The following is a 134,603-nucleotide window of genomic DNA, read 5'->3' on the forward strand; positions in this document are numbered from 1 at the left end:
CACACATTCCTCTTCTCCTTCTCTCCACAACTCCAGGTGTGCTATCTCCATGTTGCGTCTCAGTATCACTGGCTCAGGGCTGGATTCAATCTAACCCAACATAGCAATATTGTATTACTGCATAATGAGTGTTTCAGCTCACAAACAACAACCCACGCCAAGCTAGGATTATTGTTTATTTTCCAGGTATATGAATGGAAGTTTAGTTACTCCTTCGTTGTGAAGGGAAGTCCAGACTACCTGGTAGTTGGTGGAGGAGGTCGAGTGAGAATTAGTCCACTTTGATTAATAAACTATAACTCAACAGAATGTGGAAGTAACTGGTGGTCTAAAGGAGTGCTTGAAAGTTGAGGAATTGTGTTCTCTCTCTCCTCTCCTTTCATTCTCTCTTCTCTTCCTCCCCCTTCTCCTTCTCTAACATGCTCTCAGGGGTCACTTTGGCCTGTGGTCAGACGAAGGCCTGATCCATTGGCAGAGCCAGAGGTGTGACACATTTGACAATGACGTGTTGGCCTCTGAAGACTTCCTCATCAACGACCTGGAGGTTTGGGCCATCTCCTGAAGACAAATGACTGCATGCTACTGCTTCATAAACATTATACAACCCATTGTGACAGTGGATGGAATTGGAACAGATTGCGCCTCTCATCTGAGGATCCCAACGCGTTGCTCCCTGTGCAAGGTGATTCAACTCATCCATCACCTCATTATTTTCCATTACACGCAGATAAAGCCCTAACTCAGCCACCAGCTTCAGAGGTATCGGGAAAACAGAAATAGAGTTCTACTGTCCTCTGGTGGTCAATCATTTAGACTGCGTGTAATAGTCCATCCTCTCTCTGTTGGCCTTATTGTCTTCTTGACATGTCTACATCAGTCTGTAGAGATTTGGATTACTTCAGAAATGAAGGCCTAGTGGCAGTTCAGTTAAACAATGAATAGATTAGCCCAGCTGAATGAATGGTCGGTCTCAGTCAATAGCACATCTGGGAAGTTGTCTTTATAGGCAAAGTGTAGGAGTGACAGTTGGTTTACGCCTCTGGAGGGCACCCTTGTCACAGAGATCATTGCTTTTTCTCACTCTCTCTCTCTATCTTGCTTTCTCTCTTTCTCTCTCTCTCTCTCGCTTTCTATTTTTCTCTCTTTCCCTCTCTCTGAGCAGACCCGTTGCCAAGGGAATTATCTGCAGCACTGTAATAGAGAGTGAAAGTGAGTACATTATTCGAAGATCACCTGATTGGTCGTTCCTGTGCCTTCCTCCAGGCACCCAGAGCAGATGGCGACTCATTCCAAATCACCATTCCACCCTATTACCTAGTCAGTTTAACATTTATATGTAAAGTAACATTCTAATTGATCAGCAGATGGGAGGGAAATAAAACTTTGGGGGTAGTTATGTGGGACTTGAAGTATCCTGGTCTGTTTCCAGGAAAAAAATGGATAAAATATAGCTCTCAGCAGCGACAGCAGCATGCTGGCCCATTAAGCAGCCATTGTCAATACTGTATGATCTGTACGCCTCAATCTCATTCTACCACGGTAGTTAATTGTGCAGATCAAAAGAGCAATAAGCAAACTCCTGTTACCTATAACCAATATGCAGGGCCCTCATGCCAACAAGCCATCAAGACCATTAATATGGTATCTTACTAAAGTATCATATTGTGCTTTTCGTGCCAGGATGAACTGGTGTGTGTGTGTGTGTGTGTGTGTGTGTGTGTGTGTGTGTGTGTGTGTGTGTGTGTGTGTGTGTGTGTGTGTGTGTGTGTGTGTGTGTGTGTGTGTGTGTGTGTGTGTGTCAGCCGCGTAGGTATAGGTGCGCTCGGGCCTACCCATTGGGGAGTCAGCCCCACCCAATCCGATTGATCAAATAAAAAATACAAATATATTTTTTGCTATCTACTTTCAGTGTTCCAAAGAGGTAGAGGTGGGTAGTTACATGTACTTACGTTTTTTGTTTTTTTGTAGTAGCACAACCGAGGGGGAGGAGAATGGGTCAGCCAAGAAATGAAAATACCCTTCAAAGTGGAAAGAAGAGGTTCGGAATAGAAGGAGGATGGAGGGTAAATCCTACCTTGGCAGGAAAAACATGATCGAGTTAACAATGGCAATTGATATCTGCACTGTTTGATTATTTATTACTTACATGATTCTTACTTGAATAAATACCTTGGTGTTTAATTCCATGCTGAAAGGTCTGATTTGCATACTCTAATAACATGATTGATAGTGACGATATTTATATATTATTTTTTTTCAATATATTAAAAAAATATTTATTGAATATCCGAAACATACAATATACTTGCAGTGAAGCCGCTCAACAACTACACCACACCAGTCATCCAACAGACTCCCATTCAGAGTGACACACAGATGCATCCAGGGTCAATGCCCTGCTCAAGGGAACGTTGACAGATCTCCCACCAGGTCAAAAAATGTGAAACCGAACCCTCCAAGATCCCCCCACAGTTCCCCAATAGCTGTCCCTCAACCATCTGAGACACCTCCCACAGTCCCCCCAATTGAAAAAATGTATATTAAAAAAAAATCTATTAATTCCATTCCCCACCCCCAAGAACCCCCCAATGCACCAACAACCAAGAGAATGAACTAAAGAGAAAAAATTTAAAGACAGAAGAAAAACAGCAAAGAGCAATGCAAAAAAATCAACAACAAAAAACAAAGGACATCAAGGACAACTCAAATCATATCAGCAATGCCAACTGTATATGTTTGAGTTCATGTCTGACACTACTACATGTGTGTGTGTCCGTGTATGCATGTATTTGAATGAGAGTGTGTGTATATGCATGTGTACAAACACCTGCACGGCATCAGCCCCAGGCAAACCGGCATTAGCTGTAAAAACACTGCCCCTCAATGTCATTCAAACTTACGTTTTATTATGTTTTATTTTGACTTTATTTTTGACTTTTATCTTTGACCATAATTTTATCTCCCGCACAGCAACTCCACTCCCACTTGTTCTCCAATTCCACATCCCAACCCTCAGCTTCCCTCAGCCCATCCAACCTATCTCTGCTGGCCACCCTCTTCGGATTTCTACGCAACATATATCTTTCAACTATGCTGTGATGTTTAACGTACAATTTCAATCTATCTAATCGAATAGAATCCACAGATTGCGAGTTGAAGACAAATACTTTTACTAAGAGTACTTGTATATTAGGAATTGACTGACACGGTCTCTCCAGATCTCCTAACAGTACTATTTCTTTTCTAGGGTCAATTTTAGATAAATGCTATGCATTTTCAGCCATTCCTGAGCCTGAGACCAGAAACAGGCTAACTGAGTGCAATATCAAAATAAATGGTCTATTGATTCTGTATCCTTACAACAAAATCTGCAGAGCTTCGATGATTTTATGCCCCAAATATTCAAAAAAAATTTGGTGGCAAGAATTTTATATAATAATTTTAGCTGAAAAGCACAAAGTCTTGAATCTTGCGTCGTTTTATATATCAACTCAACCATGGAATCGGTATATCCAAAAAATCTCTTCCCAACTATTTTGCAATCTGTATGGCACAGTTGTCAACATCCTGTTCCTCAAATGAAACTGATATACTTTCCTATTTATGCAAATGTTATTCCTCCGCCAGTTTTGATCCTTTATATTGGACAGACAGACCAGTTCCCTACCTCCTCCCGCTGCCACCTGCCTCCTCCATTTTTGGCGTAATGCTGTAATCAATTGGTTGTACTCTTGGATTGAGCAAAGCTTCCCGTACAATTCTGATAACTCCATGAAGGACATAACTCTACCATTCCAATTTACAATATCATTTAAGAACAAAATACCCTTTTCAAACATCTTTCCCATAAATACAGGTATTTTATCAACCAGCACATTTGAGTTTAGCCGTAATATTTGTCTATCTTTTCAGGGGGATGAAATTGAAATTGTAGCCAGCTCTGTAATGCTTGTTTGAAAAAGAGAGATAGTAGAGAGAATTATTTATTTCAGCTTTTATTTCTTTCATCACATTCCCAGTGGGTCAGAAGTTTACATACACTCAATTAGTATTTGGTAGCATTGCCTTTAAATTGTTTAACTTGGGTCAAACGTTTCGGTTAGCCTTCCACAAGCTTCCCACAATAAGTTGGGTGAATTTTGGCCCATTCCTCCTGACAGAGCTAGTGTAACTGAGTCAGGTTTGTAAGCCTCCTTGCTCGCACACGCTTTTTCAGTTCTGCCCACAAATTTTCTATGGGATTGAGGTCAGGGCTTTGTGATGGCCACTCCAATACCTTGACTTTGTTGTCCTTAAGCCATTTTGCCACAACTTTGGAAGTATGCTTGGGGTCATTGTCTATTTGGAAAACCCATTTGCGACAAAGCTTTAACTTCCTGACTGATGTCTTGAGATGTTGCTTCAATATATCCACATAATTTTCCTTCCTCATGATGCCATCTATTTTGTGAAGAGCACCAGTACCTCCTGCAGCAAAGCACCCCCAGAATATGATGCTGCCACCCCCGTGCTTCACGGTTGGGATGGTGTTCTTCGGCTTGCAAGCGTCCCCCTTTTTCCTCCAAACATAACAATGGTCATTATGGCCAAAGAGTTCTATTTTTGTTTCATCAGACCAGAGGACATTTCTCCAAAAAGTACGATCTTTGTCCCCATGTGCAGTTGCAAACCATAGTCTGGCTTTTTTATGGCGGTTTTGGAGCAGTGGCTTCTTCCTTGCTGAGCGGCCTTTCAGGCCTTTTTATGTCGATATAGGACTCGTTTTACTGTGGATATAGATACTTTTGTACCTGTTTCCTCCAGCATCTTCACAAGGTGCTTTGCTGTTGTTCTGGGATTGATTTGCACTTTTCGCACCAAAATACGTTCATCTCTAGGAGACAGAACGCGTCTCCTTCCTGAGCGGTATAACGGCTGCGTGGTCCCATGGTGTTTATAGTTGCATACAATTGTTTGTACAGATGAACGTGGTACCTTCAGATATTTGGAAATTGCTCCCAAGGATGAACCAGACTTGTGGAGGTCTACAGTTTTTTTTCTGAGCTCTCGGCTGATTTGTTTTGATTTTCCCATGATGTCAAGCAAAGAGGCACTGAGTTTGAAGGTAGGCCTTGAAATACATCCACAGATACACCTCCAATTGACTCAAATGATGTCAATTAGCCTATCAGAAGCTTCTAAAGCCATTACTTCATTTTCTGGAATTTTGCAAGCTGTTTAAGGGCACAGTCAACTTAGTGTATGTAAACTTCTGACCCACTGGAATTGTGATACAGTGAATTATAATTGAAATTATCTGTCTGTAAACAATTGTTGGAAAAAGTAATTGTGTCATGCACGAAGTAGATATCCTAACCGACTTGCCAAAACTATAGTTTTTGAACGAGTAATTTGTGGAGTGGTTGAAAAACGAGTTTTAATGATTCCAACCTAAGTGTATGTAAACTTCCGACTTCAACTGTATAAACATGTAGACAAATACATAAAAAAGAGTGACAAACAAGAAACATATTAGATTATAAAACAGTTCTCGACAATAGCGAGAGAGGTGAGAGAGGGAGAGAAGAGAAAATAGAGAAAGAGAGAGTGAGAGAGTGAGGGAAGAGAACGAGATCAGGTGTGTATGTGTATGTGTAAGCGAGCATGTAATTGAGTACGTGTGTGTTCACATCCACTTCATAGTGTTCAGATATTTTTACAGTTCTCATACTTTCTTTTTTTCATAACCCGAAGTCCCTGTAGAATTTAGTACAGCCATGGTGTTATGGAGCTCTCTCGGAATAGCTGTCAATCTATAAAGAGTTTGTCCACAAAGAGAAAGGCACGCTTACCCTTCTCCCTCTGTTGCCTCTGTGCCGGATACAGTCTCTTACAACGTTAGTTTATCTCCCTTGGAAATTGGTCATTGCGACTAAATTTGGTCCCTTTAAGCTCCCTTCCCCTGCTTTTGATCAGCTCCTTTTGTTGGTAGTGCTCAATTTTTGCGATGATCGGTCGGGGACCCTTGGTCTTGTCACTCCGAGCTCCAAGTCTGTGTACTCGGTGGATAGTCTCTATAAGAAGTTTCAAGGCGGATTGCATGAATTCTCTGATTGCCCCCTCTGGATTATTGGATGCGTCCTCAGGAATCCCAGGAAAAAAAAATATTTTCACGCATGCTACGACTTTGTATGTCTAGTAGCACCTCCTTCATCACCCTGTTTTCCCTGAGTAGACGATCCATGTTGGAATCGTGGATTTTTACCTTGGCTGTGAGTGCCTTGTTCTCTCCTTGGAGCGTGAGAATTTCACTCTGGCTAAACTCCAAACTCCCCTGTTATTTTGGTTTGCTATCACAGTTTACCATTAGGTGTAAAAAATTACGAAACTAAATTTGTAACTAGTACTAAAGTAGTTTTCCGACCGGATACTTTTCTTTACTCTTTCTCAAGTAGTTTTTTATTTGAGTAAATTACAATCTAAGTAAGAGTAATTTAGAGATTTTCAGCACTCTACCAACCTCTGCAAACGGGACATTATTTTTATTTTTACCTAAACATGCAAACACAATCAGATGCATTTTAAAGCAAGCAGTGAACTGAAATTACATTCAGATGACCTGGAATGACATTCACTCTCATGGGATGGGTGACCAAAAATAAGGAACTGAAAGCCCCACCCCCAATAAACAATGAATACGACCACATTGAGGCATGTCACAGTGCTTCTATGGCTATATGCACCATGCCACTGTCTACTTCATTTGTTCACTTAGCAAACAAGACGGCTCATTATACAGTGCCTTTATCACAGTCAACGCTCCTACACTGAGTATACAAAACATTAACAACACCTGCTCTTTCCATGACATAGACTGACCAAGTGAAAGCCATGATCCCTTATTGATGTCACTTGTTAAATCCACTTCAATCAATGTAGATGAAGAGGAATGATTTTTAAGCCTTGAGACAACTGAGACATGGATTGTGTATGTGTGCCATTCAGAGGGTGAAAACTATTTATGTGCCTTTGAACAGGGTATGGTAGTAGGTGCCAGGTGCACTCGTTTGTGTCAAAAACTGCAATGCTGCTGGTTTTTCAAGCTAAACCGTTTCCCGTGTGTATCAAGAATGGTCCACCGTCCAAAGGACATCCAGACAACTTGGCACAACTGTGGGAAGCATTGTAGTGAACATGGGCCAGCATCCCTGTGGAACACTTTCAACACCTTGTAGGTGTCGAAGATGTTCCTAATGATTGGTATACTCAGTGTATATTTTAGCTTTTAATTCGTTTTAAAATTCAACATTTTCTCTCAGCCTCATGGCAAAGTGTGTAGAATAGCATGAGATTAGCTATAAAACTGCACATTTTCCTCTCTGCACCATGGAAAATCTGAGAATTTAGTGGAGGCTCCTAAGAGAAGGAAGGGGAGGACCATCCTCTCAGAAAAAGAAAAATTTGTGAAACATTGAAAAAGTTAGAATTTTTAGGCAAAACTGTATTAAATATATTCACATGACCAAATAACTGATTAAAACAAACTGTTTTACAATGAACGTTTACAGTAGCCTCAACAGCACTCTCTGGGTTAGCACCATGGTGTAGCCGGATGACAGCTATTTTCGGTCCTCCTCTGAGTACATTGACTTCAATACAAAACCTAGGAGGTTCATGGTTCTCATCCCCTTCCATAGACTTACACAGTAATTACAAGTTCCCGGGGGACATCCTCCAACCTATCAGAGCTCTTGCAGCATGAACGGACATGTTGTCAGCCCAATCAAAGGATCAGAGAATTAATCTAGTACTGAAAGCATAGCACTGCTAGCACTGCAGTGCATAAAATGTGGTGAGTTGTTAACACAACGAGAGAGAAAGACAATAGTTGAATCGTTTTGAACAAATTACATTTTTCAAAAATTAAGGAGAAGCAGCAGAGAGAGATATTTTTATGTATTTTTTTCGCTTTTACTTTCACTTACTTAGCTAGCTAAAGACGCTTGCTAATTTAGCTTACTCCAACAGAGAAAATGTGTATTTATATTAGCTAGTTGGCTAATGCTATACAACACTGGAACTCTTCCATGTCAAGGCAAGCTTTCAGTTTTATTAATTTATTGCCACCGGGGCCCACCTTGTAGCTGCTAAACTGCTTGCTGTACACTGTACACTGTACTGCGTGATTGTATCGTGTTAGATGTTACATTAAATGGAAATATGTCCATGCTCATGAAAACATTTACGTCCTAACTAATTCTAAAAGGCACCGAGCGCCACCCACATTTCTACAGGCCCACCCACCAATCAATGTTTGGCTCTGCTACTGGCATGAATGAGTGTGAATTTTTATTTTCCCTTTATTTAACTAGGCAAGTCAGTTAAGAACAAATTCTTATTTTCAATGACGGCCTAGGAACAGTGGGTTAACTGCCTGTTCAGGGGCAGAACGACAGATTTGTACTTTGTCAGCTCAGGGATTTGAACAGCAAACCTTTCGGTTACTAGTCCAATGCTTTAAAACCACTAGGCTACCCTGCCGCCCCAAAATCATATTACCCAGTTCAAACCACATCTTTCTTAATGGGAATCTTCAGAATTAAAATGTCATAACTAGACTTTCCTTTGAGGCCTAGTATGTGATACCCCTTGCCCCCTGCATTCACTACAGAGTGATTAGTAAGACTGCCTATAGCAGGCTCTCAACAACTGGTCTATCAGGCAGAAAATAGGGGCCATCCAGGAAAATATACATTACATCTATTTCTATACAATTTCTGTACTATATACAATGAAATTATAAATATAAAACGACCTGAAACAGAGCCAAGGGGAATCAGGTGACCCAGTAATGGAAAAAACGAACTGACAGACAAACACTTACTGAAACTTCGCATGAGCAGCCGGTCCACCTCAGTGTTGGTTCAGGGAACATGTCATCTCTATTAGACATGAGGGACACCTAATTATAGAGTATATTATACAGCAATGTTCAGAGATTGGGGGGGGGGGGGTAAATAACCATTCTGTCATTTGTTTATGGTCCCTTCTCACCTTTTAATATTTTGTCAGCATCAGAACTTTAAGAGGTTGAAACCAAATCTGATACATATTTTAAAATGCCCATGGAGCATGGAAGTAAATAGGCCTAAAGATTTCTGAAAGGTTTTGCTACATATCAGGCAGTGTTACATCCATAAAATGTAAATGAACACATAGCCTTATAGGCATTGTCTCTGTACTGTGCTAGAGCGCAGGGAAATGTATGCAGGGCTGTTTTTAACCTCCTACTGTAAGGACGAGTAATACAATGATTTATTCATGTCATTGATATGGTTCATTAAAGGCCATCTCTGCCATATACGTGTTCCTATCTATTAATGTCCTTCTCATTAAAACATGATTCCATAATTCCATTGAAAGCATGCAATATGTACTTTCCTCAGAATCGCAGCTTCCAACATGCTGAGAACCTGCTTTACTCATTATGTATGTGTGTACAGTGCCTTCAGAAAATATTCCACATTTTGTTGTGTTACAAAGTGGGATTAAAATGGAGATAATGAAAAAACTGTCAACAATCTACACAAAATACTAACATCTGTAAAGAATTTATCAAAAATAAAACACTAATATATCTTGATTAAATAAGTATTCAACCCCTTGAGTCAATACATGTTAGAATCACCTTTGGCAGTGGTTACAGCTGTGAGTCTTTCTGGGTAAGTCCCTAAGAGATTTCCACACCTGGATTGTGCAAAATTTGCCCACTATTATTTTCAAAAATCTTCGAGGTCTGTCAAATTGGTTGTTGATCATTGCTAGACAATCATTTTCAGGTCTTGCCATATCTTTTCAAGCAGATTTAGGTAAAAACTGTAACTTGGACTCTTAGGAACATTCACTGTCTTCTTGGTAAGCAACTCCAGTGTAGATTTTGCCTTGTGCTTTAGGTTATTGTCCTGCTGAAAGGTGAATAAATCTCACAGTTTCTGGTGGAAATGGTCTGAACAAGGTTTTCCTCTAGGATTTTGCCTGTGCTAAATTCCATTCTGTGTCTTTTTTATCCTGAAAAACTCCCCAATCCATTAATGATTACAAGCATACCCATAACATGATGCAGCCACCATTATGCTTGAAAATATGGAGAGTGGTACTCAGTAATGTGTTGTATTGGATTTGCCCCAAACATAAGTTTGTATTCAGGACAAAAAGTTAATGGCTTTGACACATTTTTGCAGTATTGCTTTAGTGCCGTGTTGCAAACAGGATGCATGTTTTGGAATATTTTTGTTCTGTACAAGCTTCCTTCTTTTCACTCGCTCATTTAGGTTAGTATTGTGGAGTAACTGCAATGTTGTTGAGCCATCCTCAGTGTTATCCTATCACAGCCATGAAACTCTGTAACTGTTGACCTCATGGTGAAATGTCTGAGCAGTTTCCTTCCTCTCCGGCAACTGAGTTAGGAAGGACGCCTGTATCTTTGTAATGACTGTGTGTATTGATACATCATCCAAAGTGTAATTAATGACTTCACCATGCTCAAAGGGATATTCAATGTCTGCTTTTTTATGTTTACCCATCTACCAATAAGTGCCCTTCTTTGCGAGACATTGGAAAACCTTCCTGGTCTTTTTGGTTGAATCTGTGTTTGAAATTCACTGCTTGATAATTGTATGTGTCGGGTATAGAGATGACGTTGTCATTAAAAAATCATGTTAAACCCTATTATTGAGTCCATGCAACTTATTATCTGACATGCTAAGCACATTTTTACTCCTGAACATCTTTAGGCTTGCCATAACAAAGGGGTTGAATACTTGGGGTCAGCTTTTCATTTTTTATTAATTTGTAAAAATGTCAACAAAAAAAACATTATTCGACTTTGACATTATGGGCTATTGGGTTCAATTCAGGCTATAACACCACAACAGTTTGAAAAAGGTCAAGGGGTGTGAATATGTTCTGAAGGCAGTGTGTGTGTGTGTGTGTGTGTGTGTGTGTGTGTGTGTGTGTGTGTGTGTGTGTGTGTGTGTGTGTGTGTGTGTGTGTGTGTGTGTGTGTGTGTGTGTGTGTGCTGTGTGAAATGATGATGATGTGTGTGTGTAGTGATGTGTGTCGCTGTGATCGTGTTTGTTGATTGTCGTGTCGTGTGTGTCGTGTTGACGCGTGTGTGTGCGCGTCTGTGTGTGTCATGCTACTTACAAAAACTAAAATGCAGATAATTCTCATAAACTATCTAGGAGAAAGAACTATTAGGGCACAATCACTAGACTAACCGATTATTACTTAATGGTAAGTGCATGCCATGTGCATTTACATCTTAAGCCATTTAGCATCTCACTCTTATTTGCATGCAACAACAAAAACTAAAATGCAGATAATTCTCATAAACTATCTAGGGGAAAGAACTATTAGGGCACAATCAAAAGACTAACAGAGTATTACAATGGTAAGTGAATTGATTCACAAGACAAATCTCCAGTGGCTATAATGAAAGAACAACTTAACTCCTTAGTAGAAATACAGCATTGTAATCATCTAATCAGGGAAAATAGGTTCTAAAATTCCTGTGATAAAACAGATTATATTGCCTCTGCCAATCATTTACAACAATGAATCCTCTAATGAGTGTGCATCTGTAGTGTACTACAATACTTTGTCTCTGTAGTGTATTCAAAATATATGTATGAAATACTATATTAATCCAACCTGTACAAACAAAGATTCTGTCCCAACGTGGTGCTACACTGACTTCCTCCGGGAGTGGGGGTACTCCTTGAAGCTGTGCCGAGGCGAGAGTGTGTTCCCTGGGGACGAGAGTCCTGTGTTGTCCCTGGGGGAGCAGCCTTGGGTCCTGTAGGAGATGGAGCTGTAGGAGACAGAGTTAATGTTACACCCGTGGTGCTCGCTGCGGGAAGGCAAGGGGCTGTCACACACCCCCAGACGGTAGCACATACAGGAGCACAGGGAGCCCAGGGGGGACTCTGTCCTTAGTCTGCCTGTGCCATGCAGCTGTAAGTGCAGCCTCTGTTTGCAGGGTGCTCCCCTGGCCCTGTCCCTCTCCTTCTGCTCCTCCACTGGGGAGGTGATGAGGTTAGTGCGGCTGGTGCCCTCCTCCATGGGCCGGAAAAGGTTGCTGTGACTGCGGCTCTGCCCCATCCTGTCCCTCCCCCTGACCCTAAGCTCTCCTCTGCCCTGCTCTGGTCCTCCTCCTTCTCCTCCATGGAGCCCCATGGTCTGCAGGCCCCTCTCCCTCTTGATGGAGGCCCTCTCCTGGGCGTCCCTCCTCTCGTCCTCTGTGTTCATGGTGAGGAAGCGCAGCACCACCAGGTTGAGGAAGGCTCCGATCACTGTCAACCCCACCAGGATGTACATGAAGCTGAAGGCCACATAGGGCGTCTTCTCCTGGAGGTCCTCCTTCTTCTGCAGGGCCACAAAGTCCCCAAACCCAATGGTGGTGAGCGTGATAAAGCAGTAGTAGTAGGCGTGGAAGAAGGTCCAGCCCTCGTAGTGGGAGAAGGCTGCTGCCCCGACACACAGAGTGCCGATGCAGGACAGGAAGCCCACCGAGACCATGTTCTCCATGGACACCTCAGTCCTCCGTAACCCCAGGCACTGCTTGGCCCTGCGCAGGAGGTAGCGGACGAACGTGTTCATCCTCTCGCCCAGGCTCTGGAACATGACCAGGGTAAGAGGGATGCCCAGCACAGCATAGAACATGCAAAAGACCTTCCCAGCATCTGTGCCTGGAGCTGCATGGCCATAACCTGTGGAGATAGATGCCACAGTTACTCTTTACTGTAGGTGATTGTAGACCAATACTGGGGCTTTTGAAGCCAATGGCTAAGGAATGCAGAGAATAAGGAAGTACATACTACAGTATTCTGTTCAATTTATTAAATTACACTTTAAAATAGGCCATTGGCTACCTGCAATGCAAATTGAACATCCCTAACTTCTGCACAGTAGGCTATTCACCTATGCAGAACACTGCAGACACTGTATTTAGAAAACCATTTCCTGACACCTGCAACACACTCAGACATAACAAAAGTAGTTGAAGCAAGCAAAACTTGCCAATGGTGGTGATGACCGTGATGGCAAAGTAGAAAGACCCGGCGAATTTCCACTGTCTCCCGGCGTGGTGGGGCTCCGCTTGCAGCACCACCTGCTCGATCTGCCGGTAGTCGTCCTCGGACAACCGGTACTTCTTCTTCATCTCGGTGCGCTTCAGCTCCAGGATGCGTCGGCGGGAGCTCTCCGTCTCTGATTCAAGCGCGTCGAACACCGCGGCTCCCACCAGCAGGTAGGAAAACATGCAGAGGATGAGAGAGAGGGTCCGCACATTCTGCTTCTTCATCTTTCAAGCCCTCGGAGCCGAAACACTCAGCCGGATCTCTGAGAGAGCAGACGCACCCTTACAGGTGGTAGTGGTGCTCACTGTCGTCCACCTCTTTCGCCCCCTCTGGCTGTTGCGTAGAATCCAGCAGCAGTGGTGTTGGAAGGACGCGCAAACAGATAAGAGAGAAAGTGAATGTAATGTAATGTACAGTACGTTGTGTTCTTTTCCCCTTCAAACAAAATGCACGCCAAGTCCTAAGGCTAGGCTACGTGGATTCACTGTGCATTGCTGTCAATGACATCTAAAATATTCCCAACATTTTCCAGCAGTTTCTCAATCATAATTTGTATTCTTTGCATATTGTAGAACGTTTAGAGAGAATCAATGCTCGCGAGATTTTTGAGATTCTGTCCAAAATATAAATTTCTCCAGCGTTGTGCATGCCGTGATATGGAGAGGCTATAGACTACATTTGAAAATGTTTGACTTCATTCTCATGCAAAATGCATACTGTTGCCTCTTATCAAAAAACATATATAGGCCTATACATTTACAAAACAAAATACCGATTATATCCACTGTTATTTTATTATTGTTTTACTATTTTAATGTATTTCTTAATTCTTAATTTTTATTCAAGTATATAGCCTATTGATTTTATATTTGCATAGAAACGTTGAGTTGAATTTTTCTCACCTTTTATTAATTTATTTATTAAGCACCTCGAAATGCATTTGTTGTAAGAAATGTGCTATATAAATCAAGTTTGATTGGTTTAAATATATATACATACCAATCCAAAGTTTGGACACACCTACTCATTCAAGGGTTTTTCTTTATTTTTACTACATTGCATAATAATAGTGAAGACATCAAAGCTATGAAATAACACATATGGAATCATGTAGTAACCAAAAAAGAGTTTAACAAATCAAAATATATTTTCTATGTGAGATTTTTCAAAGTAGCCACCCTTTACCTTGTTGACAGCTTTGCACACTCGTGGCATTCTCTCAACCAGCTTCCCTTAAAACAACACAAGGATTAATGCACTTGAGCCAATCAGTTGTGTTGTGACAAGGTAGTGGGGGTATACAGAAGATAGCCCTATTTGGTAAAAGACCAAGTCCATATTATGGCAAGAACAGCTAAAATAAGCAAAGAGAAACGACAGTCCATCATTACTTTAAGACGTGAAGGTCAGTCAATCCATAAAACATTTAAAAACTTAAAGTTTCTACAAGTGCCATTGCAAAAACCATCAAGAGCGATGATGAAACTGGCTCTCATGAGGACCGCCATAGGAAAGAAAGGCCCAGAGTTACCTCTGCTGCAGAGGATAAGTTCATTAGAGTTACCAGGTTCAGAAATTGCAGCCCAAATAAATGTTTCACAGAGTTCAAGTAACAGACACATCTCAACATCCACTTTTCAGAGGAGATTGCTTGAATCAGGCCTTCATAGTCGAATTGCTACAAAGAAACCACTACTTAAGGACACCAATAAGAAGAAGAGACTTGCTTGGGCCAAGAAACACAAGCAATGGACATAAGACCGGTGGAAATCTGTCCTTTGGTCTGATGAGTCCAAATTTGAGATTTTTGTTTCCAACCGCCGTGTCTTTGTGAGACGCCGAGTAGGTGAACGGATGATCTCCGTATGTGTGGTTCCCACCGTGAAGCATGGAGGAGGAGGTGTGATAGTGTGGGGATGCTTTGCTGGTGACACTGTCAGTGATTTATTTAGAATTCAAGGCACACCAACATGGCTACCACAGCATTCTGCAGCGATACGCCATCCCATCTGGTTTGCGCTTAGTGGGATTATCACTTGTTTTTCAACAGAACAATGACCCAACACACCTCCAGGCTGTGTAAGGGCTATTTGACCAAGTAGGAGAGTCATGGAGTGCTGCATCAGATGACCTGGCCTCCACATCACCCAACCTCAAACCAATTGAAGTGTTTTGGGATGAGTTGGACTGCAGAGTGAAGGAAAAGCAGCCAACAAGTGCTCAGCATATGTGGGAACTCCTTCAAGACTGTTGGAAAGGCATTCCAGGTGAAGCTGTTTGAGAGAATGCCAAGAGTGTGCAAAGCTGTCATCAAGGCAAAGGGTGGCTTCTTTGAAGAATCATATTTTGATTTGTTTAACGCTTTTTTGGTTGCTACATGATATGTAGTATGTGTTATTTCATAGTGTTGATGTCTTCACTGTTATTCTACAATGTAGAAAATAGCCAAAAAATAAAGCAAAACCCTTGAATGAGTTTGTGTGTCCACACTTTTGACTTGTACTGTATATATATGCAGCCTGGTTTTCTGTTGGAGTATCCAAGCCTACCCACATTCAACAAGTTTCTCTGTGTCCCAACACAACCCTAGAAACCCACAGATAAGAAATTGTAACATAAATCTCTGAGCGCCCACGGAAAGCGAAAAAGCATGGTAATGAGCACTCTCTCTCACTCAATATTGACAGAGTGCTGAATCTCCGAATGAAAGCATTCAGCACCAAGGACAGCAACTAGTGGAGGCGTGCATAGGCGGTCTGACCGAGGCTGCGCATTGGAACTTAGTCTCGTCTAAACCAAATGACTCCCAAAATAACACATTTCATATCCCAAGTGGTCTAAGATAAGTCATGATTTTCTTGCAAACACAGCAAAACATTTCTGAACGTCAAATAAGTGACCTTAATCCATTTAAGAATTAGATTTTTACAAACCTCAAATTAATCTGACACACCTGTGCCGCCTTGATTGTATATGCAACGTGGCACTCCTGTCTTATCCATAGCATATGCCTATGTCTATAAATACCCAACGCGTAAATGAATCTACAACTCCCATCCCAGGGAGATAAAGAGAGGCTCCGGTCTTTTCCGTTTGCACTGCTTTGATTGCCTTGATTTGTGAAGCGTGTGCGCGGGACTCAGTGGCTACTCCGTTAATGTATTATTCCAAGTGATGACCGGTGGTGCTAGCTCAGATGATTCTTAAAGAGGCCCACTTAATGGCCTACCCGGTGGATCGATGTGACGCCCGCGTCTTTAGGAGACTGCCACTGCGATTTATAGACCATAAATTAAATCGGAGGTGTAGCAGCCTGTAAACCAAATAGGCTATGGAACCAGTGACCATGTTCCAAGTATTGCTAGTTTAGATTCAATCCAAATTAGAACGTATGTGCACTGGCCCCTATTAGAGTGACTGTTGTAGGCTAAACTTCACCGTCACCAATGGCCAGAGTAAAAATATTGTACTTGCGGGCTATTCAAGTACGATAACTAGCTTACACTGTTCATTAGCAGCAGTGTGTTACTTTTCTCATTGATTTCTATAGCTCTGCTACTATACTAGAAACGCAATAGGCCTATATTCAGTTCAGTCACCAGGGCAACAGAATGAACATCCCTGTGCCGTTTTGATATGTTTTATAGCCCAGTGATCCCTCCCTTCCCACGCTCGCAGCTCCAGCAGAGACAAATTAAAACACATGCTGTGTTTATTCCTGGAAAAATCTTCAAAAAGCCAGATGCTCTATAATTTTGTTCCAGGCAACATGCTTGGTCTTTTTGTGCAGTTATTCCAGATCTTCAGCTTATGTGCCAAAAGGTTTCATTTCATTAGTTTAATATGTGATAAGCACATTTTATTAAATGGGCACAGATGTTATGGTTGTGATTTAGCCTAGAGATGAACAGGTTTGACTTCATGCTTTCAGTTGAATAAAGGGTTTATTTGGCAATAAAGCGCAGAATCATGACAGTTGAGAGACTATCATAGAGCTCAGCCAAGCCTATCTGAGGCCATTTCCATTTTCCACCATCACTCCTGAAATCCCTACCAAAGCCACACAATCATCCCCAGTATCAAATTGCCTCAGTCATTCCTCTATTCTCCTCTGAGACAGTGAATGTGGTAAGTATTCTTACATGTTATGACTGTATGGGAGTTGGTGATGGTGATTTTTGTATTTTAGATTTTTTTTTTCAGATGAGTTGCAAGACATTTTGAGATACAAGGGCCACTGTACCAAAATGTTACCCGTTCATATTTTAATTAGGCTATATCCATTATTACATGTGTGCGTGTGTGTTTGCTCAGTGACTGGAAACCTACAGGTGATAGCGGTTGCTATAGTAACTCAGACCAGCACCACAGGCTTGATCAGGGCTTTATTTATCCAAACCACAATGACATCCATCCCACCGAGCAACAAAACTGCTTGAGCTGAACTCAAATCCCCCCCCTCCACTAAGAATTACATATTTTGGTAGGAAAAGGGAAATATTAACAGTGAAATGAGGGGGAAAAGAGTTGAGCGTTAGAACATTCTCTACTGAAACAAGCAGCGTCAGAGTATTGCAGCTGTATTGTTTGTGTCGTTGCGTTGCGTTACTCGGTGTTAAGTGGCTGAGGCAGCGCGCTTGTGTCCCAGTTGTAATTCAAAGCGGCTCAGACCAAATCAATTACATCTCCAGTGATAACAGAAGCGCCTTGCGGCGCTAACAGCAACCCGTCGATTCCCCTATGCCTTTCTCTCTCCTTCTCTGTGGCTGCTGGTGTCAGGGAGGGAGCTGTAGCGGAGTAAGCTAGGGATTTCATCTATTCACCAAGGTAGTAGTGAGGGAGGGAGGAAAAGGGGCAGGTACATGGGATCAAAGTGTCGTTAGAAAAAGAGACACTCCATCGAAAACATTGTAAACAAACTGTGTGAAATATCTGCTCTTTAAAACAATGTGTGATGCGCATCAGGCCTCACTGTGACAGCACAAACAGTGTTGACCTTGAGTTCATAAACATGTCTGAAACATCACAGCAAATATTTGTTGCATTTGACAGGGCTTGAAAATGGTAACATAAAGTCTGCTTCATCCTTCCACCCAGTTGGCACCACTCAGTTGGCACCACTCAGTTGGCACCACTTTACCCTGAAGATGTTGCCTCTCTGTTTAATGTCTTTTACACCTGAAAACTGGAACCTAGAATCCCAGCGCTGATGAATGTGTAGAGCAGGTGTCAACCTTTTTCAACAAATTATTATTCTCCCACACATCCATAACAGACACAGTCTGAAGGCTGTTGATAGATTCATCCTTTTCAAAGGTGACACCAGATATCTTCTCTTTCAAATCTAATAATATTCTCCAATCTCTCCCCCAAGCCACTTCAGACAGCGGTCTTTAAAGTCTGTGGCGACGTGGTGAATCGCTGCGCCGTCACACCTTTCTCAAGATAAGAGGACGAGGCGTCGGGCAGTGAAAAGAGGGCTGTGAGCCTGGAGGCATCCTTCTCTACCCAGCAAAGCTTATCCATCATCAACTCCTGGAAATGAAATGTAAATGTGGCACAGCGGAGGAGAGCTTAGAATAAATTAAGCTCCTTGGGATAAGTCAAACTTTAGGAAATAAATAAACTGGGGAGCGAGGAGCCATGCAGGGAGATGAGAGGAACAGAGAGAATAAGAAAAGGATGTCATGAGACAAGACCAAAGTAGGGAAAGGGATTAGACAAGGGATATATCTACTGACATCCAGCCAGGTGAAAAGGTAAAGAGGGAGACTGTGAGAGTTTGTTAACCAAGCACCTATAGTAGATGTCGAGAGAGAGAGAGAGAGAGAGAGAGAGAGAGAGAGAGAGAGAGAGAGAGAGAGAGAGAGAGAGAGAGAGAGAGAGAGAGAGAGAGAGAGAGAGAGAGAGAGAGAGAGAGAGAGAGAGAGAGAGAGAGAGAGAGAGAGAGAGAGAGAGAGAGAGAGAGAGAGAGAGAGAGAGAGAGAGAGAGAGAGAGAGAGAGAGAGAGAGAGAGAGAGAGAGAGAGAGAGAGAGAGAGAGAGAGAGAGAGAGAGAGAGAGAGAGAGAGAGAGAGAGAGAGAGAGAGAGAGAGAGAGAGAGAGAGAGAGAGAGAGCAAATAAAGTGTCACATAAACGGGTGGCAGAGGCATGCCAATGGCTTTATGTGTTAGTGCACTTCATTCAGGCACACTGCACAGCTTGGCTTGGCTATGTCTGCCAAAGTTTAGACATAAAGACTTTGAAGGAATGTAGGAATACTAACCTTAATTAGTCCCCCTGTCCCCGTGTTAACTCTGCTTTAATTCAGAGGGAACTTAGGTAAAGAGATTATTGTACTGGGATCATTTCAAAAGAAAAGTGTGTGTGTGTGCGTGCGTGCATGCGCATATGTGTCTGTTTATGAGAGAAAGCGAGGGACAGTGTGATTTTTGTAGCTATGAGATCATCCATGATGTGATCACAGGTTTTCCAGTTCCCCAGACCAAGGCCTGACCTGATTCACATTGGCTTGGATTGTACTCTCCTTTGATCACCCATCTCCATAATGACCATATTTTTATACCTGACGTTTTTCAGTGATGTCACTGATTAGGTTCGCTGGCTAATATGAGCATGACATCACAAGGTCTCTGTTGTTGTGTGACTTTGATTTCTTAGTGTATTAAAGATAGCGTACCAGACTACACACACACACACAGCAGTGAGGTTCCTGTTCTACAGTTGATTGGATGTGACACACGTACACATTGTACCACGGACAGGTACCTCAAAGGGAAACTGAGCATTTGAACAAAGCTTCCCAAGCATATCTGTGGCCATCTAACAGCAGGACAACTGAGAATAATGCTTTCTTTTTATGTCAGTTTCTCATAATGGAGTTATTTTTATCTAAATACACAGAGGGACCAATGAGCGTGACATTATCTCTCTGTGTGTGTGTGTGTGTGTGTGTGTGTGTGTGTGTGTGTGTGTGTGTGTGTGTGTGTGTGTGTGTGTGTGTGTGTGTGTGTGTGTGTGACTTAAGCAGAAGGGATAAAGCAACTGTTCATACATTACTGAAATAAAAAAATTTTGCACTGTTCTTTGACGGTTTGCTTTTAAGAAATGTATCTCTGTTTGATCCCAATCAATATGCGCTGGCTGCCTTGGAGACCAGGAGATTTATAGATTAAGCCCCGCACCTCATGTACAGTAAATACTATCCAAGCAGTGGATAAACTGGTAGGTAGATGATAGTGACACCTGCTTCATCTAACACTTGCAATTACTTTGAAATAGATCTGGTGGTATTTCAAGTTGTTGTTAGAAAGCCAAACCCTTCCAAGGAGTTGTTATTCAAGAGGAGCAAAAAGCTTCTCCCTCATAGTATTTGATCATCATGCCATTGCTACACAGCAACTAAAACACAAAAGTACAGGTATGTTTCTCAAAGGGTTACAGCCTGAGGTGTGAACAGGGCTTAAGTAAGTATGTGTATATTCAAACTCAGGTACTGTGTGTGTGTGTGTGTGTGTGTGTGTGTGTGTGTGTGTGTGTGTGTGTGTGTGTGTGTGTGTGTGTGTGTGTGTGTGTGTGTGTGTGTGTGTGTGTGTGTGTGTGTGTGTGTGTGTGTGTGTGTGTGATTAGAGCGAGTTACAGATTATGGTCTCTTTTGACTTGATACTACAGATTGCCGAGGGCCATTAGCACATCGATTCTGACAGGTAACAGTAGTGTTAAAAGCTTCTCTCTTTACAGCGTATTCCCTGATTGACTATTCTCCATCAACACCAAGCCCCTCAACAACACTCCCCCTGCTGCCCCTATTCTCCATCACAGCACTCACCAGAGGGCGCTACAATGGTGAGGCCAGTACTTTGATGACACACATGCTTGTAATCAGAAAAAGCAACTTCAACAAACCAAAAAAATCTTATAAACCCATTTATTTAAAAAATTTACAATTTACACACCCATTTTTCTGTTGACCAGGCCAACCCTGTGACATCTTCCCCTTGACATAAACCAGTCAACTCACTATCACTGTTGTTTTCTAATGAGATCAACGTTGTTTCCATGTCATTTCAACCTAAAAAAATCTATGCGATGACATTGAATCAACGTGGGAAACTGATTTGATTTGCAAAAAGTCATAAACGTAAGGGCAAGTTTTTACGTAAATCCAATGACATGGTGACATTTGTTGTTGATTTTACATTGAATTCACATATAAATCAAAACCAGATGTTGAATTGACGGTGGGGGTTTTAGCTGTAGCAACTGAATGGTGGACACCTACAGTACAGTGCATGTTTAGTGCTCCCGAGTGGCGCGGTGGTCAAAGGCACTGCATCTCAGTACAAGAGGTGTCACTATAGTCTCTGGTTCAAATCCAGGCTGTATCACATCCAACTGATTTGTAGTCCCATAGGGCAGCACACAATTGGCCCAGTGTTGCCCGGGATAGGCCGTCATTGTAAATAATAATTTGTAAATAACTGACTTGCCTAGTTAAATAAAAATAACTGAATCAGCCCTGAATCCATCCAATATGATTCAGCTGCAGCAGCAACTGTGAAATGAACACCAAATGCTGGGTGCTGGCACAGCCCTGCAGTTTCCACAGTAACTGGGACCAAAAATAGCAACCCAAACCAGCGGCCATTCCGCACAGGATACTATTTATATACTCTAATGGTATCCACGTGAGAACAGCAGACGCATTCCTCGGCTAGCTGTCCAATTACTTTCAAAAAGATGAGCAGGACAGAGTCTTTGCAAATCCAATTACATGTTCACATTAATTTCACCTCTTTGAGCAATCGATCCTTGTGTTTGGAACAGTACATCCGAGAACTTCAAGGCTAGATACCAAGTTAACTAGCATACTAAACAGGCCTATTAATGTTACTCAGAATAGTGATTACCCCCCCCCCAATGAGTTGTTATTTTTTTAAAGACAAAAGCTTCTCCCTCATAGTACTTGATCATTATGCCATTGCTACACAGCACCTTGCTGTAAAAGATTTATTCAAATGGGCAAAATTTGCTTTTCAGTAGGGATGTCCCGCTTTCCCTTTCAAGACGATTAGATTCGTATCTATATACATGGACTCTGATACAATACAGGAACGATATGTTTTGTTTGAAACGATTCAATGCGATTCGGTTTGATTAGAAGAACTAATCGACGCGATTTGGTTCGATGTGATACATTTGTTGCATGAACATGTCAGGTGTTAGTTGTGCAGAGGTGAGAACGGAGTCAGGCGCAGGACACAGAACTGAGTAAAATAACGAACTTTACTCGGGAAAAATAATCAGGAAAATAAATCCACGCAGGGATCACAAACCCTAACACAAAAGACTAACACAAACCAGGAACAATCACGCAAGAAACATGATGGGAACCAGAGGGTTAAATAGGGAAATAATAATAACGTAATGGGAACCAGGTGTGTACACTCAAGACATAACAAATGGAAAACAGAAACATGGATCGGTGGCAGCTAGAAAGCCGGTGACGACGAGCGCCGAACGCCGCCCGAACAAGGAGAGGCACCAACTTCGGCGGAAGTCGTGACAGAACATTAATTTTCCATTCTAAATTCAAATCTGCTGCTGATGGAGCTCATGAGTTGGGCTTCTCTGAGCTGGATATGTCTGAGATGACTTTTCTTTCTGTGTGTGTGTGTGTGTGTGTGTGTGTGTGTGTGTGTGTGTGTGTGTGTGTGTGTGTGTGTGTGTGTGTGTGTGTGTGTGTGTGTGTGTGTGTGTGTGTGTGTGTGTGTATTGCGTGAATGTGTGGTGCATGCATGTGTGGTGCGTGCATGCGTATGTGAGTGCTTGCCTGTGTGCGTGTGTGCTGGCACGTGTGTATGTGCATGCATGACTGGGTGATATATACAGTAAGACGGGACGTATTGTTTCACCATGGTAACCGTAGCATCACACTGCTACAGAGAGCCAGAGAGGTTGAAGATGAAGACAGCACGGATTGGGAAAAAAAGACAGAGATTACATAGAGTAAGACCTGACCAAACAGTTGGCAATCACTGAGGTGACTGGTGGACTGGTGTTCATTGACAGGTTTACCCTGTTGATGGCTGCCGGTAGGTCAGGTTTACATTACATATACACTATGAGTTCATTCCTTCCTCTCATCATCTTCCCCTCTCTTCAGACCACGGCATCTACCTCTCTCTAACAAATCTAATTTGTGCATCTAATTGTAGCCTAATTGTGATAATGTACCGATATATGATTTTATGTGATGACATTGGATTTGTGCATCTAATTGTAGCCTATGATATTTGTTTGTGTGATAATGTACTGATATGTGATTTTAAGTGATTTTCAATTGGTTATGTATTTTCTTTCTTTCCATTTGTTTCCATAAAAGCCCATCTAGGGGCAGCTGTTGAAAATGAGCGTAAGCTAGAAAACACAATAGTGCAGTACATTGGACGACTGTTTGTTCGATGTGTTTGTACTTGTCCCTATCCAAATAAGACGAATAGAAAATGTTATGAGATTACAGTGGCTCTGCTTGTGCATCGATCTAGATGCAGCCTGTGTCTCTAAATAAATAGACTTGAGAGAGATTCAAATAACCCTGAACATTGAAAATGATGACTGTTATTTTTTTAAATTCTCATTCTTTATTGTTTGTCATAGAATAAACACAAATGAATCTAGGACTACATCAACAACAACAAAAATCAGGACAGTCTGAAAATAACTATCCACAAAGCCTATTGATTGATGTGAAGGCAAGTGCCTATTCCAACTCAGTGCAATACAATATAGGCCTGTATGACCTGCATGTGGAGACAGGTAGACATATGCCATTGTTAGTGGTGATGATGATGATGACTTGGATTCTCAAATTTCAACAACAACAAAAAAGCCCAGGCTACTCAAATATACATTATCTAGCCCTGTTAAAAGTTCTGTCTTCCATAGAAAAATGCATTATTCTCATCAAACCAGGGTTGCCATGTCCGTGGTTTTCCTGGAATTGGAATTACTATGAAAACATTTTCGCTGGTGAAAATGTATTGGTCACGGTTTGCGAGTTTTTGGGCTACTTCTAAGTTGCACCACGGCCGCCATCAAAAGTTTGGACACACAAACTCATTCAAGGGTTTTTCTTTATTTTTACTATTTTCTACATTGCAGAATAATAGTGAAGACATCAAAACAATGAAATAACACATATGGAATCATGTAGTAACCAAAAACGTGTTAAACAAATTAAAATATATTTTTACTTTGATATTATTCAAAGAGGCCACTAGGGTTGCAAAGGGTCAGAAACTTTCCGGTAAATATCCAGAATTATTGCTTAAATTGGGAATATTGCTTAAATTGGGAATGGGAATATTGCTTAAATTCCTCAGAAAAGTTAGGTTATAACAGTGAACCTTTTTTTGTGGGATACACATAAGGCAATTCTTGGTCTTGTGGCATATTTTGGTTAAACTAACCCAGATTCAATGGAATTGCAACCCTCTGCATGCCCAGTGCAGTCTTCCATCACATGTGCAGTGCACTCTTCCATCACATGTACAGCTGATTCTCAAGATCTGCACACTAATGAGATGCTATTGAGCCCACACTACTACACTGTCTGAGCCAAGGACTACATGCTTTCTGGTAAGTTTTGATTACAATACTGGGTGGGGTGAATATATTTTATATGACATACATGATTTTTGTTAAAACTTCTTACGTATTCAGAAGTTCGGATGACTGACGTGCCCAAAGTAAACTGCCTGGTACTCAGGCCCAGAAGCAAGGATATGCATATAATAGAAAACACTCTGAAGTTTCTAAAACTGTTAAAATAATGTCTGTGAGTATGACAGAACTGATATGGCAGGGAAAAACCTGAGGAGAATCCATCCGGAATTTCTTTTTTTTTAGGTCACCACCCATTCAAACACTTGTCTATGGGATATTCAAAGGAAATCCTCCCAGATTGCAGTTCCTATGGCTTCCACTAGATGTCAACAGTCGTTAGAAAGGGTTTCAGGCTTGTTTTTTGGAAAATTAGCTAGAATTTGTAGTTTTTCAAGATGGCTCTCATTTGGACTGTAGTCTTGTGGCGTGCGTGGTTGAGGGTGCGCTCTTTGTTATTTATCTCCGGTATTGAACATACTATTCTCCGTCTTAAATGTAATTGTTTATCTACATATTAGGGTACCTGAGGATTGATTAGAAACGTTGTTTGACTTGTTTGGACAAAGTTTATTGGTAACTTTTGGGATTGCTTTGTCTGTATGTTGAACGACTGGAACGGGTGGATTACTGAATCCAACGCGCCAAATAAACAGACTTTTTTGGGATATAAAGAAGGACTTTATCGAACAAAACGACCATTTGTTGTGTAGATGGGACCCTTGGGATTGCAAACAGAGGAAGATCTTCAAAGGTAAGTGATTTATTTTATTGCTATTTCTGACTTTTGTGACGCCTCTGCTGGTTTGGAAAATGTTTTTAATGATTTTGCATGCGTGGGCCTTTTTGAAATCTGACAAAGAGGCTGGATTAACAATAAGTTACGCTTTTAAATGATGTATGACACTTGTATTTTCATGAATGTTTAATATTACAATTTTTGTATTTTGAATTTCGCACTCTGCAATTTCACCGGATGTTGTCGAGATGGGGCGCTAGCGTCCCACCTAGCCTTAAGAAGTTTTAACTAGTAAATAGTAGCCTACAGCAAAGTGTGTTTAAATATTTTCTAACTTGTTAACAATTTCTGCTAGTTAGTTTTTGCTATCATGTGGGTTTTAGCTTGCTTGAGCCTGCTAACTGAGGAAGGTTAATTCACCTGTTTCCATCCTGTTTCATTTTAAAACATGTATCTTACAAAGGAGTTGTTTAATCTAACTGCTTAACTATTTATCTGTACATGGAATTGTATTTGGGTTTTTTTTCTAATCTTTACAGGAAAATGCCACGGGCACTATCTGATGTGTGGAGACATTTCACTGCAGCAAATGTAGAAGGAAAAACTGTGCACATTTGCAAATACTGTGCCAAATCATATGTGAAGAATGCAACAAAGATGCAGAATTATCTGGCCAAGTGCATAAAGTTCCCTTAGCACTCACAACAAGCAACCTCTGACAAAGGTCCCTCTACTTCTATTCGAGGTGAAAATGATGAATCAGACACCTTATCGATAGCAACAGCTCATTGTCCTCCTGGAATCAGAAGTTTTTTTGACTTAATGGAGGAACGTAGTCAGAGAAATGCTGATGAATGTCTTGCTCGAGCTGTGTATGCAAATGGTTCACCTCTGATGCTCACAGGCAATGTGTACTGGAAGAGATTTCTGAATGTTCTTCGCCCAGCATACACCCCACCATCCAGACAAGCTTCATCTACTCATTTGCTGGATGCAGAGTTCAACAGAGTTCAACTGAAGGTCAAGCAAATCATAGAGAAAGCAGACTGTATTGCATTCATCTCTGATGGGTGGTCGAATGTTTGTGGGCAAGGAATAATTAACGACATCATCTCCACCCCTCAACCAGTATTCTACAAGAGCACAGACACAAGGGACAACAGACACACCGGTCTCTACATTGCAGATGAGCTGAAGGCAGTCATTCATGACCATGGACCACAGAAGATATTTGCACTGGTGACAGACAATGCTGCGAACCTGATGGCTGCTTGGTCTAAAGTGGAGGAGTCCTACCCTCACATCACACCCATTGACTGTGCTGCTCATGCATTGAATCTGCTCCTCAAGGACATCATGGCCCTGAAAACATTGAATACACTCTACAACAGAGCCAAGGAAATGGTTAGGTATGTGAAGGGTCAACTTGTTATAGCAGCAATATACCTCACCAAGCAAAGTGAGAAGAATAAGAGCACCACATTGAAGCTGCCCAGCAACACCCGTTGGGTTGGTGTTGTCATCATGTTTGACAGTCTCCTGGAGGGGAAGGAGTCTCTCCAAGAAATAGCCATACCACAGTCTGCCGATATGGACAGCCCCATCAAGAGGATCCTCCTGGATGATGTATTTTGGGAGAGAGTGGTAAGCAGCCTGAATCTCCTGAAACCTATAGCAGTAGCCAATGCATGGATTGAGGGAGACAATGTCATCCTGTCTGATGTTCAGACTCTTCTCGCAGATGTAAGAGAAGAAATCTGTACTGCCCTGCCCACTTCACTGTTGCTCCAAGCAGAGGAAACTGCAGTTCTGAAATACATCAAAAAGCGTGAAGAGTTCTGCCTGAAGCCCATACACGCAGCAGCGTACATGTTGGACCCCAAGTATGCTGGCAAGAGCATCCTGTCTGGTGCAGAGATCAACAAGGCCTATGGTGTCATCACTACCGTGTCTCGCCACATTGGCCTGGATGAGGGCAAGGTTCTTGGCAGTCTGGCGAAGTACACTTCCAAGCAAGGGCTTTGGGATGGAGATGCAATATAGCAGTCGTGCCAACATATCTCATCAGCCACCTGGTGGAAGGGATTTTGTGGATCTGAGGCACTTTCCCCTGTTGCCTCCATCATCCTCCAAATCCCACCAACATCAGCCGCCTCAGAGCGCAAATGGTCCTTTTTTGGGAACACACACACACACCAAAGCATGCAACAGGCTGAAACATTGGTGTTCATCCGGGCAAATTTGAGCCTGACAACAAGCCATCCTCAACAAGGTTGGAAAGTGACAGTGAAGATGAGGCCTCAGAGGCTGATGTTCAAGAGGTGGACATTTTTATCCTTTATTTAACTAGGCAAGTCAGTTATGAACAAATTATTATTTACAATGACAGCCTGGGAACAGTGGGTGAACTGCCTTGTTCAGGGGCAGAACAACATATTTTTATCTTGTCAGCTCAGGGATTCAATCTAGCAACCTTTCAGTTACTGGCCCAATGCTCTAACCACTAGGCTACCTGCCGCCAACATAAAGGAGGTTCGGGGAGAAGACTTGGAAGCCTGAGAGGAACACAAACAAAGCTTTAGTTTCTAGACTATAATTTTACAGATGTATGTTGAAAACGTTTTTGGGAGATCATTGGGGACCATTCAATATTCCCTTTCTTTTGTTGTTCAGTGAAATCATCCCATGTGAAGAGTCAACTCATTTAATTAAAGTTCAATTAAATGTTTTTTTAATTTCTATTGGAAGGATTTAATCATTTGTAATTATGTCTACTTATGATAAGTTAAAAGGTGTCACGTTCTGACCTTAGTTTCTTCTTTATGTCTTTGTGTTAGGTTGGTCAGGGCGTGAGTTGGGGTGGGCAGTCTATGTTCTTTTTTCTAGGTTGTTTGTTTTCTATGTGTTTGGCCTGGTGTGGTTCCCAATCAGAGGCAGCTGTTTATCGTTGTCTCTGATTGGGAGCCATATTTAGGTAGCCTGTTTTCCATTGTGTGTTGTGGGTGGTTGTTTCCTGTTTAGTGTTTTGTTTTTACCTTTCAGGACTGTTCGTTTGTCGTTTTTGTTGTTTGTCAAGTGTTTTCGTATTTTATTAAAAAAAATATGACCACTTACCACGCTGCACCTTGGTCTCCTCTATACGACGATCGTTACAAACGTTTTATGTTTCTGTCTCCATATGGTAAATATATCCAATGCAAAAAAACAGCTACATTTAAATGGTATTAATATTAATTCCCATATATTCCTGTTAATTCCCATGGAAAGTTTCCACCTCTGAATATTCCCCAAAATGAGTAAACCCTAGTAGCCTTGATGACAGCTTTGCACACTCTTGGAATTCTCTCAACCAGCTTCATGAGTCAGTCAATTAACAGGTGTGCCTTGTTAAAAGTCAATTTGTGGAATTTCTTTCATTCTTAATGCATTTGAGCCAATCAGTTGTGTTATGACAAGGTAGGGGTGGTATACAGAAGATAGCCCTATTTGGTAAAAGACCAAGTCCATATTATGGCAAGAACAGATCAAATAAGCAAAGAGAAACGACAGTCCATCATTACTTTAAGACATGAAGGTCAGTCAATCCGTAAAACATTTCAAAACTTAGAAAGTTTCTACAAGTGCAGTCGCAAAAACCATCAAGAGCTATGATGAAACTGGTTCTCATAAGGACCGCCACAGGAAATGAAGAGAGTTACCTCCGCTGCAGAGGATAAGTTCATTAGAGTTACCAGTCTCAAATTGTAGCCAAAATGATTCACGCAGTCTCCTCCTGTTCAGAGGAGACTGCGTGAATCAGGCCTGAATCAGGCTGCAAAGAAACCACTACTAAAGGACACCAATATGAAGAAGAGACTTGCTTGGGCCAAGAAAAACGAGCAATGGACATTAGACCGGTAGAAATCTGTCCTTTGGTCTGATGAGTCCTAATCTGAGATTTTTTGTTCCAACCGCCGTGTCTTTGTGAGACGTAGAGTAGGTGAACGGATGATGTCTGCAGGTGTGGTTCCCACTGTGGAACATGGAGGAGGAGATGTGATGTTGTGGGGGTGCTTTGCTGGTGACACTGTCAGTGATTTATTTAGAATTCAAGGCACACTTAACCAGCATGGCTACCACAGCATTCTGCAGCAATACGCCACCCCATCTGGTTTGCGCTTAGTGTGACTATCATTTGTTTTTCAACAAGGCAATGACCCAACACACCTCCAGGCTGTGTAAGGACTATTTAACCAAGAAGGAGAGTGATGGAGTGCTTCATCAGATGACCTGGCCTCCACAATCACCCGACCTCAACCCAATTGATATGGTTTGGGATGAGTTGGACCACAGAGTGAAGGAAAAGCAGCCAACAGATGCTCAGCATATGTGGGAACTTCTTCAAGACTGTTGGCAAAGCATTCCAGGTGAAGCTGTTTGAGAGAATGCCAAGAGGGTTCAAAGCTGTCATCGAGGCAAAGGGTGGCTATTTTGAAGAATCTAAAATATGTTTTGATTTGTCTAACACTTTTTAGGTTACTACATGATTCCATATGTGTTATTTCATAGTTTTGATGTCTTCATTATTATTCTACAATGTAGAAAATAGTAAAAATAAACAAAAACCCTTGAATGAGTAGGTGTGTCCAAACTTTTGACTTGTACTGTACATATTATTAATATTTAATTCAGGGATTGAAATTACAACCCCATGCTCAGTAGTCTATTCCAGCAGGCTATTTGGAAACACAAGCACTTCTTACCTCGAAATCTCTTTGCTATTCATGTTGAATAAATTATTCTGTCAATCGTTCAGTTTACATCTTGCCTACATCTTGCCTAGGCTATCTCACATTAGATGTAGTTCTATCGGGGGCTATTAGATACCTGCATCTAGCGAAGCAATCCATTGCAAAGTTGAATTACAATCATAAACCCAGATTTTAGTTTGTAGCCTATGCCTCTTGAAATGACAAGTCAATCTCATAAATGTGCCATTTACAGCTGTAGTCTTAACATCTGGCACATAATAGTGTCACAATTGCCAGAAAATAGCCCAACATTAGATTTTTAAGTTCGTCCCAGTGTTTCTTGCTCAGAGATTTTGCTCAGAGATTCTCTGTCCAACTTTCATGACTCAAACTCTCCTGTCGGATTTATAGTTATGCACATGTGCCAAAGGGATTTATTTAAGAAATAAGGCAGTAGGGGTTGTGGTATATTGCCAATATACCACGGCTAAGGGTATGTGTGTGTCTCTCAGAAACAGGGCACCTCTCAAGGGGGTTATATGCACAATATATTTTCTTATGCCAGGATACAGTCCTTAGCCGTGGTATATTGGCCATATACCACAAACCCATGAGGTGCCTTATTGCTATTATAATCTGGTTACCAATGTAATTAGAGCAGTAAAAATAAATATTTTGTCATACCTGTGGTATACGGTCTGATATACCACGGCTGTCAGCCAATCAGCATTCGGGGCTAGAACCACCCAGTTTATAATTGTAATGTTTTTCCTTTGTCATTATGTGGTATTGTGTGTAGATTGATGAGGGAAAAAAACATTTAATACATTTTAGAATAAGGCTGTAACAATAGTTTCCGAATGCACTTTACCATACCCTCTCCTGCTTTACTGCTTAATCATAGCAGTCAAACAAGGACAATTATGGGAAAGGATCTGTCGAGTTTAATAAGGGCAAATTATATTTTATCTTGAGTCATATTCAAATTCCTTTATTATGTCACTTCATAGCTTGCAATAATTATTATTTTGATGAAAACTCAATTTTGCTTCTAGCATCGTTACAAGTTATGGACGTTATGGAAAAAGGATATATTGTATAAATGTGGCAAGTCCTCTCCTGCTGTAGGAAAAATTTGCTTGACTAGTTTCAGGCCTTTTGTGCTGGTTTTCAGTATTCATTGGGCAAGAAATTTGTTTGATCTTGCAACCCTGTCATCAGCTGCTCAGCCAGGAGGTGATTGAGGGGAAAGATGGCGGAGGCGGATGATGAAGTGGATTCTGAATCTAATGGCGGTAGAATCAAGGAGAATTGGAATATTGTCCAAAAGAAAGGAAAACGGAGCAAAGTAGAGTACAGTGATGAGAACGTTACTTCGTATCTTGTAGGAGTATGGTTTGTAAATGAGGAGCAGCTGATTGAATTACCAATCTTGAGGAATCCATTTGAGATATCCAAACTGGTGGAGAGAGTGCTGGGTAGAGTGAAGGCTGTGAGGATCATGAGAGGCAGGCTGGTTTAGATTTTTTTGTGCTTCTGAGGATCAGAAGAAACGTGTGTTGTGTCTCACCCGATTTGATAAGTTTGAAGTGTTGTGTGTGTCTCTCAGAAACAGGGCACCTCTCAAGGGGGTTATATCTGGAGTCTCGTGGGAAGTAGATGTTGAAGAGATGAAAAATACTCCTGAGTGATTGATGCACGTCGGATGAATTGTGTGGTGAATGAAGCAAAAGTGAAGAGTCTGTTCTTTTATTTTTTGATATGGAGTCAGTTAGGGTGTATTAACTACAGAGTCGGAGCATTCATCCCAAGACCAATGCAGTGTGATCATTGTAAAGCTGTTGGTCATGTTTCAAGTGTTTGCAGAAAGGAGAAGTCGAGATGTCCAAGTTGTGGAAAAGATCATATTATGTTGTAAAAGTGAAGAAAATGTGATATGTTGCAATTGTGGTGGGAATCATGAAGCCTTGTCTTTCGAATGCCCCATAAGGGTGAAAGAAAATGAGGTGGCCAAAGTCAGGGCTATCCAGAGCATATCATATGCAGCAGCTGTTAAACGGGTTGACGGTTTGAATGGTGCACTTGAAGAGTCCATGGTGCCTTCACTGCAGGCTGCAGCGGTTGCCTTTCACCCTAGAGGCCCTAGAGCCCGAGAAGGGAGATATGAGGAATTGAAAGAAGGAAGAAGTGGGAGTTTTGTTTTGTCAGTGTACTATTTTTATTTGGGTGGGTTAAGTTAGTTTCCCTATCACGTATGGATTTTATTTGTACCTTCTTTTGGTTTCAACCCGTCCAGTAGGTGACAGCAATACACCTTTAGGGGTTGTAGTCCGCCATAAAAGCCACAGAAGAAGAAGAAGCTGCTCAGCCAGCAGACAGACTTGCATTGACTGCAGACCATTTCACCCTGTCACTCACGTTTGTCGAACCCGTACTGGTACAACGAATCGCGACGATGGATTTTGCTGACCGGGAGGAGGGATGGTTGGTCGGTCGTGGTAGTCATCGAATTTAGGGCTGGAAGTTCAACTCATGTGTAATTATCTTGGCTAGCAGAACTCGCTTTTGGTCTTTCTCAAGCCCACATTGTGACATTGTGGTTTCAATGATGGAGCAGGACGATTTAGTCTGCGTGTATGATTCGACGTGGGACACAGAGAGTGATGGAGACGATCCAGGAGAGAACCAAACGCGTCGCTCAAGCCAGGACAAAACTAAATCATGGACATCTGGTTTAGTACGTTGCATTTTAATTTATCTCTTGTGTAACCAACTATACAAATGTCGGCGTTAACACGGCGAACGAGTACGCGAAAACTAATGTTAGCATTAGGCCACTACTAGCACACATTAGCTTGCTAGCTAACGTTAGCAGCTGTTCAACTAATGGAATCCTAACGACCTAACGTTACCTCCAAATTTGGAATATTGTTTGCAGGAGAATGTAATAGTTTTAAGTGAGTTGGTAACTGCCATTATATTTGACACGTTTCATATATAATGCCTCGTTTAGTTTTTGGTTACAAAGCTAGCTAGCTACTATGCTAACTAACGTTAGCGTTTTATCTAGCCTTTAGCCTGCTAACGTGCCTTTAGCCTGCTAACGTTAGCTTTTCATCCCCACTTTGTCTTGAGCTAGTCATTGCATTATAGCCTGCAGTGGCGATTTTAGCATGTGAATCTTGGTGGGGCAAACTCAGCAATTTTTTTTAGATGCATGCCAGCGAAGCCACTACGCAAGATTAAACAATACAGTCAATGCACTATAACTGTGACTAACGGTGCCAACAGTTAGCCCCTATAAAACCACTAGATATGGATTTAATTATAATTTTGTCAACAATCTACACAATACTATGTCAAATTGGAATAAGAATGTTAACATTTGTAAAACATTTACGATAAATAAAACTATATTACCTAACTATTCGACCCCCGAGTCAATAGGCCTATATGTTGAATGACATTTGGCACCAATTACAGCTGTTTGAGTCTTTCTGGGTAAGTCTTAAGAGCTTTGCACACCTGGATTGTACGATATTTGCACATTTATCCTTAAAATAAATATTCAAGCTATGTCAAGTTGGTTGTTAATCATGGCTAGACAGCCATTTCAAGTCTTGCCATAGATTTTCAAGTTAAGTCAAAACTGTAACTAGGCCACTCAGGAACATTCACTGTCTTGGTAAGCAGTTCTAGCAAAGCTTTTTTTGACTAACTGAAGATAGACCACAGCCTGTCCTTTCCAATGAGGGCAAATGAATTATAGTGGGCAAAACAAGCAAGGAAGTGGGCAGAGCCAAGCACGAGCTAGCTTTGTGTTTGCAGACATTGCCACACTAGCACGATGTGGGCAAGTTGGTGGCAGACCACTGGGGAGTTATCCACCTCATTTTAGAATGTTTCTATGGGCACAGCCGAACAGAAGTGATGGATTCGATATCTGCTTTACTTACCTACTGCAGGTGGCAAACTTTCTACAGTAAATTAATTGGAGTCAATTTATAGAGTATAAAAGTCAAGTAAACAAGTGTAATTGTATATACTAGTCAAAAGTTTTAGGACACCTACTCATTCAAGGGTTTTTATATTTTCTACATTGTAGAATAATAGTGAAGACAAACTATTAAATACTACATGGAATCATGTAGTAACCAAAAAAGTGTTAAACAAATCAAAATGTGAGATTCTTCAAATAGCCACCCTTTGCCTTGACAGCTTTGCACACGTGTGGTATTCTCTCAACCAGCTTCACCTGGAATGTTTTTCCAACAGTCTTGAAGGTGTTCCCACATATGCTGGGCACTTGTTGGTTGCTTCTCCTTCACTCTGCGGTCTGACTCTTCCCAAACCATCTCAATTTGCTTGAGATCAGGGGATTATGGAGGCCAGGTCATCTGATGCAGCACTCCATCACTCTCCTTGGTCAAATAGCCCTTACACAGCCTGGCGGTGTGTTGGGTCATTGTCCTGTTGAAAAACAAATGCTAGTCCCACTAAGCCCAAACCAGATGGGATGGGGTAGCATTCTGCAGCGACGTGGTAGCCATGCTGTGCCTTGAATTTGAAATAGATCAGTGTCACCAGCAAAGCACCATAACACCACCTCCATGCTTTACGGTGGGAAATACACACATGCGGAGATAATCCGTTCACCCACACCGCGTCTCACAAAGACACGGCGGTTGGAACCAAAAATCTCCAATTTGGACTCTTATTGGTGTCCTTTAGTGGTTTCTTTGAGGCAATTCGACCATGAAGGTCTGACTCACACAGTCTCCTCTGAACAGTTGATGTTGAAATGTCTGTTGCTTGAACTCTGAAGCAGTTATTTGGGCTGACATTTCTGAGGCTGGTAACTCTAATGAACTTATCCTCTGCAGCAGAGGTAACTCTGGGTCTTCCATTCCTGTGTCGGTCCTCATGAGAGCCAGTTTCATTATAGCGCTTGATGGTTTTTGCGACTGCACTTAAACTTTTTTAAAGGTCTTAATTTTTCGTATTGACTGATCTTCATGTCTTAAAGTAATGATGGACTGTCGTTTCTCTTTGCTTATTTGAGCTGTTCTTGCCATAATATGGACTTGGTCTTTTACCAAATAGAGCTATCTTCTGTATACCCCCCTACCTTGTCACAACACAACTGATTGGCTCAAGTGCATTAATCTGTGTGTTGTCCTTAACGGTAAAAAATGACTAACTACTCTGTTTAACAGCAGAGAGAACCCCCTAAATGATATTTTTTCAACTTGAAATTGTATGACTTTTCCTAGAGTGACCCCAACATTAGAAAAAGTGAAGCATCACCTTTGTTCATATTTCCATGAAAGCTGTACACCACCAGGATACATAGATTGTCTTAGGGTCATTTTTGACCCGGCAGTTATAAAATCATTTACGCACCACAAAAATCAGAGACATTCACACAATGAGAAATTGAGATTGTATGCTACTGATTGAATTCAGCCAGCAGCTCCTGAAGAGGAAAATCACCATGGTTGGCACAGTTAGAAAGAACAAGCCTGAGCTCCCCCCTTCACTCCTCGCGATAAGGGGGAGAGAGGCCTTCTCATCAAAGTTTGCCTTCTCCCCCACCACCACTCTAGTTTCTTACCTCCCAAAGAGGAACAAGAATGTGGTCTTCCTGAGCACACTGCACAAAACGGCTGAGATCAGTGATCGTGAGGACAGGAAGCCAGCCATCATCCTGGACTACAACCACAACAAAGATGGAGTGGACAACCTGGACACGGTGATTAGAATTTACAGCTGCAGGAGGATGACTGCCCTCTGGCCCCTGGTCATCTTCCATAACATCATTGATGTGTTCTCATACAATGCCTTTGTAATATGGCACAAGATCAACCCTACCTGGATGCCTGATAACCGGAACAAGAGGGTGTTCCTGAAGCAGCTGGGAAAGGCACTTGTAAACCCACACATTCAAAGAAGGGAGCACCTCCCCCGTACAGCAGCGCTTGTGAAAACTGTTCAGGGGGCTGAATCGTGTCTTGATCCACCTGAGGCTGGGGCAGGCAAGAGGAGGAGATGCCTCCAAAGGACTGTAAAACAAATCTGTGTTGCACATGTGAGAAATGCATCTGCAAAGTCCAAGCACACACTTGCATACTGTCCTACAGTATGTTTTGTATCTATTATATTCTTATTTATTGTTTATACACCTTGTGGTTGGGGGCAATGGTTAAAAAAATGGGAGAATACTATTTTGTAGTTTAATTCCTCATTGTACAGTGTATATAATAACTTCTTTGGCAACAGTGATATTTTCAAGACTGTTATTGTTTCCTTTCAATAGAATGCATTCAAAACTACTTAACACATTTCTGCTACTTTCTTAGGCTATACAAGTGCTATCTCTTGCTAAAAAAAAAGTTATGTTTACACCTATGCAGTACCTTTAGCAATAATACACCGCTACTTTAGTAAAGAAAACAATTATGACAGGTGTATTGTAATAAAAATGAGTAGTGTCCACTGATTTTAAATGCAGTCGTTCTGCATTGTGAAGAGGGAAACCCCAGATATTCAAAGTTTGTGATGAATGACAGGTTGTTTCTTCATGTAAAATAGATTTGGTTTAAAATTCAATTAAGCTGCTTTATTTTAGGGGTTTAGTGAAGGCGGGTCATTTTTCTTAACCTTAGGACAAGGGGAGTATACAGAATGTTAAGACTACAGGGTTAAGGAGGAAAGAAATTCCACAAATTAACTTGGGTGACTACCTCCATGAAGCTGGAGAACTGAAGAGCTGGGTTCTGGTGACTAAAAAGAAACTCCCAATAAACCATCTAAAATATAATTTCCACCACCAGAAATGAGCTCAATGTATTGGTGAAAGGATTATAGTATACATAATGCAATTAAATGAGTGCTGCAGCTATCTAAGGAAACACAAGAGACCTTTCTGAAATAAAGTTTTTGACAAAATGAACAGAGGAACATTTGACTGAACATGAATCGGAGCCCACTAATTCATGTTCATCACAAAACGAGGGTGTTGGAAATCTCTTTCCAAGTTCTGACGACAACCTAGTTTTGACATAGTTTACAGCTTTTGTCAGAGCATTTTTCTTCTGGGCTTTTGGGGAAAAGATTTCCCACGCTCTCCTCTAATTGAGCTCCTTATTAATGGGGCGTTGATGGAGCGCCGCATGCAGGCGGCTAGATGCTCTCCCTGCAGTCTGCTCCTCAAGTCTGTTTTGACCTGCAACGAGAAGGGAGCGGGACAAAGGGGATCTACTTTCACATTTAAATGTTCTTACTCATTTCATTGCCGAAAAGTCCCTCTCGCAATTAAGGGAAGACATTTTCAGTGCGATTGGGTCCCATCCGGATTGCCGGTGGTGCGCACTTGGCCTTATTCCTCTCTCTTCTCCTTTTATCTACTCCTGTTCTCATTTTCTCCTTCAATCTCCCCTCCTGGCTCTCCTCTTCTGCTCCATTCCGTCCCTCATGCAGCCCTACCTCACTCCCGGCATTCTGCCTCTTCTCTGTCTAGTAAAGTAAGCCATGCACTTGTTATGAAAAACGACAGCTTAAAGCTTTTGAATGAGTTGGCTAACTAAAGAAAGTTTCTAATTTAACTCAGGCTGATTTGACGTCAGCTAGCTAAGTTAACGTTACCTGAAAGTCTTGTCCCTGCTCCCCCTTTCGCTGCAGTGGCTGGAAATATTTTTAAACTCATCTGAGAAAGAAGAAAAAATCTCATCGAAGACGGATAAATTAAGCTATCTTGCTTGCACTTCACAGTTCCAACTGAACTAGCTAGCTAACTTGCTGAACTAGTAACGTTAGTTGACCATGTTTCTATCATCAACATACGTGTGGATATTGGATAGATAATTGCCGTTTCAATTGTGGCAGCAATATTATAGATCTAATTGACTTAAGTTATAGCTAGCTTATGTAGCTAACTACTAAACTAGTTGGCTACCGTATCTTTCTTGCTGTTTCTCACACAGGAGCACTGAGGTGATTCAAGTGAATTGTGTTTCGCTCAGCTGCAGAGCCTCTGTATTGCACACTGGTCACTCGCGCACTGGTCCCTGGCGTGCCGTTTCTCGCACAGGTGCATTCTAAAGTGATTCAAGTGAATTGTGTTTTGTACCACAGGGCGTCTGTATCCGGCACTTGTCACTCGCGAACTGGTCACTGGCGCGCTGTGTTTCTTGAGTTGCAGGCTGCCTGCCACAGCTCACAGAGCTAAATAACCTTCAGAACTGTCTTGAACCCAGACAGATTATCAATTTACCAAGAAAAGTGAATGTGCTTTACAGAACTTTATTGAAACTATGTTTTGTAGAAAAGGATGTTTCTTTTGGTGTGGCGGCAATGATTCTGCCGTAGCGCAGCTCCACACTTAAATGAACGCAGAGGAAACACTATAGGGGCGAAAGGGCAGACTGTCGGCTTTCATGAGGCCATTTTCATCCGTATCGGGTGAACCGTTTAGTAGTATTTGGTATTTTCGTCACCATTTTTGTTGAAATTAACACTGCACCAAATCCCCCATGCAACTGTTCAAACAGGGAAACTATGGGGTGAAACTACAGCTATGGTGTTGGGACCTGTCTCCTCTTCGGTTCCACTGACTTACACCCAGGTCAAAATAATTTTAGGTACCCAAAAGAAAATAAATAATGCCTTTTTAAATGTATCTCTGCCAAATGTTTCGTCCAATATCGCTGTGCCATATCTTTCACAGTGGTCAAACACGTTCTCCAGGAACATGAGGGCTGCGAAGGACATGCAGAACTACAGAAAAGGGTATCCTGTAAGTCTGAAGGCTCTTGTTATTACACATGAATAGGGCCAGGAGTTTTTGTCTGTGTGAATTTGTCAGGAAAAAATGTTGGGTCTTAGTAAGCCTAGGCTAACCTGGTCTTACCAGAACCCACTTTTTTCCCCCCTCCTGACCAGGTAAAACTCCAGGCCCTACACAGGTCGTCTGTTTTTATCTTGTCATTGTCATGAGGCGTCATCTAGACATCTGACTGTGCTGCTTGTCTGCGTGTCTTCACAGAATCTAGCAGACGACGAATGCTCAGAAGAGAGAATGTTCAATTTAAAATTCTATCTCAACGAATACCCCTCCTCCCCTGACGGTAGGTCATTTGCTATTCTTCCAAGACATTTTTCAGTGACTGGAAAATGTGCGGAATGGTGTATGTAATGCTCTATATTTTTGTTTAGACATTTTAATAGAATCCTTTCATAAAGAATGGAAGACGGACTATAAGAGGCTGGAGAGAGTTCACTCCTACATTCAGTGGTACGTATGATCCTAAATGCTCCGGTTCTGTTATGGGCTAGTTGTGTGTGTTTGTTTCTTATGTATCCCGATGGACATCTACAGTGGGGAGAACAAGTATTTGATACACTGCCGATTTTGCAGGTTTTCCTACTTACAAAGCATGTAGAGGTCTGTAATTTTTATCATAGGTACACTTCAACTGTGAGAGACGGAATCTAAAACAAAAATCCCGAAAATCACATTGTATGATTTTTAAGTAATTAATTCGCATTTTATTGCATGACATAAGTATTTGATACATCAGAAAAGCAGAACTTAATATTTGGTACAGAATCCTTTGTTTGCAATTACAGAGATCATACGTTTCCTGTAGTTCTTGACCAGGTTTGCACACACTGCAGCAGGGATTTTGGCCCACTCCTTCATACAGACCTTCTCCAGATCCTTCAGGTTTCGGGGCTGTCGCTGGGCAATACGGACTTTCAGCTCCCTCCAAAGATTTTCTATTGGGTTCAGGTCTGGAGACTGGCTAGGCCACTCCAGGACCTTGAGATACTTCTTACGGAGCCACTCCTTAGTTGCCCTGGCTGTGTGTTTCGGGTCGTTGTCATGCTGGAAGACCCAGCCACGACCCATCATCAATGCTCTTACTGAGGGAAGGAGGTTGTTGGCTAAGATCTCGCAATACATGGCCCCATCCATCCTCCCCTCAATACGGTGCAGTCGTCCTGTCCCCTTTGCAGAAAAGCATCCCCAAAGAATGATGTTTCCACCTCCATGCTTCACGGTTGGGATGGTGTTCTTGGGGTTGTACTCATCCTTCTTCTTCCTCCAAACACGGCGAGTGGAGTTTAGACCAAAAAGCTCTATTTTTGAATCATCAGACCACATGACCTTCTCCCATTCCTCCTCTGGATCATCCAGATGGTCATTGGCAAACTTCAGACGGGCCTGGACATGCGCCTGCTTGAGCAGGGGGACCTTGTGTGCGCTGCAGGATTTTAATCCATGACGGCGTAGTGTGTTACTAATGGTTTTCTTTGAGACTGTGGTCCCAGCTCTCTTCAGGTCATTGACCAGGTCCTGCCGTGTAGTTCTGGGCTGATCCCTCACCTTCCTCATGATCATTGATGCCCCACGAGGTGAGATCTTGCATGGAGCCCCAGACCGAGGGTGATTGACCATCATCTTGAACTTCTTCTATTTTCTTCTATTTTCTAATAATTGCGCCAACAGTTGTTGCCTTCTCACCAAGCTGCTTGCCTATTGTCCTGTAGCCCATCCCAGCCTTGTGCAGGTCTACAATTTATCCCTGATGTGCTTACACAGCTCTCTGGTCTTGGCCATTGTGGAGAGGTTGGAGTCTGTTTGATTGAGTGTGTGGACAGGTGTCTTTTATACAGGTAACGAGTTCAAACAGGTGCAGTTAATACAGGTAATGAGTGGAGAACAGGAGGGCTTCTTAAAGAAAAACTAACAGGTCTGTGAGAGCCGGAATTCTTACTGGTTGGTAGGTGATCAAATACTTATGTCATGCAATAAAATGCAAATTAATTACTTAAAAATCATACAATGTGATTTTCTGGATTTTTGTTTTAGATTCCGTCTCTCACAGTTGAAGTGTACCTATGATAAAAATGACAGACCTCTACATGCTTTGTAAGTAGGAAAACCTGCAAAATCGGCAGTGTATCAAATACTTGTTCTCCCCACTGTATAACAGCCAAATTAAAACTCACCAATGACAGCAACCAGAAGTAGAGGTAGCACAAGTTAAACTCTAGGGAGTTATACATGTGACTATATTACTTTATGACTAGGCCTATAATTTGCCTGACTCACAATGATAACAGTACAGTAATCTAATCTCAAGTGTCATAAACTTGGATGGCGTTTACGTTCTGTTGCGATAAACTGTCAATCACCGACATTTTGTCACTTAGCCGCAGCACGGCGCAGGAAAGCTTTCCCAAAACACGATTGAAACATCAGTGAAGTGATTTCACCGTGCTATTATTGATATCTAGCCATCGAAAGTTATAACCCACTGTTGCTCTCAGGTTGTTTCCACTGCGGGAGCCAGGAGTGAACTACATGGCCTCTGAGCTCACCAAGAAGGAGATCCTGGTGAGTGGTTCACGTTTTGCATGATCATTGTGATGTATTAGGAGCACTGACGTGCAAAGTGTGGTTAAGGGGTACAATAAAGCACTGTGAAATGCCCTTTTCATAAAATGAGTTACTGTTGAATGTAACAGTAAGCATACCCTTGGGTCCAGTGAGCAGACGAAATGTTTATGAATGGAGCTTCTCTATCAAGGCGACGATAATGGTCTCTGTGCTCTTGCCCCACTGTGTCCTCAGGCCTTCAGGGAGAGCGAGGAGGCCAAGAAGAGGCTGGTGGAGTCCTACGAGCTCATGCTGGGGTTCTATGGTATCCAGCTGGTCAACAAAGACACAGGTGAGGTCAAACGCGCCGAGAACTGGAGAGAACGCTTCGCCAACCTTGAAAGGTGAGTTGCTGAAGTTACGCCTTGGTCATCTTTACAGGGTGTGATTTCTTAAGACCATGTGGAACCACTGATGACCGTTCTTTGTCATCAGTGGTGTTGTAAACTGTTACTAGTGGTCCTCCATCTAAATATTGGTTGTGTTTTCTGTCTCAGGAACATGCACAACAACCTCCGCATTACGCGCATCCTGAAGAGCCTGGGGGAGCTAGGCTTTGAGCACTACCAGAGTCCGCTGGTGCGCTTCTTCCTGGAGGAGACGCTGGTCAAAAGGAACCTGAGCAGCGTCAAGCGCAGCGTGCTCGACTACTTCCTGTTTGCCATTCGTGACAAGCAGAAGCGCAAAGAGCTTCTGCGCTACGCTTTCCAGCACTTTGAGCCCAAGGAAAAGTTTGTATGGTGCCCCAGAAAGATCCAGAAACAGCTGAAGAAGGCGGAGAAGGGGAACGGCGAGGGAGCGGAGGAAGGCCGCACACGAGCCAAGGCTAGAGAGGGAGAGGCAGTGGGAGCCCAGAAGGAGAAGGGTGTCACAGAGGAGGTGAAGGAGACTGCCAAGTTGAATGATGAAGCATTGAGTAGTGATGGAGATAAGCAGGCTGAGGGTTTTTCTGTTAATCCTTCGGGGCCAGCGATCTCCCCAGAGGACTCAGAATCACTGGGAAACGGGAACAGTAATGATCTTGACATGGACCATTCAGGCAGCCCAGACCCTGAGTCTGTTAAAGGAGATCATAGTATGGAGGAAGGACTCAAAGAGGATAGTCAAGCCAAGGACAGCGTCCAGGACTCAGTCAAAGTCAAGGCAGCTGCATCTGAAATGAAGTCTGAGAATTTGGCACAACCGACTAAGAAGAAAAGGGAAGGTGACAAGGTGGTGCCACGCAACGGTCCTACAGAGAACTGCCCCAACGGGTGGGAGAAAGGCACGGTCGTCCCCAACGACAACCACCCACATCAGACGAGCCCATCAGCGGCATCATCCCACAAAGCCAAGACTGAGGATCCCAAAAAGGATTCGCCGAAAAAGGACTCCTCAGAACGAGGTGAAAAACATCCAAGGACTGACTTTAGTGATGTGTCTGATAACAAAGCAGTGCCAGTGGGTGGGGAGAACATAAAGAAAGCTGGAGAGGACCAGACAAATGGGAAAGAGGTGAAAAATGAAGTGGAGCCGATGGATGTGGAATCCAACTCCCAGCCAAGTTCAGGGAACTTCAGGGACATGGGAACTTCCTGAATATAAAGAGGGAGGAATCATTTGCAGACTAAAGGGACATATGTTAAATTGTGTACACTTATGGCCAATCCCAAATCGACCCTGAGACCCTACCCCCTAGGCACTTCATGTGGATATGAAAGGCTAAGAAAAATATATATAAGTCATATGGTAATAGCTCATCCTTGCCGTCTGATACTGTAGGTTAGATGGAATTCTCGCCATATTGCTTACACTTCTCCAATCCTCAGAATGGCATAAATTCTGAGTTCTACAGAAGCTCCTAGGAGGAAGGGGCTGGGTGGTTTCTGGGCAGGGCTTTAACAGAAAAATAGTTTTCAGGCCTTATTATATTCTGCTGTCCTCCATGTTCACATTAGAGTGGGTTTGTTCTTTTTGTTGGTAAGGATGTATGCATTACTGAATTGATTTGTTCTAATGAAATTGTGTTGTGACAGGGAACGGGGATTCTGACTGCAATCAGTTCTCCATAGTTGATCCTGCAACTGCAAGTAGTTGGATACTTTGAACTGAGGAGGATGTAAGGGTAGTCTGTAATTACAGTTCACATTGAAAAGATGAATTCCATCTCATACAATGAACTGATGCCTGCTTGTTACAATTATTTTTCTTTTAAATACACCGCTCCGTTCAAAAACTGAATACAGTTTGAATAGTAATTTTGCACACAAATTGAAATGTACTTTGTATCTAGTATTATCTGTCAGTGTTGCGACTGCATTGTGTATTATATTTTATTGAAAGCCCCTATGAAATGGGAACAAGATTGTAATGTCATTTGTTTATTTCAAGAATTTTGCACTTTTTTTTTTTTGCGGAATGAGAGATATAGATGACATTGCCAAAAAAAGAAAATAACATTTAACTGTTTGATTGTATTCTGTCTTGGAAGTTTTGAAATAATACGATATGTACCTCTTTGGTTGAACTCCTTTGGCTTTGCTGTAAGGACGACATAGTAAGTGTAATCAATAGAATGTGGGTGTTCTTTTCTTATGTTCCAAGCAGGGAGGCTATTATTTATTTTATTATTTTTATTCAAAAATTATTGTATGGTTATACAAAGGCCCGATCCCCTTCGACTCGTTTATTGAATTGCAAATCTCAGGAAAACCCTGTGGGAGATAGTCAACGTTTCTTCCATTTCTGAGGTTATGTTTGGGTAAGCTTTGTTTTCCACCCGTGTGGAGATTTCATCACGAATGTCTATTTTACAATTTTCAGCAAATGAATTAATATATTCATCATACGTGTATTGAAATTGTGTGTAAAAGGGTTGTAAATACACTCCACTTTGGTGGGGTGATGAATGGAATTTGAAAATCCTTTGTCCATGCAACTTACAAACTTGACCCCTTTCCTGTTACATGACAATAAAATAAAGATTGTGCAAGTTATTTACATTTGTTTGTCTAATTCATTTTTTTCCTTCTAGAATTATTCAATTCTTTAGATTCCAACCTTGATTGTCTGAATACTGTACTACAGTCATGGCCAAAAGTTGAGAATGACACATTCATTTTCACAATCTGCCTCAGTTTGTATGATGGCAATTTGCATATACTCCAGAATGTTATGAAGAGTGATCAGATGAATTGCAATTAATTGCAAAGTCCCTCTTTGCCATGCAAATGAACTGAATCCCCCCAAAAAACATTTCCACTGCATTTCAGCCCTGCCACAAAAGGACCAGCTGACATTTCTCTCGTTAACACAGGTGTGAGTGTTGACGAGGACAAGGCTGGAGATCACTCTGTCATGCTGACTGAGTTCGAATAACAGACTGGAAGCTTCAAAAGAAGGGTGGTGCTTGGAATCATTGTTCTTCCTCTGTCAACCATGGTTAACCGGCAAGGAAACACGTGCCATCATCATTGCTTTGCACAAGAAGGGCTTCACAGGCAAGGATATTGCTGCCAGTAAGATTGCACATAAATCAACCATTTATCGGATCATCAAGAACTTCAAGGAGAGCGGTTCAATTGTTGTGAAGAAGGCTTCAGGGTGCCCAAGAAAGTCCAGCAAGCGCCAGGACTGTCTCCTAAAGTTGATTCAGCTGCGGGATCGGGGCACCACCAGTACAGAGCTTGCTCAGGAATGGCAGCAGGCAGGTGTGAGTGCATCTGCATGCACAGTGAGGCGAAGACTTTTGGAGGATGGCCTGGTGTCAAGAAGGGCAGCAAAGAAGCCACTTCTCTCCAGGAAAAACATCAGGGACAGACTGATATTCTGCAAAAGGTACAGGGATTGGACTGCTGAGGACTGAGGTAAAGTCATTTTCTCTGATGAATCCCCTTTCTGATTGTTTGGGGCATCTGGAAAAAAGCTTGTCCGGAGAAGACAAGGTGAGCGCTACCATCAGTCCTGTGTCATGTCAACAGTAAAGCATCCTGAGACCATTCATGTGTGGGGTTGCTTCTCAGTCAAGGGAGTGAGCTCACTCACAATTTTGCCTAAGAACACAGCCATGAATAAGGAATGGTACCAACACATCCTCCGAGAGCAACTTCTCCCAACCATCCAGGAACAGTTTGGTGATGAAGAATGCATTTTCCAGCATGATGGAGCACCTTGCCATAAGGCAAAAGGGATAACTAAGTGGCTCGGGGAACAAAACATCGATATTTTGGGTCCATGGCCAGGAAACTCCCCAGACCTTAATCCCATTGAGAACTTGTGGTCAATCCTCAAGAGGCGGGTGAACAAACAAAACCCCACAAATTCTGACAAACTCCAAGCATTAATTATGCAAGAATGGGCTGCCATCAGTCAGGATGTGGCCCAGAAGTTAATTGACAGCATGCCAGGGCAGATTGCAGAGGTCTTGAAAAAGAAGTTTTTTGCATCACCTTCATGTAATTGTCAATAAAAGCCTTTGACACTTATGAAATGCTTGTAATTATACTTCAGTGTTCCATAGTAACATCTGACAAAAATATCTAAAGACACTAAAGCAGCAAACTGGAAATTCATATTTGTGTCACTCTCAAAACATTTGGCCACGACTGTATACTAACAGTTGAGGAGCAGTGTAGTGCCATGGCATGGATACTGTTAAAATGTCCCCTGGTGAATGTAGTCAAAGTAGGCTTGGTCCAGCCTGTGAATTTTACAAATTGTTGCAGGTTGGTGCAAGGGACGCTTAGTTGTGGACCAATGAAGGGTCCTCTCAGAGGTCTGATTTCACCTCCCACCCATTCCAAACCGACCCTACTGTAACACTTGATGTAGATCAGAATGATTTGGATGGGTGAAAGAGATACGGAGTAGCTCCATCCATGTCATCTTTAGGCCAGTGGAGCTTTCACCGACCTTATAACTTCAGGATTCGGATTGGACAGTAGTGCCCCCGTGGATTGGCAAGAAAGTTCTAGCACAGCCCACTTTTACTGGCTCCGAAGTCGTGCACCTCTACCTCGCTCCCCCCTCCATCAGTTCCTCACCTCACAACTCCCCTCATCCCTCTCTACAGTGCGATCTGCCCCCCTCGGCTGGAGGCTCAGGTTTATCTGGAATCAAGGTGAAAGCCATTCAGGAGCCGCGCGCTGTAAGGTGAAGGAGCGGTCCGTCACGAAGCCGGGGGGAGAGCGAGCGATAAGGACTGGGAGCGGGGTTTGACTTTTTCTGCGTAAATTCTGATTTGAGGGGCGAGCGGGAAGCCATGTCTATATTCTCAGCTCTCGGGCTGCTCTTGCTGTGCCAGCTTTTGGCATCATCTACAGCCCAGGTAAGCGGTGGCTTTGGTGCGCCCGTTATCCATCCCTAATGTTTTCATTCGTCACCTTGTGCCCGGAATTGCTGTTTGTATAGCTTCTTTGTAAACTGCCTGAAGAATTTGTAGGCACTCAACTGGCCTGATGTTCTCATTTAGTTAATAGTTTATGCGTTCCACTGTGGGTGTAAATGTGTCAGTCGAATCCTTCCATGATAATTAGGCTTCCTGCAAGGTGGTCATATATAGGCTATTTGTCATCCATTTTGATATGAACCTTTGACCCAGTTTAATACATAGGTTATATATAGACGGGCTCGATTTTTTCCTACATGTTAGTTCCTTTCTTGTTTTATAAGGTTGTATGTAGCCTAGGTGTCGATTTGTTCAAAGATTTCTGAATGGGTTATTGAAACAATGAGGACTGATGTCTTTTCAGTTACCTTTTTTAATTTACTTGTGAGTTTATGGAGTAGGGGTTATGGAGTAGAGGCTAAAGAATGCAGAGCCCGAAGTTCAGTGGCCTGTTCACAATGACACCTTTGTTCATTCAGCCGTGCTCCTTGGAAGCCCTAGGAATGACCTACGCTTATTAGTCCAGTCTGAAATTAAATAAAGTATATTTTTCATTATATTATTACACTTAAATTATTAGTTTGTGACCATAGAAATTATTTGCACTGCCTGTGCGTAATTGGGGTCATTTCTGCGCTCAAGAGCTCGGTTGTATAAAGGCTATTTCATGCACATAGCTTTGTCATCATATATTTTGTGATACATTTGATTGTTTTTCACAAATTCTTGGAACGGAATCATCGAAATGTATTTTTTAAATATTTTTAGTTTATTGTTTAGGAGATTCGAAGCAATGTAATTAAGCAATAAGGCCCGAAGGGGGGAGTTATGGCCAATATACCACGGCTAAGGGCTGTTCTTTAGTACGACGCAAAGCAGAGTGCCTGGACACAGCCCTTAGCCGTGGTATATTTGCCATAGACCACAAACCTCGAGGTGCCTTATTGCTATTATAAACTGGTTACCAACGTAATTAGGGCAGTAAAAATAAATGTTTTGTCAAACCCATGGTATATGGTCTGATATACCACAGTTGTCAGTCAATCAACATTCAGGGCTCGAACCACCCAGTTTATAATATAATATAACCTGAAGCCTACCAATGTGGACACTTCTTTTTCGTTCTGAATAATGAAGCACGATCAGTGCACACTATTATTGGAATACTTTCAACAACAAGCATTAAGACTTGGATATATATATATATTTTTAGGTACAAGGTTTATCCTGTATATTTTTTCATTCTTAATGCGCACATTCCTTCCATGCCCATTTGGACATAAAGCAGCTTGATTTTAGACCATTTATGAAGATGTATCACATGATAATACCTATCTGTCTTGCGGATGTCTGTATTGATTTTTGACGTCTTGGTTTTGTGTCGCAGAGACCCGGCCCACGAGGAGCAGTCGGGCCGCCAGGACCCCTGGGACCCGCAGGGAAGGATGGTACTGACGTGAGTTAGCTAGCCAGACACCGAAGCATGAGGGGCTCTCTCATTGGGTTTGAGACCACTGTAAAGTAGTGGAGTGTAGTAGAGCTGGGTTTTGCTATCCAATTACCGAATGAAGTTGTCATCATGGCTGAGGCAATCAAGTAACTTGTTACTTTAGCACTAGCTTGTCAAACAAAACACATTTACTTATGTGGACCTAAATTAGGATTTATGCCAACTTTTTATAGGGAAGGTGTTGTCTTTAATCCTAATAATAAAAGTAATTTGTACGTTTCTAGAATGTTTAAGGGTGAAAAATGTTTTTAAAAGATGAGTTTATTCAAGTTGTAGCCTACTGATTAACAACAACAAAACTGAAATCAAATGGATTGAAAATCCAAGTATGACTGATATTCTATTTCTAATCCCAGCTGATCGAGTTGTATCAATTTCCCATCATTGATGACAGTGGTGTTTTAGTATCGGTCTTGCAATCAAATTGTGGTCAAATGCTCGCTAGTCATCCAGTTTATAAGGGATTGACTCCTCCCACTGAGAGTCTTAACCCTGCCTCACAGGTCATCCTTAAACACAGGCCTTTTATTGGCCAGAGGGCACCCGATGACACATCAGAGCCAATCATGATAGAAATGGGAAAAACCAAAGGTCGCAACTTAAACCAGAAATCAAGTTCATACTTGTGCTATATGTTAGAGGGGAAATCTGATTATGTGCTCAAAAAACCAAAACACTAAGGCCTATGGTCTCAAACCGTACAATAACTTGATATGTTAATGGCCCCCAAACAGAGCCTGCAACTTTTCTGATCTCATGACAGAAATTCAAATACATTTTTGATTTTATGTCTATCAAACCTTTTGATGTCGGGGATTGAATAGCTGTGTTGCTTGAGTGGAGTAAAGTCAATTCGCCACAGTTTGGAAGGCCAGCCAGCCATACAGAAGACCCATTCATTCATACATTCCCCAACCCTATGAGAGCATCTAAAGTTACCTCTCACACCTCCTTCCTCGCCACCCTTCCCTCCCTTCTCCTACCCCCTGTCCAAACCAACCTGAGGCTTTCATCATGTGACCATTCCGCTCAGTCTTTTAGCAATGTTTATTTTCCCCCATTGCCCACTGGGAGATTTAGGGCAGAGGGTAACTACAACCTCCTGTGTGTTAAAGCACTTCATACACACAGTCTGTATATCACTGGTAGCCATTCGACATATAGCTTTAGATGAGTTTCATTTCAGTTGTGTTGTGATTGACCTTTTATGAATAAAATGGCCAGAAGGATGTCCGTATTTCACAGCTTTCTGCTGAGATGGTATTATTCGTCTTTAAACACACACACACACACACACACTCACAGTAATTTGGTTGGCATTTGTGACTGTGGACTTGTATTAACATATAACTTAATCACTTGTTATTTAAGGACATGATATGTCCAAAATCGGTCCAATTCCCAGACTGAAGTCAAAGGCCTTTGAGATATGTGTCCTTTTGGAATCTTATGTTGTTTATTTTGATTGACAGGGCAAAGATGGCCCTGCTGGACTTTCAGGGAAAGCTGTGAGTATAACAACAGAACATAATCTTTTACAACAACAGATCAACAATAAGGTTTTGTAAGGTGTTTGATTGTTCTAACACAGACCTGTTCCAATGTTTTAGGGACCCAAGGGGAAAGCAGGGGGAGCAGGAGGACCAGGGAACCCAGGCCTGCCCGGCCTCCCAGGGGTGGACGTAAGTGACCCGTAGAAACTCACACACACACACTGGTCTTGTTATTGATGCGAAAGAGATTGCCTGAATCGCTGTCATAGATAACCCAGCATGCACCTATTAGATATGCAGTAGCTTGAGCTATTGATACCAAACTCTACTCCTTGACACTTGCTTCGACTGCTTCCCAGTATTCACTGTATCTCATCGTGTAATTGACTGCCCGGAGTCGACTGAATTGGACTGAACAGCCATTTACCTGCTTACAGAACGAGTAACCTGTCCTCTATTCAGTGAACAACTTGCTCATAGCTACCTCTTTGTTAGAGAACTTGAATGAATTATCCCATCAAATGTGTCCCCCCGTCTATTCAAACAGTTGAATTGAGTAATTTAGACGTAAGAAATAGCACAATATAATGTCTAGTAATGTTTCAATAATGTTGTGATTCTTCCTCAGGGATTGACAGGTGCTGATGGGCCTGCAGGGAAGGACGGTCCTCCAGGGGAGTTTGTAAGTGAAACGCCTATCGGTCCCCCAAGGTCCCTGGGTGGCTGTTTGCCTCCGGATGTGCCTCATTAACTTTAATGACGTCTTTAACTAAAGACTGCCCCTTTGGCCTCCTCAATCAGCCACTAAAACACACAGATGCGTTCACACACATACACAGGTGTGCGCGCACGCACACACACACACAGTATGTACAGAGTGACAAAGGCATTAACGATTTGAGGCCCCTCAGTTAGCTCAACTTGTGAAAACCCACCCAGAGAGCAGGTGTTGTGACCTTAGAATGACCTTAGGCTGAGGGAGGTGCCATCCAGTCCTCTGTGTATCATATCTGTATGACCCTACAGAATAGAGAGAAAGGGTGTTAGTTAGATTGAGCTCCTTGAGACCTTGGTGGGCTAAAGCTGGTACCTACTCAGGCCTCTGTTTTCTCCCTGTCGGGACGGATTTGTCGAGCTGGCTCTGGCCCTTTGTGGGAATGTTTTTAATGAGGGATAGGGTGACACTGAGTCAGATGTATCTAGCGCTGGCCACTGCTTCCCTAATCCCGCCTGGAATGCGCACAGCTGCCCACCAATCAGGCCAAGACTATAGGAAGTAGAGGGATCTGCGGCTTGGATACAGGAGGAAATAAATACAGTCATCCTCTGAGGAAGATGAAGCGCTGAGAATATGAAGGATGGCATGAAAGCAGTACAGCGCAGGAGAACGTAATGGTTTTACCTAGCACCCCCAGAACTGGGTATGAAGTGTTGGGAGTCATGCATTAAATGCGAGCTATGAAAGGATGTTAAAAGGGTCCTGTGATCACAACTTGAAGGGAGTAAATGGGTCCGCTGTCAAAAATGGAGGCAGCCCTCTGCAATTCAACTAATTAGTCACACTAATCAGGAAGTGGGTGTTTATTTCCTGGCTAACATCCATGCACTAATGGGATGAAGCTTGACAAGCTTGGACATTCTCTACCTCCCCCTGCTCACACCGAGGAAGGAATTTGGGCTGAAGCTGTTTTCAGAGCAAAACACAGTAGCTACATTTTCAGGAAAAAATACCTTTCGCTGTCAAGACATATCGACCACCTCCCCAAAAGAGTCACTAGATAATGAAGTTCACCGATGCTCTTCAACACACACAAGCAGTCTTTACTGCTTAGACTAGAGGAAGATACTGTATGTTCTCACTATTAAAGGTGCTACACATAGAATTTTTGCATTGTAATTTCAGAAAATGTCCATAATATATCTGGTGCTAACAGTGGAATGATGTGTTTCACGGTATCACTTACCCGCCAGTGTTGTGATTGGCTGTGATATTCGCCTATTGATTTCTCCCGCCGGAGCAGCATCTGTTGTCAAACTGGGAAAGCTGTTCATACTTTGTGGCTATGTTATCTAGTGGAAATTGTTCCGTCATTTCCTGGTTGCTCAAACTCTACACTGTTCGCTCAATTTCAGTTTATGTGAAAAAACAAGCACTGAATAGTGTAGGTAATCATTTTACCATCTAAATCGCTGTGAATATATATTTTCAATAAGAAAAAATATAGTTTTTTTACAGTTTTTTGAAGCTGGTGGTAACTTTCACATTTTGGTCCACCAGCTTCAAGTAGCTGTAAAATAATTCAAACAGAGAATACTAGAGATACTGAGAATAACAGTAGAGGGATGAAAAGTGAAAACAAACCACGACACATTCCCATACATCACAGGAGACATGCACGCGTGTGGCTCTGTGTGTGCATGTGTGATATGTGCTCGTGTGCAGGTGCATGCGGGCGTAAGTGCTGTGTACTGTATATGTGCGTGCATTTATGTGCTTGAGTGCGTGCAACAGTGTCTGTGCATGTGCGTGTGTCTAACTGTGTGTGTTAGTGTGTGTATTTGTGCAGCAGTCTAGTCTACACTCATCCAATATAAAGTCAGTTGGAACAGTGTGGAATGCAGTGTTGGTTGCCATGACACCACTGTGTTAAGTCTCATTGTGAGTCTTTTTCTCCCTCACACCACACAAACTGTCCAAACACAGCTGAGATGGAATGTTGGTGGGGTTGAGTGTGTGTGTGTGGGGGGGGGGGGGGGGGGGGAAAGAGGAGGGGGGGGGGGCAGAGGAGGGGTTGGAGGGCAAAGGGAAAGAGAGAGGAAACAGGGAGGGAGGGGGGAGTGAAAGAGTGAACAGGAAAAGGGGCACAAAATAAGGAGAGGGGGGGGGCATCTTTATTATACTCTTGTTGTGGGTCATATCAGGTCACTGCAGCACTTTCCAGCATAGGAAAAGTGTACGCAGTCTACATTTGTAACATCTTTATAATAATGTAATCATTTCGATTGTTTCCCACCTATTTGGACCAAGGCAGTTGCTCTAGTTTTGGCTCACTGATACATGACTCGATGTTGACACGTCATCCCCTCCCAAAGACCTCGAAACCCAGTTTTGGCACAAGAACATGCAAATAATGTTTTAGGTCTTTAACCTAGTTCTCACCTAGTTTCATTGTATCTGTTGAAGTTGTCTGAGGGGTCGTGTGTCTTTGTCACTACAGGGCGATGCTGGACCTCCCGGGCCAGGTGGACCTCCTGTAAGTACAAGTTCATCTTCCACCTCTGTTACATGCCCAATAAGATACCAACGTAGCCTTTATCACCGGCCCATGTTCATAACCTCTATTACACCAGACGGATCACTAGAAATATAGATGTTGTTGATTACACACACTCACCTGTCAACAGCTAAATCTATGACTAGGGCCCAGAGTTTCCTGGTCGAGTCACATGGTCAAGACACATACAAATGTTCCCAGTTATAACACAAACACACACACACACACACACACACACACACACACACACACACACACACACACACACACACACACACACACACACACACACACAAGCACACACAGCTGTCTATCATCGTATACATACGGTGTACTGTCACAAGCCTTCAATTACACCTATACGTTTGAACCATGATAACATCAGCTTGTTATGACACGATGGCTCATAAGTTGTCTTATGTGTATGTATGTATGTATGTATGTCTTAGTATGCCTTTCCCTGTCTTCCGTAGGGCAGAGGGAGACCGGGAGCTCCAGTGAGTACAGATGATCAAAACCAGTTTTCACTTTGCTTTTGTGTGTGTGTGTGTGTGTGTGTGTGTGTGTGTGTGTGTGTGTGTGTGTGTGTGTGTGTGTGTGTGTGTGTGTGTGTGTGTGTGTGTGTGTGTGTGTGTGTGTGTGTGTGTGTGTGTGTGTGTGTGTGTGTGTAGATATTTTTGCATGTCTATATATGACTTCTTCTAGTTACGCATGTGTTTGTGTATGTCCGTGCCTGCTGCGTGTGTGTGTGTAGATATTATTGCATGTCTATATATGACTTCTTCTAGTTACGCATGTGTTTGTGTATGTCCGTGCCTGCTGTGTGTGTGTGTGTGCTCTCACCCAACCCATTTCTATTGTTTCCAGGGACTACCAGGAGCCAATGGGCTTGCGGGCGGAAGCGGGCCACAGGGACCAGCAGTGAGTGTTAAGATCAATTAATGAATTCATCCCGATTAAGAAAGATGTACAACAGACAGAAAACAGGGAAATATACACTTACACTTAATCACCTCTTTGACTGCCACTACTTGATATCTAGTGGACTCCCTGGTAATTCATGACAAAGTAATCAAGTTTGCAAGTTTAATGTTTAACTACTGAATGACAAGTAAAATCTGCAGTACCAGAAGCAGTATCACTCCAGGACCAACACTAGAGATCCCTGAGACAGAGAAGACAGGCACGTCTCTCCAATCCAATCGTTTTCCCATAGTGGAGTAGGGAAAGGCCCCTGGAGAGAGAACCAGGACTGATTGGAGTGATCGTGATGAGGCATGATTTCAGTTGAGCTTCATATCGGAGACGCTGGTCAGAGGTTCAGCAATGGAGCGTCAGCTTTGATTTCCTTTATTTTAACATGATGAGAGTATGGGGAAATCTATGTCTATGCAGTGATTTTGGTACAGTTTATATGCAAATGAATCAGGTTGATTGATTGACTGATTCTAGCCTGTGTGTTCCTTTTCCTCTCTCCCAGGGCCCTGAGGGTCTTGCAGGATTGGCTGGGCTTCCCGGCCCTGACGGACCCCCAGTAAGTACAGAACATCTACATGATCTGTTGATTCTCCACCTTAGTGACATTGTTATTGCTGCCATCAGTCAGGGATGGATATGCGTGGTCACACAGATGTGGGATGAAGAAATGCTTAAAGAAAGACAGATGGAAGTGTTACACATTCATTTGGGCTCCTGAGTGGCGCAGCGCTCTAAGGCACTGCATCTCAGTGCTAGAGGCGTCACTACAGACCCTGGTTCGATTCCAGGCTGTATCACAACTGGACGTGATTGGGAGTCCCATAGGGCACAATTGGCCCAGCGTCGTCCGGGGTAGGCCGTCATTGTAAATAAGAATTTGTTCTTATCTAGTTAAATGAAGGTTAAATAAAATGTATAAAAAAATATATATCAATCTGAACTTCATTCTTTATTCTACCTCTCTAAGGGTCTTCCTGGGGCTCTCCCTGATGGCAGTGGAGATCTGTTGGTAAGTATCAGGACGTTTTTTCAGACCCAACACATTTAAGTACATCAACCCTGTACTGTGCTGCATTGCTATGCACACCATTGAACAGCAATGGGACATTATTTTTACTACATGCCTTTGCCTAATGCAGTGTTGTCTTTCCCCTTTATAGTGTCCTGCCATCTGTCCTCCTGGCCCCTCCGGCCCTCCAGGAATGCCTGGATTCAAGGTGGGTATAGTACATTGCTGCTCTACCTTACTCAGTGTGCCTTTTAAAGCTCTGAAATGTGTGCTTTTCAAATGACAGTTTCCCCCAGGAACATGACAGCTAAACTAACTGTTGTGTATCTCCCATTCTCATGATCTACCCTTCTTTGTCTTTCTTTATATCTCTCGCCATCCCTCTCTAAATATGTTTCCCTTGCTTCTTCTGTATGTCTTTCCCTTCCATCCCCTCTCGCTCGCTCTTCATTTAGGGTCACACAGGACACAAAGGAGATAAGGGAGAGCTCGGGAAAGACGGCGAGAAGGTGAGATCAATAAGAATGAAACTCAGAGAGCAGAAAGGTTTACTAGTCTGAAGTGTTAATCCAGATGTGAAATACCTATTGTTTAACTGTGTGTCCTGTTGTCTCTCCCAGGGTTATGCTGGCCCATCTGGTCCTCCAGGTATTCCCGGCACTGTGGGCCTGCAGGTGAGGGATGTCACCTAATGTGGCTCGAAACACAGACATTTTTATCTGTTGCCTGTTTGTTTAGATTGTCCATTGCTATGCAGTGTTGATTGTTCTGATTGACTCTTATGGTGGTTGTGATTGATTCTGATTGGTTCTTAACCCTCCTGTGGTGTTGTTTCCCAGGGTCCTCGTGGTTTGAGGGGACTTCAGGGCCCGATGGGGGCAGTAGGAGACAGGGTGAGTACCATGCCTCTGAATGTCTTTGTCACAGACCTCTCTGTCTTTTGTCTGGAACTTACAGACCAGCACTTCAATAGGCTGCAGTGGAAACGCTATGTCAGTTTCCCTGATTGTAATGCATCTACTGTCTCTCTCTCATTTTTCTTTTTAGGGTTTACCCGGTTTCCGAGGCAAACCTGGTATTGCTGGCGTCATCGGCAAGACAGTGAGTCTCTCCTTGTTCGTACTATCTGTTGAGTAGTGTATAACTCGTACCTCACTTCGGCACTGGTGTTTATGTCATTGCGTTAGCTGTCTGCCATTGGTCCCATCAATAAAAAGCTCTGTGTGTGTCATTTGACAATTCCAGGGTGATGTTGGAGAGAAAGGACCAGAGGGATTTAGAGGGCCAAAGGGCGAGATTGTGAGTAAATAATACACACATGCTGTACATTTTTGTATTGATATTTGCATGTCTGACTGAACATCCTATTTACAGGCAACTCTGATCTCTAATGAAATAGCAGACTAAACAGTCATGTGACGGTACATGGTGTGAGTACAAGAGATTGTAAAGGATCTAATGGTACGCTACAAACTGTTCAGGTAATGTAACATTGTTCATTGTCATTTCTCAACAGGGCAAAATTGGTCCAAAGGGAGTTCCCGGGGGATCAGGACCCAAAGGGGACCCTGTAAGTCTTAAAATGCAAATCTCTTCAAATACACATCCATAATCAAATGTAAATCTCTCATGAAAACAGATATTGCAGATCTCGGACCCCCTGACCGACAGAGTGTTTCTCTCCTCCACAGGGCATCCCTGGCAGAGACGGGAAAGATGGCACCCAGGGACTGGATGGCGAGAAGGTAAAGTGGCGCCCGTACCTCCCAAAATGCTCTCTGCTCTGCTGACATTTCCCATGAGCCCCCGGTGGGTGTGGCTGATGTCATAGTGACAGTGTTTCTCTGCGTTGCCAGGGCGACGCCGGACGGAATGGGGTACCCGGTGAGAAAGGACCCAACGGCCTTCCTGTGAGTATCAAACCCAGTGTGTCTCCCTCCCTGTGCCCGTAGCTGCTGTGTAAAGCATGACATTATCTAGCGTCCCACTGTGTAAAGTTGGCCATTATCTGTCCCACTGTATCCTACTAGGAGATGCCCTTAAACCTGCACACTCGGATTCTCTTACACACTCTAATGACCACACAATCATATCTAACTCAGTCTCTCACAGTGTGTTTACTAGGCCCGTCCCATATAATCATAGTACTACTGTGGAAACTACCCCAGAGTCATGTTTCTATGTCTGTGTTTCAGGGTTTACAAGGAAAGGCTGGCGCAAAGGGAGCCACAGGAGGAGTTGTGAGTATGACAACAATGCCTAACCAGGTCATGAAGACAGTGATTTCATAAAGACACGGATATGATGTATACAATGGGGCCATAAAGAGAAGGATATCATAGTTTTTACCACCGCAGAGATCATATTAAATTATGCAGTTCTAATATGTAATTCTATGGTTAAACCCCAAGTCGCTATTCACTATTTCCACACCGTGGGGGAAAAATTGGGGGAGTTCTCATAGACGGCCAGCAAAAAAAGCCTCCATTTACATGTTGCTTATGAGTGCATTTCACACTAGTTTTTGGTTCTAATTGGATTGTAAGGGCTTGTATGGATGTCCTGCTTAATATAATGTTTGTGACGTCGTTGTAAATCAACTGCATTATACAACAACAACAAAAAACACTTCAACTTAACCTTCAACCAGTAAAATGGCTCTTTGACTACAGCCTATGTCAATGAGCAATACCATTTTAGGTAACAACTGCTGCATCCAAAATAGGCATTTTGCAACTATCACAACCAAATGTAATTTTAGCAACTTTAAAAGCAACAATCAAAACAACATTGCAAGCATATGAGAACACTCCAAAAAGTGTTTTTGTTTCAAAGTAAAAACGACGTAAATCTTGGCTATTTTCTTAGTGATGTCATAAAGCCATTGATGTCACAATGATATTATGCAATCAAAAGATGGAATCATACAGCTAATATTACAACTGAAATCATAGACCCAGTTGGTATTAGATATAACGTCACAGCCCTGCCCGCCTGTGGGGAAAACACAGCAGCTTTTCGCCATGTTTGTTTTCTTTTCTGTATAACAAAAAAATCGAAGTCGTCTCTTTTACAATCGGAGTCAAATGGAAAGAATATTTGTTTTCCCCAATTTGTGGGCGTGGTCAAGGGGGATTCATTCTTTTACGTGACTACAGACTCAAAAGAAACAGCAAGTGGTGTCATAGTCAGTGATGTCATCAATGTGTACTGTGATGTCACACATCCAGTGACGTCACAAATGGTATCATACAATCATATAATAAACCATACAGACAGTGATTACACCAATTATGTCATGTCAATTACAATCAAAGGTTCCCTGCTCAGATGTTGCATGCATCAACCAATGGTTGCGTGCCACTTCATCAACTGTGCCGTCAGGAACCAGATTGCTATAACATATGATGTGGTTAGCTAATACTTAAAATACCTATGCAGGTGTTGTAAGATCTGGCAAGAATGTGCCCATTGGAACCATACAGACAGAAAAGTCACAAATGACATCACACTTTCAGAGGAAATACACACAGTGGTGTCACAAATGACATCATACAATTAGAGGAACCATTAAGCCAATGGCAGTGAAGTTAAGCCACCACATAACCCTTCTGTTAACCCTTTCCTTCCCAGGGCGACCCAGGAGAGATGGGAGAGGCAGGGCCGTCTGGAGAGCCAGGTATTCCTGTATGTATCTGATGGGCTTCTGGGACATTAGGGTATTTTGGGGGTGTCTGTGTGTTGTGGGTTGTTTTGTTGCATTGCACTTGTGGTGTATCAGCTCGTCTCACCTGCCTGCACCATCATCTGACTCCTCCCACAGGGCGACATCGGTATCCCAGGAGAGAGGGGCGAGGCGGGACCCAGAGGAGTGGCTGTAAGTAGTCTAGGTCAAACTTCAATACCGTATCCATGGAAACGTGGCAGCATCCACCTGTTGAGATGGCAATGGGTAGAGTGGAGCCATGTACCAAGGCGGTAGGTAGTTTACTGGTTAGAGTGTTGGGCCAGTAACAGAAAAGTCACTGGTTTAAATCCTGGAGCCGACAAGGTGAAAAATCAGTCGATGTGACCTTGAACAAGGCACTTAACCTTAATTTGTTGTAAAACAACACATTTCACTGCACCTATCTGGTGTGTGTGACAATAAAAAATGTTTTTATTTGTTTTATTATCAAGTAGAATAGCAGTCAACATAGCAGAAGTGTTTTTCCTGACCGTTAGAAAGTATGGTTAAAACAGAGCGTAAAATTTCTGCCCTGCCATAGCTTCCCCAGTCAACTGTAAGTGTTGTTATTGTGAAATGGAAACTGCCAATGGAAACTGCCTCTGGAAGCAACGTCAGCACAAGAACTGTTCGTCAGGAGCTTCATGCAATGGGTTTCCATGGCCGAGCAGCCGCACACAAGCCTAAGATCACCTAAGATCACCATGCGCAATGCCAAGCGTCGCCTGGAGTGGTGTAAAGCTCACCGCCATTGGACTCTGGAGCAGTGGAAACGTGGTTTCTGGAGTGATGAATCACGCTTCACTATCTGGCAGGCCGACGGACGAATCTGGGTTTGGCGGAGGCCAGGAGATCACTGGCCTCCGCCAAATGTCCAATGGCGGCCTGAATGCATAGTGCCAACTGTAAAGTTTGGTGGAGGAGGAATAATGGTCTGGGGCTGTTTCTCAAGGTTCAGGCTAGGCCCCTTAGTTCCAGTGAAGGGAAATCTTAACGCTACAGCATACAATGACATTCTAGATGATTCTGTGGTTCCAACTTTGTGGCAACAGTTTGGGGAAGGCCCTTTCCTGTTTCAGCATGACCATGCCCCCGTGCACAAGGCGAGGTCCATATAGAAATGGTTTGTTGAGATCGGTCTGGAAGAACTTGACTCTCCTGCACAGAGCCCTGACCTCAACCCCATCGAACACCTTTGAGATGAATTAGAACGCCGACTGCGAGTCAGGCCTAATCGCCCAACATCAGTGCCCAAACTCACTAATTGTCTTGTGGCTGAATGGAAGGAGGTCCCCACAGCATTGTTCCAACATCTAGTGGAAAGCCTTCCCGGAAGAGCATGATTTTGGAATGTGATGTTTGACGAGCAGGTGTCCACATTCTTTTGTTCATGTAGTGTATTACCACATTACCTCGTGATGAGTCTGCTGCTCTCTCATTCTCTCCCATTATGCTTACAACAAGTCTGGAATAAAACAAGAGCACAGAGACGTTATTACAAGGATTTCAACGGCCAACAATACTCAACTCTTTCCCTAAAGTTTGGGTGTGACATTCATTTTCAGTTCTAAAGCTTCTTGCCCATAAAAGGTAAGTCATAACTTCCTGGTTTACTTGTATTGTTTTCCTGTGGACATTAGCAAGAGAAAACAAGATGGTGTTACACATTTTATCCATCATCTTATTGTTCGTTTGAATGTACAGTATGATGATTGAGAGAGGATAAGGACGGAAACGTCCCCTTATTAGTTAAATGATAAAACACAATCGGTTGTGATTAACTAGGAGACTGTTGGATAGCAACATACAATATGAGTGAGAAAGGTACAGAGGAACAAAGATCATAAACCCCCCCCCCCAAAAACAATGCGAGCATCACAGCATTACTAATAACAGGGGAGGTTAGAATTTTGGGGGGGCGGTTAAGAGATTCTCTGGTTCGAATCCCAGAGCTTTGAGGAGGACACTTAACCCTAATTTATCCTGTAAGTCACTCTGGATAAGACTAAAATGTAAATGTAAACTGTAAAACAGATATGTATGAAAATACCCTCAAATTAAAGATGACATTCTGTACTATCGCCTCATATGAAAGATTTGATCTCAAATCCGAAATGCCGGAGCATAGAGCCAAATGTACATATTTTAGCTTCACTGTCCAAATAAATACGGAGGGGAGTGTATATTCACACTATATACACACAGTGGCCAGTTTATTAGGAACACCATCCCGTTCACTAAAATGGTTTTCTCCTACAGACAGTGCGTAACGTGGCCATGGCTTGCTATATAAAGCAGGCAGACAGGCGTCGAGGCATTCAGTTACTGTTCGATTTAACTTTTGAATGGGCAAAACGAGTGCGTGGTATAATCATCGGTGCCAGGCTTTCCGGTTACTGTATTTTAGAAAAGGCCGGCCTCCTAGGCTTTTCACGCACAACAGTGTCCAGGGTCTACTGAGAATGGTGCGACAAACAAATAGCAGCAGCTTGTTGATGAGAGGTCGAAGGAGAATGGCAAGAATGGTGCAAGCTAACAGGCGAGCCACAAACAGGCAAATAACAGCGCAGTGCAACAGTGATGTGCAGAATGGCATCTCGGAACTCATCGGTCCTTGTCACGGATGGACTATTACAGCAGACGACCACACCGGGGTCCACTCCTATCAGCTAAAAACAGAAAGAAGAGTCTCCAGTGGGCACGCGATCACCAACACTGGACAGTAGAAAAAGTTGAGAAACATTGCCTGGTCCGACTAATCCCGGTTCCTGTTGCGTCAAGCTGATGGCAGAGTCAGGATTTGGCATAAGCAGCATGAGTCCATGCCCCCATCCTGCCTGGTGTCAATGGTACCGGCTGGTGGCTGGGGTGTAATGGTGTCGGGAATGTTTTCCCTTGATTCTAATTGAGCAACGTTTCCGTGCCCTGACCAATTCAGGCTGTTCTGGAGATAAAGCGGAGTACGACTAGGTACTGGAGGGGTGTACCTAATAAATTGTATATAGCTATATTCTCCTCCAGTTAGATGGAGGCAGTGGTGAAGACAGGAGTGTATAAAAGAGGCATGGATGAAAGAGGGGATTTTGTCTTTGGTTCCCCATCAGAACCCTAGAGGGAGGGAATTCAGGATACAGCCAGGATATAAAAGTGATTATCATGCTCTACACCAGGGTTTCCCAAACTGGGTCCTGGGCCCCTCCCCCTCCACGGCTGACCTTTTTGGTTTTAGCCCTAGCACTACACAGCTGATTCAAATAACCAACTCATCGTCAAGCTTTGATTATTTGAATCAACTGTGTAGTGCTAGGGCAAAAACCAAAACGTGCACCCAGGGTGGGCCCCAGGACCGAGTTTGGGAAACCCTGCACGACATCAACAATGACTCGTGGGCCTCTTTCTTCAAGCGCAACTGCAATATCCTCCTCTTACCAAGTTATAAACAATCATGTCCTTCTTTATTAGAGTCTCTTAAAAAGGTCAGGTTTGAATAACAGATCATATTGGATGAGGGAAGGCAAACGGTCAAAGGTCCGGATGAGATGTACTTCCTGTGTCTGCAGGCCCTGATGTACTTCTTGTTGTGCTAACATTATGTTGTATATTTCCCAGGGGGGCATCGGACCAGCGGGCAACATCGGGGTTCGGGGCAGCAAAGGCTTCCAGGTCAGTGGTATGATGGGATACATCCTTTCTGGACAATCCCTGAATGAAATTCTGTGTCATGTGTTGGAGGTCTTCTGATGGTGTCTATGTCATGTTCAACAGGGAATAAAGGGGGCTCTGGGGGACCCTGGCCTTCCCGGACCAACCGGAATCCGCGGCGGATTTGGTGAGAGGGTGAGTGTGACCCCGAACAGAACGCTTGCTGGCCAAAGGCTGCAGAAGTGACCAACAGTGATGTTCACCCTGGGGATTTGAACATTTCACCATCGGTTTCCAAGCCCACGAATCCCTATTCACCACACAGATGTCCTTATGGGAATAAACAAGGCCTTTTATTTGTAGCTAAGCTAAAGACAGATTACAGCTATTGACCATCTGACCCAATATTGGACTGCACACAAACACGCACACACATAGCTCCTCCTGCCACACCCATTTAGATCAGAGCAGTGTATGCTCATAACCTGGACAGTGTGGGCTTACTCACTCCAGCCCTAACGGTGTGTACTGTACTGTACCCAGGAGAGAGGTGAGAAAGAAGAGTCCTGTTCAGTAGCCGAGGGCAGAACAAAGCCAGGCTTTATCCAGCTTCTTGCTCTGTCCCACTCCCCCCCCCCTCTCACTCAACGCACACAGTCTGCCATCTATGGAGCCATGGGCTCTGCTACTGGTCTCCACAACCACTGACTCTCTTTCATTCAACAGTCCCCTCTCTCTCTCTCTCTCTCTCTCTCTCTCTCTCTCTCTCTCTCTCTCTCTCTCTCATTCTGTTCCTCCTGCAGGGTCCAGTCGGAGCATCAGGCCCTAAAGGAGACGTGGTACGTACACATGTACTACACTTGTAGCTCCCTACAGTAGGGGTCAAAGGTCAAATTAAGTTGAGAATCATAATACCATAGAAACCCCGTTCCAACTGTCTTCATTCAGTGTGCTCATGGGGTTACCCTGCTTCTTGCCTAGTTAAATATATATATCTTTTTAAATAAAGGGTTTAGAGAGAATCTTGCCATTGATAATGGGAACGGTTATAGAGGTGGGAATATGGTTTTATGGGCTCATTATGGAAGATATTGTGGGGTTATATTTTACTTTTGTAGGCACATAACCAAAGATGGATGTGATATTTTCTATGGAAGCTTCCATGCACACCCAATTATTGTTATTCAAATGAAAAATGATAACCACTAACTAAGTGGCATCAAAAAATGCTTATTTTGTTTTCTGTTCAGGGTGTGGCAGGAGCTGATGGTTTGCCCGGGGAGAATGGAGAACCTGTAAGTTATCTTTCATATTTTAAGTTCAGCCAAATTAATATACATCCAATCAACATGAAAACACGTGTGTCATCCAATTTCTTTTGTCTTATTTGTCATTTTCAGGGTCCATTTGGTCCAGTTGGCCAAAAAGGAGAGGTGAGTAATCTCTTTATCTTCATCCAAACTGTGGAGTGAGTCCTTGTCAGTGTTGAATGTATGTTTGACAAACCACAATATGTTTAGAGCCTAGATTCAATCAGGTCCAAGCGTTAACCGGTGATAGCAGACACCCGCATTGCTGATGTTTTGGTGGTGTCAGAGATGGAACTGTGTTTGAGCAGTCAAATCGGTGAGCAGCTGCTCTTGCGATCATTGTCACAAAGCCACACCCGCCCCACTCCTGTTACAAGTTCAGAATGAGAAAGTGTAAGCTACATAGAAATAATTACACTCAAATGGAAAAATTATTTTAAAAAAGATTTATGATTTCTACTACCCAAATCGAGGTGTAGATTACATCTCATAATCCAGTTTTCGAAATTGTAAAGAAAGCTGTATGGGATTTCTGTTACTGCGACTCCATGCAGTGGGAGCCACTTGTGGATTTGACAGCTCTAGCTAAAGTGGATCTGATTGAATAGAGCCCTAGGTCCAACTCCATTCATTGACACATATTTTACTGGCAGGTTTGTCCCTCTAGATAACTACCACAACAGTTGTGATCACATTCACTAGGCGTACAGTCAAAAACTCTACTTAGTTGGGCTTACTAGACCAGTCTATCATTGACCCCCTTTTCACAATCTCACACATCTTTAGCGGCTCTTTCCCTTATTATGGTCTCTCTCCCCTCTCTATCGTTTCTCTCTGATGTGTTGCCAGAGATTTGGTTTTTGCACTAAGTGCTGGTGCCCAGGCCAGACTGCAACACACTAACTCATTGTACGGGATCCCAGCTCACATTCCAGGATTAGCTGGATTAATTAGCCTGCCGTACGATTGCTTACCCCCACTCTCTGCCATGCTAAGATGCAGCACAGTTTACCTCACAATTAATGTCATTGCAGCCAAGGCACCGATGTGGCTCGCTAACGCTAACTGCTGCTAGCTACAGCAGCTCTCACACTTAGGATTTGTTGTGATCATTCAAGGAATGATCAAATGAGACGTATGTACACTCCCACACTGATGTTCTCAAGGAAGCACACAACTACAGTGTTTACTTTCCCAACGCTCTTTGATAGGTCAGGTTGTTTCTTATTCTGGGGTCATCTCAAATGAACTACTGAACCAGAAACAGTTGGGCTGTCTGATTCCCTCAGATCATAATGTTGGAGAAGTTCGAAGTTTTGCCACAGAGTGCAATAGACCTACACTTTCTTCCCTCACAACTGAACACCTCCACTGAATTTAACTCTGTTTGACATTTACACAAGAGTTGTATATTTGATTTCGTTTTTTTTGTTGCGTTTACAGTCTGGGAAGCGTGGAGAGCTGGGACCTAAGGGCGTGGTGGGACCACAGGGAGAGCTCGGAGCCAGAGGGGTTCCTGGGAAACCAGGCCTCATGGGCTTTCAGGGTGAACAGGGTCTGTCCGGAATCGCTGGCAAGATTGGTGTTCCCGTGAGTAACCTCTTTGAGTAACTAGGGTTAATGTAAACTTGGCAAGTTGGTGTCCCTGCACCAAGAATGCCTCGGATCGACTGAACTGTCACTGACGACACCTGCTGAATTAAATATGTCTTCTCTGCCTCTGTTTTCAGGGTAAACTGGCAAGCGAACAGCACATCAGAGAATTGTGTGGATCTATGATTGATGGTGAGGATTTTGGAGATCAAAAGGGTTGTAGGATGCAGTGTCCTTGTCTTTCTTTAAATTACCAAAAAGGGACATGAACTCCTTTTTGACAAAAATATATTTTGCAAATTTCTGTTCCTCTGTCCTGCCTCTCTCAGATCAGATTGCAAAGCTGGCTTCCAACCTCAGAAGACCCCTGTCCCCTGGCCAAGTGGGTCGCCCCGGCGTTGCCGGATCTCCAGGGAAGCCAGGCGAGACTGGGTCTATCGGTCACCCCGGCTCCCGTGGATCTCCTGGCTACAGAGGACTGCCTGGAGACCTCGGAGACCCCGGTCCCAGAGGTAAGTAGCAGGAGATGCACAGGGCCATGCCGAGAAACATACAGCTCAAACCGCCTATGTGATCAGCACAGAGCAATGGACTAACAGATAGTAGCTTTGCAGCACAAAACGTATGAAGTGTACAGACAGGTGTGACCATCTCTAGTATGTTAGGCATATTGCACAGTTCTCATAGTAGTGCCTTTTTTTAAACATTGTTTTCCGTCTCTTCCACAGGTGATCTTGGTGAACAGGGTGACAAGGGACCCATTGGAAAAGCCATCGAAGGGCCCATTGGAGACCAAGGATACCAAGGTATGACAGTTTATACACCGTGCATTCACAGTGAGTGTGGTTTGGGCTAGAATGATACACGTTAATGGGTAGCAAAGGGGAGTTGTATCAGTAGACTCTCTTTGCCACAAACCTCTTCTTTGTGGGACATCTGAGCCTCTATTTAAGAGTAACGCAGGTTTCCCCTGTGTGTTTGAATTAGTGCGTACTTGTTGGGAGACTTGGCTCATTCCCTGCACTCTTGTTTCTGTGCCCATAGGTATCCCAGGAGTATTTGGAATCGTCAAAGACGGGCGTGACGGATCCCCAGGAGATCCAGGAGAACCCGGAGAGGCAGGTAGGACAGGAAGGACCGGGCACTCGGGCTCGCCAGGAATCTGCGACACTACCGCCTGCCAGGGGGCAAATGTCCATGGGAAAACCTCCAATCCCAAGAACCATTAAACATTACTTCCCTCATCCCGGAACGAGCTACCCCTGGGAGGAGAAAAGATGAGGAAGAGATGGAGGAGAGGAGAGAGACGAGTCACATAATGTCCTCTTTCAATGTATTTAAAACAAGACGGGAACAGTAACGACAGATTTATTTTGAGGAAGAGAAGAACGTCCCAAGAGTGTTAAAAGAAGGAAAATAGCAGTTTGGGAAAACAAAGAAACAAACTGAGACTAAAAATCTAGACTCCACCCATCCATGAAGTGGACAAAGCTGAGTAAACATTTGACAAGAGAGCTAGCATTGCTCCAAATACCATCAAAAGTGAATAACATTTATTTTATTTTATTAATTAAACAACTGAAAAACAACTTTACTGGAAAAGTGCTTATGGGCCATTATTTTTCAAAATCATTTATGTGTGTAAAAGTATGTACTTGTGTTCTTTCACTCCCTAAACATCTTGCGTCACATACCCCTCCTATGGAAGACAAGTCTCCAAAACACGACAACCGTGATTGTCCTTGCAGTGAATGTGTATGTGTCAAGGTCCTTTCTGCATAGACCGCGGGTGTTACCTCACAAGACAAGCTTACGAAATGTCAAATAGGAAGATATGTGCCAGTGAGCAGAGTGAAGTCTGCCAAGGAGCTTTGCGGGTACCGCAACAGGCGATGAAGAAACCCAAGTGCCCAGATATTTTGTATATTGATGCAACCACAGTATTTTCCAACTCTTGATAGATTCGTTTACTTTTCAATCAGTTTGTAAAGTGCTTTTGTCAGTTTCCTTTTTTTTCCATTCGTTTCACTTTTCATGATTACATGTTTGATTTTAAAATCTCCCCTTCCAATATGTTTTGAAAATAAATACAGTTGTGGATGCATCAGAAATTGTAATTGTACAATAACACAATTTGTGTTCTTTATCTTTTTCATTTTGCAATGACCACATCCACTATATACCGGTGCTGTAACTATTAAATATACATGACTTTATATACTATTTATTATTTGTGGGTGGCTGTTGTAAGATGCTACAGCACCATGTTGTAAGAAATAACAAATAAAGCCACTTTTCAGTGAAATATTACTCTTTTCTACATACAATGCCTTGCAAAAGTATTCATCCCCCTTGGCATTTTTTTCTATTTTGTTGCATTACAACCTGTAATTTAAATGGATTTTTATTTGGATTTCATGTAATGGACATACACAAAATAGTCCAAATTGGTGAAGTGAAAAAAATTCCTTGTTTAAAAATGAATCTAAACAGAAAAGTGGTGTGTGCATTTGTATTCACCCCCTTTGCTATGAAGCCCCTAAATAAGATCTGGTGCAACCAATTATCTTCAGAAGTCACATAATTAGTTACGTAAAGTCCACCTGTGTGCAATCTAAGTGTCACATCTTCTGTCACATGATCTCAGTATATCTACACCTGTTCTGAAAGGCACCAGTCTGTAACACAGCTAAGCAAGGGGCACCATGAAGACCAAGGAGCTCTCCAAACAGGTCAGGGACAAAGTACAGATCAGGGTTGGGTTATAAAAAAGTATCTGAAACTTTGAACATCCCACGGAGCACCATTAAATCCTTATTAAAACATTTAAAGAATATGGCACCACAACAAACCTGCCAAGAGAAGGCTGCCCACCAACACTCCAAGACCAGGCAAGGAGGGCATTAATCAGAGGCAACAAAGAGGGCAAAGATAACCCTGAAGGAGCTGCAAAGCTCCACAGTGGAGAATGGAGTATCTGTCCATAGGACCACTTTAAGCCGTACACTCCACAGAGCTGGGCTTTACGGAAGAGTGGCCAGAGAAAAAGCGATTGCTTAAAGAAATAAATAAGAAAACACGTTTGGTGTTCGCCAAAATGCATGTGGGAGACTCCCCAAACATATGGAAGAAGGTACTCTAGTCAGATGAGACTAAAATTGAGCTTTTTGGCCATCAAGGAAAATGCTATGTCTGGCACAAACCCAACACCTCCCATCACCCCGAGAGCACCATCCCCACAGTGAGGCATGGTGGTGGCAGCATCATGCTGTGGGGATGTTTTTCATCGGCAGGGACTGGGAAATTGGTCAGAATTGAAGGAATGATGGATGGCGCTAAATACAGGGAAATTCTTCCAGAGATTTGAGACTGAGATGGAGGTTCACCTTCCAGCAGGACAATGACCCTAACCATACTGCTAAAGCAACACTCGAGTTGTTTAAGGGGAAACATTTAAATGTCTTGGAAAGGCCTAGTCAAAGCCCAGACCTCAATCCAATTGAGAATCTGTGGTGTGACTTAAAGATTGCTGTACACCAGCAGAACCCATCCAAACTGAAGGAGCTGGAGCAGTTTTGCTTTGAAGAATGGCCAAAAAACCCAGTGGCTAGATGTGCTAAGCTTATAGAGACATACCCCAAAATACTTGCAGCTGTAATTGTTGCAAAAGGTGGCTCTACAAAGTATTGACTTCGGGGGTGAATAGTTATGCACGCTCAAGTTTTTTTTTGGTGTCTTATTTCTTGTTTGTTTCACAATAAAAATAATTTTTCATCTTCAAAGTGGTAGGCATGTTGTGTAAATCAAATGACACAAACCCCTCCAAAAAATCTATTTTAATTCCAGGTTGTAAGGCAACAAAATAGAAGAAAATCCAAGGAGGGTGAATACTTTCGCAAGCCCCTGTATCAAGTTAATCAACTGAATGTTCATGCACTAAAACAACCAGTAGATAAACACTAACCAAAAACAAGTAAATTGTCACATTTATTTTTTAACTATCCAATATAAGCAGGGTAATGTGAAAAACTGTCACAATAACATACTTTTGAACAGAGTATATACAGAGTGAAGCATCATTGAACAATATATATTTAGTGTATTTACTGCAGACACAAGGACTAAACAAACCTGTATAAAACACAAAAAAATATTGCACAAATATTAGAATTCAAAGATGCACATACGATTAAGAATAACTAAACTGAAATCTAGTCAGTGGATCACCACGTTTTCATTAACTCTTCAATGCTAGAGAAACAGTGTCATCTGTGCCCGATATTCAGTAAATCGCTCTTATTTTTTGGGAAAAAGGTTTGTTGCCTCAGAATCAACTATGTAAAGTTGTATAAAAAACATCTCTCCTTCATTCTACAGTAACCTGATCTATATGAGCCCTTGAGTGCAGTTACACTTGCATTGTATAACCCAGGCCCTCAGTCAAAAGGTTGGAATGTTACTTGCATGGTCTGAAACTTAAAACTTTCCCCCGTTTAATTATTGTTGTTCATGAGATTTGGAAGTGAAGCTAATTTGAAATATCAGTCGAACTATCAGGACACTTTTTATCAAAATACAAATTTATGAAATCTGACGAAAAATTATGGCCAAATGATGAAGATGGAAAATTACATGTTTGAGTACATGCCCTGTTAAGGAGGCTAATAATCACATTGAGGTACAATTATATTTCATATAATAAATAGAATAATAATTAAATAGGTGTTATAACTCTAAAGCTGGCTGTACACTTAACGATTTTGGCCACGATTTAGCTGTCCCAGACAAGTGTGAGATTTTTTTCAAAACTTGTCATTGCACATCTCACACTAGAAGAGAATTGCAGATTTTGTGGCAATAAAATCAAACCTGAATGTCTGGGACTGCTCGGTAGCCCTCAGATTGCGTCTTTGACCCACTCACATTAAGCGAGCGTCGCTGACGGCCGCACGCCCTGAGTAGGCAACGACTTTGGGGATTTTGTCTCCGATCTCAAAAACTTGTCTGGGACAGCTAAATCGTGGCCAAAATCATGTAGTGTCCACCCGGCTTAAGACGTTGTTTTCACTGCTCCGATGCCTGTGGGTCACTTGGTGGCTCTGCGGTCTCCTGGCGGACCATGACCTGGCATGAGACACTGCTAGGCTTGATCCGCTGACCAGTCTTACCACAGATTGTGCTCTGTAAATCCGGAGAGGAGAAAGTCACCACAGGAGAATAGCACTCTATGGCAGGGTTTCCCAAACTCTGTCCTGGGGCCCCTCCGGTTGTATGTTTAATTTTTTTTTGTGCACCCAGGGTTGGCACCAAGACAGAGTTTGCGAAACCCTGCTCTATGGTACCTCAGGACACTACAGCAGCACGACACAAAAATGTGTCTGTTCAGGGCTTGACATTCACTTTTTTAGACACAAGTAGGCCAGATTATTCCATTTCTGTTAGTCACATGTCTGTGGAACTTGTTCAGTTTATGTCTCAGTTGTTGAATCTTATGTTCACACAAATATTTACACATGTTAAGTTTGCTGAAAAGAAACGCAGTTGACAGTGAGAGGACGTTTCTTTTTTTGCTGTGTTTAGTTATGTTTTGTAGGCAGTGCTTAGTTTGAGCCAGAGCCTGTCGGAAAAGAATCCCACACCTCTCAGTTTTGGACTGTTTCGTGCTGGAACCTATTTTCCCAGATCTGGTACATCTCCTGACATGACAAATCATTTTCACTGTTTGCAATGTAAAACTTCCTTTGAAAGCGAATAGCTTTAATTCGAGTTGCCTCCTCTGTAATTTTCCTGCCTCCTTAATAAACGTAATGTGAAAACGTGCCTGGCTTTCTAATTGATTTGGGTTGGGCTGGCCGGGTTTATGGTTTGTGCAACATTGTAGGCTAGCCTAGAGACCTTCCAAACGCAGCCGTTACTGTTGTGAGAGAGAGAAGGGCGCCTGAATCTCCCACATAACTACAGTGAGATTCACTGAAATAATTATTAATTCTAAATCAGGAGTAGGCCTATAATTTAGCCACAGAGTATTAATAGCTTTTTTTCTTTTATAGCCTAGCTGTGGGTTGTGTGTAGCCCAATTAAATGGTATAGCCTAGTCGGGAATGGGCGGCAAATCTGTCAGTGAACAGAACAGAATGCAGCCAAAACAGGCCTTTGGCAATATTTCAAATAGAATCGCGTGAAAACGCTGGTTGGATAGCAAATCTGCCCTACCAAGCAAAAAGGCAGTAAGTGCTCGTGTGGTCGAAAATTAGTTAAAGTAATTTACATTAAATACATGCTTAATCATGTGGACAAATATCCTGCTTCTATTGTACTGTGTTTTGGAGAAAATGGGGGTCATGTTAGCAGTAACTGCGTAAAGTTACTGTGAAACCAAGGTAAATAAAAGCCATTTTTCTCAGTTCCACTCAATGAGCAGTTACTGGAAGCTTTGTACAATATGTGTGTCTTCACACACTTAGGCCTGGATTCAAGACAAGGTCGTTGTGGTTGATCTCAGATTCTCAGTTTGTCAGTGTCAAAGTAGCCTGTCATTTACATCATTTGTGCGGTAATAAAAAAGATTCAGTCATGTAAAATGATGTAGAATTGCATGAAATGCGTTATAAAAAGACACATTTTTCCCAGGACCCTCGGGTACAAACATTTTCCCCCATGTGTGCAACTTCTGCAAGCCCCTCCACTCTACTGCCCTATGCCACTACGCAAAAGCAATGACAATGCATGCAATGCTTTATTATTTAAAACAAATATTTAAAAAAATCATGCGTTCTGGTACCTCAGAGCCCGCCAGATCTACCTTAGTTATTGTTATTTTTAATAAGATTGTGCAAGTAGAGTAACCCAGTTTATTGGGCCATTCACAATGAATTCAATCTTTTTCTGACTGTACAGCTTGTGATTTTAATGAAATGTTTTCCCGTGGTAGAAGTGGGCAGAAAGTGACATCACTGGGCACAGACATCAGTTCAGTCTTTTCCATGTTGGTTTAACATCATTTCATTGAAATGACGTGGAAACAACGTTGATTCAACCAGTGTATGCCCAGTGGGACTTTTTTTAACCCGAATCTGCCGATAGAGGTGCTCTAATTTGACAGATTTTGCATACTACACCTCCGCATGAGACATACACGTCTTCATCATTGATAAACGGTTGAGTTTGATATCATTTGAAAGCCATCCAACTGAGTCTTCAAATAATTTCATAATTTCTTTAACTGGTAGAAAATTGACATTTTAAATTGAATTTACTTCAAATTACTAGCTCCATTCCACCCGACGTCAAATGTCAACTTGAATGGGAATGTCGATTCTATTACCTGTATTTCTAGGATTTCAATACGTTTCCTATGGAAGATTGATGTTATAATTTAAAACAGTGGATATTCCCACTCAAGTCAACATTCTGTGATGTGTGGACTTCCAACCATCTTTGCGGTGCCATATGAAATTGACATTTTATTCACATTTTAGTACATTTATTATAAGCGAAAACATGACACCCACCCTGTATTCAAGAGTATGCCGTGTCTTATAAAACTCTTTGATAACCCTGACTGTAAGCTTTCAAACTATAGCAAACTCAGCTGTTCATCTTTTTCAGTGATGAAGACATGGATGTCTCATGGTAGGGTGGGGTATGGAAAATGGAGCACCATCTCCTGAATGTTTTGGTAAATGTCAGGTCCCCCCCCCCAAAAAAAATCCCTTTGTGACCAATTCTACCATGGGCAAACATTTATGGAAGGTCAAAAAAGTCAAAAAAGTATTGAAAATATATGTAAAAGACCCTATTGTGAGACAGTTTTCCCCCTTGTGTAATTTCTAAATGGGGCGCAAAGGCCCCCAAAGGCACAACAAGAGGAGCAAGAGTTGGTATTGAACTACAGTACAGGGCTGAGTGGATAACTCATAACTGAGAAAGTGCTTTGGCTGTGGGCCTAAGTTTAGGTTAATAATGCCCCAGTGCTTGACCAAAAATAATATGGCATGACCTTTCGATTATGCATAGCCTACACAATACCTCTTAAATTCACTAAATGTACATTACAAACAAAACTCAAAACGTATGCAATTCTTTAAAATATTAGGAAACAATTTTATCAGACAAACCTGATAATTGATTGTGGTTCCAAATTCAAAAGGCACTCGCACATCTGGGCTATCTTTGTTGCAAGTGTATGGTAACAGTTGAATAAGGTGAGAAAAAAGAATACGGAAAGCTTAATAAAGAGCAGTGATACTAGCAAGAGCAGTGTGCGGGTTTCTTCTTTCTCAATTGATTGTGGTTCAAATGAAATGCAAGTAGGATAATTCCTTAACTTTTTATTGGCCTGCGTTCAACAAATTAAAACATAATACAAACAAAAAAAAATGAAATAAAGTTTTCATTTATTCTAAAACATTTAATCATGAGATTAACCAAAATGAAGGCTTTATAATCAGTGAACAGATGACAGCAGTATGGTCTAATACGTTTGTAGGCCTACTTAGAAAGAAAAATAATAATCTAGAAACACAATGTGTGACTTGACATGAGTTTTAATCTGGAATCTCAGAAAGGCAAGTCATCTGGACCATTTTAAAACTGTAAGATGAATGAAACAAGGTACGATCAGTCATGACATTCCAAAAATTCGGGGTGTTTTATGATGTGCTGAAAATGACTACGTAGTACATTATGAACTGAACCAACTTCAAACTTAGTCGAGGATTTGTGAAATAATAGCACTAACACGTTTCAGACATTTAGTGAAAATGACAATACCAGTCAGATCTTTTCCATCGTTTTCCATCAATTCTGCAACAATCACTTTTCCCGCAGATTTTCTTACTGTATTCACAGGATATATTCAATGTGTGTAGTGCTGAAAATGGCCCAACAGATTTAAAAAACGGTCCAAATCCATGCATTTCTGTTAACCGTAGTCTCCAGTCAAGCAGGCCCTTAACTCTCCTGGGAGGTATCTGTCTGGGGGGTGTCTGTCTGGGGGGTGTCTGTTGATTCAACCTTGTTACCATTTCCCCCCATTTCTTCTTCTTTCTTTCCACTTCCATCCTTTAAACTGTTTCTGTCGCTGTCTTTTGAAAGTGAACGTTTGTGCAGACTAGTGATAACTCTGTTTGCATCTCCTTCCATGCTTGTGGCTCTTCCAATGTCTTTGTTGTTTTCCGCGGGTGTCTTTTGCTTTTCACCCACCTCCTCTCTGGGCCTGTCTGCTTCCCTCCCTCTAACCCCTTCGCTCTCCCTACTCATAGGCCTACCTGTCCCCCTGCCCCTCTGCCTTCTATGACTGCCACCCCACTCTCTCCTGTTGTCCTCAGGCAACTGCCGCTCCTGGGACAAGTGGGGCGCTGAGCCCTGGAAGTTCCCCCTGTCTCTAGGGTTACCAGAATGGCCACACTCCTCAGAGTGGCTTTCTCTGTCTCCATAGTTTCTCATTTCACAGTCCTCTCTGGGTAGGCTTGTTCTCCTCGTATCAGGTGATTGACTATTCTGCCACTGGTCTTCTTTAAAAGCTTCTGGGCTGTTGTTCAGCAAACTAATGAGACCTTCCGGGGGAGTGGGGAGTAAACCTCCTTTATGCCTCAACGGTCTTACCACTGGCTGTGGACTGTCAAACCGTGGCTGCCCCCCGTTGTCTGCGAAATGCCCTGGAGATAAGCCTCTGGGTTGGTTGAACCTCAAGGGACGAGGAGCCCTGGGGCCATGGAAACCAGGACTATGTACTTCCCTCGGTCCTCCAAAATTGTTTGTTGTGAAGTGGTCTCTTATAGCTGGAATTCTCATGTCTGGATCTGGGCCTGGCATTTCTGGACACCTGTCTGGGCCTGAACCACTCATGTCTAACTGTAAGATGCTCTGGATAAGAGCGTCTGATAAATTACTCAAATGTAAATGTAAAATGTCTGGCCCTGGACCTCTCCTGTCTGGCCCTCTCCTGTCTGGCCGTGGACCTCTCCTGTCTGGCCCTGGACCTCTCCTGTCTGGCCCTGGACCCCTCATGTCTGGCCCTGGACCCCTCATGTCTGGCCCTCTCCTCTCATCCCACATGTCTGGCCTTGGACCTCTCGTGTCTGGCCCTGGGCCTCTCCTATCACCTCTTGTGTCTAGTCCTGGACTTCTAATGTCTGGACCTCTCCTATCACCCCTTATGTCTGATTCTGGATCTTTCATGTCTGGACTGGGACCTCTCCTGTCTGGCCCTCTCCTATCACCTCTCATATCTGGCCCTGACCCTCTCCTATCACCCCTTATGTCTGGCCCTGGACCTCTCATGTCTGGCCCTGGACCTCTCGTGTCTGGCCCTGGAACTCTCGTGTCTGGCCCTGGACCCCTCATGTCTGGCCCTCTCCTCTCATCCCACATGTCTGGCCTTGGACCTCTCGTGTCTGGCCTTGGACCTCTCGTGTCTGGCCTTGGACCTCTCGTGTCTGGCCTTGGACCTCTCGTGTCTGGCCTTGGACCACTCGTGTCTGGCCCTGGGCCCCTCGTGTCTGGCCCTGGGCCCCTCGTGTCTGGCCCTGGGCCCCTCGTGTCTGGCCCTGGGCCTCTCGTGTTTGGCCCTGGGCCTCTCCTATCACCTCTTGTGTCTAGTCCTGGACTTCTAATGTCTGGACCTCTCCTATCACCCCTTATGTCTGATTCTGGATCTTTCATGTCTGGACTGGGACCTCTCCTGTCTGGCCCTCTCCTATCACCTCTCATATCTGGCCCTGACCCTCTCCTATCACCCCTTATGTCTGGCCCTGGACCCCTCATGTCTGACCCTCTCCTATCACCCCTTATGTCTGGCCCTGGACCTTTCATGTCTGGCCCTGGAACTCTCGTGTCTGGCCCTGGACCCCTCGTGTCTGGCCCTGGACCCCTCGTGTCTGGCCCTGGACCTCTCGTGTCTAGCCCTGGACCTCTCGTGTCTGGCCCTGGACCTCTCGTGTCTGGCCCTGGACCTCTCGTGTCTGGCCCTCTCCTCTCATCCCACATGTCTGGTCTTGGACCTCTCATGTCTGGCCTTGCATCTCTCATGTCTGGCCTTGCATCTCTCATGTCTGGCCTTGGATCTCTCATGTCTGGCCTTGGATCTCTCATGTCTGGCCTTGGATCTCTCATGTCTGGCCTTGGATCTCTCATGTCTGGCCTTGGACCTCTCATGTCTGGCCTTGGACCTCTCATGTCTGGCCTTGGACCTCTCATGTCTGGCCTTGGACCTCTCATGTCTGGCCTTGGACCTCTCATGTCTGGCCTTGGACCTCTCATGTCTGGCCTTGGATCTCTCATGTCTGGCCCTGGACCCCTCATGTCTGGCCCTGGACCCCTCCTGTCTGGCCCTCTCCTTTCATCCCACATGTCTGGCCTTGGACCTCTCGTGTCTGGCCCTGGGCCTCTCCTATCATCCCTTGAGTCCTGCCGTGGACCTCTGATGTCTGGGCCCGGCCCTCTCCAATCACCTCTTGTGTCTGGTTCTGGATCTTTCATATCTGACCCTCTCCAATCACCTCTTGTGTCTGGATCTCTCATGTCTGGACCCGGACCTCTCCTGTCTGGCCCTCTTCTATCACCCCTAGTGTCTGGTCCTGGTCCCATCATATCTGGACTTCTGATGTCTGGCCCTGGGTTTCTCCTTCCCTCACTAATATCAGGATCTCTCCTCTCTAAACTGCTGGACCGCTCCCCCTGGTTGTTTGGAGAGGCCCTGTGGGGAAGACCTTGTGAGGGTATCTGGCTTTCTTTCAGAGTGTCCGAAGGGCTCTGTATACTGTGCTCCCTTGATGTTACAAGCGAGACAGGAACAGGTGTTACCACTGGCTGTGGACACTCAAAACGGAACTGTGGCTGCTCCCCATTGTCTGCAAAACGCCCTGGAGGTAACGCTCTGGGCTGGTTGAACCTCGAGGGACGAGGACCCCTGGGGCCATGGAAACCAGGATGATGTGTTCCCCTTTGATCCTCAAAATGTCCTCTTTGAACAGATGTGGAAATCTTTGGACTGTTGAAATAAGGCGATGGTGGCCTCTGTCCTTCGAAGTTAGCTATAGGTGTGAAGTGGTCCCCTCTCATGTCTGGACTTCTCAGGTCTGGATCTGGGCCTGGCATTTCTGGATCTCTCATGTCTGGGCCTGAACTCCTCATGTTTGGATTCCTAATGTCGGGTCCTGGATCCCTCATATCTGGGTGTCTTCGTTCTTTTCTCATATCTGGACCTCTCATGTCTGGCTCTGGACCTCTCATATCACCCCACATGTCAGTCTCTGGCCCTCTCATGTCTGGCCCTGGACCTCTTCGATCATCCAAGATGTCTAGCCCTCTCCCATCACCCCTCATGTCTGGCCCTCGACCTCGCATGTCTGGGCCTCGACCTCGCATGTCTGGGCCTGGACCTCGCATGTCTGGGCTTCGACCACTTATGTCTGGGCCTCGACCACTCATGTCTGGCCCTGGACCACTCATGTCTGGCCCTGGACCTCTCATGTCTGGCCCTGGACCACTCATGTCTGGCCCTGGACCACTCATGTCTGGGCCTTGACCTCTCATGTCTGGGCCTGGACCTCTCATGTCTGGGCCTGGACCTCTCATGTCTGGGCCTGGACCTCTCATGTCTGGGCCTGGACCTCTCATGTCTGGGCCTGGACCTCTCATGTCTGGGCCTGGACCTCTCATGTCTGGGCCTGGACCTCTCATGTCTGGGCCTGGACCTCTCATGTCTGGGCCTGGACCTCTCATGTCTGGGCCTGGACCTCTCATGTCTGGGCCTGGACCTCTCATGTCTGGGCCTGGACCTCTCATGTCTGGGCCTCGACCACTCATGTCTGGGCCTCGACCACTCATGTATGGCCCTGGACCTCTTCTATCATCCCACATGTCTGACCCTCTTCTATCATCCCACATGTCTGGCCCTGGACCTTGCATGTCTGGCCCTGGTCCCATCATATCTGGCCCTGGTCCCATCATATCTGTCCTTCTGATGTCTGGGCCTTGGTTTCTTCTCCCCTCCCTCCTATCGGGAACTGTCCTCTCTAAACTGCTGGACCGCTCACCCTGGTTGTTTGGAGAAGTCATGTGGGGAGGACCTTGTGAGGAAAAATGTTTCTCTCTCATCATCTCTGAAGGACTCTGTACAATGTGTTGCTCCTTTATTTCTGATTGAACAGGCCCACCTTCACTGTCATGATGCTGGTTGTTGGCGTCTCTTGTTGTTCCTAGCAGCCCTTGAAGTCTGATCACGGGCTGATGTGGACCATCAAACCAGGACCGTGGTGGCTCCCCTTTGTCTGGGAAATGCCCTGGAGATGAGCCTCTGGGCCGGTTGAACCTCGAGGGACGAGGACCCCTGGGGCCATGGAAACCAGGACGATGTGCTCCTCTTTGGTCCTCAAAATGTCCTCTTGGAATGGATGAAGACATCCTTAGACTGTTGAAATGGGGCAATGGCGGTCCTCCAAAGTTAGTTGTTAATGAGAATTGTTCCCCTCTCATATCTGGACTTTTCATATTTGGTTCTGGACCTGGATGCCTCATTTGCAGCCCTCTTCTTTCCCCCCTCATGTCTTGCCCTTGTACTATCATATCTGGCCCTTGGTTTGGAGACGCCTTGTGGGGAGGACCTTGTGAGGAAAACTGTTTTTCTCTCATAATGTCTGATGGGCTCTGTACAATGCGTTGCTCTAGTATTTCCCTTTGAGAGGCCCTATCCCTATTGTCTTGACGCTGTAAGTTGAGGCCTTGCTGGTTGTTGAGGCCTGTTGGTGGTGATCGCAGAAAGCTTTGAGGAGGTTGTTGATCCCCAGGTTGCTGGGGAGTGGGATTTTCATGGGGCATTTGATGGCCTGCGTACTCAATCTCTCCCTGTGGTGGACGTCCAGACTCAGAACGATCACACAGTGATTCATTAATGTCCTTTCTATCAAGAGGGGGCTGAGGTGAGTCATTAGTCTCCATGACCAGTGCTGGAGCTGGGCTCGTAGGACCCATGTCTTCAGGAGCCTCTGGACGCTTGGAGTCTTCTGACACTGGAGGAGGAGAAGACTCCCTTTGACCCTTTGAGACTCCCCTAGAGGCGGAATCTAGTGTTTTTCTTGGTGTAGATGGGGATCTTCTACGGCTACAAGAGCTGCGCCGAGAAGTGCTCTCTTTATGAGGGAGATGGCGGCCTGTGCGGTCAGAGTGGTCACAATCTCTGTGATACGGTTGGCTCCTCTCACCCCGTCTGTGTCTGTCCCTTCGCCTATCAGAGCGTCCAGGGGACCGCCTGTCAGATCGACGAGGAGGGCTTTTGTGGCGGTCCTTGATTTTACGGTCCCGTCTTTTGGGTGAGTGAGTATGCGGTTGGCTGCTATGCTTACGCCTCCTATCAGGAGTGTCATTGCGCGATGTGCCACGACACGAGCTAGACACCGAGGAGTCACGAGACCGCCCAGAACGCCTTGCTGAATGTGGTAGAGTTTTCCCCTTCTCTTCTACATTCATGTCTTGCAGCTCATCAAAGATAGTGTCATCCTCTGGGTCGTAAGCTACATCAGAGTCCTGGATCTCACCAGCTTCAGGATCTGAATTGTCGGTTGCCTGAATATTTTCCTTTTTAATCTCTTTTACCCGCTTCGCTGTTGCACTGGGCATTTCCACATTTCTTGACTCTGAAAGAGGTACAGTCTTGGTCTCTGTCTTAATCTCTTGTTTTATTGGTACTTCTGTTTTCAAGAGACCTTTCAAAGCTTTTTGATCCGCTGAAGGATTCGCCTCAGACTGCTCTCCTTCAGTCTGCTGTGTTTGAAATTGAGACCACCCAGATTTAGGAGGGGGAGACATCAAGGCATCAGAAACAGAGAAGTGGGCCATGAACATGCCCACTGCCTCTCTCTGCTGGCGCAGTGCCCACTCCTGCTCCTTCAACTGCTGTTTCTGCTCCTCGATCTGCCTGTTGAGCTCCTCAAGCATTCGCTGTTGTTCAGTCAGAGTAGCGGCTGAGACAATTACATCACCAGTAATGGGGAGGCACAGAGGGGCTGGAGTGGGAGCTGGGACTGGGGCTTGTACTGTGACTGGGGTAGGAGCTTGAGCTGGGGTAGGAGTTGGAGATGGGGCTTTTGCTACACTGACCCCATCATTGTGCATATCCTCAAAGATAGTCTCATCCTCAGGGTCGTAAGCCACGTCGTCATCATCAGCGCAAACGGCCAGAGAGGCAGCTTTCGCCTCAAACATTTTATCCGTACAAATTGGGGCAACCAATCCATAGCCCATTGCTGGACCATACTCTTCCCCTGGGTCGTATGGTCGATCATATTCATTTTCCTCCTCCTCAATCTCTTTGACTTTGGATTTCTGCCCGTACTGCTGGACTATTGGATCCACCAATGGGAGAGGGGGAAGAGTGGATGGAAGGGGCACTGCAGCAACTGCTGGGACTGCAGGAGAGTCCCTCCCAAACAGTGACTTCAGGATGGTCTGCAGGGGACTGGTGGCGGTGCTGCTAGGTGCAGCGGAGGAGCTAGTGGTGGGGGGAGGGGCAGAGGCTCTAATGGAGGACAGAAGTGATGGGCTAGTCAGTGAGCCAGAGGAGGAGGAGTGTGACAGGGATCCAGTGGAAGGAGGGGAACCAGGAAGGGTGGACATGGGCATCTCTGGGTCATAGGGCAAGAATTCCTCCATTCTAGGGTCAGACCCATACAGCGAAGGGGGTCTAGGGAGGCCAATATCTCTGGGGTCTTTGGACATGCGGATCTTGGGTCTCTTCTCTTCAAACGCTTGTGGTACGCTTTCCGCACGTTTGGGCTTCTGGCAAATAACCAGTCCCAGAAGAAGATTGGGGCGATTTTTCTCAAGGCCTGTTACATAAAGAGGGTGTAGGGAGATTAGTTTTGAATGTTGTCTTAAATAATGCTGGTGTGTGCAGACTTCAGTGTGCCATCTGTATGGCCTTCTACATGTTGGCCTAAATGACAGTATTTTCTTACCTGATCCTTCGAAAGGTTGGAGTTTGGATGGAATGGACTCCTTCGCGCTGACTGGGATGAGGTAGATATCCTTGATGCTGCGGCTTTTGTTGGCCACCACCCCAAAGCGCCGTCTGCTGCTGAAGTAGGAGAACAGAGACGCGTAGGCCACCTCCTCCTCCTCTGTCGCTGGGTGGAACCGAATCACACTCAGCTCCTGTGGACCGACAATCATCTCTTTAACATTGAGATACCAACACATACACAGACCCCATCTAAATTGTATAGGTTTTCCCATAATGACAGAGGGAGGGCTTGCCTTTGTAACAGAGGCCTTCACTCTCCCGATGTAGTCCCACACAGTTTGAGGCATGATTCTTCCACCAATCTGGATGGTATCAGGCAGGTCCTGAACAAAATAGACTTGTTGTAAATATCCACATAGCCAAAACTGCTATGTTTGTTTATGAGATGAATTGTCTTAAATGTTCAGAAAGAAACTATCCAAAGAGACTGTATCTGACAATGCCCTCTTATTTTGTCTCTTGCAGTCATGGTAGCAAAGTTCTGTTCTGTTATGTTTGTTACCTCTTTGAGGTATTCGGAGGGCCCTGAAACCAGATAGCCCTTGGTGACGAACTTGGCCACGCTGATCATGTTGAGGAAGCCCTTCCACAATACTTCCTGCTTGGCCAGGAACTGGGCCGTCTCCCCGTCTGGAGGGGTGTGGGAGTTCATAGCCCTGCAAACACAACATCACAATGAGAGCTCACTACTACCCATTCACTCAGCGCTGTAAAGCAAATATAGCTCATGCACAGAGGACAAAACAAGACTCATATTATGACTGAAATGAACATGCACTAATTATCTTAAAACCCTTTCTTATCAAGGTTCACTGGTAGTGATGGTGGCAAGCTGAGAGGAGATACCTTGAAGAGGATGCAGATGATCCAGATGAACCATAGAACGATGAGGAGGATGGCTTCGTCAGGATAGATTTGGGTAATGCTGGCATTGGTGGCAGGGATGGGGGGGGTGGCAAGGGCATGAATGGCTTGCTCAGAGTACCACTCTGTTTCACAGGGGCATGAAAGACTGGTGGAAGTGGGGCTGTAGACAAGGCGACACTTGCCATGGCAGGAGTGCAGTTATCTGCTGTGCGGGGGTCACCATACAGAGCAGCAGAACGGTTGCCAATGGTGCGGGGGTCACGCCTTGTGATGGTTACCGTAGAAACAGCCGGTATCATGACTGGGGTATACATTCTGGACGGTGTCTTGGCTTTGCAGTTTTCCAGAATAGGGGAGGCGGGAGAATCCATAACAGGGGAGGCAGGGGATTCCAAAATGGGGGAGGCGGGAGATTCCATTGTTGTGGAAGCGGGAGATTCCATTGTGGGAGAAGTGGGGGATTCCATGATGGTTAAGGCAGGGTCATCCTCCATTACTGGGGAAGCAGAGGAATCCATGGTGGGGGAGTCGGGGGGTGCAAGGAGGGGTGATTCATCTCCAGCTGGAGTTCTCCATCCTCTCTCCTCTGTTCTGAGATCTGTTCTGGCATACATCCAGGGTGGCCGAGACGGCCTGTCTCTCCATTGGTCTGGTTTGGTGGAGGACGACGATGACCCAGAGAGTTTAGGCTTCTTGGCTAAAGGCTCCGCCTCATCCTCGACTGATATCTGACCTGAAGGGCAGAAACGGACACCAACCCATACAAAACATCTGTTAGCAGCATCACCCTCTACAGAATACAGAATGCTTTAAATCATTAATTTGACGTTGGGAGTGATTGTGGTTGATGTCAACACTGGATGTCAACACCTTCACAATCATAGTTTGACACATTGCAAAAGACAAACATAATTGTATGGTGTTTGTTGGAGGTTGTGATGTGTACACTGTAATTGTGCCTTCTCTCTTTTCCATTTACCTGTGCAGATCTTGCACTTGAGGTCAAACAGGTGAGCTCTGTGCTCGGCAGTTGTGTCTTTCAGCATGGAGCTGAGGATGTCTGGCACTGAGCTGCTCCGGCTCGACTGGCTAGGTCTGGCCTTAGGGGCAGCGTGGAGAGTGGTCTTCTCCTGAGAAAAGAGGATCATGTCACACTCTCATTTACTAAAATGTTACACACAGATTCACACACAAACACACACACACACACAAATATCATAAAACTTATGGCACATTTGAAGATGAAACAAAACATCTAGGAATCAGTTCATCAATATGACCAAACAATACATGTTAGATAACACGTAAAAGGTACAGCCATGCAAGATGTGGAAGTCATGGGCAATTCCACGGTAACATAATGATGCTTTGTGAGGTTTGTGCCGTCCTTCTTCGACCAAACATCTGTAAAGTTAATGTTGTTTTTGTCAAATTTTCTGTGGAAATTCTTAAAAGTCGTCCTTGTGCATAGAGTTTTGTTTAACTTTGCAATCATTGTTTTTTGTTTGGCATACATTCGAAAGTGAACACCTTCATATTGAGTTGCGCACTCCCACCATACAACCCAGCAGCGTTGCAGTTCTTGACACAAACCGGTGCGCCTGGGAACTACCCTGTTCAAAGGCACTTAAATCTTGTCTTGCCCATTCACACTCAATGGCACAGATACACAATCCATGTCAACTGTCTCAATGCTTAAAAACGCTTCTTTAACCTGTCTCCTCCCCTTCATCTACACTAATTGGATTTAACAAGTGACATCAATATGGGATCAGAGCTTTCACCTCAATTCACCTGGTCAGTCTGTCATGGAAATCAAATCAAATCAAATGTTACGTCACATGCACCGAATACAACAGGTGTAGGCCTTACAGTGAAATGCTTACTTACAAGCCCTTAACCAACAATGCTAAAAAATTGAAAAGAAAATTGAAAATAAAAGTAACAAATAATTAAACAGCAGCAATATAATAACAAGCGAGGCTATATACACAGAGGGTACTGGTATAGTGTCAATGTGCGGGGGCACCGGTTAGTTGAGGTAATATGTACATGTAGGTAGAGTTAAAGTGACTATGCATAGATAATAAACAGAGAGTAGCAGCAGCGTAAAACAGGGGTCTGGGTAGCCCGTTGATGAGCTGTTCAGCAGTCTTATGGCTTGGGGGTAGAAGCTGTTAAGAAGCCTTTTGGACCTCGACTTGGCGCCAGTGATGTACTGAGTCGTACGCACTACCCTCTGTAGTGCCATGCTTGTCGGAGGCCGAGCAGTTGCCATACCAGGCAGTGATGCAACCAGTCAGGATGCTCTCGATGGTGCAGCTGTAGAACCTTTTGAGGATCTGAGGACCCATACCAAATCTTTTCAGTCTCCTGAGGTGGAATAGGTGTTGTCGTGCCCTCTACACGACTGTCTTAGTGCGTTTGGACTATGATAGTTTGTTGGTGATGTGGACACCATGGAACTTGAAGCTCTCAACCTGTTCCACTACAGCCCTGTCGATGAGAATGAGTTGAGCACCCCCAGCATACAACCCAGCAGCACGGTCCCCTTTTTCCTGTAGTCCACAATCATCTCCTTTATCTTGATCACGTTGAGGGAGAGGTTGTTGTCCTGGCACCACATGACCAGGTCTCTGACCTCCTCCCTATAGGCGGTCTCATTGTTGTCGTGATCAGGCCTACCGCTGTTGTGTCATCAGCAAACTTGATGGTGTTGGAGTCGTTCCTGGCTATGCAGTCATGAGTGAACATGGAGTACAGGAGGGGACTGAGCACGCACCCCTGAGGGGCCCCCGTGTTGAGGATCAGCACCTGGGGGTGGCCCATCAGGAAGTCCAGGATCCAGTTGCAGAGGGAGGTGTTTAGTCCCAGGGTCCTTAGCTTAGTGATGAGCTTTGAGGGCACTATGGTGTTGAATGCTGAGCTGTAGTCGATGAATAGCATTTCTCACATAGGTGTTCCTTTTGTCCAGGTGGGAAAGGGCAGTGTTGTGGATCTGTTGGGGCGGAATGCAAATTAGAGTGGGTCTCGGGTTTCTGGGATAATTGTGTTGATGTGAGCCATGACCAGCCTTTCAAATCACTTCATGGCTACAGACGTGAGTGCTATGGGTCGGTAGTCATTTAGGCAGGGTATTTTAGTGTTCTTGGGCACAGGGACTATGGTGGTCTGCTTGAAACATGTTGGTATTACAGACTGGTATTACAGGTTGAAAATGTCAGTGAAGATGCTTGCCAGTTGGCCAGAGCAAGCTGGGAGTACACGTCCTGGTAATCCGTCTGGCCCTGCGGCCTTGTGAATGTTGACCTGTTTAAAGGTCTTACTCACATCGGCTACGGAGAGCGTGATCACACAGTCATCCGGAACGGCTGGTGCTCTCATGCAGTGTTACTTTCCTCAAAGCGAGCATAGGAGTAATTTAGCTCATCTGGTAGGTTCGTGTCACTGGGCAGCTCGTGGCTGTGCTTCCCTTTGTAGTCTGTAATAGTTTGCAAGCCCTGCCACATCCGACGATTCAATCTTAGTCCTGTATTGACGCTTTACCTGTTTAATGGTTCGTCTGAGAGCATAGCAGGATTTCTTATAGGCTTTCAAGGAGTCCCGCTCCTTGAAAGCGGCAGCTGTACCCTTTAGCTCAGTGCGGATGTTGCCTGTAACCCATAGCTTCTGGTTGGGGTATGTACGTACGGTCATTGTGGGAACGACGTCATGAATGCACTTATTGATGAAGCCAGTGACTGATGTGGTGTACTCCTCAATGCCATTGGAGGAATCCTGGAACATATTCCAGTCTGTGCTAGCAAAACAGTCCTGTAGCTTAGCATCTGCTTCAAATGATCACTTTCTTATTGACCGAGTCACTGGTGTTTCCTGCTTTAGTTTTTGCTTGTAAGCAGGAATCAGAAGGATAGAATTATGGTCAGATTTGCCAAATGGAGGGCGAGGGAGAGCTTTGTACGCATCTCTGTTTGTGTAGTAAAGGTGGTCTAGAGTTTTTTCCCCCTCTGGTTGCACATTTAACATGCTGATAGAAATGAGGTAAAACTGATTTAAGTTTCCCTGCATTAAAGTCCCCGGCCACTAGGAGCGCTGCCTCTGGATGAGTGTTTTCCTGTTTGCTTATGACCGTATACAGCTCATTGAGTGCGGTCTTAGTGTCAGCATCAGTCTGCGGTGGTATATAGACAACTACGAACAATATAGATGTAAACTCTCTTGGTAAATAGTGTGGTCTACAGCTTATCATGAGATACTCTACCTCAGGCGAGCAAAACCTCGAGACTCCCTTTGATTTCGTGCACCAGCTGTTGTGTACAAATATGCATAGGCCGCCTCCCCTTGTCTTACCAGAGGCCGCTGTTCTAACCTGCCGAAAAAGCTTAAAACCCGGCAGCTGTATGTTAATCATGTCGTCGTTCAGCCACGACTCGGTGACACATAATATATTACAGTTTTTAATGTCCCGTTGGTAGGATATACGTGCTCGTAGTTAATCTATTTTTATTATCGATTGATTGTAAGTTGGCTAATGGGACCGATGGTGAAGGTAGATTACCCTCTCGGCGACGGATCCTTACAAGGCACCTGGACCGTCGTCCACAATACCTCCGTCTTTTCCTCCTGCGAATGACGAGGATGAGGGCCTTGTCGGGTGTCTGGAGTAAATCCTTCCCATCCGACTCGTTGAAGAAGAAGAATTCCTATAGTACGGGGTGAGTAATCGCTGGCCTGATGTCAAGAACCTCTTTTCGGTCATAAGACACGGTGGCAGAAACTTTTATGTACAAAATAAGTTACAGATAACGCGAAAAAACATACACAATAGCACAATTGGTTACGGGATCGTAAAACGGCGGCCAACTCCTTCGGCGCCATTGTAACAGATAAGAGCATAATGTTAATATTCATCATGTTTTGTATACTCAGTGTACATACCATGTGTCTATTTGTCCTGGGGGGGAGACTGGGTAGGTCAACCTTCACTGGCTCAGGCGCTGGGTTTGGAAGTACACATGGGGCTTTGGGACCAGACTCCCGGACCTGCAAGACACACCGACAACCGACAAATCAGGGAATTAGAACACAGCACCTCAATCAACTAGTCAAGTTATGGATGATCAATACAGTTCTCATTGAAGTATGATAATGGTCTTCTTTAGTCATTTGTTTGGTAACACTTCATTTGGATAGTCCCTAGTAGATGCTTTGTAGATTTTCAATATCTGTCAAGAACATTTCAACTAACTATTCACTAACCCTAACCCTAAACTAAACCCTCACCCAAACCTTTATTCTAAACCTAACCAAGCAGTTGCTTATAAACAGACAGTTTGTTGATAGTTTGGCCACCTGTAGATCATCTACATGACTTGACCAAAAGTATGTGGACACATGCTTGTCAAACATCTCATTCCAAAATCCTGGGCATGACTATGGAGTTGGTCCCCGCTTTGCTGCTATAACAGCCTCTACTCTTCCGGTTAGGGTTACACTAGATGTTGGAACATTTCTGCGGGGACTTGCTTCCATTCAGCCAGAAGAGCATTAGTGAGGCCGGGCACTGATGTTTGGCGATTAGACCTGGCTCGCAGTTGGCGTTACAATTCATCCCAAAGGCGTTTAATGGGGTTGAGGTCAGGGCTCTGTGCAGGCAAGTTAAGTTCTTCCACACCGATCTTGACAAACCATTTCTGTACGGACCCCCATGCCTCCCGTGTTATGGATTCTCACGCCTCCCCTATTCCTGAAAACTGCAAAACCAAGACACCGAATGGGGACATTGTCATGTTGAAACAGGAAAGGGCCTTACCAAAACTGTTGCCACAAAGTTGGAAGCACAGAATCGTCTAAAATGTCATTGTATGCTGTAGCGTTAAGATTTCCCTTCACTGGAACTAAGGGGCCCAAACCATGAAAAACAGCCCCAGACTATTATTCCTTCTCCACCAAACTTTACAGTTGGCACTATGCATTCAGGCAGGTAGCGTTCTCCTGGCATCCGCCAAACCCATATTAGTCTGTCCAATTGCCAGATGGTGAAGCGTGATTCATCACTCCAGAGAACGTGTTTTCACTGCTCCAGAGTCCAATGGCGGCCTAAGGCTTGTGTGCAGCCGCTCGGCCATGAAAACCCATTTCATGAAGCTCCCGAAAGAACAGTTATTGTGCTGACATTGCTTCCAGAGGCAATTTGGAACACTGTAGTGAGTGTTGCAACCGAGGACAGAGGATTTATATGTGCTCCAGCAGTCGGCGGCCTCGTTCTGTGAGTTTATATGACCTACCACTTTGCGGCTGAGCCGTTGTTGCTCCTAGATGTTTCCACTTCACAATAACAGCACTTACAGTTGACCGGGGCAGCTTTAGCGGGGCAGAAATTTGACAGACTGACTTGTTGGAAAGGTGGCATCCAATGACAGTGCCACGTTGAAAGTTACTAAGCTCTTCAGTAACGCCATTCTACTGCCAATGTTTCACTATAGAGATTGCATGGCTGTGTGTAGCAACGGGTGTGGCTGAAATAGCCAAATCCACTAACTTGAAGGGGTGTCCGCATGTATTGTATTTGGGACTATCCAAATGTGGTGTAACTGACTGCCATACTAAAAAAGATAAAGCTATCATAATTATACTTTACCGCTAGAGAGTCCCTTTTGCTCGGCTCAGACACCTTTGTGGCCTGCATGTCCCGCTGGCTCATCCTGGCCAGTCTGAAGGGACTGACTTCACCACGGATGACACTGTAGAACAAACCCTGGAGACCCACCCCACCACAATCAGTGAAGCGTACAACCACATAGTGAACTAGATGTCTACTTTGTGAGAAAGGGGCACATTTGTTAAACTGAATAATGGATTTGACAACTTTTTGAATGAAATGCACTAACTGTATAGCAGATAGTTTTATTATATAACTGGAGTTAAGATTGTATTCTTATGATAAGGCACGTGTTATTTCTGCCATCTGAAGACCAACCTTATTTTTGGGGTCTTTAAGGTTGAACATGATGGTTCGGTACTTGTTCATGTACTTGCTGTCTGTATTGTTAAATATGTTAAACATCTCCGTCTCGATGTTGGTGACCAGCTTTCCCACTTCACTCTCAGACCTCTCCAAATCGTCACAGTCGCACACCCTTATAAAATCAAAATGCAATTAGTCATCTTTCAATAGAAATGTTGTCCTACAATCAAGAGCTCAAGCAATGCTGCTTTGTCAATCAATGTCATCGTGTGTGTGTGTGTGTGTGTGTGTGTGTGTGTGTGTGTGTGTGTGTGAGAGAGAGAGATGCTATCCATCATCTCTATATGCTTGCATCTCTCTATATTCACCTCTTGAACAGGATGTTGGCAAGAGAGCGTTGGATGCTCTGCCTGACCTGGTTATTGGCTGGCTGGGGGGGTCTGGAGGAAGGGGCGATTGGGGCTGGGGACACAGGCAGGGTTCTGGTTTCATTCAGTGGGACTGGAGGTGAAGGTGGGGGTGAGGGTGGAGTGGGGGTGACAGCCTGCTTCTTGGGGATGGTGAAGGAGGTCTTGACGATCCTCAGGGCCCCTGTTTCGTGGTGTCTGGAGACTGAGGTGTTTGGAACCTCAGGGGACGGAGAGAAGCTTGATTTGGGGGGGTTGGGTTGTTTGACAGGGGGAGTATCCTCAGAGGGTTTCTTGGAGACACTGCCGATGTTTGCTGGTCTCTTGGTTTTTCCTGGAGCACCTCGCAGAGGAGGAGCGGACTCAGTGATGTTGTCTGAAGGAGAGTTTTGTGGAGAATGTGTCTGAGGAGCCATGGGCTCAATCTCAACCTGCTCACTGGCCCTTTTTGCTGTTAGAAAATAGAATAACAGGGTAGCTGAATCAGTGCTGATAAGTAAATATGGCATCTGGCATCTGGTAGCTATGACTGGAATCAACAAAACTTGTTATAGGAAGTCAGTGTAATAAGCTGTGAGGTAAATTTGTAAGCGTATGTATAAGTGTGTTTTAACCAGTTAAGCATGAATAGTGCATGCATGTGATTAACCACTACCATTAAGACAGCTTCACTACCATTGACTAAGACAGCTTCAATATGGTATTTCTTGGCCTGAGAAATCAGTGTGAATGTGTACTCTCTCTAAAAGTGAATACTGCAAGGAGAAGCAGTAATATAATAAACCCTGAGAGAAAGATTTTAAACCGTCTAATATTAAGATTTCGAGTAATGTCAACTGGTTAAATACACCCCTCCATAATGACAAAGCATAAAGAGGTTTTTAGAAAATTGTGCAAATGTATTAAGATTAAAAAACGGAAGTATCACAATTACTTAAATATTCAGACCCTTTGCTCAGTACTTTGTTGAAGCACCTTTGGCAGGGATTACAGCCTCGAGTCTTCTTGGGTATGACGCTACAAGCTTGGCACACCTGTATTTGGGGAGTTCATTCTTCTCTGCAGATTTTGTTAAGCTCTGTCAGGTTGGATGGGGAGCGTCGCTGCCTAGACTTTGGTCTGATGAGTCCAAATTTGAGATTTTTGGATCCAACCGCCGTGTCTTTGTGAGACGCAGAGTAGGTAGATGGATGATCTCTGCATGTTTGGTTCCCACTGTGAAGCATGGAGGAGGAGGTGTGATAGTGTGGGGGTGCTTTGCTAATGACTGTCTGCAATTCATTTAGAATTTAAGGCACAATTAACCAGCATGGTTACCACAGCATTCTGCAGCGATACGCCATCCCACCTGGTTTGCGCTTAGTGGGACTATTATTTGTTTTTCAACAGGACAATGACCCAACACACCTCCAGGATGTGTAAGGGCTATTTGATCAAGAAGGAAAGTGATGGAGTGCTGCATCAGATGACCTGGCCTCCACAAATCACCCGACCTCAACACAATTGAGATGGTTTGGGATGAGTTGGACCGCAGAGTGAAGGAAAAGCAGCCAACAAGTTCTCATCATATGTGGGAACTCCTTCAAGACAGTTGGAAAAGCATTCCAGGTGAAGCTGGTTGAGAAAATGCCAAAAGTGTGCAAAGCTGTCATCAAGGCAAAGGGTGGCTACTTTGAAGAATCTCAAATATAACACTTATTTCACAGTTGATGTCTTCACTAATATTCTACAATGTAGAAAATAGTAAAAATAAATAAAAACCCTTGAATGAATAGGTGTCCCCAAACTCTTGACTGGTACTGTATATCTTCCTCAACGAGGACTATCCTGAAGCTGTGCACCAGAAGAGGAAACAACTTATCCCAGTCATGAAAGCTGCCAGAGTGAGTGGGGACATTGCTTACATCTGCTATGACTGGCTCATTGTCCACCCTTCCTCCCAGAAGCCTGGAAAGGTTGAGAGAGCCAAGCCTATGATTTCGTAGCTTCAACCCCGCAGCACACACACTAATTGATTATGGGCTGCTGAAGCTATATTTTCTTCTCTTGCTTTGTTTGCTCTTTTCAGTATTATGTCTATCTCTGATAAGCTACCCAGGAAAGGGCTGAAAATAGCCCATATTAATATATGTAGTCTCAGAAATTAAGGTTCATGAAATCAATAATTAGCTCAAATCTGATATCAGTCATATATTATTTGATGATACAGAAGTACCAATACAAGGATATAACATCTATAGAAGAGACAGAAATGCTTATGGGGGAGGTGTTGGTATATATAAAACTCAGCAAAAAAAGAAATGTCCTCTCACTGTCAACTGCGTTTATTTTCAGCAAACTTAACATGTGTAAATATTTGTATGAACATAAGATTCAACAACTGAGACAAACTGAACAAGTTCCACAGGCTAACAGAAATGGAATGTGTCCCTGAACAAAGGGGGGGGGGGGGGTCAAAATCAAAAGTAACAGTCAGTATTAAGTACTGCAAGTGCATGGACTGCACCACATTTGCCAGTTCTTGCTGTGAGATGTTACCCCACTCTTCCACCAAGGCCCCTGCAAGTTCCCGGACATTTCTGGGGGGAATGGCCCTAGCCCTCACCCTCCGAACCAACAGGTCCCAGGCATGCTCAATGGGATTGAGATCCGGGCTCTTCGCTGGCCATGGCACAACACTGACAACGAGCAGTATGGCATGCTGGAGGGTCATGTCAGGATGAGCCTGCAGGAAGGGTACCACATGAGGGAGGAGGATGTCTTCCCGGTAACGCACAGCATTGAGATTGCCTGCAATGACAACAAGCTCAGTCCGATGATGCCGTGACACAACGCCCCAGACCATGACGGACCCTCTACCTCCAAATCGATCCCGCTCCAGAGTACAGACCTCGGTGTAACGCTCATTCCTTCGACGATAAACGGTAATCCGACAATCACCCCTGGTGAGACAAAACCGTGACTCGTCAGTGAAGAGCACTTTTTGCCAGTCCTGTCTGGTCCAGCGACGGTGGGTTTGTGCCCATAGGCGACGTTGTTGCCGGTGATGTCTGGTGAGGACCTGGCTTACAACAGGCTTCAAAGCCCTCAGTCCAGCCTATTGCAGACAGTCTGAGCACTGATGGAGGGATTCTGCGTTCCTGGTGTAACTCGTGCAGTTGTTGTTGCCATCCTGTACCTGTCCCGCGTGTGTGATGTTCGGATGTACCGATCCTGTGCAGGTGTTGTTACACGTGGTCTGCCACTGTGAGGACGATCAGCTGTCCGTCCTGTCTCCCTGTAGCGCTGTCTTAGGCGTCTCACAGTATGGACATTGCAATTTATTGCCCTGGCCACATCTCCAGTCCTCATGCCTCTTTGCAGCATGCCTAAGGCACATTCACGCAGATGAGCAGGGACCCTGGGCATCTTTCTTTTGGTGTTTTTCAGAGTCAGTAAAAAGGTCTCTTTAGTGTCCTACGTTTTCATAACTGTGACCTTAATTGCCTACCGTCTGTAAGCTGTTAGTGTCTTAACGACTGTTCCACAGGTGCACGTTCATTAATTGTTTATGGTTCATTGAACAATCATGGGAAACCGTGTTTAAACCATTTACAATGAAGATCTGTGAAGTTATTTGGATTTTTATGAATTATCTTTGAAAGACAGGGTCCTGAAAAAGGGATGTTTCTTAATATATATATATATATATATATATATATATACACTGCTCAAAAAAATAAAGGGAACACTAAAATAACACATCCTAGATCTGAATGAATGAAATGTTCTTACTAAATACTTTTTTCTTTACATAGTTGAATGTACTGACAACAAAATCACACAAAAATTATCAATGGAAATCAAATTTATCAACACATGGAGGTCTGGATTTGGAGTCACACTCAAAATTAAAGTGGAAAACCACACTACAGGCTGATCCAACTTTGATGTAATGTCCTTAAAACAAGTCAAAATGAGGCTCAGTAGTGTGTGTGGCCTCCACGTGCCTGTATGACCTCCCTACAACGCCTGGGCATGCTCCTGATGAGGTGACGGATGGTCTCCTGAGGGATCTCCTCCCAGACCTGGACTAAAGCATCCGCCAACTCCTGGACAGTCTGTGGTGCAACGTGGCGTTGGTGGATGGAGCGAGACATGAATTCCCAGATGTGCTCAATTGGATTCAGGTCTGGGGAACGGGCGGGCCAGTCCATAGCATCAATGCCTTCCTCTTGCAGGAACTGCTGACACACTCCAGCCACATGAGGTCTAGCATTGTCTTGCATTAGGAGAAACCCAGGGCCAACCGCACCAGCATATGGTCTAACAAGGGGTCTGAGGATCTCATCTCGGTACCTAATGGCAGTCAGGCTACCTCTGGCGAGCACATGGAGGGCTGTGCGGCCCCCCAAAGAAATGCCACCCCACACCATGACTGACCCACCGCCAAACCGGTCATGCTGGAGGATGTTGCAGGCAGCAGAACGTTCTCCACGGCGTCTCCAGACTCTGTCACATGTGCTTATGTGCTCAGTGTGAACCTGCTTTCATCTGTGAAGAGCACAGGGCGCCAGTGGCGAATTTGCCAATCTTGGTGTTCTCTGGCAAATGCCAAACGTCCTGCACGGTGTTGGGCTGTAAGCACAACCCCCACCTGTGGACGTCGGGCCCTCATACCACCCTCCTGGAGTCTGTTTCTGACCGTTTGAGCAGACACATGCACATTTGTGGCCTGCTGGAGGTCATTTTGCAGGGCTCTGGCAGTGCTCCACCTGCTCCTCCTTGCACAAAGGCGGAGGTAGTGGTCCTGCTGCTGGGTTGTTGCCCTCCTACGGCCTCCTCCACATCTCCTGATGTACTGGCCTGTCTCCTGGTAGCGCCTCCATGCTCTGGACACTACGCTGACAGACACAGCAAACCTTCTTGCCACAGCTCGCATTGATGTGCCATCCTGGATGAGCTGCACTACCTGAGCCACTTGTGTGGGTTGTAGACTCCGTCTCATGCTACCACTAGAGTGAAATCACCACCAGCATTCAAAAGTGACCAAAACATCAGCCAGGAAGCATAGGAACTGAGAAGTGGTCTGTGGTCACCACCTGCAGAACCACTCCTTTATTGGGGGTGTCTTGCGAATTGCCTATAATTTCCACCTGTTGTCTATTCCATTTGCACAACAGCATGTGAAATTTATTGTCAATCAGTGTTGCTTCCTAAGTGGACAGTTTGATTTCACAGAAGTGTGATTGACTTGGAGTTACATTGTGTTGTTTAAGTGTTCCCTTTATTTTTTTGAGCAGTGTATATATATATTCAGAACCATCACCCTGTAATGCTTAGAAAATATCTTATGTCAAGTGTTATTATTTTGGGGTGTTGCTGAAGGCCAAGTGCTAACAGTCAGTATCGAAATAATGTGTGTGAAATGCTTGATAGCGTATGTGATGTAAACAGAGAGGTCTACTTTCTTGGGGACCTGAATATTGACTGATTTCCATCAAGCTGTCCGCTCAAGAGGAAGCTTCTTACTGTAACCAGTGTCTGTAATCTGGTTCAGGTTATTAACCAACCTACCAGGGTATTTACAAAACACTACAGGAACAAGATCATCCACATGTATGGATCACATTTTTACTAATACGTTAGAACTCTGTATCCCTACCCATTGCATGCAGTGATCACAATATAGTGGCTAATCCAGGAGAGCCAAAGTTCCAAAAGCTGGGTGTAAAATAGTGTATAAGAGATTATACAAAAGATTTTGCTGTGAATTTTATGTGGATAATGTAAAAAATATATGTTGGTCTGATGTGATTAATAAGGAGCATCCAGACGCTGCACTTGATGAATTTATGAAATTGCTTTGTCCAATTATTGAGAAGCATGCACCTGTTAAGAAACGAACTGTTAAGACTCCATGGATTGCTGAGGAATTGAATAACTATATGGTTGAAAGAGATGGGTCAAAAAGAGTGGATAATAAATCTGGTTCCACATCTGACTAGCTGGCTTACTGCAAATTGAGAAATGATGTCACTAAACTCAACAAAAAGAAGAAGAAACTGTATTATGAAGCCAAGATCAATGATATAAATAATTATGGATTTCTTTGGGGGGGGGTACTTTAAATGAAATTATGGGCAGAAAGACAAATTCAACTCCATCTTTCATCGAATCAGATGGCTTTTTCATCACATAACCATTTGATGTTGATAATAATTTGAATGATTGGCAAAGTAGGCAAACGTAGGTAGGGAATGCCAACAATGAATGTCTGATGAACAGAAATGTCTGATGATTGGTTGAAAGAAATTGACAATAAAAATATTGTGGGAGCTGTGCTGTTTGATTTCAGTGCAGCCTTTGATATTATTGACAACCTGTTGTTGTAAAAACTACCAGTTGAATCTGGTAATGAATGGTGTGGCTGTTGAACTAGTTGAGGAGACTCAATTACTTGGCGTTACCTTAGATTGTAAACTGTCATGGTCAAAATATATACAGTGCATTTGGAAAGTATTCAGACCCCTTGATTTTTTCCACATTTTGTTACGTTACAGCCTTATCCTATAATCGATTCAATAGTTTCTCTCTCGTTAATCTACACACAATACCCCATAATGACAAAGCAAAACCATTTTTTTTTTTTTATGTTTGCAAATGTATTACATTTACATTTACATTTAAGTCATTTAGCAGACGCTCTTATCCAGAGCGACTTACAAATTGGTGCATTCACCTTATGATATCCAGTGGAACAACCACTTTACAATAGTGCATCTAACTCTTTTAAGGGGGGGGGGTTAGAAGGATTACTTTATCCTATCCTAGGTATTCCTTAAAGAGGTGGGGTTTCAGGTGTCTCCGGAAGGTGGTGATTGACTCCGCTGACCTGGCGGAGTATATTAAAAATGTAAAACTGAAATATCACATTTACATAGGTATTCAGAACCTTTACTCAGTACTTTGTTGAAGCACCTTTGGCAGTGATTACAGAGTTTTTGGGTATGACGCTACAAGCTTGGCACATCTGTATTTGGGGAGTTTCTCCTATTCTTCTCTGCAGATCCTCTCAAGCTCTGTCAGGTTGGAAGAGGAGCGTTGCTGCACAGCTATTATCAGGTCTCTCCAGAGATGTTCAATCGGGTTCAAGTCCGGGCTCTGGCTGGGCCACTCAAGGACATTCAGAGACTTGTCCAGAAGCCACTCCTGCGTTGTCTTGGCTGTGTGTTTAGGGTCGTTGTCCTGTTGGAAGGTGAACCTTCGTCCCAGTCTGAGGTCCTGAGCAGATTTTCATCAAGGATCTCTCTGTACTTTGCTCCTTTCATCTTTCCCTAGATCCTGACTAGTCTCCCAGTCGATGCCACTGAAAAACATCCACCCGGCATGATGATGTCACCACCATGCTTCACCGTAGGGATGGTGCCAGGTTTCCTCCAGACATGACAATTGGCATTCAGAGCATTGAATCTTGTTTGTCATGGTCTGAGAGTCTTTAGGTGTATTTTGGCCAACTCCAAGCAGGCTGTCATGTGCCTTTTATTAAGGAATTTTTCCTTAAAGTTCAAACATGGTTACATTTCATTTAAATGTTTGTAATGTTCTAGGAATGTCATCCAACTGTTTTGAAATTGGGAATGTTCACAAATAGTTCAGAGAACATTAAGAAACAATGTTCTTCTGTAAAAATGTTAGTACTTCAGCATAACGTTTCCTACAAGTTTCCTCATGGTTCTATTTAAACTCATGTTCTCAAATTGTTCCAAGAACATTAAGAAACAACGTTCTTCTGTGGGAATTTCAGTACTTTAGCATGATGTTTCCTCATGGTTCTATTTAAAGTTCAGAGAATGTTCTAAGAATTATATACCATGACGAGATCCTAAGGCCCATTGCCGCTCCCATCATTGAGCATGTTTGGGATGCTCTGGATCGACGTGTACGACAGCATGTTCCAGTTCCCGACAATATTTACTGGCTTCTGTCTAGCCACTCTACCATGAAAGCCTGATTGCTGGAGTGCTGCAGAGATGGTTGTCCTTCTGGAAGGTTCTCCCATCTCCACAGAGGAACTCTGGAGCTCTGTCAGAGTGACCATCGGGTTCTTAGTCACCCCCAGAACAGAGCAGCACGTCTTGCTCTTCATTGTAATCAGAGGGCTGATATAAATACTATGCATGCCATTCTCTCTTGGCTAAGAATTGAGGAGAGACTGACTGCATCACTTCTTTTAATATAAGAAACAGTGTGTTGAAAATCCCAAATTGTTTGCATAGTCAACTTACACACAGCTCTGACACACACACACTTACCCCACCAGTCATGCCACCGTCAGACATTTTCACAGTCCCCAAATCCAGAACAAATTTAAGAAAGCGTACAGTATTTTATATAGAACCATTATTGCATGGAACTTCCTTCCATCTCATATTGCTCAAATAAACTGCAAACCTGGTTTCAAAAAACAGATAAAGCAACACCTCACGGCACAATGCCTCTCCCCTATTTCACCTAGATAGTTTGTGTATGTATTGATATGTAGGCTACATGTGCCTTTTCATTTTTTAAATGTAGTTCTGTCCTTGAGCTGTTCTTATCTATTGATGTTCTGTATTATATCATTCTGTATTATGTTTCATGTTTTGTGTGAACCCCAGGAAGAGTAGCTTCTGCTTTTGCAACAGCTAAATGGGGGATCCTAATAAAATACCAAATTAAATCAAATTTTAGAAGAAGGCTGTAAAGTAACAAAATGTGGAAAAAGTCAAGGGCTCTGAATACTTTCCGAATGCACTATATTTGTAGTATAATGGACAATAAAGATATTATTATACTGAACAGAAGTATAAACGCAACATGCAACAATTTCAAAGATTTTACAGTTCATATAAGGAAATCAGTCAATTGAAATAAATTTGTTAGGCCATAAGCAATGGATTTCACGACTGGGAATACAGATATTCATCTGTATTAAATAAAGGTAGAGGCGTGGATCAGAAAACCAGTCAGTATCTAGTGTGACCGCCATTTTCCTCATGCAGCGCGGCATCTCCTTCGCATAAAGTTGATCAGGCTGTTGATTGAAGAGGAATGGGAAAACATTGCACATGGACAAAAGGGCTGTGTAAAGTTGCTGGATATTGGCGGGAACTGGAACATGCTGTCATACACGTCGATCCAGAGCATCCCAAACATGTTCAATGATGGCAGCGGATAAATGGCACGGCAATGGGCCTCAGGATCTCGTCATGGTATATAATTCTTAGAACATTCTCTGAACTTTAAATAGAACCATGAGGAAACATCATGCTAAAGTACTGAAATTCCCAGAGAAGAACGTTGTTTCTTTACGTTCTATAAACAATTGGAGAAAACTACTTGAAATAGAACCATGAGGAAATATTATCTCAAAGTACTGAAATTCCCACATTGTTTCTTTAAGTTCTTGAAACAATTTGAGAACATGAGTTTAAATAGAACCATGAGTAAACTTGTAGGAAACGTTATGCTGAAGTACTAACATTTTTTACAGAAGAACGTTGTTTCTTAATGTTCTCTGAACTATTTGTGAACATTCCCAATTTCAAAACAGTTGGAGAACATTCCTAGAACATTACAAACATTTAAATGAAATGTAACCATGTTTGAACTTTCAGGAAAAATTCTGTTAAAGTAATGAAATACCAATACTTTTTTTGGTCAAGTTCCTTAAATGTGCTGAATGTTCCAAAAGCCAAGCAATCATCCTGCACCATTCCCAGGATGTTGTCGGCTGGTTGTATGCAAAATAACCATAGGACAACCACGCTCTCACCAAGCTCTAAGAAACATATGGTTCTCAGAATGTTATGTGCTAGCTGGGGGATTTTTGTATGGTGGTCAATGAGTATAGAATTTGGTCAACAACAAAAAAGTTGCGAATTTGCTATGTGAGGCATATTTGATTGAACAGAAGTTTCGAAATATTTAGTTTGTTTTACGAATGCACTGATATAAATTGGGCGCACGTGGCATTTCGGCAACTTTTTAAAAGACAACTTTGTATCAGAGGTGTGCCTGTTGTTCACACGCGTATTTGCCCTCTCATTGTCTAGAATGGTCCCACCTGATCTCGGCTCATCCTGCCTGTTTCCATCATAGACAGTACAGTGCTTGCATCTTTGAGGACATGTATTTCCATTGTTAGAGCGGTTACTTGTCAATATAATAGATCATCTTTGGTTACATGCATCATAAAAGAAAGGGCAACGGGTCGGCTCCAGCAAGGTGCTTGACAGTGCTGAAGCCTCCTAAAAAATAGGCCTAGCACCCCCAAGAGACTATTAGTACATGCACACCATAGATTGGTGTTTGCGAAGGGGTGCTTTCAAACTGCCCCCAGTGAAAAATCCCTAGTGACACCACTGGACATGACAGATTTGTTCCATACAGATAGTGTGTATTCTAACTTCCTAATTCATCTCCTGTCATTATAAAGCAGAGGTACACAAAACTAGTGCTTGGACGCAGTATAAGCTCCCTTTTCATAAGAAACTGAAACCTGGATTTTCAGGTGGTCAATGGCTAATCGATGACACAAATTGATCAATGAAGTGCCAAGGGGACACGACAAGTACGACTGCCAGCAATGGTAGACCCCCGTCTTGGAGGGACATGCGGTACATTCATTTATCTTTCCTTCAGCCATGTGGCCCCCTTTTATGATCACTGATATTGGAGCCTGCCTGTATATACCGGAAAGTATATTATGGGTCCCGCCATGAGGTCTGGAACATTATGGCACAGGCACACTTGAATTGTCCTCTAACTACAGTGGTCGCTGGTTCAAGCGCCGCTTTAGCTGTTCTCGCTTCAATCTCTATATTGATGTAAAAATGACCCCTATACTCTTTGTTACTCCAAGGCTTTTGTTGAAGTGTCCCCTTTTGTGTGTGCAGGATGCTCCTTAACAGAGGAAGCGTCTCACTGTATGTTAGCACACAATGACATCTGCTAGGGCTGATTTTCTTTCTATACTGAACAAAGACATAAACGCAACATGCAATAATTTTAAAGATTTTACTGAGTTACAGTTCATATAAGAAAATCAGTCAACTGAAAGAAATTCATTAGGGCCTAATCTATGGATTTCACATGATTGGGAATACATACAGTGGGGCAAAAAAGTATTTAGTCAGCCACCAATTGTGCAAGTTCTCCCACTTAAAAAGATGAGAGAGGCCTGTAATTTTCATCATAGGTACACTTCAACTATGACAGACAAAATGAGAAAAAAAAATCCAGAAAATCACATTGTAGGATTTTTTATGAATGTATTTGCAAATTATGGTGGAAAATAAGTATTTGGTCACCTACAAACAAGCAAGATATCTGGCTCTCACAGACCTGTAACTTCTTCTTTAAGAGGCTCCTCTGTCCTCCACTCGTTACCTGTATTAATGGCACCTGTTTGAACTTGTTATCAGTATAAAAGACACCTGTCCACAACCTCAAACAGTCACATTCCAAACTCCACTATGGCCAAGACCAAAGAGCTGTCAAAGGACACCAGAAACAAAATTGTAGACCTGCAGCAGGCTGGGAAGACTGAATCTGCAATAGGTAAGCAGCTTGGTTTGAAGAAATCAACTGTGGGAGCAATTATTAGGAAATGGAAGACATACAAGACCACTGATAATCTCCCTCGATCTGGGGCTCCACGCAAGATCTCACCCCATGGGGTCAAAATGATCACAAGAACGGTGAGCAAAAATCCCAGAACCACACGGGGGGACCTAGTGAATGACCTGCAGAGAGCTGGGACCAAAGTAACAAAGCCTACCATCAGTAACACACTACGCCGCCAGGGACTCAAATCCTGCAGTGCCAGACGTGTCCCCCTGCTTAAGCCAGTACATGTCCAGGCCCGTCTGAAGTTTGCTAGAGAGCATTTGGATGATCCAGAAGAAGATTGGGAGAATGTCATATGGTCAGATGAAACCAAAATATAACTTTTTGGTAAAAACTCAACTCGTCGTGTTTGGAGGACAAAGAATGCTGAGTTGCATCCAAAGAACACCATACCTACTGTGAAGCATGGGGGTGGAAACATCATGCTTTGGGGCTGTTTTTCTGCAAAGGGACCAGAACGACTGATCCGTGTAAAGGAAAGAATGAATGGGGCCATGTATCGTGACATTTTGAGTGAAAACCTACGTCCATCAGCAAGGACATTGAAGATGAAACGTGGCTGGGTCTTTCAGCATGACAATGATCCCAAACACACCGCCCGGGCAACAAAGGAGTGGCTTCGTAAGAAGCATTTCAAGGTCCTGGAGTGGCCTAGCCAGTCTCCAGATCTCAACCCCATAGAAAATCTTTGGAAGGAGTTGAAAGTCCGTGTTGCCCAGCAACAGCCCCAAAACATCATTGCTCTAGAGGAGATCTGCATGGAGGAATGGGCAAAAATACCAGCAACAGGGTGTGAAAACCTTGTGAAGACTTACAGAAAACGTTTGACATCTTTCATTGCCAACAAAGGGTATATAACAAAGTATTGAGATAAACTTTTGTTATTGACCAAATACTTATTTTCCACCATAATTTGCAAATAAATTCATTAAAAATCCTACAATGTGATTTTCTGGATTTCTTTTTCTCATTTTGTCTGTCATAGTTGAAGTGTACCTATGATGAAAATTACAGGCCTCTCTCATCTTTTTAAGTGGGAGAACTTGCACAATTGGTGGCTGACTAAATACTTTTTTGCCCCACTGTACATGCATCTGTTGGTCACAGATGCTTAAAAAAAATATATATATATATAAACCAGTCAGTATCTGGTGTGACCACCATTTCCCTCATGCAGCGCGACATCTCCTTTGAATAGAGTTGATCAGGCTGTTGATTATGGCCTGTGGAATGTTGTCCCACTCCTCTTCACTGGCTGTGCGAAGTCGCTGGATATTGGCAGGAACTGGAACATGCTGTCGTACACATCAATTCAGAGCATCCCAAACATGCTCAATGGGTGACATGTCTGGTGAGTGTGCAGGTCATGGAAGAACTGGGACATTTTCAGCTTACAGGAATTATGTACAGATCCTTGCAACATAGGGCCACATTATCATGCTGAAACATGAGGTGATGGCGGTGGATGAATGGAACGACAATGGGCCTCAGGATATCGTCACGCTATCTCTGTGCATCCAAATTGCCATTGATAAAATGCAATTGTGTTCGTTGTCCGTAGCTTATGCCTGCCCATACCATAACCTCCACCATGGGACACTCTGTTCACAACGTTTGACATCAGCAAACCGCTCGTCCACACGACGCCATACACGCTGTCTGCCATCTGCCCAGTACAGTTGAAACCAGGATTCATCCGTGAAGCGCACACTTCTCCAGCGTGCCATTGGCCATCGAAGGTGAGCATTTGCACACTGAAGTTGGTTACGACGCCGAATTGCAGTCAGGTCAAGACGCTGGTGAAGACGACGAGCATGCAGATGAGCTTCCCCGAGACGGTTTCTGACAGTTTCCGCAGAAATCTTTGGTTGTGCAAACCCACAGTTTCATCAGCTGTACGGGTGGCTCGTCTCATACCATCCCGTAGATGAAGAAGCAGGATGTGGAGGTCCTGGTTTGGCATGGTTACACGTGATCTGCGGTTGTGAGGCTGGTTGGACGTACTGACAAATTCTCTAGAACGACATTGGAGGCGGCTTATGGTAGAGAAATAAACATTCAATTGTCTGACAACCGCTCTGGTGGACATTCCTACAGTAAATGCCAATTGCACACTCCCTCAACACTTGATACATCTGTGGCATTGTGTTGTGTGACAAAACTGAACATTTTAGAGTGGCCTTTTGTTTTCCCCAGCACAAGGTGACCTGTGAAATTATCAAACTGTTTAATCAGCTACTTGATATGCCACACCTGTCAGGTGGATGGATTATCTTGGCAAAGGAGAAATGTTCACCAACAGGGATGTAAACAAATTTGTGCACAAAATTTGAGAGAAATAAGCTTTTTGTGTGTATGGAAAATTCTGCAATCTTTTATTCAGCTCATGAAACATGGGACCAACACTTTACATGTTGCGTTTATATTTTTGTTCAGTGTAAATAACATTAAAATGTAAACACACAGCAACCAAAAACCTGATCTAATTTGCATAGTCATACTGAGTTTGCAACAAACAGTCCAATGTTCGCCACAAGTTTCCCAGAGGTTCAGAAGTCGAAGCAAATTTGCAGCAACAGTTAGCCCAAAAACTAATGTGCATGTGAAAATAATGGTAAGTTATCCAAAATATTTACCACAACTGCTTGCCAGAAGCCTGTTTTTTCGGTAAGGGTATGTTGAGATTCTAAACGGATCCTGTTGTGACCCTACTATTTAGGATAATCTAGATAAGGTCACTTCCAATCCACCCAATGTTGATCAAGGCTATAATGATGACGTACAGATGAATCGTACAGATGACAATTTATGCACTTTATCAGACTTTCATATGATAATTAGTCCGATTGAGGTTAAAGTATGTCTTTAAGGCATCTGTTTAGATAGTTGCTTTAAAATCAGCTGTACGCTTAATTCTTAAAAAGTCACATTAGCAAAGTGGATGAAACTGCAACCTTGCAGCAATCAAGTGACTTGGATATACAGGCCATAATGAACAATTAAACTAATTACGACCAGGGCATTAAATTGTGTGTAGTTTTATCATCTCTTTCTCTGGACTTTTACAGCATCTGATATGTCTAAGGCAGAAAAACGCTATCCGGAAATTAAATGAGGACATTACAGGAATAAACATCTTATTGTCACAGTCATTGAAGTATTAGTATTGGAGATTTTTACCTGACACTTGCTCGGGAGAATGTGAATGTGCTAGATTCTCAGCATAGCAGAACACCAGACACACAAAGTATGAGTGCACTGTTGAAAAGCTATTCTAATGTCTGGCCAGTAGAGGGTGCTTGTGTTTAACAAGTTTAACAAGAAGAGAAGATAAAATGGCAGATACACTATATATACAAAAGTATGTGGACAACCCTTCATATTTGTGGATTCGGGCTATTTCAGCCACACCCGTTGCTGCCAGGTGTATAAAAATCAAGCACACAGCCATGCAATCTCCATACACAAACATTGGCAGTAGAACTGCCTTACTGAAGAGCTCAGTGACTTTTCAATCGTTATAGGATGCCACCTTTCCAACTAGTCAGTTCGGCAAATTTCTGCCTTGCTAGAGCTGCCCTGGTCAACTGTAAGTGCTGTTATTGTGAAGTAGAAATATCTAGGAGCAACAACGGCTCAGCCACGAAGTGGTAGGCCCACACAAACTCACAGAACGGGGCCACCAAGTGCTGAAGCGCATAGCACGTAAAAATCGTCTGTCCTCGGTTGCTACACTCACTATAGAGTTCCAGACTGCCTCTGGAATCAACGTCAATAGAATAACTGTTAGTCGGGAGCTTCATGAAATGAGTTTCCATGGCCGAGCAGCCGCACACAAGCCTAAGATAACCATGCGCAATGCCAACGTGGAAACATCTGGAGTGATGAATCACGCTTCACCATCTGGCAGTCCGACAGACTAACCTGGGTTTGGCAGATGCCAGGAGAACGCTGCCTATCCCAATGCATAGCGCCAACTGTAAAGTTTGGTGGTGGAGGAATAATGGTCTGGACTGTTTTTTATGGTATGGGCTAGGCCCCTTAGTTCCAGTGAAAGGAAATCTTAATGCTACAGCATACAATGACATTCTAGATGATTCTGTGCATCCAACTTTGTGGCAAAAGTTTGGGGAAGGCCCTTTCCTGTTTCAGCATGACAATTCCCCCGTGCACAAAGCAAGGTCCATACAGAAATGGTTTGTCGAGATTGGTGTGGAAGAACTTGACTGGCCTGCACAGAGCCCTGAACTCAAGCCCATCGAACACCTTCGGGATGAAGTGGAATGCCAACTGCGAGCCAGGCCTAATCGCCCAACATCAGTGCCCGACCTCACTAATGCTCTTGTGGGTGAATGGAAGCAAATCCCCGCAGCAATGTTCCAACATCAAGTGGAAAGCCTTCCCAGAAGAGTGGAGGCTGTTATAGCAGCAAAGGGGGGACCAACTCCATATCAATGCCCATGATTTTGGAATTAGATGTTCGACCGATACTTTTGGTCATGTGTATTTATAACTGTTTAACAGAAAGCAGAATGTGGGGGGGAAAAATACCCATAATGCTTAGCTACACCTATCCAGTTCATTCAGATCTGCCAACACTAAAGGAATACCACTTTTCCTTAATCATGAGGACCAAGCAGGTGCACACCTCCTGGAGCCCCCATTAAAGTATTGAGTAACATTGGCAAAATAAGAAATGGGGAGGGCTCCACCTAGCATTCCTATAGTTCATTCAGATCAGAACAAACTAAGGTGGTAAAGGATAGGGGTTATTTGAATGTGGCCTACATTTTGCTCGTCACTAAATACAGTATATGAGGTATTGGTCTGGGGCTAGATGTCTCAGTCTGTGTCCTACCATAGTAGTGGTAGTCAAAAGTCATCTCAGGTAGCGTGATTGGTCATGACGCAGTCCACCTCTGCAAAATACCAGTTAGGGTATGATTGCATAAAATGACCATTTGATTAACTTGTATGTGAATCTGACACGTACATGATCGATGTTCAAAATTCAACTGATCATGTATAACTATTTTTGCCATATGAATGGTGAGGGCTGATGGGAGACACTTGTGGTCACATTGAAAGGGTATTAGCAATGAGGTTGCTTTCCTCAGATGCAAGTGGCAGATGTGTTCAGGACTTTTAACTGCCAAAAATAAAAAAACGTAACCACAGGAAAAACTCTAAAGAAACGAGATGCACATGAAATGCATGTCTGTTGTGTGGCGGATCCTTCGATGGTATAGAATAATGCTTGTGTACTGAACCAAGTTACTAAATGTGTAACTGGGAACCATCGTTGTTCCATGTGTGAACTGACACTAACTAAACAACTTACTGTACTCCACACACACACACACACTTCACTGAAGCCCATTCATGTGCAGGATTCAAACAGATGTTCATTGAGGCACGTTATCCCAGTTGCCTATAACCTATAACCCAACGGTAAAGCAAAGGAGCAACTGTCATTTTGTGAGTGATAAGTGATTTCCAAAAAGGAATTATTGGAAGGAGCATTTTACAACTCCTGCTGATCTGTCAGGCATTTCAGTATTGAGCACGTCAGTGAAATTGGCCAGCTAGGTACTTCAGTCTTCTTCATTGAAATTAATCAATGTGTCTGTCATTCACTGCTTGTCAGGATCCTGTGGGAAATCCTTCCTGGCATCTGGTCATCCTCTCAGGGCCTCCATGCTGCAGCTGAAAAACTGCTCTGCTATCTCTCCCGAGTCCCTGTTTGCATGGACTCCTCTTTGCCTCTGGTTTGAGTGTCTTAAATGTAGAGTATGTCTGTGTGTGTTGAAGTCTCGTGTGTGTGTGTGTGTGTGTGTGTGTGTGTGTGTGTGTGTGTGTGTGTGTGTGTGTGTGTGTGTGTGTGTGTGTGTGTGTGTATTTTTGAATGACACTCCAGGTCGTTGAAGATCAAAATTCTTCATTACAAAAAATGACAAAAGTTCCCCTTAAAAAGAAGAAGTTTGAAGACCACACAGGGCCAAAAAAAATACAATAAAAAAAAGGTTACCCTTTTGAATTGTTTGAGTTTGTGTTTCATCAACAAATGACATGTACTGCAATATGACATTTTTTTGCTAAATGTACTAACTAGAACCTGTAAAATCATGTTAGTTGCTGGCGAGTGTGAGAAGTCAGAAATGTGTTGGGAAAACATCTGATAGACCATTTCACACTGCGGAACATGAGTACTCTTTTGAATACTAAATCTGAAGTGGCACGGGTAAAGGGCTAGCATTACCAGAGGGCAAAGCAGAGGACCCTTGAAGACCAAGTGCCTCTGTGGACATTAGTGAAAAGGACCAATGTCCAAACTCTCAATTTCTTTGGCAGGGTGGAAAGGTTCAAAGTCACTGAGGGGAAACCTGTGCTCAAGAATGTATCTAGAGACCCTATCATGCATATCCAGGTGACAACCAAATCAAGGCCACATTCAACAACACTGAACATGTCAATGGTCTGGTATGGAAAAGGTGCAAAAGCGAACATAAGCACGGGGGTGGGACTGCCTTTGTTGTACACAATTACTATTATTACCATTACAGACAGCTTTCCACCAACACTTCCAGATGCTGCTCTACTGCCCCATTCCCTCCCTTGCTGCTTTACCCTACCCGCTGATGCGTCCACATTGGCCCGACATATTGTTCTGTCCCATCATGCTGTGTCAGCAATGTCTACAACCAAAAACGTACGATTTTTATGGACAACTATCTGGCCAAAAGGTCCTTAACTGTATGCGTCTCGCAGATACGGAAAACAGTCTATCCCTACTTGTATTCTCTGAACAACATACGAGTACAATGTATGTAACCTCTACCTGGTACAGCCAGAGGAGGATGGGCCTCCCCTCAGTCTGGTTAACCTCGAGGCTTATTTTATTTCCCCCCCTTTGCTGTTGTGGTTCCGCTTGTCATTTGGGTTCTAGGCCAGGTTACTGCCAAGCACTTTGCGACAACTTGACATTAAAAAGGCTCTCTGGGGATGTAGCAAAAAGTTGCCAAAAAATGGTAGCTTTCTTCCAACCACACGTATAAGCTACAAATGTACCCTTTATGAACAGATGCTTCTGAAAACAAACCCCATGTCTGGATAGATAGTGAAGTCTCTGGTGCTCAGGTGAATGTCATCATCCTTTCCTTTGATGAACAGCTGAAGCTTTATTTAAAACGGCAAAGACAGCCTTGTAGACGTGGTTTATAAGTGAAGGAATGGAGCTGAAGAAGCTAGTCATGTGACGATGAGCTCGATCTTGCACGTAAAGAGTAATGCCTCTCAATAGTCTAGAATGGCTTCCTCCCTCCTCGTCCACTCTCCTTCATGAGCACTAGTCTGATTGTACAGTGTGTCTGTGTGTGTTGGCGTCCCATGTGTATGTGTGTGTATGACACTGCGGGTCGTTGAAGATAAAAAAGTTTCATTACAAAAATGGACAAAGGTGCAGGTGCGTGGCGCTCGTCCTCTCTCCTCCATGAGCACTGATATGAAAAGACAGGTTACATGAAAGCCACAGGAGGAGGTTGGTGGCAATCCTTGGCCTCTTCTACATTGCTCTATAAATCTAATCATAAGCAAGACTGGATGATTCTGTATATTCCTCTGTATACTCCCCCGGTAACTGGTCCAACTCCATTGCACAAAGTGTTCAAACCAATTCCTCCAAAAGCTCAACTGCTCTGGTTTGAGAGGCAGAAAATGTGTTATTGCCCGCATTGATCTGTATCGCCTGTGTTTTTCATCCATGGTTGAATTCATCTATTTCCCATATCAGGCACTACTGGATGACTTGAGAGGCCTTGTGTTTGGACACAGTGCGCAAACATTCATTTTCTTTGACTCAGAGGGAATGTTTGTTTTCTAACTGCTTCGAACTAAAACCATATCCATGTGTCACTCAGTGAATGTTTTGCGCTTTCCATCAAGCAGTGATTTCTATCTGTGCAACTTGTGTATCCTATTATTTATTCCCTGGGACAATACTCTGTGCATTAGTAATTTTGTGTGAAGTATTTACTAGTATTCGTAAGACTGACGCATCAGCCTGTACCTTGTAGTTATATTTTGTTGCCGTATAAGGCTCTTATTGAACCGGATGTATTATTTGTCAAATAAAAACATTGACAACTATTGAAATACTGGACTGTAGAAAAATGGTGGTATTGAAGTAGAATCATCTCTGAACCCAACTATACTAAACATTCTTCTACTATCTAGTAACTGAGGAAATGTACATTTGGATTGTTGATTGGTTTGGCTGGTTTTCTTTTTCAATGTTTCCAACTAGCTGAAGAAAAACATTTTATAGTACAATTACCCACTGCTGCTGACTACTGCAAATAACTTTGTATCCCTACACCTAAAGATTGTGTGATGGCAGAGGTAACGTTATAGCTGCTGTCTGATGAATACCAACTGAGTGAAAGTAAAGTATTCTGTATGTGTTGGATATGGATGTGCTGTGAGTGATACATACTCGACTTGTAAAACATAGATGATTCTATGGATGTGGCCTGTACTGCAGTGAGACTAGGGTTGCAGGATAAGGGAGATGTAGATGTGTCAGGTTCCTTGTCCTCAACTTCTTCAGCCTCCTTCTCCTCTTCGGGCCGCTCCGCCGACAACCTCTGGGGAATCCTAGCCGACCTTTGACCCTGAGGTCAAAATGTTCACAGAAGGTCAACATCAGCTAATTTGGGGTTTAATTAACTAATACTATGTGAGTGAGTCAAAGTGGCAGCTTTATCTGTTTCTAAGGCAAACGTAATCTCGGCACACATTCATCAACAAAATGAAACAAGCACAACATGCAGAAGATGCAGGAAAAAATGGAAAAAATGACCAAAAGTTTAGGCACTGGGTACCTTAGGGCCAGGTTTGGCTGCTGCTCTACTCTGTGGGCTTTGCTCGGCATTGGTCTCTTTGGAGTCAGATAGGGTCTTCATAGTAGCAGCCGCATGCCGGAGGATGCAGTCTGTGCCACAGTAAACGGAGTCGGGAAGAGCGTGCATACTGCACCCTGGGCCAATGCACTGGGGCAGAGAACTGTCCGTCTCCATTTCAGCCTCAGCAACCACTTCAGTCTCCTCCTGCGCCACAGCCTCCTAGGACCAGACTCGCTTGTCAGCCTAGATCTCAAACTTGCAACTAAATACCATTGTGAAATGGGCTGTACAAAGCAAGGGAAACCAAATAATACTACAAACTAGCATTGATTTCCATTCTTCCTCGCAAAGGAATCAGTAAACGTTCGTTCTCACCTTACTGGCCTGCTCCTCATGCACTCTCTCCTCCTCCCCAGAGGAGGGCAGTGTCAGGCAGTCAGGGTGGCTCTGCTGGGGGTCTGGCTGGCTCTGGCTCTTATTCGTGCAGTTGGGGCAGATCCAGTCCCGTCCGCTCCTCTCCAGCTTGCTGCCATGCGTCTCGCTGACGCCAACGCAGTCGCCATGGAACCACTCCTGACAATTGTCACAGGAGATCATGAACCTGGACAAGGAATCAAACGGGCAATAAGAAAATGACAGCTAAAGAACAGCAATTAACTAAAGTCCATAACCATCCAAAATAATGAGTATGGCAGATGGAAAGAGCTGAGATGTGGTGCTGCGATACCAACAACATTAGGCTTGCTTGTTTTCAGAGGTAAATATCGTCCTTGACAATGCTACACACATACCTTTTATTCTGCCTCTGTCGACAGATGCAGTAAAGGGCATTGGGGTTGTAGCCCTCACTGTCCGATATGCTAGAATACTCTGACTTTTCTTCCTCGATCCTCTCCTCCACCTCGTCCTTCTCCTCCTCCACCTCGTCCCTCTCCTCGTCCTTCTCCTCCTCCACCTCGTCGTTCTCCTCCTCCACCTCGTCCTCCTCCACCTCCACTTTCTCCTCCTCCTCCACCTCCACTTTCTCCTCCTCCTCCACCTCTGTTACATTATCATATTGGCTGGGCTTTTCTTCTTTTGTCTCTGGCTCTGGATCAGACTCGAGAGGAGGCATAGACTCTGAGCTGGACTGTTGAGAAGGAGAAGGGCTTTGCGGTTCAACCACTACAACAGCCTCCTCGGGACTCTGCTCCCTCTCCTCCTCCTGAGGCTGATACACCTGCTGCTGTTCCAACTCATTTACAAAAATCACCTCTTCTTCATCTGCAGTGCTCGACTCTGGCTCTACCCTCCTACCCCTCCCACGCCCCCTACCTCTCCCTCGTCCTCTCCCTCTCCCTCTACCCCTTCCCCTAGCCCTGCCTCTCCCTCTGACCCCTCTGCCTCTGGCCTCACCTCTCCCCCTAATGCTCAGCCGCTCCTGAAGCTGCTTCAGGGTCAGCTCATCACTGTCCTCCTCTATACTGGAGGCAGCTTCCATGTCCCCACTACCCCCATAGCTAGGAGGGGCAGCCGTGGTCCTGTCCTCCTCTTTCTTCTCCCCAAGTAGGGAAAAAGCCGTGCTGAATGCAGATCCAAAGTCCCGCCAAGAGGAGGGGTCTAATCTGGCACCTGGGCAGGGCTCTAGGGCCTCTGAGGCAGGCTCCCTGTCCATTGGAGTAGGGGAGCCCGTCTCGGAGTGCTCCAGGTCAGCCGGGGCGCTCCTTCTCCCCCCTCGCCCACGTCTTGAATAGGTCTGGGCCGGGCGGCCTCTGCCCCGACGTGTGGGTAGGGGCGGAGATTCTGGATCTTCAGTCTCATCCAATCCCACAAACTCTCTTCTGGCAACCGTGGTCCGCCTGAAGCCCCAGGTCTTTTTGAACTCGCTGATGGTCGGCCTAGCACCCCTCTCGGCCCCCTCCACCTGCTGCTCTGCATTACCATCGCCTCTGTGCTCCTCTACACCAAGAAGAGAAGAGCAGGGATGGAAAAACCTTAGATTTAAAAAGGTAGCAGTATGATGCAGAAAGTAAACAGTATAAACATCAAGCAGCAGTCACTACTCTTAAACCTTTGGATGCCGTCTACCATAGCGCCACTCGTTTTATCACTGGTGACAGTCTTAATACTCACCACAGCACCCTGTTTTAAAGTCCTGCAGATCAATTCATTACTCCCTTTTTCGTTTACAAAGCCCTACTACACAAGCTTCCAACTTACCTAACTTCGTTGTTACAGAATTTAAACAAACATGAGATACCAAACCCGCTCACAAGGTTGGTTAACCCTCGAGGTTCCTTGGGTCTCCACCGAATTAGGCAAATCTGCTTTTAGTTTTAATGCACCTCATTGCTGGAACCAACTGCAAAATACACTGCAATAAGCTGTGGATGACGCTTGGGCAATTTAAAATATTTGGTAGGGAACTATTTTCTGAGGAATGTGGCTGTTTTTCTTGATCGTTTGTTGTGCTGTATTTAGTTTGCTTTGTACTGTCCGATTTTGATTTTGTCTATGAATTGTATGTGCAGGGCACCCTTGCGAAAGAGGTCCTGGTCTCAATGGTGACTCCCTGTTTAAATAAAAAGGTAAAATAGCTGGTCAATTTCCGCAACAACTAAGAGCTTTGGTTCAACTTTTCCGCAGCTTTGGTGCCCTGGCTACCAAGCTGTAACAGTGTGAAGCGAACCAATGCACAGATACTGGATGTTTCTCAATATGCATTCTACCGTGCTCCAAACTCTCATGCTCAGAGTGCATTCTCCCAGGACGTTCTTGTGAGGATGAGAGTCTGAAGAACGCATAAAACGTTCCATTTCAGAAGCACTCACACTCTGTATTACCTCACGCTGCACCTCCCCATTCACTGACCCTTCCTCCAGCCAGGACAACGGCAATAGAGACCAAACAAGATATATGTAACAGTATAACTTTAGTACGTCCCCTCGCCCCGACCTCGGGCGCGAACCAGGGACCCTCTGCACACATCAACAACAGTCACCCACGAAGCATCGTTACCCATCGCTCCACAAAAGCCGCGGCCCATGCAGAGCAAGGGGAACCACTACTTCTAGGTTTCAGAGCAAGTGACGTAACCGACTGAAAAGCTGCTAGCGCGCACCACCGCTAACTAGCTAGCCATTTCACATCGGTTACATTTACACAAGACAAATGTTTTACCTCATAACTATCAGCTAGCTATAATAAACAAAAATATAAAAGCAACATGCAACAATTTTTAAGATTTTACTAAGTTACAGTTCATATAAGGAAATCAGTCAATTGAAATAAATGAATTAGGCTCTAATCTATGGATTTCACATGACTGTGCAGGGTTGCAGGCATTGGTGGGCCTAGGAAGGCATAGGTCCATCCACTTGGTAGCCAGGCCCACCCACTGGGGAGCCAGGCCCAGCCAATCAGAATGAGTTTTTCTCCACAAAAGTACTTTAGTACAGACAGAAATACTCCTCAGCAACCCACCCCTCCTCAGACGATCCTGCAGGTGAAGAAGACGGAATTGGCTGGCCTGGGCTGGCGTGGTTACACGTGGCAACAGCTCTGGTGGACATTCCTACAGTCAGCATGCCAATTGCACGCTGACTCAAATCTTGAGACATCTGTGGCATTGAGTTGTGTGACAAAACTGCACATTTTAGAGTGGCCTTTTGTTGTCCCTAGCACAAGCTGCACCTCTGTAATGATCGTGCTGTTTAATCAGATTCTTGATATGCCACACCTGTCAGGTGGATGGATTATCTTGGCAAAGGAGAAATGCTCACTAAAAGGAATGTAAACAAATTTGTGCACAAAATTTGGAACATGCATATAGAACATATCTGGGATTTTTTATTTCAGCTCATGAAACATGGGACCAACACTTCAAATGTTGCTTTTATATTTTTGTTCAAAGTATTTGTGAATTGTAATAATGTAGCTAATCAGATTGTTTAACAGGCAAAAATGACCTAAAACTAAATGTTATGCAAGGTAGATGTAAATTCTTCATGGGTAGTTAGCTAGCTAACAATTCTTTATGGCTATCTGGCCAGTTAACCCTATTGACCTATTATGGGCTTGCGATCGACGCACACTAGTGGCTTTGTAGGCAGGTAAACATGCCAAAATTAATATAGGTTAATAAATAAAATATTGCAGTCAGGCAACATATGAAATGTGAATAGGCAACATTTCATTCTGAAATCTGAGCGTATTTTAATGGCCGCCAGTTATTTCAAGAAATTTTGCGCAATTATTTATGTTGTTGCGTCATATTCTTTACATACTTTCCGTTGAAATTTGCGTCGATGCATGTTTCAAAATATGTACAAATGGAGTACGCATTCGAGAAGTGCCCTCCGTGTGTTGTTTCGCATTCTTTGAGTTGGACTCATACTCCGACCCGCCAATGCTCCAATTTGTAGTCCAGAGAGGACATATGAATCAAAAATTATTCCCTCGTTATGTCAAGATCACAACTTATTTATCTCATGATCACGACATAGCAAAAATTGTTTTTTTGTCGAGATCACAAGATAAGCTCTATAAATAGGAGTGGACGTATTGATGATAGATTGACAGTATGGCAGAGCCCACGGTGGATCAGTGCATATGTATCATTTATTTTCACCTTTATTTAACCAGGTAGGCCAGTTGAGAACAAGTTCTCATTTACAACTGCGACCTGGCCAAGATAGAGCAAAGCAGTGCGACACAAACAACACAGAGTTACACATGGAATAAACACACATACAGTCAATAACACAATATAACAATATATATACAGTGTGTGCAAATATAGTAAGATTAGGGAGGTAAGGCAATAAATAGGCCATAGTGGCGAAATAATTTCAATTTAGCAATTAAACCCTGGAGTGGTAGATGTGCAGAAGATGAATGTGCAAGTAGAGATTCTGAGGTGCAAAGGAGCAACAACAAAAAAATAACAATATGGGGATGAGGTAGTTGGGTGGGCTATTTACAGATGGGCTGTGTACAGGTGCAATGATCGGTAAGCTGCTCTGACAGCTAATGCTTAAAGTTAGTGAGGGAGATAAGCTTCAGTGATTTTTGCAATTCATTCCAGTCATTGGCAGTAGAGAACTGGAAGGAAAGGTGGCCAAAGGGGGAGTTGGCTTTGGGGATGACAAGTAAAATATACCTTCTGGAGCGCGTGCTACGGGTGGGTGCTGCTATGGTGACCAGTGAGCTGAGATAAGGCAGGGCTTTACCTAGCAAAGACTTATAGATGACCTGGAGCCAGTGGGTTTGGCGACGAATATGAAGCGAGGGCCAGCCAATGAGAGCATACAGGTCGCGGTGGTGGGTAGTATATTGAGCTTTGGTGACAAAACGGATGGCACTGTGATAGACTACATCCAATTTGCTGAGTAGAGTGTTGGAGGCTATTTTGTAAATGACATCGCCGAAGTCACGGATCAGTAGGATAGTCAGTTTTACGAGGGTATGTTTGGCAGCATGAGTGAAGGATGCTTTGTTGCAAAATAGGAAGCCGATTCTAGATTTAATTTTGGATTGGAGATGCTTAATGTGAATCTGGAATTAGAGTTTCAGTCTAACCAGACACCTAGGTATTTGTAGTTGTCCACATATTCTAAGTCAGAACCGTCCAGAGTAGTGATGCTAGATGGGCGGCGGGAGCGGGCAGCGATCGGCTGAAGAGCATGCATTTAGTTTTACTTGCATTTAAGAGCAGTAGGAGGCCACGGAAGGAGTGTTGTATGGCATTGAAGCTCGTCTGGAGGTTTGTTAACACAGTGTCCAAAGAAGTGCCAGAAGTATACAGAATGGCGTCGTCTGCGTAGAGGTGGATCAGAGAATCACCAGCAGCAAGTGCGACATCATTGATGTAGACAGAGAAAAGAGTCAGCCCGAGAATTGAACCCTGTGGCACCCCCATAGAGACTGCCAGAGGTCCGGACAACAGGCCCTCCGATTTGACACATTGAACTCTATCTGAGAAGTAGTTGGTGAACCAGGCGAGGTAGTCATTTGAGAAACCAAGGCTGTTGAGTCTGCCGATAAGAATGCTGTGATTGACAGAGTCGAAGGCCTTGGCCAGGTTGATGAAGACGGCTGCACAGTATTGTCTTTTATCAATGGCGGTTATGATATCGAGCGTGGCTGAGGTGCACCCATGACCAGCTCGGAAACCAGATTGCATAGCGGAGAACGTATGGTGGGATTCAAAATGGTCGGTGATCTGTTTGTTAACTTGGCTTTCGAAGACTGTAGAAAGGCAGGGTAGGATATATATACAGTGGGGAGAACAAGTATTTGATACACTGCCGATTTTGCAGGTTTTCCTACTTACAAAGCATGTAGAGGTCTGTCATTTTTATCATAGGTACACTTCAACTGTGAGAGACGGAATCTAAAACAAAAATCCAGAAAATCACATTGTATGATTTTTAAATAATTAATTTGCATTTTATTGCATGACATAAGTATTTGATCACCTACCAACCAGTAAGAATTCCGGCTCTCACAGACCTGTTAGTTTTTCTTTAAGAAGCCCTCCTGTTCTCCACTCATTACCTGTATTAACTGCACCTGTTTGAACTCGTTACCTGTATAAAAGACACCTGTCCACACACTCAATCAAACAGATTCCAACCTCTCCACAATGGCCAAGACCAGAGAGCTGTGTAAGGACATCAGGGATAAAATTGTAGACCTGCACAAGGCTGGGATGGGCTACAGGACAATAGGCAAGCAGCTTGGTGAGAAGGAAACAACTGTTGGCGCAATTATTAGAAAATGGAAGAAGTTCAAGATGACGGTCAATCACCCTCGGTCTGGGGCTCCATGCAAGATTTCACCTCGTGGGGCATCAATGATCATGAGGAAGGTGAGGGATCAGCCCAGAACTACACGGCAGGACCTGGTCAATGACCTGAAGAGAGCTGGGACCACAGTCTCAAAGAAAACCATTAGTAACACACTATGCCGTCATGGATTAAAATCCTGCAGCGCACGCAAGGTCCCCCTGCTTAAGCCAGTGCATGTCCAGGCCCGTCTGAAGTTTGCCAATGACCATCTGGATGATCCAGAGGAGGAATGGGAGAAGGTCATGTGGTCTGATGAGACAAAAATAGAGCTTTTTGGTCTAACTCCACTCGCCGTGTTTGGAGGAAGAAGAAGTATGAGTACAACCCCAAGAACACCATCCCAACCGTGAAGCATGGAGGTGGAAACATCATTCTTTGGGGATGCTTTTCTGCAAAGGGGACAGGACGACTGCACCGTATTGAGGGGAGGATGGATGGGGCCATGTATCGCGAGATCTTGGCCAACAACCTCCTTCCCTCAGTAAGAGCATTGAAGATGGGTCGTGGCTGGGTCTTCCAGCATGACAACGACACGAAGCACACAGCCATGGCAACTAAGGAGTGGCTCCGTAAGAAGCATCTCAAGGTCCTGGAGTGGCCTAGCCAGTCTCCAGACCTGAACCCAATAGAAAATCTTTGGAGGGAGCTGAAAGTCCGTATTGCCCAGCGACAGCCCCGAAACCTGAAGGATCTGGAGAAGATCTGTAGGGAGGAGTGGGCCAAAATCCCTGCTGCAGTGTGTGCAAACCTAGTCAAGAACTACAAGAAACGTATGATCTCTGTAATTGCAAACAAAGGTTTCTGTACCAAATATTAAGTTCTGCTTTTCTGATGTATCAAATACTTATGTCATGCAATAAAATGCAAATTAATTACTTAAAAATCATACAATGTGATTTTCTGGATTTTTGTTTTAGATTCCGTCTCTCATAGTTGAAGTGTACCTATGATAAAAATTACAGACCTCTACATGCTTTGTAAGTAGGAAAACCTGCAAAATCGGCAGTGTATCAAATACTTGTTCTCCCCACTGTAGGTCTGTAACAGTTTGGGTCTAGAGTGTCTCCCCCTTTGAAGAGGGGGATGACCGCGGCAGCTTTCCAATCTTTAGGGATCTCAGACGATACGACAGAGAGGTTGAACAGATTAGTAATAGGGGTTGCAACATTTGCGGCAGATAATTTTAGAAAGAGAGGGTCCAGATTGTCTCGCCCAGCTGATTTGTAGGGGCCCAGATTATGCAGATTATGTTTTTGTGCTGGTCAAGGGCAGTCAAGTCTGGAGTGAACCAAGGGCTATATCTGTTCTTAGTTCTACATTTTTTGAATGGGGCATGCTTATTTAAGATGGTGGGGAAAGCACTTATAGAGAATAACCAGGCATCCTCTACTGACGGAATGAGGTCAATATCCTTCCAGGATACCCAGGCCAGAAGTGTTTTAGGGAGCGTTTGACAGTGATGAGGGGTGGTCGTTTGACCGCGGACCCATTACGGACACAGGAAATTAGGCAGTGATCACTGAGATCCTGGTTGAAGACAGCAGAGGTGTAATTTAGAGGGCAGGTTGGTCAGGATGATATCTATGAGGGTGCCCGTGTTTACGGATTTAGGGTTGTACCTGGTAGGTTCCTTGATAATTTGTGTGCGATTGAGGGCATTTAGCTTAGATTGTAGGAAGGCCAGGGTGTTAAGCATATCCCAGTTTAGGTCACCTAACAGTACAAACTCTGAAGATAAATGGGGGGCAATTAATTCACATATGGTGTCCAGGGCACAGCTGGGGGCTGAGGGGGGTCTATAACAAGCAACAGTGAGAGACTTATTTCTGGAAAGGTGGATTTTTAAAAGTAGAAGCTCGAACTGTTTGGGAACAGACCTGGCTAGCATGACAGAACTCTGCAGGCTAACTCCACCCCCTTTGGCAGTTCTATCTTGGCGGGAAATGTTGTAGTTGGGGATGGAAATTTCAGAATTTTTGGTGGCCTTCCTAAGCCAGGATTCAGACACGGCTAGGACGTCAGGGTTGGCGGAGTGTGCTAAAGCAGTGAATAAAACAAACTTAGGGAGGAGGCTTCTGATGTTAAAATGCATGAAACCAAGGCTTTTATGGTTACAGAAGTCAACAAATGATAGCGCCTGCGGGTCAGTTAGGTACATACAGGAGTTCGAGGCTGGGGCCGGCAGGTAAACAAAATGAGGTACCGTGTTATTGAAACAGTCCAGGGGCATCAGCTGTGTAGCCGAGTGATCATAGGGTCAAAAGAGCAAGCGATAGGTGAGTCCGGGTGCCGTTCGGTAGTCACTACTACACTAGGCGAGCAGGGGGCACAGCGTTCAGAAAAGCTAGCGGGCCTTGGCTAGTAGATGGTTATTCGGCGACATCGTAACAGAATAGCCTGTTGAGATCACGTCGGCAGTGCAGTCGTGATGGATCGGCAGGTCTCCGTGACGACAATAAAAGGGTCCAGGCCAATTGGCAAAGGAGGTATTGTAGCCCTAGAATTAGCTGATATATGGGCCTAGCTCGAGGCTTGAGCTAGCCTGTGCTTGCTTCGGGACAGAGGTGTTCGCTAACAGTAGCCACTCGTTTGCAGCTAGCTAGCTGCGATGACCCGGTGTAATAATCCAGAGCGGCAGGAATCCGGTGATGTGGTAGAGAGAAGCAGTCCGAAATGCTCTGGGTTGATATCGCTCTGTGCAGACTGGCAGGTGTGGTCCGAGCTAAGGCTGGCTGGTGACCGAGAAAAAAGGTGAAGACCGCTAACCGTGGCTAACAAAGACTAGTAGCTAGTTAGCTGGCTAGCTCCTGATTGCAGTTCCAGTTATAAGGAATAAAAATAGCTGATTATTGATTGTTACACTAAGCGATGGTACATTTCATGTGAACATCATGCTTTCATTTGTTTGGAGCTCATTATCAGTTCATAAATTAGAATGTTAGCAAGCTAAAATGACCCTTACCTTGAGCTAAGAGCTCTTGGGGCATCTAAGCCCTGAACGATGCCTGACAGTCTCCCAGGCTGTGCCACCCCCAAGACCATACCTAATCCCATGAAAGCAACAACGCAGCTAGTTTGGCTAGTCTTGTGAGCAAGAGAGCTACCTAGCTAGGTAGTCTTGTTAGCTAGCTAGCTACCTAGCTTGTTATCTATGCTGGTTGTTAGCGTGCATAACTGATATGTGTATAATTGTAAGGGGCACTTCATGTTTTATAGATAATATTTACAGAGTGGGTGAGCTCCATTCCTGACTGGCTGATCAGATTACATTTCAGCCTCAGAGCTTGATCAGATTCAATAGCAGCCTCAGAGGCTTTTAAATTGGGATTCTGTTTTGTAGGCTGTTTCATAGTTAAAGGTCATTGCAGGCAGATTAGAAGTCAGTGTATTATGTATGTGATCTAGACTGGGTGCGCTCCTATTCCTGGCAGGCTGATCAGATTCAATAGCAGCCTCAGAGACTAATAAGCCATGATGCTGCCTTGTAGGCTGTCTGCAAAGAGCCTTACATATGAAATAGCCTGCAAGGCAGCATCCTGATTTATCAGCCTCTGAGGCTGAAATGTAATCTGATCAGTCTGTCAGGAATGGAGTTTACCAACTGTAAATGTAAATATTATCCACAAAACATGAAGTGTTCCTTATAATTATACACATATCAGTTATGCAAGCTAACAACCAGCATAGATAACTAGCTTGATTGTTAGCTAGGTAGTTAACAAGACTAACTAACTATCTCACAAGACTAGCCAAGTTATGTGTTGTTCCTTGCATATGATTGGCTGTGGTCTTCGGGGGCGGTACGCAGACTGGGAGACAGGGCTGCCTCTCAGGCATTGTTCAAGGCTTAAATGCCCCCACAATGCGATCAACGCTGCCACAGGTCTTCTTCATGAAGTGGTTATCGTGCATCTGAACAAATCAATGGATGATGCATGGTACTTTTATCTTGTGATCTCAACACACCACTTATGAAATAAATACGTTATGATTGACATAACGTGGGATATTTTTTATTTATTCATATGTCCTCTCTGGACTTCTTTCAACGTGGGTGCTCGAAGCACGGTAGTATGCATTTTGAGAAACACCCACTGTGTGAGAGTGAAGTCTTGCTTCTTGCTCAACTCAATATCTGCTGTCTTGCTCATGGCAACGTCATTGCCCTGAGTCTACCTTTAATATGGCCGAAAATATATAATCTCAATCCAATCACATCATTTGAACAACTAATGGTCAGACCAATCCAATACAACTAACAGGGGGAGGAAAGAGAAAGGTCATACCTGTATCAGTGCCAGTGAGGTCATGGATCTCATTGATATCCATAAAGCCCTCCATGGAAGACAAACTGTCAAATCAAGATAGAAAAAATGCATGTCATATGTTATCCAATCTACCAGAAATGCTGTTGATTTAATTGAAGTACATTTACAAGTTGAAAGACTTGTGAGAGCTTGACCTGAAGGGTCAGTGTGCCGACATGGCCATACTCGTATTCATAATCATATTCGTAAATTAACAGTCGGATCGGATGACACGAGCAATCGGGGGAAAGAATTAAGAGTTTAAATGCTAAATGCACATTCTCCCTGCAAAAACGCTGCAGATTACAGTAGGAACAGCGCGCAGAGGGGTGGGTGTGTGTCTGTCCTCAACCTGCGCAGGCAGCCATGTTTGCTGTCACTTAGAATGCCCACCATCGTTGACTTTTTCTACCTACCCTTTCCTTGCTTGTTAGATATTATGCACATTGATAGCAAACGTCCTCGCCATGTGATCTATCATAGTAGCAGACAGCAGCAATCAAAATGACCAGACTGAAAACACGCGTGGAAAACTGATCTGGTGAAATTATGAAGGGAGTGGACAGAGAAATACAGCTTCACTCTATCCAATCAGAGCAGCAGGATCAACATACAGCCCACCCTTCTCTTTACAGACAGCCAATTGCGTTATTTAGACCACATAGAACCTCGCACATGACTGACTACCCCCCAAAAATAGTTTTTTCAATCACGGATAATTACACAAAATACTCTGATCATAACCAGATCCAGAATATTGCCCATATACGTTACAATAGTAGTTCTGTCCAACTACTCAGCACACCCCTACTGAAGAGCCATCCCTCACTTTGAATTAATGCAGGAAATCTCCATTTGCCCAACAGTCGTCATCTGTAGTTCAACAGCAGACAATGCTAAACTAGTAAAATTATAATAATGTAATCAAGACTATGGAACAAGTTCAGGAAAAAAATAAAAGCCTACAACACAACGCAAACAGGCAGACTTTATTTCACTCTATATTCCCGTTGACTTGGAAGGGGGGGGGGGGACATAACAGACAGTTTGTCACTTCAAAGGTTAGCTCTGGTCCAGGGTGTTAGTGAGGTTTACTAACAATGAGCCTATCTGAGCCTATAAAAATAGAATGAATCACTGTCTATACTGAACAAAAATAACGCAACATGCAACAATTTCAAAGATTTTACTGAGTTACAGTTCATATGAGGAAATCAGTCAACTGAAATTCATTAGGCCCTAATCTATGGATTTCATATGACTGGGAATACAGATATGCATCTGTTGGTCACAGATCCCTTCAAAAAAAAAAAAGGTAGATCGTGGTTTAGAAAACCAGTCAGTATCTGGTGTGACCATCTGCCTCACGCAGCTCGAAATCTCCTTCGCATAGAGTTAATCAGGCTGTTGATTGTGGCCTGTGGAATTTTGAGCCCGTCCTCTTCAATGAATGTGCAAAGTTGTTGGATATTGTCAGGAACTGGAACACGCTGTCGTACACGTCGACTCATTAAACCCAAACATGCTCAATGGGTGACGTGTGGTGAGTATGCAGGCCATGGAAGAACTGCCACATTTCAGCTTCCAGGAATTGTGTACAGATCCTTACGACATGGGGCCGTTCATTATCATGCCGAAACATGAGGTAATGGCGACTGATGAATGACACAACAATGGGCTTCAGGATCTCATCACAGTAGCTGTGCATTCAAAATTACCATCAATAACATGCAATTGTGTTAATTGTCCGTAGCTTATGCCTGCCCATACCATAACCCCACCATGGGCCACTCTGTTTACAACATTGGTATCAGCAAACCGCTCGCCCAAACGACTCCATACACATGGTCTGCGATTGTGAGGCTGATTGGACGTACTGCCAAATTCTCTAAAACGGTGTTTGAGGTGGCTTAAGGTAGAGAAATTAACATTCAATTCTCTGGCTATAGCTCTGGTGGACATTCCTGCAGTCAGCATGCCAACTGCACATATGTGGCATTGTGTTGTGACAAAATTGCACATTTTAGAGTGTCCTTTTATTGTTTCCAGCACAAAGTGCACCTGTGTAATGATCATGCGGTTTAATCACATGCTGCCACACCTGTCCGGTGGATGGATTATCTTGGCAAAGGAGAAATGCTCACTAACAGAGATGTAAACAAATTTGTGCACAACATTTCAGAGATATTTCCAGGAAAATTTCAGGGATATTTTATTTCAGCTCATGAAACATGAAACCAACACTTTACATGCTGCGTTTATATTTTTGTTCAGTGTAGTTCTATGCCTGAGCCTACCGGAGCCCTGGACCAGAGCTATACAAAGGCCACATTTGAATTCAAAATAAGACAAACATCAAATCCAGGCATCGACCTAGTAGACAAGACTATAAGCACTATGGCAAGTTATGAATCGAAAAAGACAGGAATTGGGTGTTCATTTCCCCATGTCCATAACATTTAATTAACACAGATCATTTCTGGTAAAGGAGCATTCCTCCCTCATTCATGCATCCCATAGAGAAAAGGTGAATTTCGAGCAAGATTGGCTGCTTACTACAGGAGGCATGTAAACATTAGATACACTACATGGTCAAAAGTATGTGGACACCTGCTCGTCGAACATCTCATTCCAAAAACATGGGCATTAATATGGAGTTGGTCCCCCCTTTGCTTCTATAACAGCCACAACTCTTCTGGGAAGGATTTCCACTAGATGTTGGAACATTGATAAGGGGACTTGCTTCCATTCAGCCACAAGAGCATTGGTGAGGTAGGGCACTGATGTTGGGCGCTTAGGCCTGGCTCACAGTCGGCGTTCCAATTCATCCCAAAGAAGTTCAATGGGGTTGAGGTCAGAGCTCTGTGCAGGCCAGTCAAGTTCTTCCACACCAAAACTCTGGAGAAAAAAAATTCTGTATGGACCTCGCTTTGTGCTGAAGCAGGAAAGGGCCATCCCCAAACTGTTGCCACAAAGTTGTAAGCAAAGAATCATCTAGAATGTGCTGTAGCATTAAGACTCCCCTTCACTGGAACTAAGGGGCCTGGCCCAAACCATGAAAAACAGCCCCAAACCATTATTCGTCCTCCACCAAACTTTGTTGGCATTGGGGCAGGTAGTGTTCTCCTGGATCCACCAAACCCAGATTTGTCCATCAGACTGACAAATGGTGACGCGAGATTCATCACTCCAGAGAACGCGTTTCCACTACTCCAGAGTCCAATGGCGGCGAGCTTTACACCACTCCAGACGATGCTTGGCATTGCGCATGGTGATCTTAGGCTTGTGTGCAGCTGCTGGGCAATGGAAACCCATTTTATGAAGCTCCCGACGAACAGTTCTTGTGATGACGTTGCATCCAAATGCAGTTTAGAACTCAGTAGTGAGTGTTGCGTCGGAGGACAGACAATTTTTATGCGCGACAACACTCGGCAGTCCCGTTCTGTGGCCTACCACTTCGCGGCTGAGCAGCTGTTGCTCCTAGACATTTCCACTTCACAATAACAGCACATACAGTTGACCGGGGCAGCTCTAGCAGGGCAGAAATTTGACAAACTGACTTGTTGGAAAGGTGGCATCCTATGATGGTGCCACGTTGAAAGTCACTGGGCGCTGGGATCAAATCCGGGACTGTAGTGACGCCTCAAGCACTGCGATGCAGTGCCTTAGACCGCTGCGCCACTCGGGAGGCCCAAAAGTATGCTGTTTTAAACATAAATACAGATATCCTCCACAACTAGCGAGGTAGCTAATAAGCTAGCAAGTTCATGGAATGTTTGCACTAACTTTATCTAATAGCTCATTTACGTTTACATTTTAGTCATTTAGCAGACACGCTAATCCAGAGCGATTTACAGTAATGAGTGCATATACACTACCGTTCAAAAGTTTGGGGTCACTTAGAAATGTCCTTGTTTTCCATGAAAACATACATGAAATTAGTTGCAAAATGAATAGGACATATAGTCAAGACGTTGACAAGGTTATAAATAATGATTTTTAATTTAAATAATAATTGTGTCTGTCAAACTTTGCTTTCGTCAAAGAATCCTCCATTTGGAGCAATTACAGCCTTGCAGACCTTTGGAATTCTAGTTGTCAATTTGTTGAGGAAAACTAAAGAGATTTCACCCCATGCTTCCTGAAGCACCTCCCACTAGTTGGACTGGCTTGATGGGCACACTACCATACGGTCAAGCTGCTCCCACAACAGCTCAATAGGGTTGAGATCCGGTGACTGTGCTGGCCACTCCATTATAGATCGAATACCAGCTGACTGCTTCTTCCCTAAATAGTTCATGCATAGCTTGGAGCTGTGCTTTGGGTCATTGTACAGTTGTAGAAGGAAATTGGCTCCAATTAAGCGCCGTCCACAGGGTATGGCATGGCGTTGCAAAATCGAGTGAAAGCATTCCTTCTTCAAGATCCCTTTAACAAATCTCCCACTTTACCACGACCAGAGCACCCCCCAGACCATCACATTGTCTCCACCATGCTTGACAGATGGCATCAAGCACTCATCCAGCATCTTTTCATTTTTTCTGCGTCTCACGAATGTTCTACTTTGTGATCCGAACATCTCAAACTTAGAATCGTTTGTCCATAACACTTTTTTCCAATCTTCCACTTTCCAGTGTCTGTGTTCTTCTTCCCCTCTTAATCTTTTCTTTTTATTGGCCAGTCTGAGATATGGCTTTTTCTTTGCAACTCTGACTAGAAGGCCAGCAACCATAAGTCGCCACTTCACTGTTGACGTTGAGACTGGTGTTTTGCGGGTACAATTTAATGAAGCTGCCAGTTGAGGGACTTGTGAGGCGTCTGTTTATCAAACTAGACACTCTAATGTACTTGTCCTCTTGCTCAGTTGTGCACCGGGGCCTCCCACTCCTCTTTCTATTCTGGTTAGAGCCTGTTTGCGCTGTTCTGTGAAGGGAGTAGTACACAGCGTTGTACGAGATCTTCAGTTTCTTGGCAATTTCTCGCATGGAATAGCCTTCATTTCTCAGAACAAGAATAGACTAACGAGTTTCAGAAGAAAGTTATTTGTTTCTGGCCATTTTGAGCCTGTAATCGAACCCACAAATTCTGATGCTCCAGATACTCAACTAGTCTAAAGAAGGCCAGTTTTATTGCTTCTTTAATCAGGACAACAGTTTTCAGCTGTGCTAACATAATTGCAAAAGTGTTTTCTAAAGATCAATTAGCCTTTTACAATGATAAACTTGGATTAGCTAACACAACGTGCCATTGGAACACAGGAGTGATGGTTGCTGATAATGGGCCTCTGTACGCCTATGAAGATATTCCATTAAAAGAATCTGTCCTTTACAACATTAACAATGTCTACACTGTATTTCTGATACATTTTATGTTATTTTAATGGCCAAAATAATTGCTTTTCTTTCAAAAACAAGGACATTTCTAAGTAACCCCAAACTTTTGAACGGTAGTGTATAAAAACTTAGCAAAAAAAGAAACGTCCTCTCATTGTCAACTGCACTTATTTTCAGCAAATTTAACATGTGTAAATATTTGTGTGAACATAACAAGATTCAACAACTGAGACATAAACTGAACAAGTTCCACAGACATGTGACTAACAGAAATGGAATAATGTGTCCCTGAACAAAGGGGGGGTCAAAATCAAAAGTAACAGTCAGTATCTGGTGTGGCCACGAGCTGCATTAAGTACTTCAGTGCATCTCCTCCTCATGGACGGCACCAGATTTGCCAGTTCTTGCTGTGAGATGTTACCCCACTCTTCCACCAAGGAACCTGCAAGTTCCCGGATATTTCTGGGGAGGGGGGTGGCCCAGCCCTCACCCTCTGATCCAACAGGTCCCAGACGTGCTCAATGGGATTGAGATCCGGGCTCTTCACTGGCTATGGCAGAACACTGACATTCTTGTCTTGCAGGAAATCAGCCATACTGCTCGTTCTGTGCGTGGTGGCATTGTCATGCTGGAGGGTCATGTCAGGATGAGCCTACAAGAAGGGTACCACATAAGGGAGGAGGATGTCTTCCCTGTAACGCACAACGTTGTGATTGCCTGCAATGACAACAAGCTCAGTCCGATGATGCTGTGACACTGCCACAGACCATGACGGACCCTCCACCTCCAAATCAATCCCGCTCCAGAGTACAGGCCTCGATGTAACGCTAATTCCTTCATCGATGAATGCGAATCTGACCATCACCCCTGGTGAGACAAAACCGCGACTCGTCAGAGAAGATCACTTTTTGCCAGTCCTGTCTGGTCCAGTGACTGTCGGTTTGTGCCCATAGGCGACGTTGTTGCCAGTGATGTCTGGTGAGGACCTACCTTACAACAGGCCTACAAGCCCTCAGTCCAGCATCTCTCAGCCTATTGCGGATAGTCTGAGCACTGATGGAGGGATTGTGCGTTCCTGGTGTAACACGGCAGTTGTTGCCATCCTGTACCTGTCCCGCAGGTGTGATGTTCGGATGTACCGATCCTATGCAGGTGTTGTTACACATGCTCTGCCACTGCGAGGACGATCAGCTGTCCGTCCTGTCTCCCTGTAGCGCTGTCTTAGGTGTCTCACAGTACGGACATTGCAATTTATTGCCCTGGTCACATCTGCAGTCCTCATGCCTCCTTGCAGCATGCCTAAGGCACGATCACGCAGATGAGCAGGGACCCTGGGCATCTTTCTTTTGGTGTTTTTCAGAGTCAGTATAAAGGCCTCTTTAGTGTCCTACGTTTTCATAACTGTGACCTTAATTGCCTACCGTCTAAGCTGTTAGTGTCTTAACGACCATTCCACAGGTGCATGTTCATTAATTGTTTATGGTTCATTGAACAAGCATGGGAAACAGTGTTTAAACCCTTTACAATGAATATCTGTGAAGTGATTTGGATTTTTACGAATGATCTTTTGAAAGACAAGGTCCTGAAAAAGGGACGTTTCTTTTTTGCTGAGTATTTATATTTTTTCATACTGGTCCCCGTAGGAATCGAACCCACAACCCTGGTGATGCAAGGGCCAAGCTCTACCAACTGAACGACATGGAACTTTTTTACAACGAAATCTCTATTTTTGATGTAAATGGCATGTTATAGAAGGGTCCAGACACCTTTATGATTTTACATGTTTGAGAGACTTACTGGAAAAGAGCAAAACACTTCATCATCCTAGTTGTGTGTTATGGGGGCCCGGAAAAAACATTAACCAAGGTAAAAAAATAAAAACAAATATGTCCTTTTAAAAACAGCAAAGCTCTCAGTATAGTGTTGCAGGTCTTTAGTTGAACTTTATTCGTTTCACCTATCCAGCTGTTTCATCCTCCATGTAGCCTGCTGCTACAGGTAACTGCCAGAATAAAGGAAACACCTACATAAAGTTGTCTTAATAGCGCATTGGGACACCACTAGCTGCCACAACAGTTTCAATACGCCTTGGCATAGATTCTACAAGTGTCTGGAATGTCATGTGTGGAAGCACCCCAAGCCTTCAATATACTTTGTATATCTGATTTGACCTCATTTACTCAAGTGTTTCCTTTATTTTTGGCAGTTACTTGTAGAATGGACGGAGAGGTATTGCTCGAGTCGCAACGAAATGGAATACAACGTTGCAGATAAAGTTCAGAATGACACAATTTCATGTGTACAACATCTAAAGACCGGCATCACAATACGTTTCTAAAAGGACATATTTGGGTGTTTTTGGAGTCTTTGTTCATGTTTTTTGGGGGGCCTCATACTACACAATCGTTTTCCACCATTCATTTTATCCTTTGTGAATTTTAGAAACACTTCAAATAAGGGCTGTTTTTTGTGTAGGCTTACCCTGGCGTGACGTTTTGATAACCGTGTAAAACTCTCTCCAACAAGGTGACTTTTATAAATATATTCGCCTGTATTTACCCCCCAAAAATGAAATGCTAATTAGCTGCTAATGTGGCTATCATACAGAACTACAAATGCCTGTCTCAAGCCTCACGTCCTCACCAATGCCATGATGATTTGGATGACACTGACAAATCGAGGCAAAGGTAAAAATCTCTGGATTAACTAATTAATAAATTGGCTAAAGTTGTTTAAAAAAGGACAATTCTGTGAACTGTCTTGGGCAAGTTTTAAATTGAAAATGCCTGTTATCATCTAGGTAGCTAGCTCAGGGTTAGCAACATTAGCCTGGCTATATGGCTACATTAGCCGTTTATTTGTCTAGCCATTTAAATACATGTCAAATTCAGGAAAAAAACGTTTAGCTTTCTTTGACTTTTATAAACCAACAGTTTAGCTTGCTAGTTTACTAGCTAGCTAACTTAGATGGTGAGGCTAGGGCTAGGCGTTCTTGATAATGCTACTCTAGCTAGCTGTATTATTTTAGTCTTTATTTTTGAGGGGTTTCAGAGACAGACTGATTAGCATCCTCTCGGGGCAACACTTTACTGCCGGAAAACATGGATATGTTTGCTGTTACCCTCTGGACAGCAGATCATTAGTATAGCTAGTAGACAAGGTTATGTAACCTTATTTAGTCCTACCTGCTATGGTGGGTTTTAATTTAATTGATATTCACACGTTTGTTTTTGAGGTACAATTAAATGTCATGTTATCGATGCCAAACTGCTATCCTTGTTTTAGGTTATTGTCCTGCTGAAAGGTGAATTTGTCTCTCGGTGTCTGTTGGAAAGCAGACAAACAGGTTTTTCTCTAGGATTTTGCCTGTGCTTAGCTCTATTTCGTTTATTTTTATCCCCCCAAAAAACTCCCAAGTCCTTGTCGATGACAAGCATACCCATAACATGATGCAGCCACCACCATGCTTGAAAATATGAAGAGCGGTACTCAGTGTTTTTATGTGTTGGATTTGTCCCAAACATAACACTTTATATTCCGGACTTAAAGTACCTTTTTTTGCCTTTTTAATTTAGTGCCTTACTGCAAACAGGATGCATGTTTTGGAATATTGTTATTCTGTACAGGCTTCCTTCTTTTCACTGTGTCAATTAGATTAGTATTGAGGAGTAACTATACTGAACAAAAATGCCACATTAAAGATTCCAGTTACAGTTCGTTAGGCCCTAATCTATCGATTTCACGACTGGGCAGGGGCGCCAATCAGAACAAGTTTTTCCACACAAAAGGGCTTTATTACAGACACACCCCCCCCCCTCAGATGATCCCGCAAGTGAAGAAGCCAGATGTGGAGGTCCTGGGCTGGCGTGGTAACACGTGGTCTGCGGTTGTGAGGCCGTTTGGACGTACTGCCAAAATCTCTAAAATGATGAAGGCGGCTTACGGTAAACAAATTCAAATCTCTGGCAACAGCTCTGGTGGACATTCCTGCAGTCAGCATGACAATTGCATGCTCCCTAAAAACTTGAGACTGTAGCATTGTGTTTTGTGACAAAACTGCACATTTTAGAGTGGCCTTTTGTTGTCCCCAGCACAAGGTGCACCTGGGTAATGATCATGCTGTTTAATCAGCTTCTTGATATGCCACACCTGTCAGGTGGATGAATTATCTTGCAAAGGATAAAATGCTCACTTACAGGGATGTAAACAAATTTGTTCACAACATTTGTGCATATGGAAAATGTCTGGGAACTTTTATTTCAGCTCATGAAGCATGGGACCAACACTTTACATGTTGCGTTTATATTTTTGTTCTGTGTACAATGTTGAGCCAACCTTCCTTTTCTATCTCAGCCATTAAACTTTGTAACTGTTTTAAAGTCACCATTGGCCTCATGGTGAAATCCCAGAGCGGTTTCCTTCCTCTCAAGCAACCTCTCTTGGGTAGGGGGCAGTATTTTCATGTCCGGATGAAAAGCGTGCCCAGAGTAAACTGCCTGCTACTGAGGCCCAGATGCTAGGATATGCATATTATTAGTAGATTTGGATAGAAAACACTCCGAAGTTTCTAAAACTGTTTGAATGATGTCTGTGAATAACAGAACTCATATGGCAGGCAAACACTTGAGAAAAAATCCAACCAGGAAGTGGGAAATCTGAGGTTTGTAGTTTTTCAACTCTTTGCTTATCCAAGATACAGTGGAAATGGGGTCATATTGCACTTCCTAAAGCTTTCACTAGATGTCAACAGTCTTTAGAACCTTGTTTGAGGCTTCTACTGTGAAGTGGGGTCGAATGAGAGGGGAATGAGTCAGAGGTCTGCCAGAGAGCCACGAGCTGACCAGGCGCGTTCACGTGAGAAAGTTAGCTTGCGTTCCATTGCATTTCTGAAGACAAAGGAATTCTCCGGTTGGAACATTATTGAAGATTTATGTTAAAAACATCCTAAAGATTGATTCTATACATCGTTTGACATGTTTCTGCGGTCTGTAACGGAACTTTTTGACTTTGTCTGCACCTAGTGATCGCGCGTCATGAATTTTGATTACTGGGCTAAACGCGCGAACAAAAAGGAGGTATTTGGACATAAATGATGGACTTCATCGAACAAAACAAACATTTATTGTGGAACTGGGATTCCTGGGAGTGCATTCTGATGAAGATCATCAAAGGTCAGTGAATATTTATAATGCTATTTCTGACTTCTGTTGACTACACAACATGGCGGATATCTGTTTGGGTTGTGTTGGTCTCTGAGCGCTGTACTCATATTATTGCATGGTGTGCTTTTTCCGTAAAGTTTTTTTGAAATCTGACACAGCGGTTGCATTAAGGAGAAGTGGATCTAAAATTCCATGCATAGCAGTTGTATCTTTTAGCAATGTTTATTATGAGTATTTCTGTAAATTGATGTGGCTCTCTGCAAAATCACCGGATGTTTTGGAACTACTGAACATAACGCGCCAATGTAAACTCAGATTTTTGGATATAAATATGAACTTTACCGAACAAAACATACATGTATTGTGTCACATGAAGTCCTATGAGTGTCATCTGATGAAGATCATCAAAGGTTAGTGATTCATTTTATCTCTATTTCTTATTTTTGTGACTCCTCTCTTTGGCTGGAAAAATGGCTGTGTTTTTCTGTGACTTGGCTCTGACCTAACAATCGTTTGGTGTGCTTTCGTCGTAAAGCCTTTTTGAAATCGGACACCGTGACTGGATTTACAACAAGTGTATCTTTAAAATGGTGTAAAATACTTGTATGTTTCAGGAATTTTAATTATTGGATTTCTGTTGTTTTGAATTTGGCGCCCTGCAGTTTCACTGGCTGTTGACGAGGTGAGACGCTACCGTCCCACATACCCTAGAGAGGTTAAGAAGAACGCCTGTATCCTTGTAGTGACTGGGTGTATTGACACCCCATCCAAAGTGTAATTAATAACTTCACCATGCTCAAAGGGATATTCAATGTCTGCTCGACTGAGGGACCTTACAGATAATTGTATGTGTGGGGTACAGAGATGAGGTAGTCATTCAAAATCATGTTAACCACCATTATTGCACACAGAGTGAGTACATGCAACTTATGTGACTTATAAAACACATTTTTACTCCTGAACTCATTTAGGCTTGTAAATACTTTCTGAAGGCACTGTATAATGCATGCTCCACTCTCAAGTTGAACTTTAACTTGTTGACTGATGCCATGGCGGCGGCTACTAAGGGAGCAGCCCCGAACCAGAAGCCAAGGCAGCACAGGTCCACAGTACACCTGCCATGTCTGTCGGGTGAGTAGTATTGGTTGGTACTGTATGTGCCTTTAGGTTCCTCTCCATGTGTAGGCTATTGTACTGGCCTGTGTGGTACGGTCTTTCATATGTGGAGCAGTTTGTTGCATCGTATTTCTTAGTTTATCATTTGTGTCAACTTTGATTTCAATCTAAGCCACAGATTGTTATCTTCCTCCATTTTGTACTTGACCTTTAGAAGTGCAGACCCAAAGACATCCAAGCAGCACTTTGAGAGCATGTATCCCAAGTCTCCAATGGTCCCAGTACTGGTTGATGTGCAGTCCTAAGTGACCACACACACTCAAAAATGTACCTACAGCTGGGGTAAGATTCTTCCATCATTCACACACAGTAGACATAGTGTAAACCACCATGTTGTCAACAAAATGCACTCCTCAATGCTTAAGTTGTATTGTCTATGGCTCAATTTGTAGAAATGCTGTGATCACTCATCGTCTTTAATATTGTGATTCACAGACACACGAAGACCACGATTTTAAATGCTGCAACAGATGGAATAGCGCAGTGGGACAGGGGCCAGATATTTATGACGACCTAAAAGGGGTGCAGAAGCACAACAGCACCCCATTTAGTGTATTCCATAGCCAACCATCTCTTTAACTACACCTTATTCCACACTATGCCTTCTATGCCCCATGTTCCCTCAACTTCAGCCACTTTGGAACTCTCCATCTTATCTCTATAAACCCACCCTACCTTCACCCATTTTCCCTATGCTGCTTCCTTCACTTCTTCTCCTGATTTGAAAACATCTAGACTCAGCAACACGTTTAAAAGTGTTGTTAAATTGACAAGAATGGTGTTATTATAGCTGCGTATTAGGCATGGCTTCTTTGTTGAGTCTGTCAAGTGTGTTTGTCGTTCTGTTGAGAAACACTTTTTTATAAAAAACCTACCTTACACATCCAGGTTTTCCATTTGTAACTCACCCACCAAATCACAGTATGCGGTTTACATTGTGTTATTTGTGCTGGTCTAATTCCTCAAATGGAAATGAAGAATCTGTGCGTTCTCAGATAGTAAATATAGTGCTCTTCGATGTCCCAGGTTTGTGGCATTGATGAATAAATCATTCAATATTTACTTAAAATCAGAGCTTTTATATGTTATGTATAAAAGGCATATGTATGCATTGTTTACCATTTAGATTTCTTTAAAAACAATGTAATTGTTGGAGTTCTGGTGTTTGCCGTGATTGACTATGAACATTCTTGTCAAATAAATATGCTTATTAATTCATGATTATGGACACATTCTGCAATTAGTTAATCTGGCTTAGAATCTGCAGCAGAACTTGTCAACAAGTTAGTTCTCCTGAATTGCTTTAATACAGCAGTGCATTCTGACACCATGAATTGAAAGATGTCACCTTGTTAATATAGTTGCCAGAAATGATAAGGGATTAA

At 43.6% G+C, this 134,603-nt stretch overlaps 4 protein-coding genes across 7 annotated transcripts; 2 read left to right on the forward strand and 2 right to left on the reverse strand.

Annotated features, from left to right (window-relative positions):
- Positions 1–11,320: 11,320 nt before the first annotated feature.
- LOC139556983 (potassium channel subfamily K member 15-like) lies at positions 11,321–13,755 on the reverse strand. Its single transcript, XM_071371217.1, has 2 exons — positions 13,060–13,755; positions 11,321–12,749 (listed from the first exon to the last, which is right to left on the reverse strand). Exons 1-2 carry the CDS (start codon positions 13,340–13,342, stop codon positions 11,725–11,727), a joined length of 1,308 nt encoding a protein of 435 aa, XP_071227318.1. The 5' UTR covers positions 13,343–13,755; the 3' UTR covers positions 11,321–11,724.
- An 18,834-nt stretch (positions 13,756–32,589) lies between these two features.
- On the forward strand, positions 32,590–44,669 carry LOC139557006 (opioid growth factor receptor-like). Of its 3 annotated transcripts, none has more exons than XM_071371262.1 (8): positions 32,591–32,988; positions 38,801–38,874; positions 38,977–39,045; positions 39,295–39,376; positions 39,465–39,543; positions 41,586–41,652; positions 41,890–42,038; positions 42,192–44,669. In XM_071371262.1, exons 1-8 carry the CDS (start codon positions 32,973–32,975, stop codon positions 43,270–43,272), a joined length of 1,617 nt encoding a protein of 538 aa, XP_071227363.1. In that variant the 5' UTR covers positions 32,591–32,972; the 3' UTR covers positions 43,273–44,669. The 3 variants fall into 3 exon arrangements, with proteins under 3 accessions (XP_071227362.1, XP_071227363.1, XP_071227365.1); XM_071371264.1 differs by having other exon boundaries at positions 32,593–32,988; positions 38,801–38,890; XM_071371261.1 differs by lacking the exon at positions 38,801–38,874 and having other exon boundaries at positions 32,590–32,988.
- A 1,886-nt stretch (positions 44,670–46,555) lies between these two features.
- On the forward strand, positions 46,556–71,416 carry LOC139557005 (collagen alpha-3(IX) chain-like). The gene is made up of 32 exons (XM_071371260.1): positions 46,556–46,999; positions 48,447–48,515; positions 50,042–50,077; positions 50,180–50,251; positions 50,691–50,744; positions 53,281–53,316; positions 53,811–53,834; positions 54,205–54,258; positions 54,818–54,871; positions 55,283–55,324; positions 55,476–55,532; positions 55,780–55,833; positions 55,945–55,998; positions 56,164–56,217; positions 56,372–56,425; positions 56,570–56,623; positions 56,841–56,894; positions 57,016–57,069; positions 57,181–57,234; positions 57,520–57,564; positions 58,958–59,011; positions 59,148–59,201; positions 62,661–62,714; positions 62,817–62,888; positions 63,497–63,532; positions 63,944–63,988; positions 64,094–64,126; positions 65,447–65,593; positions 65,734–65,788; positions 65,926–66,108; positions 66,325–66,402; positions 66,641–71,416. Exons 1-32 carry the CDS (start codon positions 46,934–46,936, stop codon positions 66,823–66,825), a joined length of 2,037 nt encoding a protein of 678 aa, XP_071227361.1. The 5' UTR covers positions 46,556–46,933; the 3' UTR covers positions 66,826–71,416.
- A 2,495-nt stretch (positions 71,417–73,911) lies between these two features.
- Positions 73,912–121,635, reverse strand: LOC139557004 (death-inducer obliterator 1-like). 2 transcript variants are annotated; one of them, XM_071371259.1, is made up of 16 exons: positions 121,527–121,635; positions 111,202–112,348; positions 110,786–111,011; positions 110,390–110,629; positions 110,002–110,179; positions 89,820–90,309; positions 89,464–89,623; positions 89,125–89,241; positions 87,423–87,527; positions 83,464–83,614; positions 82,464–83,217; positions 82,120–82,273; positions 81,851–81,940; positions 81,553–81,748; positions 77,878–81,423; positions 73,912–77,823 (listed from the first exon to the last, which is right to left on the reverse strand). In XM_071371259.1, exons 1-16 carry the CDS (start codon positions 121,579–121,581, stop codon positions 74,549–74,551), a joined length of 10,884 nt encoding a protein of 3,627 aa, XP_071227360.1. In that variant the 5' UTR covers positions 121,582–121,635; the 3' UTR covers positions 73,912–74,548. The 2 variants fall into 2 exon arrangements, with proteins under 2 accessions (XP_071227360.1, XP_071227359.1); XM_071371258.1 differs by having other exon boundaries at positions 73,912–81,423.
- Positions 121,636–134,603: the final 12,968 nt, after the last annotated feature.

The sequence above is a fragment of the Salvelinus alpinus genome, chromosome 28 (genome assembly GCF_045679555.1).
Source record: "Salvelinus alpinus chromosome 28, SLU_Salpinus.1, whole genome shotgun sequence".
In the NCBI taxonomy this organism is placed as follows: Eukaryota; Metazoa; Chordata; class Actinopteri; order Salmoniformes; family Salmonidae; genus Salvelinus; species Salvelinus alpinus.

Bases quoted from the DNA above. Each gene is read 5' to 3' on its own strand.
- LOC139556983 (XM_071371217.1), bottom strand. From the start codon at position 13,342: ATGAAGAAGCAGAATGTGCGGACCCTCTCTCTCATCCTCTGCATGTTT. The intron at 12,750-13,059 runs GCAAGTTTTGCT...CTATCTCCACAG, and splicing joins CACGGTCATCACCACCATTG to GTTATGGCCATGCAGCTCCA.
- LOC139557006 (XM_071371261.1), top strand. From the start codon at position 32,857: ATGATGGAGCAGGACGATTTAGTCTGCGTGTATGATTCGACGTGGGAC. The intron at 39,544-41,585 runs GTACGTATGATC...TGTTGCTCTCAG, and splicing joins GTTCACTCCTACATTCAGTG to GTTGTTTCCACTGCGGGAGC. The intron at 42,039-42,191 runs GTGAGTTGCTGA...TTTCTGTCTCAG, and splicing joins CGCTTCGCCAACCTTGAAAG to GAACATGCACAACAACCTCC.
- LOC139557005 (XM_071371260.1), top strand. From the start codon at position 46,934: ATGTCTATATTCTCAGCTCTCGGGCTGCTCTTGCTGTGCCAGCTTTTG. The intron at 47,000-48,446 runs GTAAGCGGTGGC...TTTGTGTCGCAG, and splicing joins TGGCATCATCTACAGCCCAG to AGACCCGGCCCACGAGGAGC. The intron at 63,533-63,943 runs GTACGTACACAT...TTTTCTGTTCAG, and splicing joins CAGGCCCTAAAGGAGACGTG to GGTGTGGCAGGAGCTGATGG.
- LOC139557004 (XM_071371258.1), bottom strand. From the start codon at position 121,581: ATGGAGGGCTTTATGGATATCAATGAGATCCATGACCTCACTGGCACT. The intron at 110,630-110,785 runs GTGAGAACGAAC...GTCTGGTCCTAG, and splicing joins ATGAGGAGCAGGCCAGTAAG to GAGGCTGTGGCGCAGGAGGA. The intron at 81,941-82,119 runs GTAACAAACATA...TATTTTGTTCAG, and splicing joins CCTCCGAATACCTCAAAGAG to GACCTGCCTGATACCATCCA.